Source organism: Clarias gariepinus, chromosome 13 (genome assembly GCF_024256425.1).
Source record: "Clarias gariepinus isolate MV-2021 ecotype Netherlands chromosome 13, CGAR_prim_01v2, whole genome shotgun sequence".
NCBI classification, from domain to species: Eukaryota; Metazoa; Chordata; class Actinopteri; order Siluriformes; family Clariidae; genus Clarias; species Clarias gariepinus.
The window spans coordinates 9556776-9700954 of NC_071112.1; the positions used below are offsets into that span (position 1 = coordinate 9556776).

Sequence of the window (144179 nt, forward strand, 5' to 3'; positions counted from 1 at the left end):
TTATTTTTAAATAGTGTGTTTGCCTGTTTGCCTATGTTTTGATTCGTCTATCTGTCTGTCTGTCTGTCTGTCTAAGTAGGCATGCTGGAGTTTGGATAAGTGTTTATTGTATTCATTTTATTTTTCAGAGTATTGTTCCCCTGAGACGTCAGCTCCTGTACCAGGTGAGATCTTCACTGTAGCTTGCGTCAGCATGTTGTCTTTTTAAAAAAAATAAATAGACACAGTAGAATAGATAGATAGATAGATAGATAGATAGATAGATAGATAGATAGATATAAATTAACTGTACGCACTGTAATAAAACTCATTTTTACAATACAGATATTTTCTATATAGTTTAAAAACTATATTTTATTAATGGGTATTCTGTATTATTCAGATTTAGACTTTAGACTTTAGACTTTTTACAGGTTTATATATGAATTTAGATTTATATATAAACTTGTTTTAATTATTTAATAAGTGTAATTGTATGGATTTATTGGATTAAATGTGGTTATTATGTATTTTATTTTTAATTTCAAATGTATTTTAATTAATAATAATTTGATTAATAAAATAGTTGGAATTAATATCTTAGCACTGTTAATTTGACACATAAGGATTATAATAATAATAACAACAACAATAATAACAATAACAAAAACAACATTAATAATAATAATAATAATATTTGTATACTCTTTGCAGCCTGTGGGGGGAGTCTTCAGGTCTCAGGCTTCTTCTCCAGTCCTTATTACCCCAGTTATTACCATGACAACGCATACTGTGTGTGGCAGCTCTCAGCTCGGGTGGGACAGACTGTCTTCCTCTCGTTTCAGGACTTAGAGTCAGTTCACTTCCCAAATTTACATTTCACTTATTTCATTCATTAAATTTAAATCTATATTATTTATTTATTTATTCTTTTTTTTTACAATATTAATTATTGTGGCCTGGTGACTAGCGCTGTTGCCTCACCCCTCCAGGGTTTGGAATGTAGACTAACTTTTTTTTCCAAATTGCCCTTACTCTATGAATGGTGTGAGTTTTTACTTGTACCCTGCAATTGGTTGGCATTTCATCCAGGTTGCTGCACAGGTTAATACAATAACGTGTGTATATCTGTGTGTGTGTGTGTGTGTGTGTGTGTGTGTGTGTGTGTGTAGCCTGGATCGCTGCTGCCTCTGTGATTATGTGAGTGTATATGATGGTCCGTCCACCTCCTCGCGTTTGTTAGGACAGCTCTGTCACTCTAACACCAGTCACATGGATTTCCAATCATCCTCGTCCCAAATGACCGTGCTGTTCAGGAGCGACTACTCTGGGGTGGGGCGTGGCTTTAAAGCCTACTTCACCTCCTCCCTCAGTCAAAGTACAGGTACACAGTCCACAATAAACATGCTGTGTTAAAATTACATAGTCAGACCGACAGTCTGGTCTTAAAGCATTTATCTCAGTTTGTCTGCTAAAGGGGACAAAATAAAAACAGAGACATTGAGACTCATGTAGCAAAATTATTTTAAATGGTTCATAAATTTTCTCTTAACTTTCTGTTAAAAAAAAAAAAAAAAAAGCCATATGCACCAAACTTTCTTAACAATCTCAGTCTGCACAGTCATGTGCGCAGAATAATGAATTCAACTTTATATTAGTGGTGCATAGTGTTAGTATGGGATTAGCATGTGATTAGCACTGACAACATCCCTATACACCGTATAAGGATAGGTGAATGTTGTGCCGTGTGCAGATCAGTCACTTGAAAGAAAAAGATGCCACAGAAGAAAGGTAGTAAAAACTACAATACAACAGAAGTGAAACTGAAGTAGTTTAAAATCAATTTAAACAAAGTGAACATTTGATCTTCTAGATTATGAGCACTGGTGTTACAAGTCAATTAAAAATGCAGCAATGGCAAAAGATCTGTGATGTTGTGAATGCCATTTTAGGTGATGAATGCATAGTTAAAGAAATAGAAATTTTCATGATTATGAGTGTCAGTAATGTGGTGTAAATCTTGAAAACACAAGGAAAAGTAATTCATACACTGGGTAAGAGCAAAGGCTTTATTAAAAGACGTCTGCAAAAGGACTATACAGCAAACATTTCCAGCATGAAGAAAGGTGATTTCTTTCTCTCAGCCATTTTTACTTTTATACACAAACTTATCTGCACAAACATTAAATAATTAAAATTTGATGTTGTATTAGAGTACTCTGTACTCTGAAACTCTCCCAATTCGAAAATTCTCATCATCCATTCATCTGTCTTGTCAAATCTGTGCCATCTCTAAAAGATGTGTAATCCTTGGATAGCCAAAGCAATAGCAAACAGATCGCACACAAGCATCCCAGGGGTTTATAGTTGAAATTAGGATGAACTGATCAATAGTAACTCTTTGGGCCACAAATTAAATCCAATAATTATTATATATATAAAACATATATAAATGAATTTTATAAATTTTTTATTATATGATATAGTTTCTCAATTTGAAACCATGTTTCCATGCACCACACAAACAATTTGCTGAGTATGAAAACAGAAGTTTTTTCTCATTTTGATAAGAGTGCTTTTGACCTAAGAGAAGAGCAAATTAATGGGTATGAAAAAAAGAAGAAATAAGATAATTATGCGATCATGTACATTTGTTCATATATCACTCCCTGCATAATGTCTATATTTCATTATTATTATTATTATTATTATTATTATTATATTGAGCATTTCATGATTTTTTTTTTTTTTTTTTTACACGTTTATGGCCTAGACTAATGGCCATTGCTTTCTAGTGAGGTTGGTAATTAAAGAAACTGAAACCTCAACTTCAGCCTGTATTCATGTTTACAGTTTTATGTCGAATGTTGGATGCTTTGCAGGCCATGTGGATTGCTCCTCTACCAGGATGAACATTGTCATCCTTAAATCATACTTGGACTCGCTGGGCTTCAATTGGCAAGATCTTCACCTAGATGACTATCGCTGCAGAGCGTCAACTGACTACTACTATGTCAACTTCAATTTTCCACTTAATAGCTGCAGCACTGTAAGGAAGGTAAAACACAGAATATGCAGTGATCCTGTAAAACCCCACAATGCACTCCAGTGGGGTAACGTGATGTAACATACTGTATATTTATATACAAACATACACACGGTATATATACGTACACTTTTTTGTGCACTTCTCCACAGACCCAGAATGGACGTATTATTTACACCAATAATGTGCGAGGAGATCAGTCAGTGTCAGGCGAGATCATTCGGTATGAAACAACCTTTCTCTGGGCTGTAAGCTGTGTGATGGAGCGTGATTCTTCCGTCAGGACACTTTATGAAGCTGAACTGAGTACGAATGTAAGCATCCATGGAACTGGTCGGTTCAACACCACCATGGCCTTTTACCCGTCCAGCAGCTTTTCCTACCCCATCACGCAATTCCCCTACCAAGTGGACCTCAATCAGCAACTGTTCGTCCAGGTGCAGCTAACCAAAAGTGAACCAAGCCTCCACTTGTTCATTGACACCTGTGTGGCCTCGCCTAACCACGAGTTCAGCATCCGCACCTATGATCTGATACGTAATGGGTATAACACACAAATATAACAAGCACAATCCCACAACACACTGGTAGCTCAAACAAGCTTACAATAAACAAAAGCTACACCTCAGTGGACTCATATTTTTAGCTTGACAGTAAATATTGTAAGCAGGCATACCTGATAGTCAGAGCTCAAGATTTATGCTTGCTCCAAATATTTACCCCTCTCAAATACCCCTTAACAGGCATAGGAAGGCAACATAGAGTACTTAGGTCTAAGTCAGTAATGATTGTACAGATGGTTTAGCTGAAGTCTACAGATATGACTTAAGTGTAGACTTCACAGGCTTTATAATCACTAAGGCCTTTCCATGCTAATACTGTTTTTTAGAGAAGTTTTTTTTTACTGCTCAAATCCCCTTACACAGTGGGTCTATGGCCAATAACCCACAAATACAAATATTAGTGACTTGTTCCACACCACCATAAGCTTTTTCAAGGTAGTCTGTTTTGTTAGTATGCTGGGCCATGATCAGACATGCTGGCCTCCCAGCAATTCATGGCCCAACTCAAGATCCAAACATGTGGAAATAACTTGGACTGAGATCAGGACTGTAGGGGGATGTGACAATAACTCCCAGCTAAGTTTCTGCAATGTGCAAGTGGTGCTGGCAAATGATTTTGTGTACAGTTCCCACAGACAGATGCATTTGTTCCACAAGTTGGTGACAAGTTATCTGTCGATTGTCAAAGATCAGGCATTCTACTTGCTGAATGTTCATGAGAATGCCTGCAGTGGATGCTGAGCCACCTCGACGGGCATTGCAATTCATGTACAGACATCTTTAAATGGTTTGTACCATTAAAATGTCTACTGCAGTTAAGAGTCTCATTTTCTCCAAATCACTTTTACATTTTCATGCAACAGAAATTTCATCATAAGTCCTGGTTTGACTTGATCACCCCTCATACATCCGCACTGATTTTTTCTACCAAGTTCATTTCAATCAGAACATTTATTCCCTCATTCGAAATGTATCCCAACTCTGACTTCTATAAATCATAGATAAAGCAGCTTCACCTGGTCCACTGAGTTAGCAAACACTGAGGTAAACATTGTATTTTACTGCACATACAGTGGGACATGCTACATAATACAGGCTTTTTGTCTATTTAGACAGTCTATGGAACAGTACTAGCTCTTCATATTTATTTTACTGCTTCACATCATTTTAGGTGTCGGAGAGACAGCACAGTAACCATATACAGAAACGGAGATCGTTACTATGCTCAGTTCGGCTTCCGTGCATTCATGTTCCTGCGCACACACAACCAGGTGTTCCTCAGGTGTGATGTCATTATCTGCACTGACAATGACTACAATTCACGATGCCGCCAAGGATGCCGTAATCGCAGGAAACGGAGCTTGACCTCTGATCACCACACTGAGGTTGTCACCATTGGGCCTATCAAACTCAAAGGTCAGAGGTCAATTTATGACGTTTCTACTATTCTGAAGTCAGGGTAGAGACTTGTACAATATTTACAACGTAAAGAATACAATATCATAATAATATCATACACTATTATTAGCAGAATAGCAGGCTTAATATGTATTCCAAATGTTGTTTTTTACTTATATATAAAGGTCCAGAGGAAGCTGTAGCCAAGATGGAGGACGGGAAGTGAACTCACAGTGACTGACTGATTAATCATTTTAAAACAGATAACACTGAATAATTTTACAAACCTTAAACCTTGTCTAATAAAGCATCCTTTAAAGGCAAACAGGTCTATTGTTGTTCTAAATAAATTGTAAATAATTAATCATATTTATATGTTAAAAGCTGAAGAACTTAGTAGTGCATAAGTTTAAGTGTTGTGCTCCTCCACTCGTGCTTATGGGAAGAGAAGTTTAGATGATTTAAACAATCTCATATCGACACTAGCTGAAAGAGAACACAAGAATCTTTTTTATACAGAATTGACAATACATCATCTCATACTTTTATCCATTAATAGTTACTTATATTGTTAACAAGTTAAATTATTTTCTCATTTAGGTTATATCAATTATAAACTGCCAGTCACTCACAGCCACTTGTTTTGCTCTTATTCCTTTACTTTTATTCGAAATTAATAAGCTAAAAAGTTTTATAGAAAACCTGATACAGTATATACGCAGTAAAAAGTCATTCATTCAACACATTAAGGTTAATCCTTGTTTTGCAATTTGTTCTGGAAGCATATTTATAATCCTTGTATATCAAAGTGTATTTACCCATAAGAAATAATAGAAACTCAGATGATTCGTTCCACAACCCAAAATATTCATATAAAAATAATAAATACAAAAAAGTATTACAGTAAAGTAAAAATGAAACAAATTAAGCTGCACTTTACAGTATCTTAAAAAAGAATCATAGCTGTAGTACTTAAGACCAGAGAGATGAGGGGGAGTTTACTGTTTTAGACGACTATTACACATATATTAAAATGAAACGGTAATGAAAGTTCTTTTTTATTATCTCTTATTACTCTGTAATTCTCTTTATTTCTTGCTTTAAGCATTAATTGAGCACTCTTAAGTCCTATCAAATTAAAATCTAATATCTAGAATATTTATAAAGAGTATGTTACGTTGTTCCTAATATCCCAAATTATACAACAGTAAGTTCAGCAATCGGATTGGATGAGAGACATCCCATGCGTAGTGTTAAAGTATGGTAACAGCACTGGCATGTTTAAATGTATATCTCTAGCAATGGATTTAAATCAAATGTGGACTGTTGATTGGTCAGGATAACAGAACACAATTCTAAGAAAAACTCCATATATAATCCCCTGCATTTATCCTAGTTTTCACGAGTGTTTAGATATCATCAAGGTAGACTGTTTTGTTAGTATGCTGGGCCATGATCAGACATGCTGGCCTCCCAGCAACTCATTGCCCAACTCAAGATCCACCTCGACTGGCATTGTAATTCATGTACAGACATCTTTAAATGGTTTGTACTATTCAAATGTCTACTACAGTTAAGAGTCTCATTTTCTAGTGATAAAGGGTGGTAACAGCACTGGCATGTTTAACTGCATTATGTATCACTTTGTGTCCCAGATATCCTACAATTATTAATTACACCAATTGTCGGTCGCATCATGGGTAAAAGTAGGTCTGCATGGTCCACAATATTGAGGTGAGAACAGTTGCCTGCCAAAATCCTTATTAACAAACAGTCACAGAAGCACATTTAACAGTATGGACAATACAGTGTTTTGAAACTTTTTTAAATATATGAATTTACACACTTGGACTGTTGTAGGTATAGCTCCTATGGGACACAATCATTTGCTAACATATTAGATTGATGTGTTTGGCAACGGTTTAACTATAAAATAAAATAAAATAAAATACAATATGTTAACATTTGGTAACATAATTACCAGAAAAAAGGTTGTAAAACTGGGTGATTCTTATGGTTTTTTAGTTTTTTTTTTTTTTTTCAGCAATTGTGTGCCCACACTGTTTCCCCTCTGATATTAACAACAACTGTCTGGTTGTTCAACTAGGTGCATAAACAAACTTCAGCTAGTCCAGAATGCAGCAGCAAGTGTCCTCACTAGAACCAGAAGATACGAGCACATCACACCTATCTTATCTTCACTCTATTGGCTCCCTGTGAAATTTCAAATTGATTTTAAAATACTACTTTTGACATATAAAGCATTAAATGGTCTCGCACCGCAGTATCTGAGTGAACTGCTAGTGTCTTACGATCCGCCACACCTACTCCGATCAAAGGATGCGGGCTGCTTATCAGTACCACATATTATGAAAACTACAGCTGGGGGCAGAGCTTTTTCTTGCAAAGCCTCAAAATTATGGAATAGTCTTCCAAATAGTGTTCAGGACTCAAACACAGTTTCAGTGTTTAAAGTCTAGGCTAAAAACCTATTTATTTAATTAAGCATTTTTATAAATAGATTTGGCTTAAGTAAAAGAGCAGATCTGGGGGACTCGTGGACATAGAGTATTATGGTGAACTGGTATGTTTAGATGCTGTCTTCCTCACTCTCATTGATCACTCAGGTTTGATGGTGAGGTGATTGGTTGCTTTACATCTCAGGGAGCCCTGTCTGTGTTTTTCTTCTGCCTCTCCCTTTTATGCTGTCATAGTTAGTCCTGCCTGAGTCTCTGTGTAGGTGCATGTTATTCACAAGTTCTGACGCGTGTCTTTAGTTACACAGTGTCACTGACGACATCAGACGTTTCGTTGATTTCTTTGTCTCTCGTTTATTTTCAACATCAAAAACAACGGTTGTTACAGTTTCTTGCATAAATCCACTGTAGTCACGACAAGTCGCTTGCTGTGTTCTGTAGCTTCGATAGGTTACAGTTACAATAACTTATCTTACTGTATTCCTTTTAGCTTACTGTCTCACGGTCAAAAGCTTGTGTGCTCCACACCTTTCTGTATCCTTCCGTGTCTTAACAACAACTACAACTAACGTGCGTGATAGACATGGAGCTGCATAACTGTGGGATGATGTCACAGAACAACCCATGAAATGATGTCACAATACAAATTATATGTATGATACTTAATGCTTAATGCTTAACTAATAAACTGAAATAAGATAAACATAACAACAAATCACAAGAATGAAATATGGGCCTTACATTTCCAGCCCCTAATTGACAGGCAGGAAGACTGACAATTACACACATTTTTTGTTTTGTTGTTTTTTCCTTTTTTTTTTACAATTGGGCCACAACATTTACTATTGGATTAAAATTTGAATTAACTTTCTTAACACTTTAGAATTAACTTTCTTAACACTTTAGACATTTGTTAACGGTTTAACTTAAGGTATTCATATCGCTGCGTACTAAATGAAAGGAACATGACTACTTTATAAGGTAATTAACAGTCCATTTCACATATCAGGCACAGCTTATCGATGGGTCTTTCCAGGGTACTGGTTTTAGTTTTGACCAGTACACGTCTCACAAGTCCTTTTTTATCAGGGAACACTTTCGTGATCCGTCCGACGACCCATGAATTTCTTGGAGAAGACTCATCAATTATTAGAACTACGTCTCCAATCGAGAGGTTTTTCTTCACCTGAGACCATTTTTGGCGCTCCTGAAGCAAGGGCAAGTATTCACGCACCCATCGCTTCCAGAATAGGTCGGCAAGGTACTGAATTTGCTTCCACTTGCGACGTGCGTAAGTGTCCTCTTTTTTGAAAAGACCAGGAGGCAAGTTTGGCTGTTTTTTCAGTGTGCATATATATATATATATATATATATATATATATATATATATATAAATATATATGTTCATGCATGCTTGTGTGTGTGTGTGTGTGTGTGTGTGTGTGTGAGCGCGCGCATCTATAAGGCATGCTAAGAGCCAGCAGGTTTGCTGTAATCTTCCACTCCAGTGATCGTGGCCTTGCAGAAGAAACAGTCCTTATTATTCATCAAATGTTGATTGATGCAGGCTTTGCAGGATTTATGAGAGCAGGGCTTGAAGACGGCAGATATGGAGTGTGCATAGCAGATGGGACACAGGTCGTCTTCACTGGTGGGCTGTTTTACGCCGGTCGCAAAGCTGCTGCCCCTCTTTTCTTCAGTTCTTTGCTTGAATCCTGGAGAGGATTTGCTGCTGTGTTTTTTACCACTAGTCGAAACGTTCAGGTCTCCAAAGAGTGGGTTGGACATTACCTTTGCTTCTCGTTCTACGAATTTCATCAGCTGCACGAACTTAGCTCTTTCTTCATTGCGCTCCTCGTACTTGTATACGTGGCTTCTCCATTTTTCACGCAATTTGTAGGGCAGTTTTGAGGCAACACCTCTCAAGTTGGTAGCATTGTCTAGCTCATCCATGTAATCGATGCTTGACATGGTATTGTAACATTCTACTAGAAACAGGGAGAAAGTTTTTAGCGACTTTCCGTCCTCTGACTTTATTTCCGGCCAGTTGAGTGCCTTTTGCATCAGCGTTGTAGCGATTATTTGTCTATTTCCGAAATTGTCATGTAACAGTTTCATAGCCTCTGCGTAGCCACGATGTTCTGGCATGAGCAGGCAGCTTCTCACTAGGTCCTTAGGCTGTCCTTCAGTATACTGCTCGAGAAAGAACAGCCTATCATGATTGCTATCAGTGTTGGTTTCGATGGCGTGTTTAAAGGCTCTTACGAAGGACGTGAACTCAAGAGGGTCACCATAGAATGGAGGAACGTTGCGCGAGGGTAAGGAATGTTGCCTCTGATTCTTTGCAAACATTTCTGTAAGATCTGCCTGAAGTGGCATCCTACCCTGAGGCTCCACTATGTCAGTGTTGTAAAGTGAGTGTTCGTTACCTTGGGTGGGCCGTTCCATTAGGGTGCTTGACATTATGGGTTTGGCACTCACTGGCATGCTTAAGTGGGTTGCTCGGAGGCGTGATGGCAGCTCGAGGTATTCCGTTGCCGAACTGTGGTTGCAGTGGTCGTTTTGCTCTGGTTCCGAGGGGCGTGCACCACTCGTTTCGACGACCACGCTCCGTCTGGCAGGATGTTGTTTTTTGCGGTTCTGGTAAGAATTTAGTTCAGCATCGGCCATTGCAAGCGCCGTTTCCATTTCCAGCCTTTCCTTTTGTGCCTTTAATTGTGCTTGTTTAGCCTTTAGTTGTGCTTCCTCAACCTTTAATCTTGCTTTCAATTGCTCTTCCTCAGCCTTTAATTGTGCTTCCTCCAGCTCCAGCGCCTGCCGATCTCTCAAAGTTGCTGCTTTAGCCAGCAAAGCTGCTCTGTTGGCTTCTGCCTTTTTTAGTCGAGCTTCGGATGCTGCTGACGTTAAGGACCTCTTGGATGCCGCTGACGTTACGCTTCCTTGCCTTTGGGGGGCGGGCGTCTTACGCTCCGCCATTGACACACTGTCGTTTGGCGAAACTCCATCGTCAACTGTTTGAGACAGCTTAAAGCGATTACTAGTGTCCGCGATCCACGACTCCACTCTTATCATGAATTCTGTGCAGCGCGTTAATCTAGGGTGATACCAGTGGTGCTGATCGGTTTCACGCTCTTCATCCTTTGCGCACGATCGCACTGTTACATTACTTTCAATAAAGTCATTTAGCAGCGCTTTGTATTGGCGGCGCTTGGCTTTAACGTCATGCAAATTACAAGCATTGTCCATAAGCGCCTCTAGTTCATTGTATAATACAGTCAACTGACTCCACTTGCCTTCTCTGGCGCTCTTCAGTTCGTCGAGCACCATCACCTGCTCAGATTCGGTGATAGCGGCGTTGTCCTCGCCGTGTGACATGGTGAAGTTTAAGGCAGGCAAGTCCTCTTCTCGCTTTCGGTTTCGGTTGATGCGCGTTTTTGAAGTCGCACGCGCGCTCTTCACAATCTTAAATCACTTATCTTCATTTCTGCGGCGGAGACAAGCTTTTGACTTTATTGTAGGTGCATGTTATTCACAAGTTCTGACGCGTGTCTTTAGTTACACAGTGTCACTGACGACATCAGACGTTTCGTTGATTTCTTTGTCTCTCGTTTATTTTCAACATCAAAAACAACGGTTGTTACAGTTTCTTGCATAAATCCACTGTAGTCACGACAAGTCGCTTGCTGTATTCTGTAGCTTCGATAGGTTACAGTTACAATAACTTATCTTACTGTATTCCTTTTAGCTTACTGTCTCACGGTCAAAAGCTTGTGTGCTCCACACCTTTCTGTATCCTTCCGTGTCTTAACAACAACTACAACTAACGTGCGTGATAGACATGGAGCTGCATAACTGTGGGATGATGTCACAATACAAATTATATGTATGATACTTAATGCTTAATGCTTAACTAATAAACTGAAATAAGATAAACATAACAACAAATCACAAGAATGAAATATGGGCCTTACACTCTGCTTGCACTCTACAGTACAGTAAATATAATTTTTTATATACATATACTCTTCTCTTCTGCTCTCTCTCCCGCTCTTTCTCTTCCCTAATTCCCTCTCTCTCTTTACCTCTCTCTGTCGAGCTACACATGTCGTTCCTGAGCTGCCAGTGATCCAGACTCCCTCTGCACTCTGAACCTGTCTGACCCATCCTGGTGCCCCGCTTCTGGTTGGAGATCTTGTCACATGAATGCCTCGTGTGTCTCTTTGGAATGCGTCTCGTATCTGGGAATGGTTCTTCCTACCTAGAAGACGGTTTTGGCTTCGACTTGTGTTGGCAGCTGTTTTTCTGAGGACTTGACAGTATGATAGTTCAGGACTGGAACTTCATACAAGTCTACCTGAGTTTTCAATAACTAACTGGACTCCATATTAACATCAATTAACATCAAGTGTTATGCTGAACTGCCTGCCAACTAACACACAGTATGAATGCAGATCAATTCCTGCTTTCTGTTTCACCCAGATGAGCATGCGTTTCCTGTTGAGTCTGGTTCCTCTCAAGGTTTCTTCCTATTACCATCTCAGGGAGTTTTTCCTTGCCACTGTCGCCCTCTGCTTGCTCACCAGGGACTATCTGACCATTTTGATTCATACACTTTCAAACCTAAATAATTCTTTTGATTGTGTAAAGCTGCTTTGGGACAATGGCAATTGTTAAAAGCGCTATACAAATAAAATTGAATTGAATTGAATTGAATAGTACTACACATCTGCTTTTTCCCCCCTGGGGTAAATATAAAGAAAATGGGCCCAAATATTGTCTCTTCTCTCTCGCCCGAGTAATACTGCTGTGATGACAAAGAGTTAAAGATGACTGAGCTTGTAGCATCCTGTCACTGCAAAAGCTAACTATGATATGCCGAGCGACGTGACCTGGCAAATACTGCTGCTTATGCCATAACGAGTGAACACTGTATCGCAGAGGATTGTGATGAAAATTATACGCTACCGTTTTTATTTTTTTAAACCACATTATAGTCTTGTCTTTTTTCGTCAGCAATATTGCATGCTGATTTCGTCACTGTCATTGTTCACTGATATCCATGACGTCTCATCATCATCTCTGTCACAGGAAATATCCGTCAACAAATATTTTTGACATTATTTTCGCTTCTCACACAAGGCTGAATCCCAAATCCACCTGTAAACTCTGATCAAGGGCACGACTTGATATGTGGAACCTGTGATTGTATACCTTACAAAGCATTATTATTATTATATATATTTTTTAAATGAATGCAACTCAGGGTGAAATAAATGTTCTGTTACTATATAAATTATGTATTAGAATAAGCACATTCGTATAAGTAAGTGGAACTATAAATCATTACATTATAGAGGTGTCCAGTGTGAGCACTTTATAAATATAGGTCTTTCATGTTTATAATTATAGCAGCCGTTGTTGGGTCAAATTTACTGCAGACTATACATATCAGCACTGTCGCCTTGCACCTCCAGGGTCCAGGTTCGATTCCCAGCCAGGCTCGATTCCCATCTCTGTGTGCATGGAGTTTGCATGTTCTCCCCATGCTTGGTGGCTTTCCTCTGTTTACACCAGTTTCCTCCCACAGTCCAAAGATTAGGCAGGTTAGGCTAATTGGCGTTCTCAAACTGCCCATAGTGTGTGAGTAAGTGTTTGTGTGTGTGCCCAGCGATGGATTGGCACCCTGTCCAGGGTGTACCCTGCCTTGTGCCCTAAGCTTCCTGGGAAAGGCTCCAGGTCCCTGTGACCCTGAATACAGGATTAAGCGGTATAGAAGATGAGTGAGTGAGAGTGAGTAATATAGTACTTGACCTTTTGACACAGTAAATAGTGAGAAAACTGTGATATCTTAATTTGAACTGTAAAACTTGTTAAAAAAGCAAATACGTGTTAAAGCAAGATAAATAGTTGATTTAAAACAGAGCAGTTAATAAGAATAAATGCGAAAATAAGCATGGTAAAAAAAGATTGTAATTGGTAATCTTGTGATGTAGAATTAAAAAATATATGCTTAATACGTTTTACATTCTATTATTATTTTTTTGTGTGTTTCATTTTTGTAACTGGAGTTTTCTTTAAACCTTTTCCTAGCTCATTCACAGTTCTGATGTTTTAAAATTATTAAAAATTGCTAACTGCAGCTCTTTCTGGTAATGTGTGTTTGTGACTGCGTGTCCATGTGTGTGTGGTGTTTATGAAAATAGTCTGGTAGGTTGTCAAATAGAAAGTAGGAAGAATAAGAAATGTTAGTGATAATAATAGGTAATATGGGGAAGAAATACAATGTAGGAAGTGTAAAGAAGTTCTTGCCTGTATGTGTGTTTAATAATTTCTTATGCTGACAGAAAAAAAGAAAAAACATGCATTAATTTGATACAGATCCTGCCCAGACCTTAGCAGATACATCAGACAGTCAAATTTGGTAAACCTTTTTTAAAAAGCAATTTAATACATTACATTTATCACATTTTACTTTTTAATATGTATGCAATAACATTAATTATAACATAATAGTTTCATTAATTTATAAAATAAAATCGTATAACAATAACAATAAGAAAAGTGAACAATATTGGGAAAATAATACAATAAAGCACCTAAAGCAGGACAGAAAAAACATGGCATGGTTTAAACCAGGGATTGCAAAGAACACATACTGTCCATGCGGGCCCACGCTGCCATTCTGCATGACGCCACTGTTCACCAGCCTGTACCAGCATTCTTCACCAGTGTAACAGGTTCGACCCTTGTTGCACTGGTGGCACCATAATGCACGGACACAAGGCAAGGTCTTACGGAAAAATGGGTAATTTATTTGAATAAAATGGGAAAGGAAAGCGATGTGCATGTGCAGGTCTGGTGGGCAGTGCCCCGCCGCTATGTGGGCACAGGCAGAGCTGGCATCAGACAAAGTGTCAGCATGGGCCCGCGTGGACAGCGGCTCGCTGTTGACTCCCAGCGGCTGTGACATGGGCTGTGACGTGTACCTACTGTCACGAAAATGCTCCGCGTGAAAGTTAAAAAGCTGCGGGATCTCCGGGAGTGAGCTTCCCGCTGTCCATGCTGCAAAGATTGAAGGAACATTCCTCTCACAACTTTAAAGTCCCTGGGGCTTGTTACATTGCCCTGCTCAACTGCCGCTCTGCCCAACGCCACCGCTCACTAGCCTGTGCCCGTATGCCAGTAGGGCACTGTCCACCAGACCTGCACATGCACATCCCTTCCCTTTCTTTCTACCTTCCTTCCTTAACCCTTTCATTCCCTATTTTTTCCAAATAAATTACCCTTTTTCCTATAAGACCTTGTGTCTGTGCTTTATGGTGCCACCCGCTCAACAAGGGCTGAACCCATTACACTGGTGGAGAACACGGACATGGGGACACCTGGCATAGACCTTGGGTTGAGTCCCGAACGAGGCTGGGAGTTTACTTGGCAGTGCCAGCTGCGCCCGTGAGCTCGGAGCTGCAGGGGGACAATGTCACGCCTTGCATCTGCAAATCTAATATTGCTACTCGCTCAATCTGCAGTTGTGAGAAGGGGGGGGGAGGGCCCAGATACAGGCACGGCTGGTAAGCTATCTTTGTTAATAGAAACCGGGCTTATCCCTGCACTATAAAATACAGCAGGGAGTGTAGCTCGGGTCTGCTTGGCTACTGGACTTTACGAAGCAAAGAGTGCGACGCGTAAGCTAAAATGTGGAAGAGGGGCATGCACACTGGGCACTGTAATGAGCCTCAGGGACTTCAAAGAGACGAATGGAATGCACCTTTGATCTCCGCAGCATGGACAGCTGTAAGCTCACTATCCAAGCCCCCGCGGGCCCATGCTGCCACTCTGCACCGCTCACCAGCCTGTGTCCGTATGCTAGTGGGGCTTTATGTTTTCTAAACCAAGTATTTCTTACTCAATCTGATTTCCCAAGACTGGTTCCTGGTCCCCCCTGTAATTTAAAAATATATAAATATTGTCAATAATTGTTGAAGAACATAAGAAGCAATTAAAAAGGGGGAAGAGGTATGATAGGGGTAAGATTTATAGGATTACAGTAAAAATTAACAGCACTGCTTTTACACAGCGTTTCCTTTCCGGGTCTCTTGTACACAAATTACTTACATTAAAATGAAGATAGAGAGACTTTGTTGTCATTATTGTAATACAATAAAATGTGTTTGGTAGCCAAAATGTTTTTGATAGTCCCGCAGCAATAAGAAGATGCAAGAATAAAATAAATAGAACCCATAATAATAAAAAGATAATTACACTAAAAATATAAATATAGCAATATATACAATGGAATTGTCACGATTGGGGTGGTAATGGCTGATGGTGTTGCTGTGGGCATAAAAGGCAGGCATAGGCGAAGAGGGGTGTTTTAACCAATAGAGTCTTTTAATAAGATAATAACATAAAACACATAACAGGGGTAGCTTAGTGGTTAAGGCATTGGACTATGGTTCGGAAGACCCCAGGTTCAAACTCCACAACCACCAAGTTGCCACTGTTGGTCCCTAGAGCAGGGGTTTAAGGTCCTTAACTGCTCAGATATATAATAAGATTTTAAAAAATGTAAGTCGCTCTGGATAAGAGCATCTGCTAAATGCCTAAATGTAAATGTAACATAAAGAAATAAAACTAACCCCTTCACGGGGGACACAGAAAGATAAAAGACGCAGGGGCTACTTACACAACCTGGAGATACACTCAAGACTGCACAAGACCGAGTCAGCTTCACACACATTTAAACACAAAAGACTTACATATTAACACAATCTGTGCCTTGGGACATGCTTCTAGGTTATGATACAACCTAAATTCAGAAATACAATATAAAACAAACCAAAATACAAAACAAAGTGCCCACATAGATGACAGTAAATACAAACAAACAATGCTCGACCCAGTTTCCCAGACTAACCAGCTATTTATGACCTACCTTGGTTCAGGTGAGCTCCCGCATCACCTGACCGAGGTGCCGTCTGTAATCTGTAATGCAGATTACAGATCTGGGGAAAAAGATGTTCCTCTGTAAGGTTTAGACCTTAATATTGTTGCTATTTCACTTGTGTAGAAATTAGCATAGAATAGGTCCAGATTGGAAAGCCTAGTGCCCAGAATCATCTGTGCAGTTTTAAGAGTGTTTGTTTTGCTTGCTTTTTGGGCCAAGGGACTATAGTGGTGGATTTGAGGCATGTGGGGACTACAGGGGCAGGTTCAAGATATGGGTAGACACCCCTGCTAGTTGGTCAGCACTTGAGTGTGCGGCTCAGGACCCTGTCTGGTCCTGCTGCTTTGGTGATGCCAATCTTTCTCAAAGTGGATCGCACCTTATGGCATTCAAAGATGAGGACAAATTCCTCCCTATGTGGTGGTGCTATCTGAGTTTTCACCTTGCTGGTGTGGTGGTCAAAGCGTGCAAAGAACTGAATTTAGGGCATCAGGAAGTGTGATATTATGGAAAGTTAGTGAGGTGCTGCTCTTGTGGTCTGCTATGTTTTAAATACCTCTTGTAAGGATTCGAATAGTTATCCTCACCGTGCATTGAAAAACAAAGACAACTCAGTCAGACTTTGACAAAATGATGCTGTCTTTCGTTTATTTACTGAAGACACTATAGTTCACGGTTAGATACCAGGCTTAACACTTTTAGCAAGTATAAATCCACATATTTTCAGGAATAGCCGTTACACGAATAATGAGCAGCCATGCCTCTTAAGGTGCATTTTAGAGAGCGAGAAAAAGAAAAAAGGGGAGGGGAAGGGGGGATCACCAACCCAATCACCTATTGGCTGATCATTACACTCTCCCTCTGTGTGCTGCTGGTATCTGTGCTTGGCTTCTTTATACCCTTCCTTAGTTCTCTGTGAGCATTATTGTAAGCCAGTCTGTCCTGTGACCTGTCAGTGCAGAAGGCTATGTAGACCAAAACAGAACTTATATTGCACAGTACGTTCAAAACATTGTACATATTGTACATTAACTCATATTGAATGTGACTAATGTATAATCTACTATTTGTTTAACAAAATAACAAATATTTAATTTAAAACAAAGCAGTTAATTGCAGTAAATGTAAACAGAAAGTAGCATGAGAACAAGTGAAACCAAACAAAAGACAGAATGTAAAAAGAATTCACAGATTACATGCATGTATTTAATTTGCATTTAAAAAAAAAAAGCTCATTATGAGTTCTCATTTTCTGCAATTATTAAAATTTCTTTTGATTGCAACACTTTCTGGTAAAGTGTTTGTTATTCTGTGTATGTTGGTTGTCAAATTAGTTTGGCAGAAGTAAAACAAAAAGTAGGAAGTATCGGCATGTGTTTGTGATAATAATAAGTTATTTGAGGAGAAGTGAAATAGAACATAGAAAGAGTTTCTGTCAGTATTTTTGTTTCACATTTTTTACGCTGATGGATCAGTGCAGTGAAACAGTGGATTTTGTATTGATTTTGCTTTTGTACTGATTTTTATAAAACTAATGTTTCTCATGATCATCAACAATGAAGGATTTAGCTTTATTTTATTATTTAAAAAATTGCAAATTTAAATTGCCACAAATACAACATGCTCATGCACCCAAACACACACACACACACATACACACACCTTTCTTTTCGCTGCTTATGTAATTTAGAAAAAAGAAAGCAATGATAGAGTAATTAAGTTTCTTTCATAGTGAGTTGCATATCACACTGTGACAATATCTGACAATGTCTTAATATATCAAAATAATCAAACAAAGACAAAATAACAGACCTAGGCACAGGAACAGGAAGTATGAGTGAAACTCAGAATTAAGATTAGCACTAATTTTAGGATTTAACTTTAGGATTTAACGTACACTTACATAGCATTTTTATTAACAAGAACATGAATATAACTAAAAGACACTGTCAGAATATTTAAATTCACCAGGCTGTAGTAAGAGTTCAATATACAAATTAAATGACTACAACAAACAAAGTGGCGGTAGACATAAAAATAAAGAAAATTAACTGAAAAGCAGTGGCGGCTGGTGAAAAATTTTAAAAAAAACTTTTAATAATCGCCTGTAAATAGCCATTTATCAGGTGATTAAGCATCATTACTACTAGTAAAAAATAAAGGCATGACTCACATCGCATCCATTCAGCAGCTCCACTTGCCATAAGAAGTGCTGGAAAAGCACAGAGTGTAAGCTTGGCCGTCATCACTTGACTTCTGCCTAATTAGAAGATCAGGTCGATCTGGTCCAGGTTCTTTAACTTTTTTTCTTTCTTCGTCCAATTGCCTTGCGATGGGGTATTTTAGTAAAGAAATTACAGAATTTTCTCTCATATTTATCTAGCTTCCACGTCGATCACTATTCAATACATTAACTAAAAATCTGCTGACCGTTAATAAGTAAATATTGAAAAAGAACAAAAGTGGGAGAGTCTGGGGGGCACAGTGCTGCGCCCCAAGGATGATAAAAAAAAAATCCAATTAGAGCTCAGCCTCAAATCACATGCTTTTCAAAAATTTACGTGCCTTCATAGGCCCCGCATACACGAACACAAATGAACGTAATACAGTTTAGATTTTGTATTGTAAATAAATTATATTAAGAAATACAGCGAAATATTGTAAACAAATGATTTTATTAGTAAATAATTATTAGGTTAAATAATTACATGTAAAAGTAGCATTCTTCTCTGCTAAACTTTAAGGGGGCAGCGCTCCTTATTAACCGGCCGCCACTGCTGAAAAGGGAAAAAAAACAGCTTGAGGTCATTAATATAAACCAAATGTCATCAGGACATCATCCCAAAAGTTTTTAGAACATTTACAATGAAAAAATAAATATTGTTTTGTGCATTTGTTTCTATATTTTTTCCACAAAAGGTACACTCATTGCAAACAAAATCAAAGTGCAGTCTGAGAAATTCTCCAGAGGGATAAAATTCTGGCAGAGTTTTAAAATGTTGTTCCCTTTATTTGGGGAAAATTGAAAGCTAGGGATAAAAAGTTTTTCATTTTTGGGGGGGGTTTTAGAGTAAATTTGAATTGTATTATTTCTGTCTAATATGTACAGTGGTGTGAAAAAATATTTGCCCCCTTCCTGATTTCTTATTCTTTTGCATGGTTGTCACACTTAAATGTTTCTGCTCATCAAAAACCGTTAACTATTAGTCAAAGATAACATAATTGAACACAAAATGCAGTTTTTAAATGAAGGTTTACGTTATTAAGGGAGAAAAAAAACTTCAAATCTACATGGCCCTGTGTGAAAAAGTGATTGCCCCCCTTGTTAAAAAATAACTTAACTTACCACTTTTAAGCAAAAAGAACATTAAGGCTTGTCTCAATTTTGCTAAAGAACATCTCAATGATTGGCAAGACTTTTGGGACAATACCTTGTGGACCGACGAGACAAAAGTTGAACTTTTTGGAAGGTGCGTGTCCCGTTACATCTGGCGTAAAAGTAACACAGCATTTCAGAAAAAGAACATCATACCAACAGTAAAATATGGTGGTGGTAGTGTGATGGTCTGGGGTTGTTTTGCTGCTTCAGGATCTGGAAGGCTTGCTGTGATAGATGGAACCATGAATTCTACTGTCTACCAAAAAATCCTGAAGGAGAATGTCCGGCCATCTGTTCGTCAACTCAAGCTAAAGTGATCTTGGGTGCTGCAGCAGGACAATGACCCAAAACACATCAGCAAATCCACCTCTGAATGGCTGAAGAAAAACAAAATGAAGACTTTGGAGTGGCCTAGTCAAAGTCCTGACCTGAATCCTATTGAGATGTTGTGGCATGACCTTAAAAAGGCGGTTCATGCTAGAAAATCCTCAAATAAAGCTGAATTACAACAATTCTGCAAAGATGAGTGGGCCAAAATTCCTCCAGAGCGCTGTAAAAGACTCGTTGTAAGTTATCGCAAACGCTTGATTACAGTTATTGCTGCTAAGGGTGGCCCAACCAGTTATAAGGTTCAGGGGGCAATTACTTTTTCACACAGGGCCATGTAGGTTTGGATTTTTTTTCTCCCTAAATAATAAAAACTCTCATTTAAAAAACTGCATTTTGTGTTTACTTGTGTTATCTTTGACTAATAGTTAAATGTGTTTGATGATCAGAAACATTTTGTGTGACAAACATGCAAAAGAATAAGAAATCAGGAAGGGGGCAAATAGTTTTTCACACCACTGTATGTCATCAGTAAAATGTGGACAATAAGAGAGATTATGGTAGTTTTGTGGAAGTTTATGGTTGATTGAAACTTTGGAAGATTAGCAGATATCTCTGGAGATTTTGTAATCAATAAATAGAAAAAGCATAGAAATTATGAAATTGAGCATTAAATACACATTTACACATCTTAGTAAAAACAAATGTCTGTTTTCACATTGATGTCTTTTTTATTTGTTGCCTCGGAGATTGTCCGCATTGTCTACAAACAGAGAAGTGATGGTGTTGTGTTCTGTTTCATTATACAAGGGCATATGAGGGCACTAAAAACACTTAAATAAAAATAAAAACAGAGAAGATTTTTGTGGAGTTCATCAGTTGCTGTTTTGTTTTACTAATGTAATGTGGTCATTAGAAAGTTTCTTTCTTTATTATTTTTTGTAGAATAGAGAGGAAAAACTGAGCTGAGCCCCTGGCGTGTGTGTGTGTGTGTGTGTGTGTTTGTTTGTTGGTTTCTGTGTGTGTGTATGTTTGCTGCTTTGCTAAAATTAAATGTAACCATTCCTCCATAGGTCCATGATGCAAGGAACATGCTGGCTTAAAAGATCAACCCCAGTTAAACTTCATTACGAAATAAGATGGTGAAAGAGATCTCAGTGTAAAAAAAATTATAATAGTGTGATTATACATATTATTAAAATAAATTATAATAGACTATGATTCTTATTTTTTTAAGTAACTAAAAAAAGCCTAAGGTAATTATCCTGGTTTTCAAACAAACAAACACAAAACAATATAAAAAATAAACATAGAAACATAGAAACAAACTAAATCCAGTGGAACCTTGGATTGCGAGCATAATTCATTCTGAAAGGCATGCTTGTATATCAAAGCACTCGTATATTAAAGCCAATTCCACAAAAGATCATTCTACAACCAAAAGATATTCATATAAAAATAATTAATACAAAATATATAGTAAAACAATACAAATAAAAAACTACAAAAAAAATTAATAAAACTAATTAACCAGAATTGTACCTTTGAAAAGAATCCTGACTGGTGTGAGACGAGAGTAGAATCAGGAGCAGGTGGGTTCCTGTGTAAGACACTTGTGCACACACACACACACACACACACACACACACACACACACACACACACACTACCGGAATTGCTCCTCTAAACGAATTGATCTCCCGCACTGCTACAGCCTTTTTACCTTTTTTATCTTCACGGGGGCCGTTGTTGAGAACTGTCACTACACTTGGACACAAAATAAGTGGATAAAAGCGTCTGCCAAATGCCTCCCAGGTGTGTGTCAGCATATTATGATCCACTGAGTTGACCGCTGTTTTTATTTAGTGTTTAAAGTCCCCTGTGGCAGCCATTTAAAACTTAGATAAATCCTTCTTTAAGTGGTCACTTACTCATTCCATAACGATGTTAGAGAACTGAAGCAATTAGTCATGAAATCGGTTCATTCTTTTTGAATTATCCTGCATTTTTTTGCTTTTATTACATTTTTAATCATTGAATAGACTGTAAAAAATGTACCCTATGCCATATTTAAAACACTAATTTATTTACACAAACATAATACTTTTAAAGAATATTTTCTCAGATTATAAATATCATAAAGAAGTGGGTTACTTCTGCTTTTCTGTTTATATAAACCTCTGTGGAGAAGAAAATCCTGCAGATGAGACAAGATGGAGCTCCTGATACTTTTACTCAGCTCTGCTCTTTTTGGATACACATCATGTAAGTAATTTTCTAATACGGTAATTTTAGAAGATCAATGCTCTTTTAATTTGCATTAACTTTTACTTTCTTTATGATTTTTTTAAATAGCAGAAAACATTGTTACTTTAGTGTATGGGAAACTGTTCTTCATAATTTTGTTGACTATTTTAATGTGTTAAAATCTATTTTAATACTCTGATGTAAATAAAACAAAAGCTGTTGTAACAAAATAATCAATAATGTATTGGTTTGATGAAGTGGATTCACTGTTATTCACCCTGAAGCTGATTATTTTAAAATACAAGCAAAGTTTTCTTCTTCTTCTTCTTCTTCTTATACCACACCATTTTTTATTTATAAAACAGCTCATTGTTCTTTAAAGGTTAACTTGTTAAGAGAATATGTTATAGAGGCTATACACTTAGAACTTTCATTACAAGCTTTTGTCTTTCCTTCTCTCTCTTCAAGTTAATCAGACAAAAAAAGGACCTGCATAGTATAAGCTCACCTACAAAAGAACACATTTACCACTGACTCTGGGAAATTTTTCCCATAAATTTGTGTCACATCATAAATTAAGAAATTCTGATCTGACCAGTAACAAGCCAATTTAACCAGTGCTTTACACTGTAAACCCTAATGTTGTCTTTACTTATACAATCAAGTAATGTTGACTAAACATTACTTAAAATTTTGCATTTTGGACCCATCACTTAAAAATATAAGTTCATTTAACTTATTTACCATCAAAATGCATAAACTTAAGATTTCAAGTGTTGTGAACTCAAAATCATGATTAATCCTTTGGGGGAAAAAACATTTTTAAAAGGTCAATTTTCACAAATGTGAATGTGGCCTGGGCGGGGCGGCGGCTGACGACCAGCATGCTTTGCGGGGATGTCGGTGTGTTCACCATGTTGGGGAAGGGTGTTTGGGTTAGTGGCTTCGGCCCTGTTTGTGTGTGTGGGTAAGGGGTGATGTGTGAAATGTGCTCTGGTTCATGCTGAGGCTGAATTGGATGGTGGTTCCTGTGTGAATGTGCTGCTCATGCCGTAAGTGCTGTGTGCCTAATAAAGTACTTTCCAACATTCTTTCCGGTGGAAAATTGTGGCTTTTTGTCAATAAAAAAAATCTAAGCTTATAAATGCTGTTCATTGTTTTATTTCAGTTCGGTGTGCACAAATCTTGCAGTCAAACATAAGAACATTGTTTAACAGGTTTAAGTTACATTTTCATGTTGAGTTAACTTAAATATATAAGTACACTTAAAAAAAATTTATACCAAGTGAATGCAATTTTTTAAGTACATTAAATAAGTGCTAAGTTTGTTGAACTGAATGATTTAAGTACAGTCTACAAAACCGCCAAGTTAAATAAACTTATATATGCAAGTTTTGGAAGATTCCATTACTCAATTAAATTGAGGCAACGAGTTTACTCAATCAATTTAGTCCAATTAACTTATTAGGGTTTTCAGTGTAGTAAAGGTTTGTAAAATCTGGATTTTTTTTATTTTAATTTTTAAACCCAGTTCAATTCATGATTATTAATTTCAGATGAATTTTAGGTACTGCCTTTTTGAGGTTGCTTAAGACTCTGCATTAGCATTTAACCTCTCACACAATAAGAGGTATATCCCTCACTGAAAACCCTAATAAGTTAATTGGACTAATTTGATTGAGTAAACTCGTTGCCTCAATTTAATTGAGTAATGGAATCTTCCAAAACTTGCATATTTAAGTTTATTTAACTTGGCGGTTTTGTAGACTGTACTTAAATCATTTAGTTCAACAAACTTAGCCCTTATTTAATGTACTTAAAAAATTGCGTTTACTTGGTATAAATTATTTTTAAGTGTACTTATATATTTAAGTTAACTCAACATGAAAATGTAACTTAAACCTGTTAAACAATGTTCTTATATTTGACTGCAAGCTTTGTGCACACCGAACTGAAATAAAACAATGAACAACATTTTTAAGCTTAGATGTTTTTTATTGACAAAATGCCACAATTTTCCGCTGGAAAGAATGTTGGAGAGTACTTTATTAGGCACACAGCATGTACAGCATGAGCAGCACATTCACACAGGAACCACCATCCAATTCAGCCTCAGCATGAACCGGAGCACATTTTACACGTCACCCCTTACCCACACACACAAACAGGGCCGAAGCCACTAACCCAAACACCCTTCCCTAACATGATAAACACACCATCCCCGCAAATCATGCTGGTCATCAGCCGCCGCCCCGCCCACGCCACATTCACATTTGTGAAAATTGACCTTTTGAAAATGTTTTTTCCCCCAAAGGATTAATCATGATTTTGAGTTCACAACACTTGAAATCTTAAGTTTATGCATTTTGATGGTAAATAAGTTAAATGAACTTATATTTTTAAGTGATGGGTCCAAAATGCAAAATTTTAAGTAATGTTTAGTCAAGGTGTATTTTTTTTACTTTAAACCCACGTAATTTAATATTAAATATTTTAAGATTTTTTTTTGCATAAAGGATAGTTCTCTTTCCCTTTCTGTTGTTCAAAGAATGTGCAGTTATAAACATATAGAATTGGCTATTATGTGCAATTAATAGTAGTTTACAAAAAAGCAGCAATATACTGTTTAACACATTAATAATGTTAACATTTTATAATTTTTCCATATAGATTACTGTGGCACCAGTTCGATAACCCCAGGTAAAACAAACAAACAAACAAACAAACAAAAAACACTTTTTTTATCTTCATCTATTCCTTAATTTTATATTTTCTTGAATCTGTTAAATTGATAATTGTCTCACTGTGTTTCAGCCATCAACACCGAAACAGTCACAGGAAGCTCATGGACAGCAGGTTTAAATACTAGCTATTATAAATGACCAATCATATTAATAATAAATACAGTGGAACCTTTGATTGTAAGCATAATTCGTTCCAGAAGTGGGCTCGTGTTTCAAAAAAACTCATAAACCAGTAAAATAAACCAAGTAAATTTCCCCATAAGAAATAACGGAAACTAAAATTATTCAATTCTATTTTAATACTCTGATGTAAATAAAACAAAAGCTGTTGTAACAAAATAATCAATAATGTATTGGTTTGATGAAGTGGATTCACTGTTATTTCCCCTGAAGCTGATTATTTTAAAATACAAGCAAAGTTTTCTTCTTCTTCTTCTTATACCACACCATTTTTTTATTTATAAAACAGCTCATTGTTCTTTAAAAGTTAATTTGTTAAGAGAATATGTTATAGAGGCTATAACCTTAGAACTTTCATTACAAGCTTTTGTCTTTCCTTCTCTCTCTTCAAGTTAATAAGACAAAAAAAAGAACCTGCATAGTATAAGCTCACCTACAAAAGAACACATTTACAACTGACTCTGGGAAATTTTTCCCATGAATTTGTGTCACATCATAAATTAAGAAATTCTGATCTGACCAGTAACAAGCCAATTTAACCAGTGCTTTAGTAAAGGTTTGTAGCATCTGGATTTTTTTATTTTAACCTTTAAACCGAGTTCAATCCATGATTATTAATTTCAGATGAATTTTAGGTACTGCCTTTTTGAGGTTGCTTAAGACTCTGCATTAGCATTTAACCTCTCACACAATAAGAGGTATATCCCTTTAAACCCAGAGCATTCAAGTCATGTTTTTAGTTTTTTTTTTAACATATAAAACATATATAAGGCTCAGAGTTGTGTAATATAGTATTATATGCCCTTTTATTTTGCATAACCTAGTCAGTATAATGAACTTAATTTAATTTAACTAACTGTACAAACATGACTGAGCAAAGATTTGCTTTGGGTCACATACAGTAGGCCAAGAAATAACACAGACACTGTACATGATCACATTTTTTCTGTCTGTTTTTGAAAAAAAAAAACATTTTGAGAGTTCTACACTTTTGCGATGTTACTTGCATATTACGTTCTGAATTCTGTTCTATTTGACATATTTAACAACCCAAATGACATATTTAAAAGCCTCCCCATTAAACACACACCCACAAGGCATTATTATCCCTATAAGCGCATATATATTTTATAATTGTCATTTATCTAGACTGTATTGCCCTGTTCTGAGGGCACAGAAATCTTCTTATTAGATTAAAATGGTGTACAATATTTTAATACCTTACATATTGTATATTATAATTTTTAACTTCATACTGTATGTTATACACAAGAACGGGTGGGATAATTTTAAATATAACCAAGAATCACTAAGATCACTAATCAACAAAACTAAAAGTATGGGATCTCATTTTGTGGGGCTTCTTTTGGGTGGAGGCTTATTGTCAGTATAAACATATCATTTATTATTACAGACAATATTTACTTATTTAAGTATACAATAGTAATTATAAATGTTTTAAATGTGTCTATTGTTTTTAAATTATAAATATACAATATAATTCAATAGTACTAAATTGTAAAATCATGCATGCTAAACTTATTATTGTTTCTTGCAGCTTATAATTCCTGCTGGAATAACTGTGGCACCCACCGCAGTGGGTGTTTATGCACCAGTTACTGTCAATATGAAGGAAGCTGCTGTTCTGATTATTACGGTGAGGACAAAACAGACATTTTAAAAAATCTAGTTATTGTAAACTAAAGGTGTATTTTTTTACTTTAAACCCACATAATTTAATATTAAATATTTTAAGATTTTTTTTGCATAAAGGATAGTTCTCTTTCCCTTTCTGTTGTTAAAAGAATGTGCAGTTATAAACATATAGAATTGGCTATTATGTGCAATTAATAGTAGTTTACAAAAAAGCAGCAATATACTGTTTAACACATTAATAATGTTAACATTTTATAATTTTTCCATAAAGATTACTGTGGCACCAGTTCGATAACCCCAGGTAAAACAAACAAACAAACAAACAAACAAACAAACAAACAAACAAACACTTTTTTTTATCTTCTTCTATTCCTTAATTTTATATTTTCTTGAATCTGTTAAATTGATAATTGTCTCACTGTGTTTCAGCCATCAACACCGAAACAGTCACAGGAAGCTCATGGACAGCAGGTTTAAATACTAGCTATTATAAATGACCAATCATATTAATAATAAATACAGTGGAACCTTTGATTGTAAGCATAATTCGTTCCAGAAGTGGGCTCGTGTTTCCAAAAACTCATAAACCAGTAAAATAAACCAAGTAAATTTCCCCATAAGAAATAACGGAAACTAAAATTATTCAATTCTATTTTAATACTCTGATGTAAATAAAACAAAAGCTGTTGTAACAAAATAATCAATAATGTATTGGTTTGATGAAGTGGATTCACTGTTATTTCCCCTGAAGCTGATTATTTTAAAATACAAGCAAAGTTTTCTTCTTCTTCTTCTTATACCACACCATTTTTTTATTTATAAAACAGCTCATTGTTCTTTAAAAGTTAATTTGTTAAGAGAATATGTTATAGAGGCTATAACCTTAGAACTTTCATTACAAGCTTTTGTCTTTCCTTCTCTCTTTTTAAGTTAATAAGACAAAAAAAAGAACCTGCATAGTATAAGCTCACCTACAAAAGAACACATTTACAACTGACTCTGGGAAATTTTTCCCATGAATTTGTGTCACATCATAAATTAAGAAATTCTGATCTGACCAGTAACAAGCCAATTTAACCGGTGCTTTAGTAAAGGTTTGTAGCATCTGGATTTTTTTTATTTTAACCTTTAAACCCAGTTTAATCCATGATTATTAATTTCAGATGAATTTTAGGTACTGCCTTTTTGAGGTTGCTTAAGACTCTGCATTAGCATTTAACCTCTCACACAATAAGAGGTATATCCCTTTAAACCCAGAGCATTCAAGTCATGTTTTTAGTTTTTTTTTTTTAACATATAAAACATATATAAGGCTCAGAGTTGTGTAATATAGTATTATATGCCCTTTTATTTTGCATAACCTAGTCAGTATAATGAACTTAATTTAATTTAATTTAATTTAACTAACTGTACAAACATGACTGAGCAAAGATTTGCTTTGGGTCACATACAGTAGGCCAAGAAATAACACAGACACTTTACATGATCACATTTTTTCTGTCTGTTTTTGAAAAAAAAAAACATTTTGAGAGTTCTACACTTTTGCGATGTTACTTGCATATTACGTTCTGAATTCTGTTCTATTTGACATATTTAACAACCCAAATGACATATTTAAAAGCCTCCCTATTAAACACACACCCACAAGGCATTATTATCCCTATAAGCGCATATATATTTTATAATTGTCATTTATCTAGACTGTATTGCCCTGTTCTGAGGGCACAGAAATCTTCTTATTAGATTAAAATGGTGTACAATATTTTACTACCTTACATATTGTAAGATTTTTAATTTCATATTGTATGTTATCCACAAGAACGGGTGGGATAATTTTAAATATAACCAAGAATCACTAAGATCACTAATTAACAAAACTAAAAGTATGGGATCTCATTTTGTGGGGCTTCTTTTGGGTGGAGGCTTATTGTCAGTATAAACATATCATTTATTATTACAGACAATATTTACTTATTTAAGTATACAATAGTAATTATAAATGTTTTAAATGTGTCTATTGTTTTTTAATTATAAATATACAATATAATTCAATAGTACTAAATTGTAAAATCATGCATGCTAAACTTATTATTGTTTCTTGCAGCTTATAATTCCTGCTGGAATAACTGTGGCACCCACAGCAGTGGGTGTTCATGCACCAGTTACTGTCAATATGATGGAAGCTGCTGTTCTGATTATTTTGGTGAGGACAAAACAGACATTTTAAAAAATCTAGTTATTGTAAACTAAAGGTGTATTTTTTTTACTTTAAACCCACGTAATTTAATATTAAATATTTTAAGATTTTTTTTGCATAAAGGATAGTTCTCTTTCCCTTTCTGTTGTTCAAAGAATGTGCAGTTATAAACATATAGAATTGGCTATTATGTGCAATTAATAGTAGTTTACAAAAAAGCAGCAATATACTGTTTAACACATTAATAATGTTAACATTTTATAATTTTTCCATAAAGATTACTGTGGCACCAGTTCGATAACCCCAGGTAAAACAAACAAACAAACAAACAAACAAACACTTTTTTTTATCTTCTTCTATTCCTTAATTTTATATTTTCTTGAATCTGTTAAATTGATAATTGTCTCACTGTGTTTCAGCCATCAACACCGAAACAGTCACAGGAAGCTCATGGACAGCAGGTTTAAATACTAGCTATTATAAATGACCAATCATATTAATAATAAATACAGTGGAACCTTTGATTGTAAGCATAATTCGTGCCAGAAGTGGGCTCGTGTTTCAAAAAAACTCATAAACCAGTAAAATAAACCAAGTAAATTTCCCCATAAGAAATAACGGAAACTAAAATTATTCAATTCTATTTTAATACTCTGATGTAAATAAAACAAAAGCTGTTGTAACAAAATAATCAATAATGTATTGGTTTGATGAAGTGGATTCACTGTTATTTCCCCTGAAGCTGATTATTTTAAAATACAAGCAAAGTTTTCTTCTTCTTCTTCTTATACCACACCATTTTTTTATTTATAAAACAGCTCATTGTTCTTTAAAAGTTAATTTGTTAAGAGAATATGTTATAGAGGCTATAACCTTAGAACTTTCATTACAAGCTATTGTCTTTCCTTCTCTCTCTTCAAGTTAATAAGACAAAAAAAGAACCTGCATAGTATAAGCTCACCTACAAAAGAACACATTTACAACTGACTCTGGGAAATTTTTCCCATGAATTTGTGTCACATCATAAATTAAGAAATTCTGATCTGACCAGTAACAAGGCAATTTAACCGGTGCTTTAGTAAAGGTTTGTAGCATCTGGATTTTTTTTTATTTTAACCTTTAAACCGAGTTCAATCCATGATTATTAATTTCAGATGAATTTTAGGTACTGCCTTTTTGAGGTTGCTTAAGACTCTGCATTAGCATTTAACCTCTCACACAATAAGAGGTATATCCCTTTAAACCCAGAGCATTCAAGTCATGTTTTTAGTTTTTTTTTTAACATATAAAACATATATAAGGCTCAGAGTTGTGTAATATAGTATTATATGCCCTTTTATTTTGCATAACCTAGTCAGTATAATGAACTTAATTTAATTTAACTAACTGTACAAACATGACTGAGCAAAGATTTGCTTTGGGTCACATACAGTAGGCCAAGTAATAACACAGACACTGTACATGATCACATTTTTTCTGTCTGTTTTTGAAAAAAAAAAACATTTTGAGAGTTCTACACTTTTGCGATGTTACTTGCATATTACGTTCTGAATTCTGTTCTATTTGACATATTTAACAACCCAAATGACATATTTAAAAGCCTCCCCATTAAACACACACCCACAAGGCATTATTATCCCTATAAGCGCATATTATAATTGTAATTTATCTAGACTGTATTGCCCTGTTCTGAAGGCACAGAAATCTTCTTATTAGATTAAAATGGTGTACAATATTTTAATACCTTACATATTGTATATTATAATTTTTAACTTCATACTGTATGTTATACACAAGAACGGGTGGGATAATTTTAAATATAACCAAGAATCACTAAGATCACTAATCAACAAAACTAAAACTATGGGATCTCATTTTGTGAGGCTTCTTTTGGGTGGAGGCTTATTGTCAGTATAAACATATCATTTATTATTACAGACAATATTTACTTATTTAAGTATACAATAGTAATTATAAATGTTGTAAATGTGTCTATTGTTTTTAAATTATAAATATACAATATAATTCAATAGTACTAAATTGTAAAATCATGCATGCTAAACTTATTATTGTTTCTTGCAGCTTATAATTCCTGCTGGAATAACTGTGGCACCCACAGCAGTGGGTGTTCATGCACCAGTTACTGTCAATATGATGGAAGCTGCTGTTCTGATTATTTTGGTGAGGACAAAACAGACATTTTAAGAAATCTAGTTATTGTAAACTAAAGGTGTATTTTTTTTACTTTAAACCCACGTAATTTAATATTAAATATTTTAAGATTTTTTTTGCATAAAGGATAGTTCTCTTTCCCTTTCTGTTGTTCAAAGAATGTGCAGTTATAAACATATAGAATTGGCTATTATGTGCAATTAATAGTAGTTTACAAAAAAGCAGCAATATACTGTTTAACACATTAATAATGTTAACATTTTATAATTTTCCCATATAGATTACTGTGGCACCAGTTCGATAACCCCAGGTAAAACAAACAAACAAACAAACAAACAAAAAACACTTTTTTTATCTTCATCTATTCCTTAATTTTATATTTTCTTGAATCTGTTAAATTGATAATTGTCTCACTGTGTTTCAGCCATCAACACCGAAACAGTCACAGGAAGCTCATGGACAGCAGGTTTAAATACTAGCTATTATAAATGACCAATCATATTAATAATAAATACAGTGGAACCTTTGATTGTAAGCATAATTCGTTCCAGAAGTGGGCTCGTGTTTCCAAAAACTCATAAACCAGTAAAATAAACCAAGTAAATTTCCCCATAAGAAATAACGGAAACTAAAATTATTCAATTCTATTTTAATACTCTGATGTAAATAAAACAAAAGCTGTTGTAACAAAATAATCAATAATGTATTGGTTTGATGAAGTGGATTCACTGTTATTTCCCCTGAAGCTGATTATTTTAAAATACAAGCAAAGTTTTCTTCTTCTTCTTCTTATACCACACCATTTTTTTATTTATAAAACAGCTCATTGTTCTTTAAAAGTAATTTTCTTAAGAGAATATGTTATAGAGGCTATAACCTTAGAACTTTCATTACAAGCTATTGTCTTTCCTTCTCTCTCTTCAAGTTAAAAAGACAAAGAAAGAACCTGCATAGTATAAGCTCACCTACAAAAGAACACATTTACAACTGACTCTGGGAAATTTTTCCCATGAATTTGTGTCACATCATAAATTAAGAAATTCTGATCTGACCAGTAACAAGCCAATTTAACCAGTGCTTTAGTAAAGGTTTGTAGCATCTGGATTTTTTTTATTTTAACCTTTAAACCGAGTTCAATCCATGATTATTAATTTCAGATGAATTTTAGGTACTGCCTTTTTGAGGTTGCTTAAGACTCTGCATTAGCATTTAACCTCTCACACAATAAGAGGTATATCCCTTTAAACCCAGAGCATTCAAGTCATGTTTTTAGTTTTTTTTTTTAACATATAAAACATATATAAGGCTCAGAGTTGTGTAATATAGTATCATATGCCCTTTTATTTTGCATAATCTAGTCAGTATAATTAACTTAATTTAATTTAATTTAATTTAACTAACTGTACAAACATGACTGAGCAAAGATTTGCTTTGGGTCACATACAGTAGGCCAAGAAATAACACAGACACTGTACATGATCACATTTTTTCTGTCTGTTTTTGAAAAAAAAAACATTTTGAGAGTTCTACACTTTTGCGATGTTACTTGCATATTACGTTCTGAATTCTGTTCTATTTGACATATTTAACAACCCAAATGACATATTTAAAAGCCTCCCTATTAAACACACACCCACAAGGCATTATTATCCCTATAAGCGCATATATATTTTATAATTGTCATTTATCTAGACTGTATTGCCCTGTTCTGAGGGCACAGAAATCTTCTTATTAGATTAAAATGGTGTACAATATTTTAATACCTTACATATTGTATATTATAATTTTTAACTTCATACTGTATGTTATACACAAGAACGGGTGGGATAATTTTAAATATAACCAAGAATTACTAAGATCACTAATCAACAAAACTAAAAGTATGGGATCTCATTTTGTGGGGCTTCTTTTGGGTGGAGGCTTATTGTCAGTATAAACATATCATTTATTATTACAGACAATATTTACTTATTTAAGTATACAATAGTAATTATAAATGTTGTAAATGTGTCTATTGTTTTTAAATTATAAATATACAATATAATTTAATAGTACTAAATTGTAAAATCATACATGCTAAACTTATTATTGTTTCTTGCAGCTTATAATTCCTGCTGGAATAACTGTGGCACCCACAGCAGTGGGTGTTCATGCACCAGTTACTGTCAATATGATGGAAGCTGCTGTTCTGATTATTACGGTGAGGACAAAACAGACATTTTAAAAAATCTAGTTATTGTAAACTAAAGGTGTATTTTTTTACTTTAAACCCACGTAATTTAATATTAAATATTTTAAGATTTTTTTTGCATAAATGATAGTTCTCTTTCCCTTTCTGTTGTTCAAAGAATGTGCAGTTATAAACATATAGAATTGGCTATTATGTGCAATTAATAGTAGTTTACAAAAAAGCAGCAATATACTGTTTAACACATTATTAATGTTAACATTTTATAATTTTTCCATAGATTACTGTGGCACCAGTTCGATAACCCCAGGTAAAACAAACAAACAAACAAACAAACAAAAAACACTTTTTTTATCTTCTTCTATTCCTTAATTTTATATTTTCTTGAATTAAATTTATAATTGTCTCACTGTGTTTCAGCCATCAACACCGAAACAGTCACAGGAAGCTCATGGACAGCAGGTTTAAATACTGGCTATTATAAATGACCAATCATATTAATAATAAATACAGTGGAACCTTTGATTGTAAGCATAATTCGTTCCAGAAGTGGGCTCGTGTTTCCAAAAACTCATAAACCAGTAAAATAAACCAAGTAAATTTCCCCATAAGAAATAACAGAAACTAAAATTATTCAAAGAATAAGTACAGTGAAACCTTGGATTGCGAGTAACACGGCTTGCAAGTGTTCCCGCAAGACGAGCAAAGTTTTTAAATAAATTTTGACTTAAAAAACGAACAAGTCTTGGTTTACGAGTACCGAGTATCATGTATCACGCATGATGTGTTTTGGCGCTGAGCGCACAACTGAGCCAAAGTTTTTTTCTCTCTCTAAGCCTGCTCTTTGTGTCTGTGTGCCCGTGTGTCATTGGACACCGTGCCACACACACACACACACACAGACCCCTCCTACTTTCGCCTTCAAAGACACACACTCTTTTTCTCTGCCCTACACAAAAACACTCTGTTGCGATTCTTTTCAAAGGTAAAGTGCAGGTTAATTTGTTTTATTTTTACTTTACAACAGTGATTCCATTAGTGTGTCGCTCATTCGAGTGTTATTAGAGAGATTTCTTGTTTATTTTTCCGAAAAAGTGTTTCCGTTGTGTGCGCACGGGTGTGAAAAGAGTGGAGGAGGGGAAACTGTGTAAGATGAGAAGGGAGTGGGGCTCCTTACTCCTTACACTTTATTTTTACGGTAAAGTTCAGGTTAATTTTTTTATTTTTACTTTATATTTTGTGTTAATTATTTTAATGTATTTATTTTTTTGGCTGTGGAAAGAATAAATTGAGTTTCTATTATTTCTTATGGGAAAATTGGATTTGGTTAATGAGTGTTTCAAAATATGAGCCTGCTCCTGGAACAAATTGTGCTCATAATCCAAGGTTCCACTGTACATAAAAATAATTAATACAAAATATATATAAAAATATGAAGTAAAAATAAAACAAATTAATCTGCACTTTACCCTAAAAAAATTAAAATAAATCCAGACAGGTTAATGTTTCCGGTACTGTTTGTGCGCTGTGTAGGCGCTGTGTGTTTGTTTATATGTGTGTGCGTGTTTGTACGTTGCGCTGTGTGTGTGTGCGTGTGTGTGTGTGTGAGTGTGTGTAAAGCCTCTTCTCCTCTCCCTCTTCTCATCCTACACAGTAACCCTTTCTCTTTTATTTGAGTTTCACACACACACACACACACACACACACACACACAAACACACACATTAACAGAAACATTGTTTTATAAGTATCAAGGAACATAATAATAATAATAAGAAGAACTTTATTAATCCCAGAGGGAAATTGCTTCTTCGCATATCCCAGCGTAACTGGGGTCAGAGCGCAGGGTCAGCCATGATACGGCGATCCTGAAGCAGTTAGGGTTAAGAACCTTGCTCAAGGGCCCAACAGTGGCAACCTGGTGGAGCTGGGGATCTTCTGATCAGTAACTCAGTGCCTTAGCCCTCTGAGCTACCACTGCCCCTATTGAATAGATTACATCACTAATGACGCTCAAGTGAGCGCACACCTAACGGAATCATTGCTGTAAAGTAAAAATAAAACAAATTAACCCGCACTTTACCTTTAAAGGATCGCGACAGAGCAGTGTTTCTGTTAAGAGTGTGTGTGTGTGTGTGTGCGTGTATGCACAAGAAGGTGAGAGGAGGAGGGGTGTGTGTAAAGGTGAGATTAGCTCACTTGTGATCATGTGACGCTCGGCATCAAAACAAGAAGTGCATGCGTGATATATGTTTTTTCAAGTCAAAATTTATTAAAAAAATCTTTGCTCGTCTTGCGGAACACTCATAATCCATGTTACTCGCGATCCAAGGTTCCACTTAATTTAATCACTAAGTGCATAATTAATAACTGATTTACTACAGAGTATACATAAAAATATACACTGAAAAAAGGAACTTGGCTACCTGTTACATGTACAATGTGTTTTGTACATAATAATTTCATGTTTCCAAGATGAACATGAATAAATTATGTTGTATTTGCATGAAATTTAACAACTTAACATGTATTGGATTCAATCATGTTGAGATAAACCAAAGAGATCTTGTCACTATGAAAACCGGAAATATCAACACAAACATTGTGAGAAGAGAACAGTTTGTTAAGAAGACAAACGTTTGGCGTGCGTGTGGAAAAGGTAAGCAGGAATTAATTCCCATCTTTCTAAATAGAAATGAATTACTGTCACCTGCTGTTTAGCGATGTTTATTCACGTTATTTTGGTTTAAGCTATTTCCTGTATTTTTAATCACACTTAAAATACCGACGGTTATATGCGCGTGCTTAATCTGCGGTTCGGTTCTGGTTTCGGTCTGTTCTCATGAGTTGTGAAGCGAGAGGAAGAAAGTATAAATATTGTTCATTTGATAAATTAAGTATCATAAATTTTAATTGAATCTATCTCTGTATTTTTTCACAGGAGTTTGTGAGTGAAAGTGTCCTGTCTGCATCTGACTTCAGGAGTTTCCTGACCAACCGTCTCCAACGGTCATATTTAAAAGTCATAACGGACAGTTATAAAGTACAAAACTTTCTGTTGGTGTTTAATTGTTTTTCTATGATTAATACTTATTTGTGGTGTTTTATGTTTTGTACATCTTTTTAAATTGAGACCTCATTTGTAAGTTGCTGCTGTTGTAAAATAAAAATCTCTGTTTTATCCCGTTTGTCTTATGTTTCCTTCCTTTACAGAATTCTGTTGATCAGGGCTTGAAATTTAAATTTACTTGAGTTGGATCAACTTAATTTACAACTAAAAAATGTGTTGTACCAACGCTATTCATTTATGTTAACAGTATTAAATTATGTTGGACGCAGCTGTAGTAAATAAGTTAATTGAACCTAATAAAATTAATTTGACTGAACCTAAGAACATTAAGTTGGGCCAACAAAATTGCTTAATGTTGAAAGAAAGCCATTAAATCAGGTGGAAATTCTTTCCATAATTTAATTACGTTCATTCAACAAGTTATTTTTTTGAGTGTACGGCGATCCTGAAGCAGTTAGGGTTAAGAACCTTGCTCAAGGGCCCAACAGTGGCAACCTGGTGGAGCTGGGGATCTTCTGATCAGTAACTCAGTGCCTTAGCCCTCTGAGCTACCACTGCCCCTATTGAATAGATTACATCACTAATGACGCTCAAGTGAGCGCACACCTAACGGAATCATTGCTGTAAAGTAAAAATAAAACAAATTAACCCGCACTTTACCTTTAAAGGATCGCGACAGAGCAGTGTTTCTGTTAAGAGTGTGTGTGTGTGTGTGTGCGTGTATGCACAAGAAGGTGAGAGGAGGAGGGGTGTGTGTAAAGGTGAGATTAGCTCACTTGTGATCATGTGACGCTCGGCATCAAAACAAGAAGTGCATGCGTGATATATGTTTTTTCAAGTCAAAATTTATAAAAAAAATCTTTGCTCGTCTTGCGGAACACTCATAATCCATGTTACTCGCGATCCAAGGTTCCACTTAATTTAATCACTAAGTGCATAATTAATAACTGATTTACTACAGAGTATACATAAAAATATACACTGAAAAAAGGAACTTGGCTACCTGTTACATGTACAATGTGTTTTGTACATAATAATTTCATGTTTCCAAGATGAACATGAATAAATTATGTTGTATTTGCATGAAATTTAACAACTTAACATGTATTGGATTCAATCATGTTGAGATAAACCAAAGAGATCTTGTCACTATGAAAACCGGAAATATCAACACAAACATTGTGAGAAGAGAACAGTTTGTTAAGAAGACAAACGTTTGGCGTGCGTGTGGAAAAGGTAAGCAGGAATTAATTCCCATCTTTCTAAATAGAAATGAATTACTGTCACCTGCTGTTTAGCGATGTTTAGTCACGTTATTTTGGTTTAAGCTATTTCCTGTATTTTTAATCACACTTAAAATACCGACGGTTATATGCGCGTGCTTAATCTGCGGTTCGGTTCTGGTTTCGGTCTGTTCTCATGAGTTGTGAAGCGAGAGGAAGAAAGTATAAATATTATTCATTTGATAAATTAAGTATCATGAATTTTAATTGAATCTATCTCTGTATTTTTTCACAGCAGTTTGTGAGTGAAAAGTGTCCTGTCTGTATCTGACTTCAAGAGTTTCCTGACCAACCATATCTAATGGTCATTTTTAAAAGTTATAACGTACAATTAAAGTACAAAACGTTTCTGTTGGTGTTTAATTTTTTTCTATGATTAATACTTATTTGTGGTGTTTCATGTTTTGTACATCTTTTCAAATTGAGACCTCATTTGTAAGTTGCTGCTGGTGTAAAACAGTGTTTTTATTAAATATAAAATAAAAATCTCCTTTTTATCCTGTTTGTCTTATGCTTCCTTCCTTCACAGAATTCTGTTGACCAGAGCTTGAAATTTACATTTATTTGAGTTGTACCAACCCTATTCATTTATGTTAACTGTAGAAAATTATCTTAAACGCAGCTGTGGTAAATAAGTTAAATGAACCTAATAAAATTAATTTGACTGATTAATTTTTTTAAATTAAAATTACATTAAACATTTAAATGTTAAGCACTAAAAAATTGTTAGACTTTTCAATGATAATGGAGTATCATAGACAATTCAATTACATTACAATTGCACAACCAATTGCTATTACAGTAAATGATAAAGATTATGTTAAGTCAACATGATTCTTTCACACAAGTTTAACATGAATGAAATACTTTGGTTTAGCAGGAAAAATTTGTGTAATTTTGTAAGGGAATGCCCCTAAAGTGTGTGTGTGTGTGTGTTCACTCATAGGAGCACGAGGCTGGGTGCCAGGCTTAGAATATCCTGTGGGTGTGTGTTATGTTAGAATATCCTGTGTGTGTGTGTTATGTTAGAATATCCTGTGTGTGTGTGTGTGTTATGTATAAAGATTCTGTGTGTGTTATGTGTAAAGATTCTATGAGTGTGTGTGTTATGTTAGAAGATCCCGTGTGTGTGTTATGTATAAAGAACCTGTGAGTGTGTGTGTTAGGTCTAAAGAACCTGAGTGTGTTATGTGTAAAGAACCTGTGTGAGTATGCGCTAAGTTTAAAGAGCCTGTGTGTATGTTAAGCTTCAGTAGCCGGTGTTTTGTTTATTTAGTTTTGGGGAAGTATTGTTTGTTTTGTTTTCAATAGAAGACTCTTGTTATCTGTTAAAAACCCTCTGCACCTATGCCTGCCCTTTTTAGCCTACTTAAAATTGTTTAAGCAAGCTAAGTATTAGAAGTAATGTATCGTAGGGCCTCTGAGTGGCGCAATGGTAAAGTGCTCGCCCTATCATCCTGGTGAGCCGGAGGCACTGAGAGAGCTGATTGGCTGAGCTCTCTCAGGGGGGAGGGATGAGAGGTACTCGCGCTCCCACATTAATTACGGCTCAGCCAATCAGGGGCGTCTATGAGCTCGCGCACGCGAAAGGAGCGGCTAGCGCTTTCCTTCGAGTGTGTTACTCCGCCCCTAATGGTGCGTGAGCAAGCAGTTCGAAAAGATGCGGTCAGCTGGCATCACGTGGTTCGAAGGAACCACGTGATAGTCTTCGGCTCTCCTGGCTAAATGGTAGTAGTAGCCTTAATGTGGGAGCCCCCTAGTGACGGGGAGGAATTGGCCACGACTAAATTAGGGAGAAAATCCGGGGGAAAAAAAAAAAAAGAAGTAATGTATTGTCTAGTCCTGATAGTGTTTTAACTGTGATGTTTTTCCTGTGAAGTTCCATGTGGTGGATATCTGACTGAGAGACGGGGGGAATTTTTCAGCCCAAATTATCCCAATTATTATCCCTATCATGCACGCTGCACATGGACCTTGCTGGCTGGAGAACGACAGGTCATTTCACTAAACTTCACATTTGTTGAGTAAGAAATCACATTCTTGTTTTTGACCTATTGATAAATATTACCTTTTATTTACACTTATTGATAAATAACAATAAAGTAAAAACAAAACAAATTAACCTGCACTTTACCTTTTAAAAAAAAATAATAAATAAATCCCGACAGATAAGTGTTTCTGTTAGTGTTTGTGCACACAGGCGCTGTGTATGTGTGTGTGTGTGTGTGTTTGCGCGCACAGGGGCTGTGTGTGTGTGAAGCTAAAGTAAGGAAAGGAGGAATCAGACCCACCCCTTTTCCTCTTCTCATCTTACACAGCAACCCTTCCTCTCTTATTTAAGTTTCACACACACACACACACACACACACACACACACACACACACACACACACACACACACACACATTAATGGAAACACTGTTTTATTGGGAAAATTAACAAGGAACATCACTAATGATGCTTGAGTGAGGGCACGGAATCACTGCTGTAAAGTAAAAATAAAACAATTTAACCTGCACTTCACCTTTGAAAAGAATCGCAACAGACTAGTGTTTCCGTTAAGACTGTGTGTGTTTGTATGTGAGAGAAAGAGAGAGAAGGTTGGGCACAGTGCCTAATGACACACACACTGAATCTGTGCAGGCTGATACAAAAAGAGAGAGAGAGAAAATGGATCCTTAACCTCACTAATAAGACTTGCTTTTGCTTTACGCATTATTTTTATTTTATTATATGTGTTATAATAAACAGTACACATGCGCATGAAAGAACGACTTTTACACTCCCACATACAAGCAAATTAAAAGATGCTTTATGCACACACACGTCGTCACAACGTTATAGTAGACAGTACACACATGTTGATTATACCAGTAAGAGACGGGCACTAAGACCCAGCAGGGGGGACGATTACCCACAATTCCGCAGCACAAGAGAGAGAAAAACCGTGATGATGTGATGCTTGGCATCAAAACAAGAAGCGCATGCGTGATACATGATACTCAGTATTCGTAGTCCAAGACTTGCTCTTTTTTCAAGTCAAAATTTATTTGAAATATTTGCTTGTCTTGCGTAACACTTACAAACCGTGTTCCTCACAATCCGAGGTTTAACTGTATAAATATATATATATATATATATATATATATATATATATATATATATAAAGCTAGGTTCATTACACTGTGCTGAGCTGTTTTTATTTCCTTTCTCTTTTCCTCAGTTTGCAGTCATGCTGTGACTTTATCCACGTGTATGATGGTCCAACTACTCAGTCTCCATTTTTGGGTTCTGTGACTGGAAATCATAGAACTTCCTTCAGATCATCCAGCAAATACATGACCGTCAATTTCGCCAGTGATGGCCACGTGAATCAAAAAGGGTTTCAGGCTAAATGGGCTTTCAAACGTATGTACTTGTTCATCTATATATAGTCAAAAGTATTTACTCACCTGCCTTCACATGCATATAAACTTAAGTAACATCCTATTCTTAATCAATAGAGTTTAACATTGTAACGGGTTTTACATGTGGGTGGCACCCCAGACACACAGACACAAGGCAAGGTCTTAGGAAAAAGAGGAACTTTGTTTAGAAAAATGGGTTAAAGAAGAGAGGAAGGAAAAAATTTAAGGAAAATTAACAAATGTATATGCTTGTGCAGCTTGGGAAGCCGTGCCAAGCTGGCATGAGGGCATAAGGCTGGTGAGCGTTGGCTGCAGGCAGAGTGGCAGGGTGCATGGGCAGACATTGTCCAAAATGTCTTGGTATGCTGAAGCATTAAGAGATCCTTTCACTCCAGAAAAAACCTGACCTGACCTCAACACGATAGAACATCTTTGCGATAAATTAAAGCAGAGACTGCAAGCCAGGCCTTCTCGTCCAATATCAGTGTCTGACCTCAAATGTGATTTTGAAAAAATGTTTAAAAAAAAAATCCATAAACACTCTCCTAAGCCTTGTGGAAAGCCTTCCCAGAGAAGTTGAAGCTGTTATAAGGCAGAGATTATATAAAATCGTATGGATTCTGAATTGCATGTTTCTCAGGTTCATATGCATGTAAGGGCATGTGAGCAAGTACTTTTGCCAATATACAGTGGTTTGAAAAACTATTTGCCCCCTAGCTGATTTCTTATTCTTTTGCATGTTTGTCACACTTAAATGTTTCTGCTCATTAAAAACCGTTAACTATTAGTCAAAGATAACATAATTGAACACAAAATGCAGTTTTTAAATGATGTTTTTTATTATTTAGGGAGAAAAAAAATCCAAACCTATATGGCCCTGTGTGAAAAATTGATTGCCCCCCTTGTTAAAAAATAACTTAACTGTGGTTTATCACACCTGAGTTCAATTTCTGTAGTCACCCCCAGGCCTGATTACTGCCACACCTGTTTCAATCAAGAAATCACTTAAATAGGAGCTACCTGACACAGAGAAGTAGACCAAAAGCACCTCAAAAGCTAGACATCATGCCAAGATCCAAAGAAATTCAGGAACAAATGAGAACAAAAGTAATTGAGATCTATCAGTCTGGTAAAGGTTATAAAGCCATTTCTAAAGCTTTGGGACTCCAGCGAACCACAGTGAGAGCCATTATCCACAAATGGCAAAAACATGGAACAGTGGTGAACCTTCCCAGGAGTGGCCGGCCGACCAAAATTACCCCAAGAGCGCAGAGACAACTCATCTGAGAGGCCACAAAAGACCCCAGGACAACATCTAAAGAACTGCAGGCCTCACTTGCCTCAATTAAGGTCAGTGTTCACGACTCCACCATAAGAAAGAGACTGGGCAAAAACGGCCTGCATGGCAGATTTCCAAGGCGCAAACCACTTTTAAGCAAAAAGAACATTAAGGCTCGTCTTAATTTTGCTAAAAAAACATCTCAATGATTGCCAAGACTTTTGGGAAAATACCTTGTGGACCGACGAGACAAAAGTTGAACTTTTTGGAAGGTGCGTGTCTCGTTACATCTGGCGTAAAAGTAACACAGCATTTCAGAAAAAGAACATCATAACAAAAGTAAAATTTGGTGGTGGTGGTAGTGTGATGGTCTGGGGTTGTTTTGCTGCTTCAGGACCTGGAAGGCTTGCTGTGATAGATGGAACCATGAATTCTACTGTCTACCAAAAAATCCTGAAGGAGAATGTCCGGCCATCTGTTCGTCAACTCAAGCTGAAGCGATCTTGGGTGCTGCAGCAGGACAATGACCCAAAACACACTAGCAAATCCACCTCTGAATGGCTGAAGAAAAACAAAATGAAAACTTTGAAGTGGCCTAGTCAAAGTCCTGACCTGAATCCTATTGAAATGTTGTGGCATGACCTTAAAAAGGCAGTTTATGCTAGAAAACCCTCAAATAAAGCTGAATTACAATAATTCTGCAAAAATGAGTGGGCCACAATTCCTCCAGAGCGCTGTAAAAGACTCGATGCAAGTTATCGCAAACGCTTGATTGCAGCTATTGCTGCTAAGGGTGGCCCAACCAGTTATTAGGTTCAGGGGGCAATTACTTTTTCACACAGGGCCATGTAAGTTTGGATTTTTTTTCTCCCTAAATAATAAAAACCATCATTTAAAAACTGCATTTTGTGTTTACTTGTGTTATCTTTGACTAATAGTTGAATAGTTAAAAGACTTGAATGTGTTTGATGATCAGAAACATTTTGTGTGACAAACATGCAAAAGAATAAGAAATCAGGAAGGTGGCAAATAGTTTTTCACACCACTGTAGTTTGTCTCATAGTTGAGGTATACCTATAATGAAAATTACAATTATACATTATTATAATAAAATATGAATGCAACACTTTTATTTCTGCTCACATGAGGAGTGGACCAACATTCCACTAAACACTCTGTTCAGAAAACCAATCAGGATCTGGTGTGGCCACAATTTGCCTCACGCAGTGCAACACATCCGTCACATAGAGTTGATCAGGTTGTTGATTGTGGGCAGTGGAATGTTGGTCCACTCCTCATGTGAGCAAAAATAAAAGTTGTATTGTACTGTTCTTCAGCATTCAGAAAACAACCGACCTCCTGCTACAGACAAATATTTAAAACTCATCAGTCCAGTGCAGCTGCCATTTTTCATCTTTTCCTGTTCCTATGTTTACTGTATATGCATAGTTGAGTTGTTCCACGTCAGAGGTATGGCTCTAGGGATACAATTCTTCCATAAAAAAACAATTATGGCCAGACTTAGATAGTAGATGCATGTACATGGGTTGAACTAGTTTCTCACCATTCTTTTCTCATAGGGATCATCTGCTGTAAAAGAGAAGTAAGCATGTGTCTTTCACTTGCTTCATTAAATTTTCCTGGATGACCACTGCATCTACAGTCCTCAACATTGCCCATTACTTTAGTTCTTCTCTTTGTGCTAACCTGAGTGGCGCTTCTTGAACCCTTAGTCTGCGTTCAAATCAGTGCCTGGGAAAGCCCTTGCTGATGCAGTATAACCTTATTTCTTGTTGCATGTATGACCTGTGACATGAAACATGACCTGTTTCATGTCTTACAAAACCTCACCCTAGTAACAGAGTTTGGCTGTACCTTATCCAATTGTAAGCCTCTTAAAAAGCTGTAGTTGTATAAGGTAATGACTGTGTTTTAACATACAGGTATGTATGAAATTGGTGATCATTAGCACCTGCTTATTTTAATTGGTTAATCACACACTTGACTCTAATCCTACAAAATAACTGATTTTGTGCAAGTGTAAATACAGATGCTGGTTTAAAGCAAAAGGGTAGTCATACAAATATTTATTTGCATTTGACTTTTATTCTGTTCTCTCACTTTGCATTTTGTAAAAAAAAAAATATATATACAACCTTTGCACAGTTCTGTGTACACATTGTATCTCCCCTCTGAATATTAGACTTCAAAGTGCCTAAAGAAAAATTTTTTAAATTGGTTGTTTATATACCAACCTCAGCAGCAACCTTACCTGTATACTAATCACCAACCTAATCATCTGTCATCATCTGCGCATGTGTCTCACTGGTTCATGTCTTAAGTTAGATGTTTTTTAATACTTCAGTAATTCATGGGTCACTGTGTGGCTTAACAAACAAAAAATATTCCTCTGAAACTGGTCAGGTACAGGGGCTGGACTGAAAATGAGAGACAAAAACTTGTCAGTGCACCACAGCATGCCGCGCATGGGGCATAGCAGAGCCCAAGGCCGCCGACCTAGCATCAAAACTCCCCAGATCCCAATCCAGTCGAGCATCCATGGGATGCGCTGGACAAATAGGTCTGATCCACTGAGGCCCCACCCCACGACCCACAGCTTACAAAGGATCCGCTGGCAACATCCTGGTCACACGCCGATGGGTCAGAGCAGCCCCATTGGTGCAAGGGGAGCCCAAAACCTAGGTGGTTAAAATGTTAATAGATTTAATGTTATGGCTGATCAGATAATCACTGTCTAATCCTCTGTGAAGGTGAAATATTGTTATGTAGCATGTTTTACATTTTTTATTAGTTACAAATAAACAAATAATGTATTTTGGTTTTTGGTCGTAGATCAGAGCATTTACCTGGCAGGTAAAAAGAGAGAAATATATTGTTATTTTATGTTCTTGGTGGCTCAAGCAGTTAAGGCTTTGGGCTGCTGATCAGAATGTTGGGCTTTTAAGCCCCACCACCAGTTTGCTACTATTGGGGATTCAAATTACTCCCAAGTAAATTAATAACAGTATATAAAACTAAATTGTGGTAATATTTTATTTGTGATGCTTTCTAAACTTACTTTGGTATCTGCCCACGGGGCCGGGGCGATTCCAGGATTTTGTAAATGTTATAAACTTGACAGCTGCAATGTTATTGTGCAGTGACCAAATAGTTACATTTATAGACTTACATTTATTTAATAGCTTTGGTGTTAATTAACATTCTTGAATGGCACATTTTAGTATTTACCATGGCACGTTATCATAGCATTTTTTGTGAAAATATTTTTGGACCTTTAGTCGTAAAACCAACTGATAAAGTATTATCAGTGCCCATAATATAGTAGTAGTATTTATCTATATATTATTTATGTGGTGGTGAGCACTGCTGCCGAATCATCTCTATTCTACAGTCTGCTGATCAGTCATAATCAGTCACAGATAAGTAATCAGTACAAATACAAACATGCTATTAGGGCGATATTACAGCATTTAAAATTGACTGTATATGTATCATAAACAGTGTGATGTGTTGTGGTTGAGTCAAGGTCTACATATCTCCTTTGTTTCAAAAATCGTTGAACTGTATTTCCCTTCGCAAATCAAGCTGTGATTGACAGCACTCTAAGACAAGGAATGATTGATGGCGCTCTAAGCCAATGAGTCAGTAATGGTGCTCTGGTCCAATGAGGTTTGGCATTGTCAGGTTGACGGTACATCTAGTCAAATGGCGTGTGAGTGGGGGTAATGGGAGTTTGTCTTTGCCACCTGAGGTGGCACAAAGATCATACACCAAATAAGTTTTGTTTGTAATCAGATTTTAGCTCTATAATATTTGATAAAGTATACTCATATCTTCATCAAAACTGGGAAAGGTGAATTTCCCCTAAACATAGATGAGTTAATGAATTATTATTGATAGTCATGATTAATATGGTACCTAACATGAACATTATATATTTTTAAGCACTGTGTTTGTGTGTGTGTCCAGATTCTGCAGCTTGTGGGGGGATCCTTCACGGGTCAGGCTTCTTCTCTAGCCCTTATTACCCCAATTATTACCATGGCAATACGTACTGTGTGTGGCAGCTCTTGGCTCCAGCTGGTCAGACCATCTTCCTCTCGTTCCAGGACTTAGAGTCAGTTCATTTCCAAAAATTTTATTTCACTATTTTTACTTATTCAAAAAAGAAAACCATTAATTTATTATTTATTTATTTATAATAAATTTAGTAATACATTTTTTTTAAAGATATTTGCTTTGCTAAGGAAGTAGAAAAGAAAAAAACATTAGAACTTCTTCATCAATAGTAGTAATTACAATTGAAGCATGGCAGCAAGTACTATGGCCTCAAAGTTTCCATGTTCTCCCAGTGCTTGGAGTCTTTCTTCCAAGTAAATATGTATATTAGTAATATTTATGTGTGTAAATCTATATCTATGTGTGTGTTTATCCATATGTGTGTGTGTAGCCTGGATTCCTGCTGCAGCTGTGATTATGTGAAAGTGCATGATGGTCGTTCCACCTCCTCACGCTTAATAGGACAGCTCTGTCACTCTAACAGGAGTCATATGAACTTCCAATCATCCTCGTCCTACATGACGGTGCTGTTTAAGAGCGACTACTATGGGGCTGGGCGTGGCTTTAAAGCCTACTTCAGTGCCTCCCTCGACGAAATCACAGGTAAGACAGTCCACTATAAATCTGCTGTGTTATAGTCCTATATATATACTCAGTCTGGCTGACAGCACCTGCATGCATACAGTGGCCGCAGAATACTATGAGGCGCCGTATAGGGCTTAAATCAAACTTTACTCACGCACACACATATGAAACACTTGCATACACATATATGAAACACTCACACATACATATATACTACTAACTGCTCAAACAACTACATATGAAACACTTGCATACACATATATGAAACACTCACACATACATATATACTACTAACTGCTCAAACAACTACATATGAAATGCGCGCGCACATACATACATACTTTCCGCGCACACACATACATACTTTCCGCGCACATACATACATACTTTCCGCGCACACACATACATACTTTCCGCGCATATACATACATACTTTCCGCGCACATACATACATACTTTCCGCGCACATACATACATACTTTCCGCGCATATACATACATACTTTCCGCGCACATACATACATACTTTCCGCGCATATACATACACACTTTCCGCGCACACGCACGCACGCACACACACTTTCTGTGCACGCGCACAAAGCCAACTGTAGCGGTGTAGGGAACGAGTGATCAACGGATCTTTAGTTTAGCGGAAAAGGGAATGGATAATTTCCTTTAAGTCATTACATATCGCTGGAGTGTGAAAAAATTTTACTCGAAAAAGAATTTATATTTTTATTATAATTATTATCGAGGCGAGGACATCATATAAATAGGACACAATAATTTACATTTTGATTTAATAAAGAAACCATTCGTATTATATAGGCTAGTAATCTGTAAAAATAAATAAATAAATAATACGTTTTATATTTTTTATGGTATCAGTTTTTGTTTCAATAAATAATCTATATTTAATGTCCGTAGCGTGAAATTTCCACAGCAGCAGGTATCCGAGGTGCTTGTGTTACCATGGTAACGCAAGGAGGAAGTGACGTTGCATGGTGTTCTGAATGGTGGAATTTTGTAGAGTGAAGTTCCCTTTTCAGACATTTCCTGCGCAGGGTGTAGGGTGTAGGGAGTAGTCATTTCAATGTATATGAACTTCATTCTCCCTGATTAGTAGTAGCGTTTCTTAAATAGACCGTTAATGGACAGTTTAGAAGACAACGAGTGATTTATTTATCACCACAAAAGTGGGTGATATGGGGGGGTCGGAACAGTGTTTGTCCCGTGGGATTCCGATGAGTTGTTGTTCATATTAGCGAAGGCGAGGAAACACATTTCACAAAACAGTATTTCTTTCTGTCGTAGGATCCGACATATTAGCCACAGATTCCGTGCTTTAATTTTCTTTTTGCAAATCATCACCTGCGTTTTCTGCCGCTGAAATATTCAGACATTATGTGGATAGTTCTGAATATGCCATGTGATTGAGCAGTGATGATACAAACCAGTACTACCATTCAGGGAGAATGAAGCGACAAGTCCGTCTACACTGAAATGCCTTCCTTTTACACTGAAATGCCTTCCTTTTACACTGAAATGCCTTCCGGTTACACTGAAATGCCTTCCTTTTACACTGAAATGCCTTCCGGTTACACTGAAATGCCTTCCGGTTACACTGAGAATCTCATAGGTGAATGTGCGAGAAGAGTTTGTATGTGTGTGCGCGGAAAGTATGTATGTGTGTGCGCGGAAAGTATGTATGTGTGTGCGCGGAAAGTATGTATGTATGTGCGCGGAAAGTATGTATGTATGTGCGCGGAAAGTATGTATGTGTGTGCGCGGAAAGTATGTATGTGTGTGCGCGGAAAGTATGTATGTATGTGCGCGGAAAGTATGTATGTGTGTGCGCGGAAAGTATGTATGTATGTGCGCGCGCATTTCATATGTAGTTGTTTGAGCAGTTAGTAGTATATATATGTATGTGTGAGTGTTTCATATATGTGTATGCAAGTGTTTCATATGTAGTTGTTTGAGCAGTTAGTAGTATATATGTATGTGTGAGTGTTTCATATATGTGTATGCAAGTGTTTCATATGTGTGTGCGTGAGTAAAGTTTGATTTAAGCCCTATACGGCGCCTCATAGAATACTGTATGTATTAAACTGAATTTTCACATGCACAAAGACTATCCCCAAGTTAAGGTCTTATTTTAGAAAACAACCTTATCCAGCTCTTGAGGAAAAGCAACAGAAAAGTATTCATATTAAAAATGAGCAAAATTTGTCTGTGTTCTTGAGATGAAAAGGGCATACTCTATTTCAGGCCTATGTCTTCCTCAGCTGCTACATATCATATTAATACCAACTTACTTTATACTTTGTTTAAAATCTAACGCTTGCTCTGTGCTTACCAGGGCTGCCTGAATACACAAATCCTGACTAGGCACTGCTGAAACCCACCCTCCCAAGTAGAAAACAATACTGACTCTAAAATTAGACTTATTTTTATTAAACACCCAATACATATTTTCCAGCCCTATATGATAAAATATATGCAAAGGTTTTTCATTCCAAAATGAGGCCCAAATATTAAGGCACACAGGGTCAATAAAACAACTATGTTATGGTGGTTACACTTTGCAATTAATCTGCAGTTGAACCATGGAGACTGATTTTAAATTATACATTTAACTATTTACTGTTGAATGTATGAATTTAAAAAATAAAATAGTCTGCTGTATATTATTATTATTATTATTATTAATATTATTATAAATAGCTTGGGGATTCCACAATAAAACTATAAAATACAAACATGGCCTAGGCCAATGGGACTTAACATTGCTATGTAATGAACACTATAAGGGGGTGCTAATAAAGTACACTGAACCCCACAGCCAAGCATGGATGTTCAGAGTTTTATGCTGAATGCCTTGCAGGCCATGTGGATTGCTTCTCAAACAGGATGAACATTGCCATCCGCAATTCATACCTGAACACGCTTTACATCGACTGGGAAGAACTTTATCTAGATGACCGTAGCTGCAAAGCTTCAAAAGACAACAACTATGTAACCTTCAACTTTTCATTGAATAGCTGCAGCACCAAAAGGAAGGTAAGGCTACATTTAATGCAATATCACCAAACATGCAGTGATCACGTGAAAGCAATTACCCACAATGCACTACATGGATAGTCAGATGCCCACAAACCTTTGGCCAAATTGTTTACCATCCGTTTAAAATTCCTGCTGGACAAGTTAGTACAAAATGATAAAAAAACAATTAAAGGATTGTTCATTTTATAAGATTTACATCTTTAGTGTTTATTATACAACACTTAGTGTGAGCTACAAAGCTAACTAGCTTCTAACACATGGGTCTCAAACTCAAGTTGTTTGGGGGCCACTGCTGTGATTGACATCACATATGAGGACCTTTTTAACATTCAAGCACAACAGGAAAGCACAATATTTCTGTCAATTTTCTATACTTATTTAGACATTAGCTCTCATTTAATTTAAATTACATTACTAACATTTTTTATTATACTATCAAACAAAAAATGTAAACAGTGTCTCTACATTGTCTTATATTTTAGTTGTTACCAGTTTGCAAATCCTTAAACTTACTTTATTTTAACTTTAATAACTAAGAATCAACAATCTTAAGAACTAACAATATCGCAGGAATTCAAAATGCAACGAAAACATTTGCACAATATTCTATTTCTTGCCAGACACCTGGCAGCGCTTCTGCTCACACAACTGAGCCACGTTTGCCCTAATGGAGGTCACAGTTGAAACCCTGAGTACAGCTTGAAGATGAGCATCACTAAGCCTACACCTGTACTTGCATTTATTGAAGTTTATAGTTGAGAAAAGTTTCTCACACAGATACGTGCCTCCAAAAAGGCACATTACCCGACTGAACACTTTGGACAGCTCTGGGAAGCATGGAGGTAATTCTCTCAGAAACTGTTCAGTCTTGTCTACTTCTCCTTGTGCCCTTTTTGAATTTAGTTTTTAGCTCACTCTTGCACTGCAACTCAATCAGTTCCATTTGCAAAACACTTGGAACACTGTCCACATCAGCTGAGAAGGGGTCTGCAAACAGCTGGAAAGTGTCACGGTGTGCCTTAAGGTCAGAAAAACGCTGATCAAATTCCTGCAGTAGGTTTCCAATAGCAGAGGCATATTCATCACCACTGAATACTGTGCCATTGTCCACAAGAGATCTGCATGTTGTGAAATGACTGAGGTTTTTTGCAGAAAGCTTAGTTTTCCATAATCTTAATTTTGTGGTGAAGGCTCTTACACTTTCATATGCTGCTGTGATGAGCTGACCAGGCCCCTGGAGCTTCAGGTTAAAGATGTTCAACTCCTATGTTATGTCCACTAGAAATGCAAGGTCCATGACCCATTTAGGATCATCAAATTCAGAAACATCCATTCTGCCATCTTCCATGAATCAAATTTTTTCCATGAAAAAACCTTCTTCAAGACATTTCCCCTGCTGAGCCAGCGCACTTCAGTAAAATACATCACCATATGTTGCCTCATTTTCTTCTAAAAAGGCGCGAAACTGGCGGTGCTTTAACTCCTTGACCTGATGTAATTGATACATTTCAGGACAACAGACATGACATGTTCATTTTTCAAGCATTTACAGCACAGTGCCTGTTGGTGTATAATGCAGTGCAGAACAACTGCTGGATCTGCATTTTCCTCTTCCAACTTTCTTTGTACCAGTGCTACCAGTCCGTTTTTTTTGTCTGTCATAGACGGGGCGCATCAGTGGTAATGCCTACCAGTCTGTTCCACGGCGAACCAGCGCGCTTAATCGCGTCGCAAAGCTGATGAAATATATCTTTGGCTGATGCGCGGCCGTGCATTGGACACAAACTCAGCAACTTTTCCGTTATTTCAAATTGGTCATTAATACCCCTGATGAAAATAGCTAGCTGAGCACTGTCGGTTTTGTCTGTGCTTTCGTCAAGCGCCACAGAGTATGTAGTAAAAACTCGAGCTTTGTCGCGTAACTGATCATAAATGTCATTGGCGTTTGCCGATAGAGAGGGATGGTTGAACAAGCTTTTTTTCTGGACATAGAATATCAGCGACTTTCAACATGCAATCCTTCATAAATTGCCCTTCAGTGAATGGCTTTCCTGCCATTCCTAAATGGCCCGCAGACCGGCAGTTTGAGACCCCTGTTCTAACACAAACCCAGTCGCAGTTAGTTAGTTTTACCAGGTGTGGCAGTGCAGAATAACTGGTTAAATAAAGAAACAAATCATAACCTGTTCTTAATAAATGTTCTTTGTGGAAATTGTGTAAAAAAGCAATATCAGAGTTGAGGTTGTGCTGTTGAACTAAATATCTTGTTATATCTTCAGTACTCGGGCTGTGCCCTCTTGTCTACAACTGCATCACGGCCATGCTGGTACTTCCAACAACATGGCCTTGAGTGTGATATTGCTTTACTTAACAACAGCCTGTGAATCAGCTGTTCCGACAGTCAGAGATGTTTATCCCACCACCTTGGTGACAGGACAGTCTAAGAAATGATAGATGGTGGGTTCCAATCGCATAATGCTAAAATGTTTGAGAAAGTATGAAACAGGGAGGGCTGTGATGAGTGCTTTAGGGAGTCATGCAATGGTGGGTTTATAGCCACATGTATTTTTAATTTGATGCAAGCTACTTAACAAAGCCAGTAAAGAAAGTCTAGCCACTGGGTGATGTGGAAGCTCCGCTAGGGGAAAAAAAAGAATTGTGCATCTGCATTCTGGATTTGTTCTAAAGGTTGAATGTTAATTTAGAGGCAGAGTTGGCAAAGCTAGTTGCAAAAATAGAAGTATTTTATGTGAAAAGTGACTTAAAATCACCCCAAAACAATTATTACTTTTGGTGAAACATTTTTACACTTAAAATTTCGAATAAATATAAAAAATCAAAAATATAAATATAAAAAATTCTAAAATCATTTCAACATACTTTGAGTTGAAGAAACGTCAAAAAGTAAATTAAAAAAGGAAAGTAAAAAAAAACTTGACCGGCTAAATAACTACATTTATTACAATAGTGTAATAAAAATCACAAGTTGTGTGTTTTTTTTGTGTGTGTTTGTGTATGTGTGTGAAGCTAAACTAAAAGCAGAGGAGAAATTAGGCCCCTCCTCTCTCTCTTCTCATCTTACACAGTAGCCATTCCTCTCTTATTTGAGTTTTTCACACACACACACACACACACACACACACACACACATTAACGGAAGACTGTTTTATCTGAAAAATTAACAAGGAACATTGTTAATAACACTCGTGTAAGCACATACTAAAGGAATCACTGCTGGAAAGTAAAAATAAAACAAACTAACCTGCACTTTACCTTTGAAATATATTGCGACAGAGCAGTGTTTCCATTAGAGAGAGAGAGAGTGTGTGCAAGCAAGGGGAGTAGGGGTGTGCGTGAAGGCGAGCGGAGGTGTGTGTGTGTGTTTGTGTGTGTGTGTGTGTGTTTGTGTGTGTGTGAAGTGAATGAGACTTTCTTTAGCTTTACACGCGCGCACACACATGTGTTATAATAAACAGTACATGCGCGCTGTACACACATGCATACAAACACAAAATAAAAGATGTTTTACGCACGCACACAGAATCAGAGTGTTAAACAGTACACGAATGCATGGATGTTGATTATACCAGTGAGAGACGTGCACTAAGCATACATAGTGCCTTTTTTATTAGAATCTAATGAGTCACACATTTTACACACTTCAGTTTCCTGCACACTGTGAAATCTATACAAATGTATGCACAGGCTTCCCCAGGTCTTTTTTGTAAAATTCTATATTATTTAACTAATATTTATTATCAATTTTCAGTAACTTGGTTAAACATGTGGACAATTTGAACTTTAATGTCCTTGTATATTTCCTTGTATTTACATCACCGCTCAAAAGTTTGGAATCACTAAGAATTTTTATTATTTTTCAAAGATTTATATAGCAAAAGAACAAGACATGGTGACATTGTCAGCATTGGAAGTCATAATTTGACATTCTAGTTGTCAATTTTTCTAGATAATTTAATGAGATTTCACTCCATGCTTCCTGTAGCATCTCCAACAAGATGGATTGGGTTTGTCAGGACTTGCATACTGAGGGAGCGAACGCAGATGCAGGGTGAATTATAATGAATTTATTGAAGTTTATAAGTCAACCAAAATTAGAAAAAAATTGAAGAAAAAAAACCACACGCTGGTAACTTCGCCAGGTTGGGTCTGAAGGCGGGCTACCATAAACAAAACGTAAACAAACTTGTCTTCAACCTTGAGATGAATTCAGAGATGCTATTCTTTCAGCTTCTACTGTGACCTAGGAGAAGGTCTTCCATACAAAGAGCCCACGCCTGCAGACACCGCTCAGTCCTGGGAGGGAGATAAACATGAACACGCACAGGGTCAGCGACACAAACATGAAGGTGTGCAACAGTGAACAGACAGAGTGGTACTGGTTCGACTGGGATAAATAGTGAGACACACGAGGTGGACACAGGTGAACTCAATTTGGTGTTAGAAGAAATGAATAGGGAACAATTACACACGTAGTCACACTAGGGGGAGACAAAGCGAAGGCTCAGTAATCGGGTGAGCTAGGGAGGTGGCTCAGATGTGACAGGCTTGATGGAGTCTTTCTCCATACCATACAGTCAATCTGCTCCCACAACAGCTCAATAGGTTTCAGATCCTGAGACTGTGATGGCAGAATTCCAGCTAACTTTAATTTTTTGTGAAATGTGTAACATTGTTTGTGAATTGCATGAAAATGTGTTTTCTTTGCAAAACAAAGAAATTTGCAAGTGATCCCAAACTTTTGAGTAGTAAATGGAATACAAATAGAATCTTTAATCAACCTTTATTGAATATTCATTTGCATGCTGCTGGGCTATAAATGAATGTGTAAGGACTCTGGTTCCTTACCTCGGTCTTTTGCAGATATGTGCTTAAACAACCTATTTCTTCCTTATATTGGCACTTTACATTACTGGTTTTTTTCAGAACATGTGTGACAAACTGATTTTAAACTTACATATACATACAAATATTGATCTGTCCATTCATCTTTAAAGGTTCTGTTTTCATACGTTACTTTTGTAAGCCATGCTGTTTCACGTTTTGTTTCTATTTCTACATGAAACATTTCAATGTAAAAATTGACTGATTTAATCACCAAAGGCATGTTGTTCTTGCAGGACAAAGCACAACCTCATATTGCCCACATCCTTACTTGCACATTACAGGAACCTGGGTGGGAGTTATTGTCACATCCCCTATACTGTTGTGATCTCTCTCCAAGCATGCTTGGACCATTAAAGAAGTTCAGTGTTTCAGACATAAAGCAGGCAGTCCGATCATGGCTCCGGTGTACTATTCAATTCAATTCAATTTTATTTATATGGCGCTTTTAACAATGGTCATTGTCTCAAAGCAGCTTCACAAAAATGAAAGAAATGTGTATATATATATATATATATATATATATATATATATATATATATATATATATATATAATAATAAATTGTGTATGTGTGAGAAAAATGTGTCTAGATAATAATGAGATGAATGAATGAAATGTCTCTAATGAGCAAGCCAAGGGTGATGGCGACAGTGGCAAGGAAAAACTCCCTGAGATGGCAATAGGAAGAAACTTTGAGAGGAACCAGACTCAACAGGGAACCCATCCTCATTTGGGTGATAACATTTAGAGGTGATATAACATCATGTGTGTTATGCAGCTAAGAGTACAATATAACAGAAATTCTTTGAATTAACATGAATTCCAGTTCAACATAGGGATGAGTCAGTAGGTGCAGAGGGCAGATGGGGTCTGGATCACTGGGAGCACAGGAGCAGGATGTGTAGCTACAACCATCATAAAGCAGACTTGAATTTCCTACAGTCTACCTGAGCCTCCAATAACGAACTGGGCTCCATATTAACTAAAGACATTAACTGTTATATTTAACTTCCAGCTGCCTAACACACAGTATGACTGCTGATCAATCAGATCGACAGTATGACTGCAGATCAATTTGAAAATTACAATACAAATTTTGAATTTTAATTGAACGTAGGCATTTCTTATTTGCAATGAATTTAAGCAAAGTACACATTAGCCCTGAGGTTTTTTCATGTTTGATGATGAAACATTTACACAAACGTAAGACAATTTATTATTTTATTTATTAAAATTTTCTATGAAAATAAATTTTTCCAGTTATTTCTATATTTAAAGTTTGATGTCTCTAAGTGTAAAGATTTTTTAAATAATAACAATAAAGAGATACAAACAGAGATAGCCTATATAACAGTTAATTCTGTGTCCGATTACATTTGTCAACTAGTGATCTTAATCGTCTCACTAAACAATATTTAACCATTTTTTTATTTATTTATTGTCCAGTAACTGTCAATAGCTCTGGTTCTGATTTTTCATGTTGTATATGTCACGTTTGGGTTGTCTGTGCTTTTGTGGCATAAATGCAGAGGCAGTGATGACGGTAAAGATGTTGTTTTTATTGACAAAAGAAAGCAAAACTGAAACAACACTATGGAAAACTTTAATATATCAACTACTACAAAAACAACCATAACAACAATAACAATAACAAATGTTTTTCGTACGTCGCTAACTCAGTTAGCTGGATTTGATTGTTCTGGATTTGTCCTGATCTTGGATTTTTTCGTTCTTCAATGCGCTTCTCGCATTTGCTGTCATAGCAACATGTCCGTAAGCTTGAACCTGCTCGGTAGCAGGTTTATTTTATGTAAACAAGATTTAGGCTGCGCTCCTGGCGGGTTATGATTGGTTAAAATGGCGAGGTGGCATCTGATTGGTTAAAGAGCACGACTGATGCGGACTGACTCACGTGGGAAAAGAAAAGCATCTATATGCCCCCTGCCATGGATTGCCCCCCCCGCCCCCCCCACCACACATAATTGCACATAAATTTAAAGGTTTAATATGATATTACTATTATAATAAACCCTAGGCACGAGATAGCCGTCAGGACATTAATAAAAATTCTTGTATAATTTTAATTTTGTGGCACATTTATTTTTGTCATGAATATGCAAATAAATATTTATATATAATAAAAATAAATATTTTTTATAATGAAAAATTGGACGAAACTAATTTTATTATAAAATTAACAATATAAACAATATAAAAGTATACATGTTGTATTTGAAAAAAATAATAATATAAAAAAAAAATTCATATACAACATATTTATTTTTAAATTGCTTATTTTATTTTATTGTCTCATGTAATTTGTAAATCATTAACCTATGAATTTATGTTCTAATATAATATTTGATAGCAATTTTGTAGGGGGGACAATCCATGGCAGAGTGGCATTTCAGCGCATAACACGTGTTACAAAAAAAATTTAGCTTGCTCTTTTGCCATTTCATCAACCAATCAAAGGGGTGGTGATCAGTGTTTTTACTGTCGATGCATATCGCTTTTTTGAACCAACGCGCGAACGCGCAATAATCCTAGACAACTCAAACCAGCTATACTAATCATCAACAACAGGTGTGCCCGAAGAACCAACTTAGCCAGATCATAATTAGCACGATGATCTTATCTTAGATGTGTCAACTTATCTCGGATGTGTCAAGCGACGTACGAAGAACGGACCCCCGAACTCAATTTAAACAGGCTATTTATAATCTAACTAATAAGTCACCTCGGTTCAGGTGACTGCTTCCATCACCTGACCGAGGTGCCTCATGGGAAATGAAGTCCAAATCAAACTAAACTACAACAAAACACAAACATAGTTATTGGGGTTAACCCCTCTAGTTGTTAACCCTTACAGTATAAAGTATTTGAATGTGGAAATTACCATCAGTGTAGTATTTCTTCGATATGACATATTGTTATGACTTTTTAATGCTCTACTTACAATTAAAAACTATGGAAATTGCAGCTGTTTTTTCAAAAAGGCCCTTTGCACCACCTGGCGGTAATTTCACTAATGACTTTGAACCCTGACTTTGGCCGTGAAATTATTTTGGTTGTTAGTTTTGCCGTGGTGGTGAGCACAGCGGTAATAGGCATTCTAGTTAACTACCTACTGTAAGCAGCTATCGTGCATGTTAGCTATCTAGCACAGCTGCAGCAGTATTCTAAAAAGTACTATATATCCCATAAAGTTCTATATGCATAATGACAGAGTCTCATTATGTCAGTACATTTTGAGCTAGCCAAAATCTACTTACCAGGATTTGCAGGGAGTGTTCCAGGCGCTTCTTGTCTGTTTCTTGTTGCAGTGTATCCTCTCCTTCTTGTCTCCGATGTTGCTGCAAATTTCCAATGAGGACCCTCTCTTTGCATGGGACAATTTACTAAACTTCTTAGGTTACTGATGCTAATGCAACCTCGGGGGGGGCGCAATCCAGTGTCTTCTTGTGCCAGTCCCAAGTCTGGATAAATGCAGAGGGTTGTGTCAGGAAGGGCATCCGACGTAAAACATTTGCCAAATCAATGATGCGAATCAAGAATATAATTCCCATACCGGATCGGTCGTGGCCCGGGTTAACAACGACCGCCACTGGTGCTGTTGACCTACAGGGTGCTGGTGGAAATTGGGCTACTGTTGGTCGAAGAAGAAGAGGAGGAAGGCGTGTTCGTAAGCAGAGAGAGAAGAGGAAAGGCAAGAGTTTAGGAGTGATAGTGGGGACTTTGAATGTTGGGACCATGACAGGGAAGGGAAGAGAGTTAGTTGATATGATGCAGAGAAGAAAGGTGGATATACTGTGTGTACAGGAGACCAGGTGGAAAGGTAGCAAGGCTAGAAGCTTAGGATCAGGGTTCAAATTGTTTTACCATGGTGTGGGTAGGAAAAGAAATGGAGTAGGAGTTATACTAAAAGAGGAGTTTGTAAGGAATGTTCTAGAGGTAAAGAGAGTATCAGATAGGGTGATGAGTCTGAAGCTGGAAATTGAAGGGATAATGTTCAATGTTGTTAGTGGTTATGCCCCACAGGTAGGATGTGAGTTAAAAGAGAAGGAGAAATTCTGGAGTGAGTTAGATGAAGTGATGCAGAGCATCCCCAGAGGGGAGAGAGTGGTGATTGGTGCAGACTTCAATGGACATGTTGGGGAAGGGAACAGAGGTGATGAAAATGTGATGGGCAGGTTTGGTCTTCAGGACAGGAATGTAAAAGGACAGATGGTGGTGGACTTTGCAAAGAGGATGGAAATGGCAGTGGTAAATACTTTCTTCCAGAAGAGGCAGGAACATAGGGTGACATATAAGAGTGGAGGCAGAAGCACTCAGGTCGACTACATCTTGTGTCGACATTGTAACCTGAAAGAGATCAGTGACTGCAAAGTGTTGGTAGGGGAGAGTGTAGCCAGACAACACAGAATGGTGGTGTGCAAAATAACCCTGGTGGTGAGGAAGGCGAAGAGGACAAAGGCAGAGCAGAGGACAAAGTGGTGGAAGCTGAGAAAGGAAGAATGTTGTGAAGTCTTTAGGGAGGAGTTGAGACAGGCTATGGGTGGTCAGGAGGTGCTTTCAGTTGACTGGACAACTACAGCCAATGTAATCAGGGAGACAGGTAGGAGGGTAGTTGGTGTATCATCAGGTAAGGGGAAAGTGGACAAGGAGACTTGGTGGTGGAATGAGGAAGTCCAGGAGTGTATACAGGGAAAGAGGCTAGCTAAGAAGAAGTGGGACACTGAGAGGACTGAAGAGAGTAGACAGGAGTACAGGGAGATGCAGAGTAAGGTGAAGGTAGAGGTGGCAAAGGCCAAACAAAGAGCATATGAGGACTTGTATGCTAGGCTAGACAGTAAGGAGGGAGAGGGGGATCTGTACAGGTTGGCAAGGCAGAGAGATAGAGATGGGAAGGATGTGCAGCAGGTTAGAGTGATTATAGATAGAGATGGAAATGTACTGACAGATGCCAGGAGGGTGATGGGAAGATGGAAGGAGTACTTTAAGGAGTTGATGAATGAGGAAAATGAAAGAGAACAAAGAGTAGAAGAGGTGACTGTTGTGGAACAGGAAGTAGCAAATATTGGTAGAAGTGAGGTGAGAAGGGCGTTGAAGAGGATGAAGAGTGGAAAGGCTGTTGGTCCTGATGACATACCTGTGGAGGTATGGAAGTGCTTAGGAGAGGTGGCAGTAGAGTTTTTGACAAGTTTGTTTAACAAGATCTTGGAGAGTGAGAGGATTCCAGAGGAATGGAGGAGAAGTGTATTGGTGCCAATTTTTAAGAACACGGGAGATGTGCAAAGCTGTGGCAATTATAGAGGTATAAAGCTAATGAGCCAGACAATGAAGCTGTGGGAAAGAGTAGAAGAAGCTAGGTTAAGGGCAGAGGTGAGCATTTGTGAGCAGCAATATGGTTTTATGCCTAGATAGAGTACATCAGATGCAGTATTTGCTTGGAGGATGCTGGCGGAGAAGTACAGAGAAGGTAACAGGGAGTTGCATTGTGTCTTTTTAGATTTAGAGAAAGCGTATGACAGGGTGCCAAGAGAGGAGCTGTGGTATTGTATGAGGAAGTCTGGAGTGGCAGAGAAGTATGTTAGAGTGGTGCAGGACATGTATGAGAGCTGTAAGACAGTGGTAAGATGTGCTGTAGGTGTGACAGAAGAGTTTAAGGTGGAGGTGGGTCTGCATCAAGGATCAGCTCTAAGCCCCTTTTTGTTTGCTTTGGTGATGGACAGGATGACAGATGAGGTAAGACAGGAGTCCCCATGGACTATGATGTTTGCAGATGACATTGTGCTCTGTAGCGAGAGCAGGGAACAGGTGGAGGAAAATTTGGAGAGGTGGAGGTATGCTCTGGAAAGCAGAGGAATGAAGGTTAGCCGCAGCAAGACGGAATACATGTGTGTAAATGAGAGTGACCCAGGAGGATCGGTGAGGCTACAGGGAGCAGAGGTAAAGAAGGTGCAGGATTTTAAGTACTTGGGGTCAACGGTCCAGAGCAACGGGGAGTGTGGAAAGGAGGTGAAGAGGCGGGTACAGGCAGGTTGGAATGGGTGGAGAAAAGTGTCAGGTGTGTTGTGCGATAAAAGAGTATCAGCGAGAATGAAAGGAAAGGTGTACAGGACAGTGGTGAGACCAGCGATGCTCTACGGCTTAGAGACAGTGGCGCTGAAGAAAAGACAGGAGGCAGAGTTGGAGGTAGCAGAGCTAAAGATGTTGAGGTTCTCTTTGGGAGTGACAAGGATGGATAGAATCAAGAATGAGTTCATCAGAGGGACAACCCATGTTAGATGTTTTGGAGATAAAGTCAGAGAGGCCAGATTGAGGTGGTTTGGACATGTTCAGAGGAGAGATTGTGAATATATCGGTAGAAGGATGCTGAGGTTGGAACTGCCAGGCAGGAGGTCTAGAGGAAGACCTAAGAGGAGATTTATGGATGCAGTGAGAGAGGACATGAAGTTAGTTGGTGTGAGAGAAGAGGATGCAGAGGATAGGGTTAGATGGAGGCAGATGATTCGCTGTGGCGACCCCTGAAAGGGAACAGCCGAAAGACAAAGAAGAAGAAGGTTACTGATGCTAAACATAAAAAATATAGATTTGTAATGAGTAATGATTGTAGCGCTTGAAACTAATCAGTATAATTAAATTTAATTTAATTGTATAAAAAATATTACATTTATGTTAAAAATAGAATTTGCTACCTTTTATTTTATTTTTTATTAAGGACAAAATAATAATAGTAGTTTTTTAGCCAATCATTTTGATATGTCCAACTTAATCACAAACATGATTTTCAGAGATCTTATTTAGGTAACATAACCTTTTTATTATTTTAGTGGCTTCTGTGGATAGAAACAGACAAAGCAATACAGTAGCTGATTGTCTCTATAAAGATGTTTCATCAGTGGCTCACACTTTAATCCTAATTAGTAGTTGGTGATATCTTTTGGGTTTCTTTATGGGGGTTGGGGTGAGAGGAAATAACCCTTGTTTTTCTTGACAGTAGCCTGTGTTTCAAATGAAAATAAATTGACAAATTTATTGTCATATACATTTCCGTACAGTATGATATGCATGGAATATGTATGGTATGGAATCACTTAAGATCAAATATCAAATCCTGAATGTGTATGCATATACTAAATTATGTTCACTTTCCCCTAGACCCAAGACGGACATATTATTTACTCCAATAATGTGCAAGCAGCCCAGTTAACATCAGGTGGGATAACTTGGCGTGATACAACCTTTATGTTGTCTGTGAGCTGTGTGATGGAGCGTGATTCTTCAATTGGGATTCTTTATGAAGGCAAAGAGATTAAAAATGCAACCATCCGTGCAATGGGTTGGTTCAACACCACCATGGCTTTTTACTTGACCGAAAGCTATTCTAACCGCGTCACCAAATTCCCCTATGAAGTGACCCTCAATCAACAACTGTACGTTCAGGCGCAGCTGGCTCAACCTGACTCAAGCCTCCACCTGTTTATCGACTCCTGTGTGGCCTCACCTAACCACAACTTCAGCATCCGCACCTATGATCTTATACGCAATGGGTACAAAACTGACACACACACACACAACACGGAAATGCATGCACAAATATTAGAAGCAGACTGACAAAAAACACAGCAGTGTTAGGGAATGTTACTTTTTAAAGTAACTAATTACATTAAAAATTTACTGTCTTTAAAAAGTAATCAGTTACATTATAGCATTACATTCTGATCAAAGTAACTAGTTAGAGTACTTTTACTCTCTCACCTATGTGGTTTGACTATGCGAGGACCGACGCGCGGAAAGATGGAAACATAATCACAGCGCCAAAACTCGCGGTAAATCGTGATGAACCGTACTTACGGCCACCGAGCGAAACCGCGTAGGTGAGATAGAGGTATAAGTAGTTAACAGATTAGGCCAAACTTCGCTGAGTGATGATGGTAGAATAAAACAACATTCATGAGGAATCACAAAGTTTTCATTTTCTGCAATGGAAAAGTACGTACTCTAACTAGTTACTTTGATCAGAATGTAATGCTGTAATGTAATTGATTACTTTTTAAAGACAGTAATTTTTTATGTATTTAGTTACTTTAAAAAGTAACATCCCCCAACACTGCTCACGCGTTACATAAATTGTCTAAATAACAAATTACATTTTTGAAAATATAATTTACCTAAATAACTGAGTACTTAAATGGCAGACCTAACGCATTAGATTACTCGTTACATCAAAAAAAGTAATCGCATTACATTCAACACTGGAACACAGTATATAGTACATACAATGGGATATGCTACATCCTGTTTCTATTTTATAGGCTGTTTATGAAAAATGCTATATTTATTTTTATTACTGTTTGCTCCATTTCAGGTGTTCAAGAGGCAGGAAAGTAAATATATACAATAACGGCAATCATTACTTCGCTAAGTTCAGCTTCAGTGCATTTAAGTTCTTGCGCACGCACAATTATGCATTCCTTAGATGTCACCTTATTATCTGCGCTGACAATGACTATGACTCACGATGCCGCCAAGGATGCTCTAATCGGAGTAAACGAAGCATCAGCTCTGATCACCACACTGAGGTTATCACTCTTGGGCCCATCACACTCAAAGGTGAGAGGTCAACTTCTGAAATTTGTCTTATTCAGAAAGCAACATAGGAACTTTTAAAGACTTCAATTATTTTCAAAACTGAATTGCAAAATTCTGTTTGCTACACCATATAGCAGATAGAAATGTTAAAGAATGTGATCTCCATAAACAGTAATAACAGAAAAGCATACTTTTTATGTATTATAAATATATATTTTGTGTGTTTTTATAGGTCCATAGGAACGTGTGACCAAGATGGAGTACAAGGAGTGAACTCACAGTGATCGGTTGATTAATCACATAAGTGTAGTTAACAGTAAATAATTTTGCTAATCTTCTCAATTAAAGCATTTTTCAAAGGCAAACTGGTGTGGTAAAGTTTGTGGTGTAAAAATGTGTTTTTAGTAATCTGTTAAAACCCAAAAACTTGCTACACAATAACCAAAATCAAGTCACAAAATTACATTAATGCAGTAGTTTAAATGTATTATGCTTCTCCACAAGTTGGTTATGTAAAGATTCTAACAAAGCAGTGGCTGAAATGATCTTATGATCTGAAATGATCTGGCACAAATGCCAAAAAATTATGTCAAAATTGTTTGGGTTAAATATCCAGCCAATGCTGCAATTCTTCCAGGGGAAGCTTAACAAAATGTCATCAAGAGAAACAAATACAAACGTGTTTAGGAAGACTCTCAAGATAACATTAACTAATGCTTGAAAAACACAATGCCGGCACAAACTGGTTAATCCAAATGGAACCATGAGGTACTCATAATGACCAGTAGGGGTGTTAAAACCGGTCTTCCACTCATCCCCCTCCCTGATCCTGACCAGGTGATAGGCATTTCTTAGGTACAAGTTGGTAAAGAATCGAGCAGCTTGCACTAGTTCGAAGGCAGAGGTCATGACAGGGACGGGATTATGATTCTTAATCATGATCTTATACAGTCCCCTGTAATCTATACAGGGTCTGAGGGACTTGTCCTTCTTCTCCACAAAGAAGAAATGCGCACACGGGAGGAGGGGAGGATAATTTCAGCAGAAAGTGACTGAGATATTTTGTTTCATGGCTTCTCTCTTAGGACGGGAGAGGGAATAGAGTCGTCCCTTAGGTGTGGTCGAGCCAGAAACAAGATCAATCGAGTGCGTAAATATAAATCTTGAAAAGAATAGTGAGTTGAGTCTCTTGGCTGACCTCAAATACTTGAATACAAGTACTTTGATCCAGACCAGGAAAGGGTGTTTCGCCCCCTCCAGCCAATGCCGCAATTCCTTCAGGGCAAACTTAATGGCCAGCAATTCACAGTCTCCAACTTTGTAGTTGAGTTCAGTCGGAGAGAGGCGACGTAAGAAAAAGGAGCAAGGATGGAGTTTATTGTTCTTGTGGGACCTTTGAGAAAAGACAGCCCATACTCCGGTTTCCGATGCATCCACTTCCACCACAAATTGGAGGCAGGGTCTGGGAACATGAGGATGGGGGCAGAGGTGAAGTGGCATTTAAGATCCGAAAAGGCTTTGTCAGCCAGAAGGTTCCACTAAAAAGGTAATTTTATGGAACTGGCTGCTACAGTGCTATTATTCCTAATAAATCGCCGGTAGAAGTTGGCGAAACCCAGGAAACGTTGGAGTTCCCCTCTCGAGGAGGGCACTGACCATTCCATGACTGCCTTGGGTTTGGATGGGTCCATTTGGATACCAGAAGGAGAGGTATCAGAGTGGAACCAGAGAATCAAGCAGCTTGCAGTTCGAAGGCAGAGGTCATGAGGGGCACGGGATAATTATTCCTAATCATGATCTTAATCAATCCCTTGTAATCTATACAGGGTCTAAGGGTCTTTCTCCACAAAGAAGAAACGCAGTCAAATGGGAAAGAGGGGAGGATAAATCCGGCAGAAAGTTACTGAGATATATATTGTTCTATGGCTTCTCTTTTAGGTCGGGAGAAGGAATAGAGTTATCCCTTGGGTGTGGTCGAGCCAGGGACAAGATTGATCGTTGGTCGCTGAAGTGGAAGCGAGGTTGTATGTTGCATGCTGAAACAAGCTTGAGGTCGTGGTATTCAGCTGGGACATTATAGAGGTTGTGAAACTCCTTCTTAGGGAGGGGTGTCTGAATAATAATAATAATAATAATAATAATAAGTTTATTTTATATAGCACCTTTCAAGAGACTCAAGGCTGCTTTACAATAACAGAAATACTTATACATAGAAAGAGACATCTGAAAAAAAACTAAAAGAAAATACAGATAAACATGAAACCCGTAGCGTTTATCTAATGACAAAATCGAAGATTGGGAAAACAGGAGGAGAAAAGATATGTTTTAAGGTGGGTTTTGAAATCCTGTAGTAAAGAAAGATCACGGATGTGTTTGGAAATAGAGTTCCAGAGTGTAGGGGCAGAAATACTAAATGCACGTCCTCCAAATGATGCTAATCTATGGCGAGAAATTAACAGTAGACAATCATCTGCAGATCGGAGCGTGCAAACAGGGGAGTAAGTATGAATAAGATCAGAAATATATGGGGGGGCTAAGACCATGCAGTGCTTTGAAGGTGATAAGAAGAATCTTGTATTGAATGCAGGAGCAAACAGGTAGCCAATGAAGTTAGTGTAGGATGAGAGTAATGTGTGAGGATTTCTTTGAATAAGTGAGGACCCTAGCAGCAGAGTTCTGAATGTATTGGAGCTTATTTAATGTTGTATTTGGTAGACCATAGAAAAGAGAATTACAGTAATCAAGTCAAGAAGTAATAAAAGTGTGAACCAGTGTCTCAGCAGCCTTGATGTCTAAGAAGGGCCGTAGACGAGCTATATTATGGAGGTGATAGAAGGCAGAATCTTTTTAAGCCAGGTTTTTTCAAATATTTTATTTTTATTCTATTCCATAATTTATTTCTTATTGATAATGTTAATTTTCAACTTTTCCGGGAATCCGGGTTGAAAACCTGCATGAACAATATAAACACTGTCTACAGTAAGGTGGTGCACACACACTTTCAACACTTACATTACACATACCATGGTAAATCAATGTGCTAATAATGTGTTAGTTTTTTTCAATATAAATAAACTTACAGATGACAACAATGTAATATTGTTTGTCTTTTTATTTCAGTACTGTACAGTATATTTTGGCACATACTGTGGTAAAATGAACTTGTATTTATAAATCTGATTTATCAGTTGGGGTAAGGTTAATTTTTTTTTACCCTCAATAAGTGAAATGATCACATAAAAACCTTTACAAAACTTTGTAAAAATTTGTCTTTCTTTTAAATTAAAAATAGTTGGTTAAGTTGGTCATTTATGCAAAAATAGAAGAAATTAGGAAGAGGTAACTGTTTTTTCATGGCACTGTATGTGTACTTAAAATACAAAGGTATGCATTTATGATCATATGGTAAATATGTTATATATATGGTATATAAGCAATATATATCCATTGCTATTCCATATGATATTCCATATCACCTGGTCATGTTCCTTCTTAAGAAGGCAAGGGTTATTCCCATCCTCAAGAAACCCTACCTGGATCCAGCAGATGTCAGCAACTATCAACCGGTATTACTTCTCTCTTTTATTTCTAAAATTCTTGAAAGGACTGTTTACAACCAAATATCTCTTCATCTCTCACTGAACAACCTTCATGATTCCAACCAATCTGGATTCAAAGTGGTACATTCCACAGAGACTGCCCTTCTGTTAGTCACTGGGAAGCTCCATGCTGCTAGATCAGCTAAACTATCATCTGTTCTCATCCTCCTGGACCTGTCAGCTACATTTGACTGTGAACAACAAGATTCTATTATTTATTCTTACAAGACTTGGAATCTGTGGAACAGCATGGCAATGGTTTGCTTCTTATCTAGAATATAGGTTGTATGAGGTGACATACACACAACTTATCTACTTAACTCTCTCAGACACTCAGGTTTCCACACGGATCTCAGCATGTCTGACAGACATCTCATCCTGGATGGCAGCTCATCAGCTGAAGCTCAATCTGAGTAAAACCAAACTGTTGTTCATCCCTTGCGACTCATCCTCCAATCAAGACCTTGTAAACTCCCTTGAAAACAATCAGATCACTCCTTCAGCCACTGCCCACAATCCTGGGGTAACTCTGGACAATCATCTGTCATTTTCCCCACACTTTGCTTACCTTAATCACTCGTGCCGATTTTTTCTTTGCAACATTAGAAGAATCCACCCATTTCTTTCTTCACAGGCTACTCAAGTGTTATTTCAAGACTGGACTACTGCAACTCACTCCTGGCATGTCTGCCTTTGTCCACCATTCGTCCTCTGCAGCTAATCCAGAATGCAGCTGCATGTCTCGTTTTCAACCTTCCCAAGTTCTTCCCCACCACCCAACTTCTGCGCACCCTACATTGGCTTCCTGTAGCTGCCTGCATCAAATTTAAAAACCTGATGCTTGCCTACAAAGCGGGAAAACAACCCAGCACCACTCATCTCTCAGCTCTAATCACACTTGTCTGGTCCCTCTAATTCACTGCTTGTCTGGTCCCCGCCATCTCTCAGGGATCAAGGAAGACATGGATACAGACTCTTTTCTGTTCTGGCACCTAGGTGGTGGAATGAACTTCCTCTAGATGTCCGTACAGCAGAGTCTTTGGCAATTTTTTAAACGAAGACTCAAGACATGTTTGTTTCTTTAGTACTTGGAATAATCCCCCAGCCAAAAAATTAATAAATAGATACCTTCCCAACTGTGTTTGATGGCACTTGGTTAGCAAGTTAGTAACCCAGTGTAAGTATCTATCCAATGACAGAAACTTTATATGTACATCATATATTATATGTATTAAAAAAATTATTTTATAGTGGAGGGAAAAGCATTCAAACATCACAATTTACCAGCATTATACAACAGTTAGTTCCAACAGTGTAATCTCATCGGATGAGAGGCATTCCTCATGTTCTGATAATTGCTAAAAGGGAGGTTTAACTATACATATCAGGGTATCCCAGGAGTTCTACAATCATTAATAACACTAACTGTACAGTCCACTATACAGAAAGAGAAGCACAGAAGCACTTTCAGCAACTACAAAACTAACTAGCTCTAAACACAAGGCTAAATCCCAAATCCATCTCTAACCCCTGATCAAGGGCACTACTAGGTGAAAATATAAAGTAAATCTTGTAAGTTTCTTAGAGCAGTCCATCACCTCCATGGATTATTCTCCTAACTTTTTGGCTACATAGTGTCGCTGTGAACTACTTTCACCCTTTTTAATTATTTGCAAGTCAATAACTGTCGCTCGTCAGCTCCATCAGTCACAGTTAGTTAGTCCCACCAGGTGCTGAATGATAAGGTGGCGAAGCAAAATAACTGGCTAAATAAATAAACAAATCATTATCTGTTCATAAGAAATGGTTTTAACGATTTCGAGCATTTTGGTAGACCCCTTTTTGTCTACTCAGTGCTCAGCATGTATTCTGCGTGTCCCGTCTGGATCCAGGGAACCCCCCAATGTAACACACACGTCAGTGCTCAGTGAGATGTTCAAAGTTTATTGTGGGAGACAGGAGTATATACTGTATAGACGTATACTGTATATGGATACGCACCAAAAAGCACCAAAAATTTGGGTGCATGAGCGGTTACATCCGTTCTGGAATGTTAAGGTGAAGAAGAACAGAAACTTGGGAGTAGTTCTGCATTTATGAGCCTTCAGCAGTTTTACGACCCTTAACTATGCTATGAAATGTGTTTATTGATAATGCAGTGTGTCGAGGTAAAAGAATGAAAACACTCTGTTCTCATGCACACAGAACATCATGAAACACACTAAAAATTTAATATTCCCTGCAATGGTGTTTGTGGAACTGCTGTATAAAAACAATATCACACTCATATGTAATACTCAGTGCACTCACTATCACAGGTATTAGTTATCACACTAACACCACCATTAGGTGAACTGAACAACATTGATCAGCAACTGTAAACAATGTGACAGGATCATGTGCATAGTTTTCTGCAGGTCTTGTTAACCTTCACTAGTAGGTAGGGCAGAAACAGTTCAGAATTTTCCAACAAAAATGGTTTTGTAGCTTTAACCAGTTTTGTGCGTCCCTCTAATATGTCGTTAATCGGAGTGAGGCATGGCTCGCACTAAGCAGTTGTTCTAGAGAATGGATTTGTCAGTACAATCCATACTCCCAGTCTGAAACTGCCTGCAGTTAGCTGTCAGAAACGGCATTAGCACAGAGATTCACTTGCTTCTAAACAATTACACTAAATGTTCAATAAAGATCTTACGCATTCATCGTCTACACTGCTGTATGCTAGGATGGGGTGCCAGACCATCGCAGGGCACAAACGTACACACACTCACACTTTTATTCACACACTATGGACAATTTTATTAATGTCAATTAACCTAATCTGTATGTTTTTAGGCTGTGGGAGGAAATTGGAGTACCCGGAGGAAACCCACCAAATACAAGGAGAACATGCAAACTCCATGCACACAGGTGGAAATCTCTCGACCTTGAAGGTGCAAGGCGACACCACTGCTAACCACTATGCCTTATCACTATACATAAAGATTAAAAAACAATCAAGATTAAAAAAAAAAGGTGTGCATTATTAGTTTAGTCACACTGCGCTGGTCTACTTGGCACCATGTGAAAATTAGACCACATTTTATAAATAATTAACGCAAAACCTGTTCATATCTACACGCCTAGAGGAGATGGAACCAAGACAGAGGACTGAATTGAACTCATAGCATTTGGTTGTTTTAGGAAATAACTCCACAGACGTGTTTCTAATGAATTGTTCTCCAATGTACCTCCACCGCAGTGAAGGATTTACCTGTTGAAGTCAAGAATAACTACAAAAACACGGGACACCATTTTAATTTATTAACATTTAACACCAATTTCATCAGAAGAGCAGTTTCAATACATCACCGTTCAGACGAGAGGTTTCTTTCGAGTGAAATGAAATGAAGCATGGCGTGTTTTTTAGAGCACCACAAATATTACAGGTAACATTTAAAACATGGCACATCAGAAAGAGACAGAAAGAGAGAGTGAGAGATTTAGGAAAAGAGAAAGAAAAGACAGGCCTGTCAGAACCATAACATGACTCACTAATTATTAATAATTATTTCAGTTAAGGGAACTTCTGTAGATTTACTCCATTATTGTTATTGTTAAACTTATACATTCCATAAGGGTACATAGCTGTGCTATAAGAGCAACAAAAGCCTTGTAGGGCGGGTATATGAAAATAATCAACTTAATAGTGGTAGTAGAAACTCTGATTCATTAATCTGCAATAATGTTAATTGTTTTACTTATGTTTCTTAGACTTAATGGTCAGCCACAATTTAAAAATCATGACAGAGCCAGAGAAAAAAAAAATTATATTCAGAGAAAAAAATAGAGAGTAAAACTTTATATTCAGAGAAAAAAACAAAACAAAAAAAACTAACATGAAAGGCAGAGAAGGAAAAACACAAGGGAGAAAGAGAGCAAGAGAAACAGAAAGTACATTTCTTGACTGTGCACGCATTAGCAATAAACAGCGCTAATGCTAACGGCTAATTCCACTCTTAGCTAGCATTTTATGTCAATGCATGGCTCAGCTGTTCTTTTGGTTTCTTCATGATGCTACAGTTTCACACTTTCCATTCTTTCAAATACAGGCTATGCTCATCACTAAGGGGCATGTCCTATATCTGCTGATTGCTATGGTTTTGTAGGTAGCGGCAGGCGGGAATATCTGCTAGCTACACGATGTACAAAAAAAAACACACTTAGTAGGCAAAGTATTAAAATATAGTATTATATTAGAGTGTTAAAGATGTCACTGCTGCAGGCCTTATACGGTTAATATGGTGAGGGCTTTTCTATGTAATTTTCCCGGTCCATTAACACCATAGCTCCGCCTCCTGCTAGTGCTTAATTTGTCTGATTCATTTTTCAGTGTACATAAATCAGACACCTGAAAGTAGCAGAGGTGGGAGTGTGTCTTAATTCAAAAGAAAATTTACACTCTGAAAGACCTATTTCTGACATGTTCAGAAAGTCTGTGGTTCTTCCTTCATTTCTAGGCAAAGGAAATGTGTGCCGCTTTAACATCACAGAAGAATGCTCTTATTGCTAGCAAAGTTAAGGAACACTTCAACCGTCCTTCAGCGATAAGGGATAACCCTCAGGTTGTGCTATTAAAAACTCTTTATTCTGATTAACTAGTTGACCCTAGCTTCTTCTTCATCTTGTGGGCGGAGTTTCTGAGGTCACTACACAGATGAGCAACAACCATAATAATTTTGACTTGCAGCAAATTACACCGCAGCTTTGTGTGTAAAACCAGCCAGCATGAGGAAACCATTACCATAGCAATCATTACTACAGATTTAGCACCCAGTTATCGAACAACACTGAACACAACGGATTTGTTTAGCAAAAACAACCAACATCCAAATCATAATAACAAAAACTGAATGAGACACGGATGTAGTAAACCAAATCACAGCTTGGATGCTATTTTAATTCTTCAATAAATGGTTAGCCGTGATGGGAATTGTCGCAGAATCACCAGTACTATAATGTTGTGAATGCTGAGTGCCCCCAAATTATGCAGTTCGTTAAAAACCAACAAAAACTTATAATAATAATTAAGATATAAAAACCCCTATGCATTGTTTACTAGGGTTTTTAAGACTTGTCATAATTGCTTCTAATGCTATAAAATGAGCAGGAAGGCCACACTTCACCTATAAAATGTGCAAAATAAAAATATGTGTAAATGAAATGATTTGAGGCACCATTTACCTAAACTTACTAAAGCCAAGGTTAAACCCTTTAGCAAATATAAAATTTAAATCCAACAATTTGACCAAAATTGAAATGTCCACAGCGTCCCTTCAAGATTTAGTCGATCAGCTGAGCCATGTTTGATGACAAGTTTGCTTCCAAACTAGACATCATCCAACAACTGCTAATAATAAGTAATAGCTACACAGTAGCAGCTTTTATCTCTCACATCTTTAAGGCTCTCAGACTTCTCCAACTATTGTTCTTGGACCATCAGGCCTTCAAAAACCTTGCCACACCTAGGTATGAAGGATTATCTGATCTACTAAAATTATCCGCATTCCAGTTACAGTGGAACCTCGGATTGCAAGTACCGCAAATATTTTTAATAAATTTTGACTTGGAAAACGAACAGGTCTTGGTTTACAAGTACTGAGTATCATGGATCACGCATGCGCTTCTTCTTTTGACGCCGAGCGTCGCGTGATCACAACTGAGCCAGCGGTTTTTCTCTCTCTTGTGCTGCGGAATTGTGGAAAATCATCTCCCCTGCTGTGTCTTAGGGCGAATCTCTTACTGGTATAATCAACATCCGTGCATGCGTGTACTGTTTACTATACACTGTGACCATGTGTGTACTCGTTCTCTCTGCTCTACACAGAAACACTGCTCTGTGGCGATTCTTTTCAAAGGTAAAGTGCAGTTTAATTTGTTTTATTTTTACTTTACAGCAATGATTCCGTTAGTGTGTCGCTCAATCGAGTGTCATTAGAGAAATTTCTTGATAATTTTTTTAGAGAAAACGGTGTTTCCGTTGTCTGTGCACGTGCATGTGAAAAGAGTGGAGAAGGAGTAACTGTGTAAGATGAGAAGGGGGAGAGGAGGAGTGGCTCCTTACTTTAGCCTTGCATACACAGTGCCTGTGCGCACTTATCTGTTGGGATTTTTTTTTTTTTTTTTTTTTAAGGTAAAGTGCAGGTTAGTTTGTTTTATTTTTAATTAACATTTTTATGTATTTATTTTTTGGGCTGTGGAACAAATAATTTTAAATAATTTCCATTATTTCTTATGGGAAACTATGGTCTACGAGTGTTTTGGAATACGATCCCGATTCAGGAACGAATTATGGTCATAATCAAAGGTTCCACTGTATATTAAAACTTTGGCTGTTGTTTTATTGCATCAGCGCTTTCCGTTCAAGGGTACTGTCTCCCCAGTCACTGTTGTGCATGTGTCAATTACATCAGTTCATTTGTAACTGCCGTGAGAGCAAAAATGGATGCCCCACTTGTGATTTACACAAAAGAAGAGCAGCGTGCAGCGTTTTTTTTTTTTTGTGGTCTAAGAGTGTACCTGGTGTCAAAACAACTCACGAAAGAGTATAAACAGAAGCGTCTGGATATCTGCAAGCAAAATTGATTTTGGGTCGATACTATAAGGAAGGAGTCTTAAAGAGTATCATTGCTGGTGATGAGACATGGATTCATCACTACGAGCCTGAGAGTAAATGGCAAAATATGAAATGGAAACATCCGCAATTGAGACAGAGAAAAAGTTGTCAACCATCAGTCAAAAAATTCAATGCTTACAGTTTTCTGTGATTCTCAAGCTCTAGTACGGGAACAGTATGGACAAAGTGTATTGAAATGCAAGGAGATTATGACTTGTATTTGTCTTTTCTCAACCTCTGACCTTAAGTTAAGCCTTTATTTGTCACAGATACATAACCACACAGTGAAATCCTTTATTCTTTGCACAACCCAGCATAGAAAGCAGGAATCAGTGTGCAGGGTAGGCCCCTGGAGCAGATAGGCCCATCAGCGACAATATGGTAGAACTGGGGCTTAAACTACGAACCTCCTGATCAGTAACTCAGAACCATAACCCACTAAATGACCACTGCCCATACCTGTTCTACAGAACCATCGTTAGGAAAATGCTCTTTAATTTCTGCCTCTCTGACCAGAGAACAAACTCGATGGCTTAAGTGACCACCTGGACACAGCCTGTAATCAATAACACAGTGCCTTAACCACTAAGCTATGACTTCATACCAAACGACTGACAGAATCTTTTGCTAAAATCAGACAATGTGGACATTTTGTGTACATCGAACCGTCGCTTTTAAAACTGTTCCGAGTTTTACAACTAAACACTAGATACAGGCCATAAATACTAGCCATGTGCAGAAAGACTTTAATACCATAATAGTTACCTCAACAGTATACCATATCATCTAATGTTCATTACCATCATGTCTGCGACCCTTAAACGCTCCATGACATCATCATGCATCCTGACCGACTATCATGATAGCAAGCCTTATGCAATACTCAGTACTCAGAGTTCGCTTCATGAGCAAGATCAGAGAAGCATGGGTGTTCAGTAGCTGCCTGATTAAAAAAAATAATAAAAATCCATGAAAATCTACATAAAGTACATAAAGGATTCATATCTTTACCTTTGTTATAAACAGGAAAAGTAAAAAGAAATAATGTGTTATAAATTACTTAGCATATACTTTGTTTAATTCTAATCTATTCCTTTTGGACATCCTACATCTTGGCATCTTGAATAGGGGACAAACAGGAAGTGGAGCCGTATCGGGTCTCATCCTGATTTTCCCCATGCATGTGCTGCCCTCTAGTGAAATGTTAAGGATTTTTTGTTGTTTGTTTATTTATTTATTTTACAAAACATTAGTTCTGTAGTCAGAAGTTCAGTCCAAAAATAGGAAGTATAAAGTGACACCGGGTGCATCGGTAAGTAATGATGAGACCACAATCATACACTTCCTGTTCTTAACATTCTGATTGGCCTTGTGCTGTCTCAAATGGAATGATCGTCTTCTTCAGAGCTGTACATAACTACAATATCCTACACTGTAACACTGTCTCCTTTCCGAGTTTCAGAGGGTTACTGTTTGTGTTGTCCTCGGGCGAAGTGGCAGGCAAAGTCGTACCTGTTTCTGCACCTGTGGCCGCAAATGTTACACTGGAAGGGGTTTTCGTAGCCATGGCAACCCATGTGAATGGTGTATAGGACGTTATCCGGAAAGTAGATGTGGCAGTGGGGGCAGTGCTGGAGAAGCTGGGGCTCGTGACTCGGGTTTGGCGTTCCTGGCTGGCTGTTGGTGCCGCTGTTACTGGGCGTGCTTGTACGGTCGCTGCACTGCCCCCCATGGGATGTGTCCCGAATGTCCGGCGTTGATGTAAGCGTCACAATGGGACAAGAGACATTGCTGGACATGGCTGATGAAGGCTGTATAAGAAAAGAGGGCTTTTCTTCGGGGAGTGAGTCTGCACCGGGAGAAGCCGGCGTCTCTGAAGGGAGATTGGAAAGCTGCCCGGCCAAAGCAGAGAGTTGATTGAGTGGGTTGTGTTCCAAATCGTTTTTCTCAACGTCTTTTGAGGCCAAGCTGACATAGGGACTGTGCAGGTCGTTTCTCTCGTCGTTAGCACCGCCGGTGTTGTCTGCGTCGTTTTTCCTGTGTAGGCCTAGGTCGACTAGGATACGGCGACCATACCCAAAAGCTCCGCCCCGTTTGGACAGTGCTGAGATTGTCCGGCGGTGGGAAGGAGGGGCTGAGCGGTTGCCCTTAGTGGGGAGGATTTTGTGTCGCCGGCGGCGGTGGTGCGAGAGGTTGCTGCGGTCACTGCAACGGAATGCGCACAGCTCGCATTTGTATGGTTTCTCACCGGTGTGAGAGCGCATGTGGGACTCCAGGTGACGCTCATACGCTGAGGCAAAGGGACAAAGATGACAACGATGAGGCTTTTCACCTGAAAGACAGAAACAAACAGACTTACTATATAAAGGAAAGTTTTACCTTTATTAGATCTCCAATAAGATTATTTTACTGTAGCAAACTTTTTAGTATTCATATCATATTAGTGATATAATAAGGAGTAAGGAGCGGATTAAAATTTGCATGCTCAAGTAGATTCATGCAGGCGGTTACCTGTGTGGATGCGGATGTGCTCTATGAGCCGCGCCGTTCCTCTACTGGCATAGTTACAATAACGACACTTTAGCTTCCCGTCGTACGTCCTCTCAAACCCGTCCACGAGCATGTTGGACCCGTCCTCGAGAGAAATGTCCACCGGTGCATGGTCCAGACCATTATGCTCTAGATCTTGTCCAGTGAAGACATAAAGACAAAATTACACACAAGAAACATAAACTCTTCTGTTCTGAAAACATCTGAAAACTCTTAGGCCTTGTTCACACGGGCATTAAAATCAAGCGTTTTTCTTGCGTCCAGTGAGCGCGGATCAAGCGTCGAGTGTTCTACATATAGGAGTCAATGAGAGTGTTCACACGGGTGACGTGCGTTTGTCCGGCTGCGCGTTTATACGGATTGGGATCAAAACGAAACGAACGCAAGAAAACCGCTTCTAGTTCGTTTTCCACAAAACCACAAAAAAGACTTCCTTTAATCCAACGTTGTGCAGTCAGAGGGTGAACCCGGTAGCGGCGGGCTTTCATATCCAGATCCCGACACTGCCTCCACAGGTTAACACACAAACTACAATTTGGGCTGCAGGCTGACGTTAGACAGAGACAAACAAACGCCGGTGTAGAAGTCAATCAAGCGCCACTACAAAATGCAACATAAACGTCTAAGACGTTCAGAGCACGTTCGTTCATCCACAAACTTAACGCCCGTGTGAACAAGGCCTTACTATAACAACATGCCCACATCCCTGTGAACAAGTTGTTACTATGGAAAAAAATAACGCATTAGAACGAGTCTCCTGTCAGAGATGCTGTTATAGAAAATCATACTCCTGTTTAGAGTGATGAGTGTGGTAAGTGTGTGTGTGTGTATGTGTGTGAGATAGAGACCTGCTGGGACGTCCTCCGTGTCCTTCACACCACTGACAGAGCCTGAGATCATGTTCACATGTTGGGTTTGTTGGCTCAGATACTCCTGAAAGTCCTTCACGAAATCCAGCGTCTCCGGCTTCTCCTCGCCCATTGGAAAGATCAGGCCTGCCTCACACACACACACACACACACACACACACACACACACACACAGGTGTGAGAATGAAAGTAAAAGTGTGACAGTTTTTAGAACAGTCAACAATCTTAACACATTCTTACTTAAAGATAATTTTAAAAATAGTGTTTTAATTATGGCTGTATAATAATTGATAATTCACACACACCTTTATTACTAACTCATCACTTCAGCTTAAACCCATCAGCTTGCTTGATTAAAAATTAGCTATCAGGTGCTGTTGCTATGGTGCGGAACCTTGGATTGCAAGTAACTTGCATCGATTCATTGAGTAAGTAAGCGTTTTAAAAAAGTACATTTTAAAATAAATTTTATTTAACGAGAGAAGTCTTGATATACATTATGACCGTGTGTGTGTGCGTGCGTGCGTGTGTCCGCGCATAAAGCATTTTTTTCTTTTGTGTCCAAGTGACTGTTCTTTAGTAGTAAAGGTAATAGTAGTAAAAGGTTTTTTTTAGTCATTTAGTTTATTTAAACAAGTCATTTTGTTCAATAAACAGACCCCCAACACATGTACATACACAAATTGTGGCTATCCAGTAGTTCAAGTAATGAAAATATTACAATGCAGCTAAGGACATATTATAATAAACAAAATGAGCAGCTCACCTCTCATACCTTCTGGTCCGAATCATTAGTATTTTTGTCACGTGACTCTCACAGACGTTATACAGTGCATTACACGGGAAATAGAATTGAATGGTTCTTTTCATAAGTCTTCTAGCCCGAGTAATTCGTTCTTTTGAATCTATTGCACTGCATAGCGTCTATAAGAGTCACGTAACAAAAGAATGAATACCTTGGACTAGAAGACTCATTGAGAAGAACCGCTCAATTCTGTTTCCTGTGTAATGCACTGCATAGTGTCTATGGGAGTCACGTGACAAAAGAACGAATGATTCGGACCAAAAGACTCAAAAGGTAATTACTCATTTCTTCTTCCTGTACATAACCTATGGAGGCTTTTTGCGATGCTTTGTGCATGCGCCCCCAGTGGAAAATAAACAGACCACTTTTTGAGACTACCTGTTAAAGACTCGTTCAAAAATAATGAATTGTTCATGAACGACCCATCACTGTTGTGCACGTGTGAGTGTGTAAAAGTTGTCTTACGCAGTAGCCCCCCTGCTTCTGCTCTCACACCAGTCACGATTCTTTACAAAAGTAAAGTGCAGGTTAATTGGTTTTATTTTTGACGTTATATTTTGTATTAATTATATTTTATATGAATATTTTTGGGTTGTGGAATAATTCGAGTGTTTTTATATACAAGTATGCATCCGGTACGAATTATGCTCTCAATCCAAGGTTTGACTGTATTTCTTTTAGTATTTTCCCTACCGTAATTCCCCCACACACCCCGCCCCTTAGCTATATGATTGGCTGTATTGTTCCAACTCCTGCGCTAGGATTGGTTAATAAATAAGTCCACAGCCAATCTATCCAATCAGAGCAACGGTGGACGGTGCGTGCCGGATTGTGGATGGGAAGAAATAAATACTAAGACGTTTAGATAGCATCTTGCTAGTAATTACCGGTGGTGTATGTTTGTGGTTTGGTTTAATTTTACTTACCCGTTTAGACAGCAGAGTCACGGAAAACCAGGGAAATAAACACTCAATCCGCGAGGGTTTTAGATATCCGAGTATGCATCTCAATATATCCCCATGATGCTAATCCTAGTTAGCTAAACAATTAGCTAATAAAACGGACACTTTAATAAGATTGACAGCGTTGTAAATCCGCTCCTGGTGTTTGTTAGAAAGTAATAAACCTGACATGAAGACAACGGAAAGTGTCATTTGGTGCCTGAATATCGCACAGCACTGCTAGGAGCTGAGCCAAAACAAAAGGGAACTCGTCACAGGAAGCACAGAACACGAGCGCGTCGCTTAATGTCTTCCGGATATTCTGTCACTGCTGATATTTGGTTCCTATGTTACTTTAAGTAGGGTTTCTTTTTTGGCCCAGGTCTTGTTCAAAAAAGTGTATTTGTGGTTGTAGGCTTTGATTACAAACAAGAAGAACTTAAATGTCCTGAACTCAACTCAGACTAAACTTAAACCCACTTCACTCATCAACTTTGGGATGAACTGGAGCCTACTTGCCATCAGCGCCTGAGCTCACTAATGCACCTGTAGAATGAGTGAACACAAATAGAATGTGCAAACACAAATACACATGCACACAGTCCAACATCTAGTGTACAGCCTTTCCAGAAGTGTGGAAGTAATAAACATAACACAATTAATCAATAAGACTGGTTTATAAAATATTGTGATATATTCAATTATACCTAAAACAACAATAATTCTTATTATGCGGTAGGTGGCATAGTAGTGGTGTAGTTGTTAGCACTGTGGTCCAACCTCAAGTCTGTATGCTTGAAGTATGCATATTTTTCTTTGTGCTTGGTGAGTTTCCTCCAGGCACTTGTGGCGGCACGGTTTCCTCCAACAGTACAGAGACATACAGATTAAGCGAATATATTGGTATTGCTAAATTGTCCAGTTTTGTATAAGTGAGTGTGTGACTGGCGAAGGATTGGGACCCTGTTCAGGGAGAAGCCCCACCTCATGCCCAAAGTCTTCTGAGATGAGCTCCAGGCTTTCAGTTACCCTGTATAAGATAAGCAGTATGGAAGATACATTTTTTGTCATTTTATTTTTTAGAAAATATTTAAAAAATATTAATTAATTTATTTATTTATTTTCACTTATGATCACATTCACATTGTTAAATGTGTTTGTGAAAAAGATGGGGGAATTGAGGGGTATATAGTGATATAAAATAAAACTGACTCCATTTTTACTTTGTTAAATGCTGTTAAAAGTTATGGCTGTAGGCTTTGTAAACAGTCCATGTTCAGTTGCCAGGAGCAGTTTGATGAGCACTTGAAGCGAATCGTGTGACATGAACTAGTCGGATTGACTCATGTATGTTTGATGGCATTGAATATTTCAGCAGCAGGGAAGTGAGCTGACGATCGCGTTGCCCCATTTGTGTCAGAGTTTTAGGAACAGCATTGATGAGAATGTGATAAATGAGTGCTTAGACTGCAAGCTCTGAATCTCCTGCAGTGTAATGAGAGTCCCAGTGTAACTCACACACCATGCTCAGGTAGCAAACTGTACTGCTAGACATGGTGTAACATCTCCAACATGTATCTGTCAGCATGTGCCATCAGAGTACACCTTCAGAGTAAATCTTTCACCTGCATTTGTCCACCATTGCTGCTGTTTAATTTCCTGTACATACACTTCATGACTAAGAGTATGTGCACCCGTGACCATCACACCCATATGTGGTTCTTCCACAAAATCTAAAACACAAACCCTTATCCAGCATCATGATGCCCATGTAAGCACCACAAAGCCAGTTTCATGAAAATACGGTTTGTTAAGAGTGTGTTGGACTGTGAGAACTTGCGTGTCTTGCACAGAGCCTTGACTAAACTCAACCCCACTGAACCATTAGCACACATTCACACACACACACACACACACACACACACACACACACACACACACACACTCTCTCACACACACACACACACACACACACACACCTACATACACACACACACACACACACACACACACACACACATATGCACACATTAACATTTAGTGTACAGCCTTCACAGCAGAGAGGACCGCATTTTAACAGCAGTAAAATAATGTTTAAACTCTGCATGTGATGAGAAATTGTTTTTAACGTAATAAATATAAAATATAAAATAATGATATACAGTATATATAAAATGCAAAAATCTATATATTTTACCAATTTATATATATTTACCACACAGCATGTGAATTATGTCACATACAGTATCAATATTGTTTAGCACATTATTTATCCCTTCACACAGGTTCTTTATCTCTCTCCTTCTAATTTTTAGTTGATAAATGAATACATAAATAATGAATGTATATATATATATATATATATATATATATATATATATATATATATATATTATTTCATTATTTCTCACTGAAGTGAACATTAGAATCAACTTAATAATAAAGTAAATATAAGGATTTTCTCTGAAAACTTTAAAATAAAATCTGAGATTTTCTGAATTTTATCCCATGATTAATGTTCATTGTTAAAATAAAGCAAAAACAGAAAAACCATATCTCGATTACATTATTTGTTTATTTATTTGATAATAAAAATATATTTTAAACATTGCACACTTAATATAAATGGATTAAACAATTTAAAAGAGTAATATATATTTATACACCTGTTATCAATGTATAATTAAATAGAAATAAGAACCACAATGAAACAGTCGATTCTGTCTGTCGCCTCTAGGTGGCAGATCAACTCAAGATTTGTTAAAAAAATTAAAAAAACGTGAAAAGTGGAAATGTTAAAAAAAAAAGTTAAAACGCACTTATAATAATCATAATAAACGTAATATAATAAAATATAAATATCATGTTTTATGTTTGCTAGGATGTCAGAAATTTGTTATAGGTAACTAAAGTTACGTGTAATTAAAAGAAGAAATTATATGATCTTTTAATTATTTGATGCATTATATTACATTTTATTGTATTGTGATTTATGAAATTCAGATTTTTTTCACCTTTTTTTCAGTTTCTTTTTAAGGGATAAATGGAGGTGTGACAGTTGACCTCCGACCCCTGGAGCAGTCTATTAGCGCGCTCCCTAATGGCCTGTCAACACTAATGTTAGTTTATAGCAATTTAATTATGCTCAGGTTTCCTGCAGAGCCATTTCCCTTTAAATAATTCAGACAGAACGACAATAAATCTGTCGGCCCAAAAGAAAAGAAAAAATTCAGTGCCTTTTCAAGCGGAGCTCTGAATAAATTTCCCACAGATAGATAGATAGATAGATAGATAGATAGATAGATAGATAGATAGATAGATTTATCTTCATCATCAGAAATTTTCAAATAAATATTCTACTATTTGCTAAAATATAAATTCAATAAAGAAATAGAAACAATAATGTTCAAGTTATTTAAGCACCTTCACAAAATTGTGATGTTTTTTTTTTGCTTTCTTTCTTAAACGTTTATTTAAAAAATAATTTCACTGTCCGACAAAACCACACTAACCACACATATTCCTTTCAATTAAATTTCAATTAAATTAAATAAAAAAATAAAGTGTCGCTCAGATCTTGAGGTAAACACTTAGCAAAAAAACAAACAACAAGGTGGACAAGTAAAATAGAATAAAATGTAGCAAATTATAACAGGCATAAAAACTATAACGGACGAAAAGTCGTTACAGGGGTAAAAAAAATAAAAAATAGACGAGAGAAACAGCAATGAAACTATAAGGTCTTTCCAATCGTTAGAATGGAAACTGAAACACCGTATGTGATTGAGATTCAAATGATCTTGTTCTCGTTGGTTTTAATGATGAATGACTTTGTGATAAGACTTTCTATCGTTACAGAGCAATAATCAATAAACTTCTAAATCAACTTGTTTATTCAGAAGAAGACGCAGTACAACTTTACGTTTTCATTATTATTTTTCATGAACATGCAAAAAAAGACAAAATAAATGTATAAGTTGTTAGAATAAATGTATATAAATAAATAAAATACCTTAATACGCGAACGAATGTTTTAACTGTAAAATGAAACACTGAACGATTTGGCATAAGATAAAAATACTTTTTAAAAACACTATTATTATGCAGTATTTGGAACTATCATCTAGGAGATATATATGTATATGTATATTTCTGTGAAGAATGGCGGGATGCTGCATTATTTTGCATGAGTGTACTGTGTACAAGTTGCACAAGTTGCATTTTGTCCAGCCCAGCATGCCCCGTGTCTGCGTTTACTATCTGATGGATTTTTAAAGCTTCATCTTTAGTTGTCTTTCTTTATTGCGTATACGTCAATTATAAATAAATGTTTTTATTGCATTTAAATAATACTTCTCCCTTCTTCTTTCATGTGTCTTCTTCTCCCCGCCTCTATATTAATTATATAACTAATTTAAGCAGTATGCTTATTTTTTTATTTAATGTAAAATAAACACATCTATGTATTAATTTTTTGCTTGTTTGTTTATGTTCCTCCTTTACACAATACTGTGTGTGTGTGTGTGTGTGTGTGTGTGTGTGTGTAATGCCTCTCTCTCTCTCTCTTTCTCGCTTTAATCAGCTTTTAAGTGCTTTTCACTGAGCTCCTGATTTATGCGCCGCTTTTGTGGTTTTATTAGCGCCTCAGAACCATTCATTCCTCTGCCCAGGCTATTAATGATTATTTGTGTGTGTGTGTGTGTGTGTGTGTGTGTGTGTGTGTGTGTGTGTGTGTGTGTTAATTATTATTTGTAGGGGGTGGTTGAAGCCCTCGAGCTCTGTTTTTGAAAGAAAGAAATTCATCCCGGAGAGGAAAAAACCTTTTAAAAATAGAGCGAGAGAGCGAGAGAGAGAGAGAGAGAGAGAGAGAGACTCCATCTTTAATTCCAGAGTGACAGAGGGGTAAAAAGAGAAGTGGAAGAAGGAGGAGGAAGAGATGGAGGGAGGAGGGTTTATTCTGTACTCTTTATTACAGCAGAACCCCTCCATCTCTTTCTCTCTCTCTTTTTTTCTCTCCCCTTCTACCCCAAGCACTCGACACGGGGCGCGCGAGAGAAAGAAAAAAGAAACCGAATAAGGGAATAGCGGATCTTAACGCTTTTCACTCGCGCGCGCTTTCATTTCTGCGCGCGCGTAATGAATGTAATTGGTGTCTACAATGACAAGGACACTTTACACCATAACACTTCCCCTTATCCATTACACGCTTTCCCTCCCTCTATCCTCCCCTCCAGCACTTTCTTCTCTTATCCTTCTTTCTCATTCCTATTCTTTCTACTTTTTCCTTTCTTCATCCATTTCTCCTTAAATTTTATCGTTGCTTTGTTGTTGTTGATCTTTTCCTTTTATAGTTTATTTCTCCTACTTTCATCTTCTTCAGTCTCGCCTGAATCTTTTAATTTATATTCTCTATTAATTTTTTCTTCTCTTTATTTCCTCTGCTTTCTTCTTTTGTATCCTCTTCTACTCCTCTTCATTGCCCTCTTTTCTGCAGATTTTCGTTCATCTTCTTCTGCTTCATATTTTCTTTTTCTCTTATACCTTTCTCCACTTCTTATCCTTCCTTTAAACTGCTCTCCCTTTGCCTTTTTCACCTTTTTTTCTACGTTTCTAATTTTCCTCTTCTTACCCCTTTTCTTATTTTATCACCCTATCTCCTACTTTTCTTTCATTTTCATGTTTTTCACTTTTTTACTCTCAATCTTTTCTTATCGTGATCCTCTTGCGTTCTTTTTCTCTTCTTATAACTTGCTCATTGCTTTTCTTTTTATATTTTCATTCTTATACATTTATTTCTTCTTTCCTGCTTATTTTTATTCCCCTTCTTCTTTTATTAGTCTCTTGTTGTCCTCCTATTTCATCTTTTTATCTCCCTTTTAACTATTCCTCCGTTTTCATCTTTTCCCATTTTCTCTGTCTTTCTCTGCTTTTCCTTTCCTTCCAATTATCCTTTCTTCATATTTTCATTCTTTACGCATCCTCTCCTTTACAACCATTTCTTTTCCTGCTCTTTTTCCCTTGACCTTATCCTTATTCTTCGTGTCCGTTTTTCTTCTGTCATTCTTCTCTTCTCCCCAATTCTTCCAAACTTACTCGTCTTGCCCTGTTTCCCTCTCTCTCTCCTTGCCACTTCTGCTTGAAATTAATTTTCTCCACTCTACTCTTCTGCTTTCTCTTTTGTATCTCCTGTTTCTCGTTATCAGTTAGATTAGTTTATAATTACATTGCACTAGACAGGAAGCCTACATTACACTACCTCACTATTCAAATAGCAAACATTTTGCACATTATTCTACAGTGAAAATAATAGGGAGTAGAAAGGACTCTCTCTCTCTCTCTCTCTCTCTCCCTCTCTCACACACACACACATACACACAGACACCGAGTGAATAGCTGTTTAATAAAAGTGTCGTCCCGCAGATGATGTGACTTTACGAGGCGGCGCGCGATAAAACCCGGCCGTCGCTTGAGGAAGTGTGCACGCGCCCGTGCTCGGTATTACGGGGGCCTATTAAAGTCTCGCGCGGAGAGACATTTACACTAAACAGTGACATCCCGCTTCTGCTCGCGCTCACAGAGACAAAGGGGGAGGAGAGGGGAAGCGACACGAGCCATGACGGATTACACAATTACTGTGAAATGTGTGGCGTTTTCACATCCATGCAAAAGCTGCGCGGGTCCTCCCTTTTTTACCGTGAGTTATTACCGCGCGACGCGAGCCCCAGTGATGAAGCGATAATCAATTCCTGTGACTGAGGCTCGAGGGAGCAACAATGATCACTTCTGCCGGCGCGCGCGTGATGAAATGATGGCACTTTAAAGTGTGATGGATGCGCCGCGCGCGCTCTGTGACTTTAAAGGAGGTTTATATGAACCCGAAAAGTGGCCGTGTACAAGAAAAATGGTTCCCGAAAGGGCGTGTCCGGAGGTATCATAGAGATAGAGTGGAAAAGAGGTGGGAACGGATGTAGGGGGGTCACTAGAATCCTATGGGAGCTTTTACACTTGGATAGAATTTTTTGCCCCGTGGTTGTGTGTTTTTGCAAAGAATTCGGTATATTTGTATGAGTAATTTCGGATTTCTGGTCTACTTCACTCTTAAGACCAGACAAAAATAGTCAATGAATTCTCAAAAAGTCGCTAGATGTCGCATGTGACGTCATAGAATCCTCGAAATCAATGATTGGTTGTTTGCTTTACACACTGGTTGTGAGAAAATTGATCTACCATGAAAGTTGTCAGCATCGGGGGAGGCGTGGATACCAACTGCATCGGGTTACCGCTAAACAATATTTAAACAATTAATAAAACAACAATAGGACAATAAGTTAATGTAGATGATAAGTGACACATAAATTCTCCAGGTGAGATTGAATTAATAAGATTATCTAAATCGTCACACAATAACATCAGTGTAATAATCTCAAAACATAGCTCCTTTTTAAATCTATTTTATTTTACATTAAATAACCCATAGATTGTTCTTTAAGGTTAATCTGCAACATTGAGGTCTTATACCTTTCCGAAAATGTTTTTGATTTGGAATCTATTATGTCATTTACAGTTCTCCCAGGTAGACGTCGAAAAAACTTCTAACTTTTAGATAGCCGCTTTTCTTAAACAGCATAAACGTGCAGCGCTACTGTGAAATGATGGCTGGGCCACGACTGGAAGAGTTATTGCGTACTGATGCCATTTATACAGCCCCGAAAAGTGGAAGCGTTTTTCCTTCCTGTGCTCGCACAGCCGTAACTCATCACCGTGAACGATGGCTCACGAGGCGCACTTGCACCAATACACACATTTCACACCACACTCTGTCCGCAAGAGGAGGATTTAGAGCGTTGTAGGCTGCAAATCTATAAAAAATACACAATACACAGCCTGAACATTTATGATCAACACCCCCCAACGCCCCCCCCACACTCCCCGCCCAAAAAAAATCATCATCAAGCACTAATAGTAATCAAGGAAGTTACTCCGCATTGTGTGTCCTTTACACATCACATCCTGTGACTTTATTAAATTGGTGGCAGTCACCTGGTTTTGTTAAGACATGTAGTTGCATTTCATCAGAGCAGCAGTGGGAGTTAATACCATGTGTAGAAATAATTCTATACAGAGCTATGGACAGAACAGCCAGAACTAACACTTACTGATAACTAATAACAAGGCTGTAATCAAGAACAAGTCTTAGACCAAGACCTTAGTGGTCAAGGCGAAGTGTGACTAAACATTCAAACTAAGTCAATTTTCAGGCCTTTGCTTCAACAAGCTGGCTTCATTTGTACATTGTGCCAGTGTTCAGGCTGTTTTCTATAAGGACAAATTGTTGTCTTGCTAAATGCTAAAAAAAACTAAACAAACAATATATTTACATACAACTCAGCTATTTGATTTAGCTAGTCCAATGGCTAAGACTGGGACAAGACCAAGTACTCAGATCCATGCCAAGTCCCTAGTGTGAAAGCACCCTTAGATGCATAACTGAAGTTATGTTCAACAGGTACAGGTATTGCTACATGTAATATTCATTAAAAACATTAAGGTAAGGAATTTGAGTCTCAAGAGGATGTTAGTGAAGTTAGTTTGTATTGGCATAGTTTATAGTTATAACATTTTTGACATAACTTGTACTCAACCATATGTATTCACTAATTTTTTTTTTTTCCAGGGAAAAAAATATGTAAAGTCAGCAGTATTATATGTGTTTGTGCTTTGGTGGTGGTTTTTATTAATGTATTGAACAAAATAAATAGTTAGTTCAGAAGGCTCTCTTTCCAAGCAGTTGGAAAGAATACTATCAGTTTAGTTATGTTTTAACATTTTATGTTTATGCCAATATACTGTATATTTTTAAGAGAATATAATTATTTTTATTAAGTTTTTTTTATGTTTTTAAACTATACAGAAAGAACCAAAAATATACAGCAAAAGAACAAAAAAACAACCTCCCATTCCCCAACACCAGACATAAATATAATAACTCTATACCAATCAGATGCCTGTAGAAAAGAAAATAATAATAGCATAAATAATAATCCCCACAGCCTTTCTTTACAATACCATATTGCATGCGTTCATTTCCTCAACAAAAGTTTTTTTAAAAAAGGTTGTGAGATATTATAAAATGTTTACAACATAATTTAAAATGTTGGCTAATTTTATCCAACTTAAGATGATAAATTACTTCCCTTATCCAGTGGCTAAATGTAGGTGGAGTAGGCTCTTTTTATTTAGTTAGTATCAGTTTCCTACCCAAGGGGGACAGAAGGTCAATATTTTAATTCCTTTTGTAAAAACTAGTGTTTTCCGGGATCACATCAAACAATGCAATAAATGGAGATGGCTCCAAATAGTCCAGAAAAGGTCTCAAAAATATTGATCCAGAAAATGTAAAGTCTTGGATATGATACATACAGCAGAGTTGCAGGAGCCTGCATGCATCTATCACAAGTGGTACTGTATCTATATTAGATTTTATCTTAGAAAGTCTGACTATTGACCAATGTAAGCGATGTACAATCTTAAATTGTATTACAGCAATAAGCAAATGGATGATGAGAATTTTTTTTTTATTATTTTGTGCCAGATTTCCTCTGAAATTGGTTCATCTAAATCGGTCTCCCAATTATTCCTGAGTAAATCTAAAGATTTTAAATCATACATACTGAGTAAATCATAAATCCTACTTAAAGCCTATTTTAGGACTGATTTACTTTCAAATATTAAATTTAATAAAGGGTGGAGGGCATGATGGGAAATGATTAGATTCAATGCTACAAAGTTCAGAAACTGCAAGTACCTATAAAAATGTGATTTGGGAATGTCATATTTTGATACCAACTGTTCAAAGGACACACAATGAGATCAAACCCTTTCTAGCCCAAACCTCAAAAGCATCATCCATCATTGATGAAACAAACGTAATTTTTAGCAATTGGTGCAGCCTGTGATAGCTCTTTTTGGAAAAATTATAGTTTAATCGGATTTCAGACTTTAACTGAATGTATAACAACTGGATTAGAAGTCAAACTAGAAATTGGTTAAATAAATGGTATTTTAGAACAAAATAATGCTATTAGAGAGGTGGATCTAACTAAAGACAGGGGCAGTAATGTTGTTCTTTAACCAGAACATCAGTGCTCTTATGTTGGCTGCTCAATAATAATATATGAAATTTGGAAGTCCATCTCTCCTTCTGCACAGGGTCTCTGCAGTATACTTTAAAAAAAAAATTATATGTTTTTTGTTCCAAATATCTTGACATCTGATTATTTAACTTGGAGAAGAAAGTTTATTTTTTTTAAAAAGACGAAAGGCACTGAAAGATGTTCAAAAACTTGGGCAATACATTAATCTTTACTGTATTAATTCTTCCACCCAATGAGAAACGGATATGATCCCAACACTAAAGATCTTGATAAAAGACCAGATAAAAGAGGTGGATAGTTGACTCCATACAATTTTTTATGATCATGCGCAACCCAAATCCCCAAGGTATTAAATTTTTTAGAGCTAATTTTAAAAGGAACTGAGCTTAAAGACGACAGACTGACCCCATCACCAACAAGCAATAGTTCACTTTTTTTGGATATTAACTTTATAGTGACAATACTTTGGATATTTTGCCAAAGTATTGTCACTAAGTTAGGAAAGTTTGTCAGTAGTTGTGACAAGTATAATAACATGTGAATAACAAGCAAAACCTTATGTTCCAATCCTGCTGGCTGAATACCCTTGATAGCAAGTGGTTCCATTGTAACTGCAAATAGAAGTGGGGACAGGGGGCATCCCTGCCTCGTGGCATGTTGGAGCTCAAAATAAGTATATATGTTGTTATTAGTAAAAAAAAATAGTATTTTTACGTGCATTTAGCCCTTGCTCTGATGCAGGGGAGATAATGTGATATTAGACTGAGAGTTTATCATTAAGCACATGTCATAATAAAAAATGTTAGAAAAAATAATAATAAATTTAGGGGGGCACGGTGCTAGGGGGGGCCTAGTGCTTTGCACTGTTGCCTTGCACCCCCATGGTCAATTCCCACTTTGGGGTCTGGTTTCATGGAGTTTGCGTGTTCTCCCCATGCTTGTTGGGATTTCCTCTGGGTGCTCCTGTTTCTTCCAATGATATGCAGATTAGGCTAATTGGTGTTCCCAAATTACCCATATGTATGTGAATGAGCATGTGAGCGTATGTCTTTGGATCCAAAGTGCGCCCTGTGATGGATTGGCGCACTGTCCAGGGTGTACCATGCCTTGCACCACGAGTCTCCTGGGATAGGCTCCTGGGCCCCCCGCAATCCCTGTACACAGAATAAAGCGGTATGGAAATTGCGTGAGTGAGTGGGTGAGAAATAAATTAATAAGACAAGGTTCAAATGCTTAAAATATCCTTAATATTTATAAATAGTCACATGGTTCTGCTTAGGATTATCACTGATTAAAACAGTGTGTGTCTCACTAGTCATCAAGATAGTGTGTTAAAGCAGAGATATTGTTACCACCAATTTGTCATGGAGTTAACAGCTTGTTATGCTCCTCTTTCCTGAAGATGTCATCAACCTTAAAGTTCCCCCTTTACCACTGACTGGTACAAAGCACTGAAGACTGTTTCCATAAGTATTACTTAAATCTCTCTTGACACAGAAAATTTGTATAATCAGTTGCACACATTTTTATTTGTAATGTCCATATAATAAATAATGATTTTGTAAATACAACCTGTTAAATAGGATGTTGCATAAGTAAGTGCCCCCTCCCCAACATCTGACATATATGAGGCTGACTGCATGTTATTGTTGTTAACATTAAACCGAGTGTGTGTGTGTGTGTGTGTGTGCGCGCGTCTGTGTGGTTGACCTCATGGGGACAAGAGAAATTCTCATTTTTTTACTAACATTTTTTTTCTTTAAAAATACAAAGGTTTTTAAAAGTTACGGTTGGGTTTAGATTTATATTTAAAAGTATTAATAATAATCTATTAAAAGTAATTAGCACCAGGTCCCCAGACAGACAGTAAGACAAGCATGTGTGTGTGTGTGTGTGATAGAGATAAGGGGTCTGTTACAGATAGCCTAGACACCCAGACTTTGCGAGAAATCCCATCAATAAAGCAATTTCTGATGTCATAACACTGCGACTTTGGCAAAATCCTAAGGACCTGAAAAAACTTTTTCTTTCCCTCTGCCACATTCGAGTCTCGCGCGTGTGGATGTTAATGGATTCCGTACAAATAATATTCGGCCATAATGGAAAAGGTTGAGCCAGGCGAAGACAGATGAAGTCATAAACACGTATAATTGAGAATCAAAGACCGATAAATTTTAAACTGCTATCCGTTCTCTCTCTCTCTCTTTCTCTCTCTCTCTCACACACACACACACACACACACACACACTCTCTCTCCCTCTTTCTCTTTAGATGATGATCTATGTCGTGCGGCCTCTGGAAAATGGAAGGAGATTACGGGTGGAAATTATAACAATAAATTTTCTAAACATACACCTTGATTATGCTTCGATTTTTTAAGAAGGTGGAGGAGGTTTGGATGAAAGCTGAAAGCTTGTCGGCTAAATGGCGCTATAAAAATAGGTTTGCCTCGAGGTGTCATTTTCTCGCGCGCGCCTCTTAAATGGAGGGGAAATGAATTGTGTAATTTATCGCAGAGTCAGATTAGATCAGCATATCCCATCAAAGGCACAACAATCAATCAGCTTCTGTCTCAACAGCTCACAGGAAACACATAAAGCAGAGCGCCTAATGGCCTCCCAATCTAACAGATTGATAGACTTATCCACTCCCGGGGGATGAATTAAGAAAATCGGCTTCTCTCTCTCTCTCTCTCTCCCCTCCTTCTCTCTCTCTCTCTCTCTCTGCATTTGTAAAATCTGCATTTTAAAATACAAAAGCTGCACAAATGAAGCACCAGCTTTTAAAACAGGATGGACCATAGAGATGATGATGAGGATGATGATGATTAAGACTGGATATGCAAACAATGAAGAAAACAGACGATTATTTGTTATTCAGATGAGATTCAGACGAATCTCTCTTTAATGAACAGATGATGACGGACACTCATTTAAAATGTGACCACAGAGACCTATTAAGCCCCCTTCATTGATTCAATTATTTAAGCGAGACATTTTACAGTAATAAAAAGGGGGGGCGCTGACACTCATTTAAAGAGCGATACGCTGAATTTATTCCCAGTCATTTTAAGTGTGTAAGATGCTATCAGTCGGCAGCGTAATGGACTTAATTTGTACATAATTAAGCTGCCGTTGCATTCAGACTGATGAGAGTAGAAGAGACAAAGGAGAGGATGGTATGCATCTGAATATAATATTTTAGAAGGTCATGTCTGAGCACTTGCAGTAAATTATTAAACAAGTGGAAGGGTGTACTCTGTATTCTACCGTATTTCACTAATACTGATTTTTATCATTCAGGAATTCAGGACAGTTTTTATTTTTGTGTCTCCCAAAATTTAGCTTCCAAGAAAGCTTGAATCTCACCTGTGCACGGTGTTTGCATGTTCTTCCCATGCTTGATTTGATGGGTTTCCTCCAGGTACAATGTAGGCAGATTGGCGGTCTTGTGTGATTAAGTGTGTGATTTGTTTTATATTTTTGAAAAAAAAAAAAAATATATATATATATATATATATATACAAGCAATTATTGTACACGTTTTATTTATTAAAGGAGACCCATTATGAAAAATATTTTCTTTCTAATATGAAGTCATATAAAAAGAGCCCCTCTCCCCATTTGTTGCTCTGTTGTTTGCCTCGTTTATATAGAACTTGAAATTGTGCATTTGGAGATTATCTTTTCTTTTTTTTTTTTTTAAATAATTAGAAAGTTTTGCTGTTTATACACGTCCTATAAAATGAAACAAAGAGACAGAGGTATAAAAGTGCAGGTGGAGAAGTATTTCAGCTGGGGCATTAAAATAAAATATGGTACCTTTAAAAAACATCACATTTATTTGTTTTTTTTTATAGTTACAGTAAATGCTATGGAACTTAAGTTACTGTTATAACTTATAGCAGTTAGTTTCTCCTGACATTGAAGCTTGTTAAGTTACAGAGAATTTGCTAAATATAAAAATATCTTAAACTAAAAGTTCAAGCTTGACATGGTGCTATCACTGGAGTCTCCTTCCTTAAAAATGGACCATAAAGTGAAAACTACACCATATTTAATATTACTGTGTCCCTGTGAAAAAGCTGTTGCCATGGAAACAATATCACATATAAATGAGAGCATTAATATAAACCTGCACTGTTGTCAGAACTGCTGTTATGGAGAATTAATCAACAACTTCTGACCAATCAGAATGCAGAACTCAACAGCGCTGTGATTTGGACAAACTGATGAAATCAACACTTTGAGTTTAGACGCTATTGTAACATCACACCAATAATCACATGATATAAATTACGATACTGCAGGAAAACAATTCTCAAAGCTTCTCAAAAAGACTGAAGATCAATACGAGGCAGAATAAAAAATTAAGGTCTCATTCCAGAATCATCATCATCTTCATCCTCATCACTGTGGCCTCCTTGGAGCCATAAACCATTGTTTTATTCTTCCCAACAGCACCAAGCTTCATATCTGATTTGTAAGTGCGTCCTGAGGGCAGCAGGCCATTTCTCCTGCCATAAATATCCACATGGCCACAAATCAGTCGCAAACAAATTCACACGCCCTTTCTCTCTCTCTCTTTCTCTTTCTCTCTCTCTCTTGCTCCACAATCGCCACTGGAGAATGCAATTAGCGCTTTTATGGAGCTGATGACAAGCCATATGTTACACGCTAAGAAGCTGCAGGAAACTTTAAAGTCACTTTCCACACTGTGAACTTCACTGATGCATTTCTTTCTTTAGGGAAAATTTTATAGTCCATACAATTTTCTGGAAGTTCTCTGAAATGAGAAAATCATGATGATGGTGGTGATGGTGATGATGGCGATGGAAATGTGATGATATTTTCATGTTGACACAGCAACAGGCAATCAAACCTAAGCAACACATAGCTACAAACTTTAGTGACTTAATTTTTTTAAATTACAGTATATTTACATTATATGCCACATTACAAGATGCTGTAGGGGTGTATCAAATCCATACAATCATCTGGTTCAATTCATCGTTCCAACCCTTTAACCCGCAGTGGTCCGATGTTTCTTCAGTTCCACTGCTCACAACTTTAAATAGTTTTTGTTTGATGATTAAAAAAAAATCATACATGTAACAATTTTCCTGTCATATACAAGCTCTCAGTAAATGCATACAGCAACATTAGGAAGAAAGATAAAGCTCAACAGGAAGTAGCAGAGGTTGTTGCTGGTGAGTCTACACAGCTAGTACAGTTATCTCTTTTTGCTAATCTAATCTGAGAATGACACCAAATCAAATCTCTGATTAGCGTGTGATTTATTATAAGCATGGGTTTATTTTCTACTGTCTTATACAAGCTGTTGTTAAATGTGTACAGAGCAAAAGAAACATTTTGGAAGGAAGTAAAAGAGTTGAGCGTACATAGCTAGTACAGTTTGCTTTGCTAATCTAATCTGGGAAAAAAGCAGGTATGTAAAGGTGTGTAAAATATAAATCGCACTGATTTCCACACTGATTAGTGTGAAATTATTTATCATTACTCTTTTTTTATTATAACAAAAAAAGTGCTGTGCTGGCCATGTTCACAAACAACAGGAAAGACTTGTTTCCTGATAATGCTAACATAGAGTAAGACTGAAGGGAAAGACTTTGTTGATGGCGAAAATGTTAATGATGGTAAAGGCAATCTTGCTCTTTTCAGTTGTTCATGTATTTCTCTTTCACTCTCTCACTTTCTCTTCCTCTTTCTTTCTCTTTCTTGCTCTATTATCCAGTCAAAATGAAGCATTGATTATTTGTAAAAACATAAGTGCAAATCAAATTGGCGCTCCTGGAAAACAGAACCTGCAACACACACACACAAACACACAGACACACACACACACACACAGGAGAGAGAAGTGAGACAATTATCGACAAATTGATTTTGTGTGTGGCCCATTTCTTTTCCTCTCCTCCTTTGCTGTAAAGAGCCTCTAAATCTCCCTCGCTGCCATAAAGCCAATGTTCCCTGAGTTCGGTGCAACCTTTCCCTCTGCCTCTTATATATTTTGCTTTCCATTTCGCTTTAATAGCACAAAAATTGGCTACATATTCTTTTACAGTCCCGCGACGCCGTTACGGCCGTGTTGTCATTACGTTATTTATGGAAAACTATTTTGTGCTTACTTATATTTTGCCACTTATTTCCCCCACGCGGCCTACTCGCCTCCTTCACTCCATTCCAGGAAGCCTTAAAGCCAATTCGTTACAGGATTGAGGTGTATGTGTGTGTGCATGCAAGACCACGAACAGGAGTTATCTGGAGTGCTAAGTGAAAGGGCCCAATGAGCTCTCGGGAGGGGGGTGGGAATGAAACTGAAAAAATGTAATAGAGAGTAAAGAGGATAGACGAGCCCTCACAAGATGGAGAAAACAAGAGCTGAGGAATATAATAGAGTCAGAAAGAAGAAAGCAAGAGAAAGGGACCAATAGAAAAGACAGGGATTGAAAGGCAAAAGCAACATTACAAAATAATAAGTGAAATCTGACTTCTTATAAGCTGCTATAAAAAAATTTAGATTAGTAAATGACTCAAGTGAATCACTTAAGTGAACGTAATTGACTTAATTGAATCATTTAAGGTGTTATATACTTGTGTAAGTGAAATAAGGTCAAAGTTGTCTTTTTCTGCTTAAGTATTTGTCTATACTTGAATCACTTGGGGAGAGTCCTGCTGACATATGTGAATCACACAAAATATTAATTATTTAAAAAGTTATCTAATCTAACCGAATCATCTACTAGAGCCATCTACTAATAAATCATGTAAGAAGTCATCTACTTATATAAGAGAATAACTCAAACAGTTGTTTAACATTGTAAATGAATTTGTTCAGAGAGTCATCTACAAATTTATCACAATCACTTAAGTAGTCATCTAATATTAATAGTGAATCTTTCGAAAGTGATGCTAAATGTTGTACATAAATTGCGTAAAGAACCCTCTACAAATTAAAAGAATCACTTGGGGAGACATCTGTTTATGTAAGTGAATCACATGTGAATTCCATTTATCCATCCATTCACATCCATCCATTCGTCCATCCATCTAGGAATCTCTGTAGTCTAGCTAGGTACCATAGAGGCCAATGGTGATAACCATTGTATTTATTTCCATCCTACAACTGTATAAATGTTTGAACACTTTAAGTGAATTGCTAATAAGTCATTTACTAATGTAAGTGAATTGCTCTGCTCCATTGATTTAGCAGATGATTACTTGAGTTATTCACTTACATTAGTAGAGAACTCTTTGAGTAATTTACTAATTCTAATAGATGACACCATAAGTGACTTTCTTTACATAAGTAAATGACTCATTAAATGATTGATGTGCATTAGTGGTGATTCAGTTGCAGTAGTAAACAACTTCTCTAGTGATTCACTTTCACATGTTGTTGTTGGTCTTTCGGCTGCTCCCACTGAGGGGTCGCCACAGCGAACTGTGCAACTTGGCACAGGTTTTATGCTGGATTCCCTTCCTAATGCAACCCTCCCATTTTATTTGACCTAAGGACCGACACTACATCTAATGGCAGGGTTTGAGCATTGGCTGGGAATCAAACACCAGTCCTTCCGCATGGCAGACGAGAGACCTACCACTGAGCAACCAATGCTCCTTAAGTAATTTTCAATAATAAACATTTTTTATTTATTCACTTCAACTATTAGATGAACCCTTAAATTATTCATTTAAATTAGAAGACAGCACCTTAAGTGAGTCACTTACATGTGCATTTAAATGCTTGAGTAATTCAGGATTTGAGTGCACAGAATGATTGGTGTGTCTACACTCAGGACATATGATGCAGCTGTCCTAAGGTTTAGACAAAATAAGCAGATTAGAGGGCTGTACTTTGTGTTAAGACTGCAGTAGCCTTAATATTTTTCCAAAACTATAATGTAGCATTTATATGTATGCTATGTTTTATTTCTTTTAGATCTTTACACCTATATGTCTGGATGCAAAGCACTTAATCATGCTAATTGGGTAATAATGGCTGTGTGACCCTCACACCCTGTGGTCACTTCAGTCTCTTTATCTCTGTCATAAAAGTAAATAAGGGTCATTAATGACCTCTTACACATTTTTGGCCGCGGTGCATGTAGCGTTCAAATTCTTCCCCCTGCAGCAGGCCCAGCTGCACAGATCAATAAGAGGGCTGAGAGGTCGGAGGTCACATGGCGCGGCTCATTTAGTGACTAACGATGCCTGTGGTGGAAGGAGAAAGCTTTTCAGAAACCATTTTGAAATGCTATATTTCTGTGACAGATTGGAGGTAAGGTTTGGTTTGAGATTAGAGGAAATAAACAGGAAAAAGTGTGTGTGTGTGTGTGTGTGTGTGTGTGTCAAAAGTGACCTAAAAATGTCAGCGCATACAACATGTACAGTACCATACAGATGACTCAGATATTAAAGTCATTAAACTTTTGTAACATTTAGTGTTAATTCTTGTAAACCTCCTACACTTGAGATGTTCTGCATTATTAGTCAATCAGAACACACCTTGCTGTCAGATAACAGGTTCAGGTTAACAGCCAATTGAACAACACACACATTCTCCCTAGCATGCTTAGACTGTTAGATGCTACAGAGTGTCTCTTGCCCTCTAAATGACATTGATGTGTGGAAGGTGTCTCTCTTTAGGCTTATAAAAGGCTAATAATTGGCTAATCACTGCCTTTGATTGTGTGTAACTTGATTGGTCGTCCATCAGCCAATCAATATCTTCAACAGGCCAATTAAGGGAGGGTCATGGACAGGCCAGACAAGCTCTTTACAAATTAAATGCTGCACTCAAATTCAGTGTGTGTGTTATGGTGTGTGTTACAGTGTGTGTGTCTGTGTGTGTGTTTGACCTTCAGGCCTTTAATGACTCACTGGAGTTGAACAGGACATTAAACTGACTCCAGTATGTGTGTGTGTCATCCCTATTCCCTATTACCTTCACTGTAGAATAATGTGCAATATGTTTGCCATGAGTAGTGAGGAGATGAAATGTAGGCTTCCTATCTAGTTGTTTCCCTGCATAGTTAGGTGAAAGACACATGCTCAGTGCCTAGTGAGAGCTATCTAGACTAGGTTCCCTATGTTGTAACCCTGAAAAGTCCTATTAATCTTAAGCAGGTTGAGTACTTGGATTACTTTTTTGATGTAACGAGTAATCTAATGCGTTAGGTCCGCCATTTAAGTACTTAGTTATTTAGTTACTTTTTAAATAATGTAATCCATTATTTAGACAATTTATGTAATCAGTGAGCCAGACTGTTCAAACTCTGATTAAGAGGTGGATTCTGCTGATCTGTATAATACCCCTATACGCGATTTCGCGCGGTGTACTGTAAGTACGGTTCATCATGACTCACAGTGAGTTTTGGCTCTGTGATTACGTTTTCAATCTTTCCGCGTTTAATTTTTAACATTTTTAGATTAATTTTTGACATATTTAATGGAAGCTCATGGACCTTACAGAACTTTGCGGAATGATGGCGGAACGTCGGCGGGCAATAGCGGCGGCTCACGGTGCCCAACGCCATATCTCACTGCGAGTCAAACCGCATAGGTGAGATAGGGGTATAAGTAGGTAACAGATTGTGGGCCAAACTTCGCTGAGTGATGATTGTATAATTATAATTATAAAGGTCTTAACTAAAACAATATGCACGAGTAATCACAAAGGAGTTTTCTTTTTGTGCAATGGAAAGTTACTCTAACTAGTTACTTTTATCAGAAAGTAATGCTGTAATGTAACTGATTACTTTTTAAACACAGTAATTTTGTAATGTAATTAGTTACTTTAAAAGGTAACGTCCGCCAACACTGTTGAACACAAGCGTTCCTGGCTCAGAAACCATGCCCAATTTGTCTTGAGCATGTTACAGCATACTAATGGTTCAAATCAGATACAAACACCAATCACACATGAACATGAAAGTTGACCACTGTTTAGAAGGCAACATCACACTGAAATCTCTGTTTGCAAGGAGGGCGCAATTACATCCTCGGTCTTACACAGCCAGTTGATAAAGTAGAAATAATATTAGACATCATGTGAAGATTGACTTACTCATCCTCTACTTCTCTTTGTGTTATTGGTTACTCCCAAACCAACTAGGCGCGTACTGCCACCTACTGTATTGAAAAGTGCGATTGGACTCAGGTACAGGAAAAATAATATTCATGTGTGCACTGGCCAGCCGGGAGAAGGGCGAAATCATGATGTGAAAATGCCCTTACAGTTACAGCTATACCTCTGGCTGTTACAGTACAAAGCACTGACACTGACTTGTTCTGGAGAAAACTTCACCACATAAAGGAAGTCTGTCCATATGAATTGTCTGTTGCTATGGAAACGATAACATATTAGAGGAAGTGCTATAATTAACCTGTGCTACAGTCAGGACTGCTGTTATAGAGAATTAATCTGACCAATCAGAATGCAGGACGCAAAAGTTCAATGATATACAGTACAGTGCATCATAATAATCAACACATTGCACATTAGAAGAGGTAAGTAAAGTAAATCAGTATTTTATTAATATTTGAAACACTTTACAGTAAAAGCCGGCATTGCGTCTTGGTTTGCTCACAGTGTTATTTATTGTTTATCTGAACAGCAGAAGGCTTTAAAAGATGTTATAAATGTGCAGAGGCGCATTAGCTGTTAACGTAGGCTGTGTTTAACATCAGTACTCCCCCGCCTTCTCTCTCTCTCTGTCTCTCTTTCGCACACCCTTTGCTCGCTATTCGGGTCTTTTATCACAATTTTCCAGCAGACGCGCGAAACTCACAAGATATCAAAACAAAAATCTATATATAATACGAGAGCAATTACAGGCGCGCGCGCTCGAGGCCTCTCTCATCTGCGCAGGCTCGTTAGAAGGTGATGGATGTAAAGCTATAACCTATCTAAACCGCCGCTTTTAACAAACCTGCAGAAATACTATCATCTCTCTGATAGGAGCTGCCGAGCGTGTCGTCCGGCTCGCGCCCCATCCGTCATTTACTGCTAATCAATAACTATAACCCTGGCAAATAAATAATCTAACAGCCATACAACACACACACACACACAAACCACTATCACCACCACCACCACCACAGAGAGAGAGAGAGAGAGAGACAGGCAGACAGACAGAGGGACAGTCAGACTTATATAAAGCCACTAGCAGAGAGAAAGACAGAAACAGAGTGAAAGAGACCTACAGAAAGAGGAGAGAGAGATAGAAGACCGTATACACACCCATTCTTACATGGGTGTAATAGAGAGAAAGACAGAAAGTTAAGCAAAACATGAGAGCACAAAACAAAGAGGTGTGTGTGTGTGTGTGTGTGTGTGTGAGAGAGAGAGAGAGAGAGAGAGAGATAGATCCTTGTTCACACCACCCTAGAAAGAAAAATAGAAAAAAAGAGACAAAGTCTGATACACCCAAATTTGCAGACAAGACAGACAGACAGACAGACAAGACCGACAGACAGACAGACAGACCACACCATTACACCTCATTCACACTTTTTGATAAATAAATTTATAATTTACATATCAGAATATTTTTGGAAGATGAGAGAAAACCATAAAACCCACTTCACCAAGAACCTGTATAATTCCACACACAGTAATTTAAGCTCAGGATCAACCTGGAAACCCATGGTGAACCTATGGAGAACCTGTATCAATCCACACACTGTAGTTCAAGCTTGGGATTGACCTGGAAACCCTTGGAGAATCCAGAGATAACCTGTATAACTCCACACACAATAATTCAAGCTTAGGATCGACCTGGAAAACCAGTAGATAATGAATCCAAATGCACCAGTAGTAGTACACTGTTAGAACCTCTAACCTTTGGTTGCCCCCTTTGCAGAAACCATCAAAGCTTCTACGTAAACATTGTATAATAAAGAGTTTTTCCTATTAAAAAAGTAGATGATAAGAATCATTTACTGCCCAGTGAATCCTTGAAAACCCACTGATGAACCGTATAAAAAATTGTGAACTCAATTAACTCTTACACTACCCTCAGAAATTTTTTTTTCAAAATGTACACCTAAATGTTTTGCATGCAGTGTGCAGAACAGAGTCTATATTACTGTTCATTACCTTCTTCGTAATATCTGAACCTTCCAGGAATTTAATATTTAGCATCTTATCACTAAAAACACTCTTATGTTGGCAATTAGAGGTCCCATTTGAGGGTCGTTAAGGGTTTATTAAAAATGTAGTATATTAAACTGCCATTTAAAATGATCCTTATCAGGTTTTACATATAATCCTAAAGACATCATCCAGAGAGACAACTTGATATAGCTCATTGGTTTTTGAGTGAAATCTAAGAACATCCAAAGAACTGTGTGTATAGTACAAACTCTAAATTACTATTTTTTTTCTTCTTAATATCTAGAAACTGGCTTAGTGGTAGTGTAGTGGTTAGCACTATCGCCTTGCACCTCCAGGGTCTGGGTTCGATTCCTAGCCAGGTTATATTCCCGCCTCTGTGTGCATGTTCTCCTCGTGCTTGGTGGATTTCCTCCGGGTACTCCGGTTTCCTCTCACAGTACAAGGACATAAAGTTCCTGGCATAGGCTCCACGCGCCCTGTGACCCTAAGGATTAAGCTGTATAGACAATGAGCGAGTAAGTGGCTTAGTACTTTGGTTCACTTGTAGGTAAACAACAGATACATTTTCGAGATATTGTTAGGGGTTCATGGATAATTAAGGGTTTTTAACCTCTTTATTCTACTTGGACTGGAGAACCTGTAAGAAGTCAAAATTTTATAAGAATATAGTAATTACTGTTAACTGAACATTTCTTGTTGTTGTTGTTGTTGTTCTTCTTCTTCTTTAGACTTCATATTCAACACTTTCATACTTCAAATGTTTAAAAACATTTTAAACTTACCATCTCTCGCTCTCTTTCTTTCTCTCTCTCTCTCTCTCCTTTTTAGTTTTTTTGTTACTTCATCATATTCAGCTCCTTAGCTTTCGTTCAAGAAGATAAACATTATTATTATTACTATTATTATTATTATTATTATTATTATTATTAATTTATGTTATTTGTTAAACGGGGTTAAATGGTAACCCTGCTACAAAATACAGAATGCAGATTTTTAAATATTCTCTGCATTGATATTAAACCAAACACTTGACGAAAAGTATTTCATGTGATTGGAATCAATAATGAATGTGTTTATATCATATCAAGCACCATTTGTAATTATTATTATTATTATTATTATTATAGGTGTTTTTGTTAAATAGTTTACAAACCATTATCTTTCGAACGTACAGCTTGCTCATTTGAATTCTTATAAATATTCATAAATACCTGTGACTGCCATAATTAATCACGACCAGCAGAGGGCGCGCTGATATCAAGCCATTAACCTCACAATTACCACGAGAATCAATACACACATTCTAACACACACGAGCCCGTATGCGCGCTCCTGCAGACTATACCAGTCATCCAAAGTACAATTTATATACTAAATGCTAAGCTAAAGCTACAAAAAAAAATTCTCACACACATCACTTTCTCACACTTTTCTCTTTCTGAAAAATACAAAAGATACTATAAATACCTGACTTTAAATACAAGAGGAAAATTTTAATTTAGAGTCCACTCTAATGTGACACGCGCGTCCATCACAGCTACTGGATATCCCATATCCCATGCTTCCCTGAACCCGCAAATGGTCTATTACATTCTCAAAATAAACAGAACCCGACAAGAGTGTCTTTTTATCAGCAGTGGCAATACATATATGTCTCTGCAAAAACATGTGATTTATAGAACCATATAGAATTATTTTATGATGATGATGATGATGATGATTATTATTATTATTATTATTATTATTAATAAAAACTCTAAAACTTACTTACACTTATTCAGTGTGTGTGTGCGTGTATGTGTGTGTGTGTGTTGTTCAGCCTACATAAATATAATGACTGTTTATCTAAATAAATAAACCACAAATAACGCTCGCGCGCACACCTCATGCGCCATATAAGCAGATGTAAAACTAAATAATGCTATGATAATTATTTGGATGGTATTTTAGTTTTAAGTTTTTTAATTCAGTGAATAAGGAAACAAATAAACAATTAATATTTTAATTGTATTATTATTATTATTAATAATAATAATAATAATAATAATAATATTATACGGATGTAATTAAGAGGGAGGGCCTTCTTCCCTCCCCCTCCCCTTTTCTCTCTCTCTCTCTCTCTCTCTCTCTCTCTTTCTCTCTCTCTGTTTAACTCTGCTGCTCTTCTCTCTCTCTTTTCATTCCTCTCTCTCTCTTCCTTTCCGTTTTGTTGGACTCCCCTCGCGCTCTGAACATGACCCGAGACATCGCCATTGTTTCCTCTCTCACTCCTCCCTGCGTCTTTTAACGATCTAAGGACGTTTTACTGGACTTTTTGAACAAAAAAAAAAGGAAAAACAAAACCGGAGCAAAAACTGCTTTAACATAAGTCGTTACCTCTCTCTCTCTCTCTTACTGTTTCTGTCTCCCTCGGTCGTCATGCCGGAGCCTCGCGGTTCTCCCGCGGATTCTCCGTTCTCCATCCGGAACCTGCTGAGCTGCGACACCAAGCCTAAACCGGCGGCCAAGCCCGCGAGACCGGAGGCAGGATTCGGGGTCGGTTTCGGGTTGGGACTCGGCTTCGGAGACTTCAGCTTGGCTCGGCTCGAGCTCCTCAATACACACCGGTTAGCACTGCCAGCGTACCTGGAGCGCGCGAGCTGGTATCCACCACACGCGCTCACCGGAGCTGCCGCACACCTGTACAGCACCGCAGGTGAGATCGTTAACTCAACATATATAATATAATATAATATAATATAATATAATATAATATAATATAATATAATATACACGTTACAATACAGTACAATAATATAATATAATATAATATAATATAATATAATATAATATAAAGTAGAAGAAGAAAAAAAAATTATTAACAATGAAGTTCAGGAGAACGTAACTGTTAATTCGTTGTAGCAAATATTATTTGTTTTTACTCTTTCTGCCCTTAAAATTTAACATTTAAACTTATAGAAATAAAGGTACCTTTACTAGCCTATATGTGCAGCAGGTTTTAAACTTTAACATTCTTTGTTTTTAAAATTATTTATAAAGCTTTGCAAAACGTTATTAAATGCTACAGCGACAAAGAAGGTACTAAATTTTTGGTATCTTTATTTCTGATTGTGTGTGTGTGTGTGTGTGTGTGTGAGTGAGAGAGAGAGAGAGAGAGAGAGAGAGTACAACAAAGCATAAGTACACTAATCCTTACAGAGATTTTTATCCCATAAACGCACTTTTATGACGACAAAGTGGATGTATATTTTAATCTGAATAATTTTAGTTTTAGTTTGAGTTTATCGAAAAGGTTAAGAGTCTGTGTAACATAGTTCTTAAAAGGTTTAACGAAGAGTTAAAATGTCTCCTGAATTAGTTTAACTCAGAAGAGGAGCTTAACACCGAGTTAAATATTGAAACAGATATGTAGGATTAAATCTGAGCAAAAATCTCTCTTTTTCACACACACACACACACACACACACACACTAAAAAATGTTTTGTGAATGAAAGCAACTACATTTTTTAAGCTAATTAGATAATTGTATGTGCTTTTTTTTCTATAGATAAAAGCAGCACTTGCTCAGAGAGAGACTCCCCGGAGTTCCGGTCCGACCCGGAAACTAAGGAAGAGCACGACGACGATGAGGAAGATGAGGAAGAAGAAGAGTGTGCGAGGAGCGGAGATGAGGAAATCGAGGACACGGACGCGGAAGAACGAAAAAGAGATTCAGCACATGGAGTAGAAGACGAAGAGGAGGATGATGAAGAGGAATGGAAACGGCGCGCGCGGGTGACACCGACGACGGCGGCGATGGCGTTGGCGGAAGCAGAGGAAGAGGACGAAGAAAAAAAAGCAGGCCACAGGAAGAAGAAGACGCGCACGGTGTTCTCGCGCAGCCAGGTGTTTCAGCTGGAGTCCACGTTCGACGTGAAGCGTTACCTAAGCAGCTCAGAGCGCGCGGGCCTCGCCGCGTCCCTGCGCCTCACCGAGACCCAGGTGAAGATCTGGTTTCAGAACCGCAGGAACAAGTGGAAGCGGCAGATCGCCGCCGAGCTCGAGGCCGCGAGCCTGCAGCAGCACCACCTACATCACCATCACCACCAGCACCCTCTTCACCAACAGCACCACCAGCAGCGGATCGTGCGCGTGCCGGTACTCTATCACGAGAGCGCGGCGGCGGCCTCGTCGGAGAGCGCGACCCCTCATCACACGAGCGCCAGCACCATCACGACCAGCGCGAGCGCCACCACGCCCACACCGCTCCTCGCCTTCCCGCATGCGCTTTATTACCCACAGCCGCACATACCGCTGCTCAGACGCACGTAGACTTTATTTAATTTATATTATATTATATTATATATTTAAAAAAGACTGAAATACAATTTTTTATAAGAAAATATAAACTGACTGAGAAATTATTTTTCTAAAAAAAAAACGAGTTTTGTCACAGAAACGATTAACGCAAACCACTTAAATATTTTATTTTATTTCATTTAATTCTCGGCCTGTTTAACAAAACTATCCAACTATAGTATACAATTAGATAATGCTAAGGATTATTATTATTATTGGTAGTAGTAGTATTACCAATAATAATAATCATCATAATAATAATACTTATTTTCATTTTCAAAAAGCAGCTGACTTTCTTTACATGATTTTTTTTTACTTCTACTTACCTATATATATATATATATAAATACATTTTGTGTGTGTGTGTGTGTGTGTGTGTGTGTGTGTGTGTACATGCGCGAGTGCAATATTTTAGGGACTTTGTGTTTCTGAATCTAATCTAAAGATATTTCCAGTAATAGTTTATTCAAAGGACAATCACATCCGTCTGCATTAACAGAATTACATATAAATCCATATTAAAACCCGGAAATGACGTTGAGATTTAAGTTTGAATGTAAATATAAAGTAAGTGCATTTTGTGTGCTTTGTACAGAGAGATGGAAAATCTTTTTTTGTATTGTACCCGCTGATTCCTGTTGTGAAATAAATAAATGTTATAAAGCTATTCATAGCTTTTTCGGGTGTGTGTGTTTGCGTGCGTGCGCGTTACTTGAGTTTTGAACCACAATAATAATAATAATAATAATAATATTCTGCTTGTCACTTTATTTTATTGTCACATATTTTTAAAGAGAAAGATTTCAATAGCCAACCACAACAAGTCAATCAAACAGCTTTAAATAAAAAGTGTCTTGTTGACAAATTGAACCTGTTAGCTTCAGTCAAGCTACAAAATACAAAATGTAGATTTTAAAATATTCTCTGCATTAACATTAAACCAAACACTTGTTAGACTAACAGACAAAAAGTAGGCTATGTCTCATGTGATTGGAATAAATAATGAATATGTTTACATCATATCAAGCACCATTTTAAAATATTATTATCATTATTATTGGTGGCACCACAAAGTGGTTAGCACTGTGTCCTTACACCTACAGTGCTGGTGTGTGTGTCCTGTGATGAGTTGACACCAAATCCATGTACTTTAGTACCCCACATTCCCAGGGAAAGGCTCCAGGCCTTCATTATTATTATTATTATTAGTAGTAGTAGTAGTAGTAGTAGTATTACTAGTAGTAGTAGTAGTATGTAGTAGTTTGGCACAAACATTAACACATACACACATATGCACAACAACTTGGGAATAATTAAATGAATGAATGAAGGAAGGAGTGAAGAAAGAAAGGAAGGAAGCAGGTAGCCAACTGCTCCAGATCTCATCACATTCCACCTTCTTTCCCACCATACCTTTTTTTGTTTTTGCAAATATTGTGTCCATTTTATTTTTGCTTTGTACTGCCTATCTTTCCCCACACATTATAACTAATGATAATATTTAAAAGTTTATTAAGAATTATATATTTTTTCCATTTAAAAATATGTTTTTTATTTAATTTTATTTAGATTTTTTTAAATTACCACAATAATCTGTTTACATTAAATACTTAAATACACAGTAAATTATCATTCCAGATTAGTATATGAATCTGCCAATTAAAAGCCCAAACAAACACACTCTTTTTTGCATACTGAAACCTGATTAGCTCTTGTATTTGATGATGCATTAACTCTTGCCACATGTTCAAACAGATTAATAATAAAAGGGGGGGAAAGCATGAAACATAACAGTAAAGATTTTTGTCTAAAAGCCTGTCTGAAAACTAAGATTAACTTCCATGGTTGTGTAGTGAGAACCATCTTTAAACTTAAGATCAATTTTAAGTCAATCAGGTTGTACAATTTACTTCATAACAACATCAAAAACAACATACACACATTCACGCGCGCACACACACACAACCACACACACAACCACACACACACACACACACACACACACAGAGCTGTGTATAGTCACAGTCACTATACTTTGAGGAGTGTTTTTGTCTGTCCTCTGTGCATTAAGGTAAATACTAATTTTACTCTATAATTCTAATGTATTTAATGGTTAATAGACAGAATACAGTCAAAGATCCTTTGGAACAATTCATGATTCATCATTTGAGAGCCAGACGTAGGGTGTAGAGGAATGGTGTAAGGTGTAGAGAAGTGGTGTAGGGTGTAGACGAGTGATGTGGGGAGTAGAAGAGTAAAGTGGGGTTGAATGTTGTGGTGTGGGGTGTAGAAAAGTTAGGTGGACTGGAGAGCATTGCTGTGAGGAGTTGCATGGGGTGCAAAGTGTCTGCCAAAAGCTTAAATGTAAAGGAGTGGTGTGGGGTGTAGTGATATGAGATGAGTGCTGTGGGGTGTTGAGGATTGAGGTGGACTGGAGAGGAGTGCTGTGGGTGAAGAGTAGTGGCATGGGTGTAGTGTGGTGGAGTGTGTCACCTATACCACTTAATCCTGCATACAGGGTCGCCTTGAGCCTATCCCAGAAAACTTTGACTTTGGGAACACCAATAGCCTTAATCGCATGTCTTTGGACTGTGGGAGGAAACCGGAGTATACGGAGGAAACCCAACAAGCATAGGGAGAACATACAAACTCCATACACACAGAGGCGAGAATCGAAACAGTACGGTAGAGGTGCAAGGTTACAGTATTAACCACTAAGCCAACATGCCGCTGTAGTATGTTAGTTTGGATAAATTATCTTTGTGTGCTGCTCTGTGATTGAGTGCGAATTCTTCACTGCTAATGTGTGTGTGTGTTTGTGTGTGTGTGTGTGTGTCTTAAGTGAAACAGAGGTTCGGATTGAAATTGTTTAAATTTTAATTGTGTTGTTAGTGTGATGTTTAGTTGGTGCTCACAACTCTGTGTGTGTATGTGAAAGTGGGGGTGTGCCTTAATTTCTCCAGTGGGAATTGATGAGTCTATCAGAGAACATATTGAACAGGCATTTAGCGCGCGCGCGCGCACACACACACACAAGCACACGCGCGTTCGCTCTTGTAGACTGTATAAATGATTCCCTGGTTTGCTTTCTCTATTGCTTTTTCTAATGTTCTGCTTTCTGTATCAGCCTTTAACTTTCTTTCTCTACATCGGTCCCTTTCTCTTACTTTTTCTCCTACTTAATTTGATCTCTTTCTCTCCTCTATGTCTTTTCTCTTTCTGTTTTGCTATCCTTTCATTTCTATGTTTGTCACTCTGTTTCCATGTATCTTCTTTTCCCCTTATCTTCAGGTTATCCCCCTGTATATATATACTCTTTTTTTCTCACTAGGTTGATCTTTTTCTTTATGCAGATATAAACACCTCTCTCTTGTTCTCTTACAGTCTCTCCAACTTTCATTATCATTAGCCTCCTTTCTTGCTTTTCTTTCTCTGTGACTTTCTCTGCTATGTTTATATTTTTATACCCCTTTTCACATTTTGTCTTTATACCTTCATTTTCTATTCCACATATTTATTAACATACATACATACATACATAACCTTTCTTTTTTACTTCTTTTCTTCTTTTCTGTACTTAGTTTCTTTTTCTTTTTTCTTTATTTATATCTAACTGATATTTTTATTCTTAAAAAAAAATTTCTGCCCGTTTCTTTCTTACCTAGTTTTCTTTTTCTATCAGTATACTCATGTCTATCTTTCTTTATACAGTATCTTATATTTTTCCTTACTATTTTTTCTCTCCTGTCTCTCTCCATCATTTTAATTCCCTCCCACTCTTTGTGTATCTATAAACAATGTCTCATTCTGTCTGCTCTTATCTTTCGTTTTTTATTCTCTTTGCCTCCTTCCTTCTTACATCTCCCGCTCTCTCTCTCTCTCTCTCTCTCTCTCTCGCTCTCTCTGAACGAAAATCGAAACATCATCAGTGTTTCTACTTTATTGAACATATTGATGTCATTTTCTCTCTCTCCCCTCTTTCTCTCTGCCTCTCTTTCCACTCATAGATCATAATCATGCGCGCGCGCCTCCCTGTTTAATATCACGTATTGATGTTTGATGCTCGGATTAAATGCGCCTTCATCCGTCTTTACTAAAGTACAGCAGGCGCGCGCAGTGATTTATAATAATCATAACAATAACAATAATAATAATGAATAAATCTCTTCGATGTTGGTCGATCAGAAAGCTTGCATAGCTGAAGATAGTGATTTGGAGGAAGAACTTGAGCTAAAACACGTCCGCACACACACTGCACAACTGGAGGGTGGCGAGTATAATATTAGTGTGTGTTGGGCAAATCTAAATAATAATAATAATAATAATAATAATAATAATAAAAATGCCTTCTTTACATCAAAACGCAATTTCTCTTTCTTTCTTTCTAATTAGCAAATGACGTCATGTAGGAGTGATTTAAGGCCTTCACAATAGCTGAATTTGAACAAATGTAAGTGGTAACACAAATAACACTTTGTTGGCTTAAACCTGCCCGCACAAGTTTCTTCTTCGGTTTTTAGCCATGCATTAATCCCACATTTTCACAATAATAAGTGAAACTCATAATCATATGACCTATAGCCTACAATCTGCAATGCCATCGGTTTTGCGCACGCGCATGAAACGTTTCATTTAACACGGCCATTTTAAATACAATTTAGTTTTATTGAGACCTTTTTTATTTTTTGAAAAGGGGTGGCGTGAAGAGTCGGTGGCGCGTGCTAACAAGAGATCATCACCACAAATACTAAGGAAAAGGGGCGTGGTGACGAGGAGGCGGGGTACGTTGCCGCCCTCCAATCACTTAAATTAATGATGCGTTAAATAGGGATGAGTTGAGAAATGAGTAATTATTATTATTATTATTATTATTCCATAATCAGCATATTCCCCATTATTACCATCATCTCAAATGTAGATGAGATATTGGCAAAATTACATTCACAAGCATTTAATTAAATTGATATTTTTTTCAATTTGTTTGTCCTATTACGTAGTAGTTTTTCTTCCCTTTTGTACAAGCAAGGTGTGTTCATATGATATAGGCTAGTTACTGTCTCTGGTAGTTAAGCATATAAATATTTTGTATTTGTGTGGTGATGGATCATCTATATATGGCTCAGGCAAATGTGCTCATTTGTATATCTGGCTTGATTTGTACAATCAGATATACAGTTATATCTACATGTTAAAATTACTAAAATGATTGCAATCTTTTGTTGGTTTCTTTTCATGTTGTTTTTACTTTTGCAGCTTAATAAAATTCTTATTTAGCTATGTAATTTAAAATCTGATCTAATTTAAATCTGATCTACAGTCTTGGCGTGGTTTATTTGTCTGCTGGGTTTTATGATTATATACCGGTATACATATAGCCTTATTAAAAAAAATAAATAAATAAACCTCAGGATTTACTTTTTTCTGATATATTAGACTCTTTATTTAAAAAAAAAAAACCTCAGGATTCACTTTTTTCTGATATATTAGACTTTTTATTAAATAAACTATATTGCCTTATTATTGTTGTTTTTAATGCAGAGCCGTCCTAACTCATCGTACTAGGTTCCCCTCACTCTTAACTGAACGCTGTGAAATTTCCGGACTCGGTTTCAGCGCGCGATTGGCCAGCGCGAGGTCTTACCGACATGCAAATGAGGTCGCGCGCGTGACACCCGCCCGGTGAGCAGCAGGAGAGCGCGTGGACAGCCGAGCAAACCGGGGGTGGAATGCACACTCTGCACGAGCCGACGACTTTTACCTGCATAGACACACACGTACACGCACACGTACGAAATCACATGCGCGCGCGCACACACATAGACAAGGCACACACCTTTACACTCACACACACTCACACGCGCAACTTTATACCGTTAAATGCAGCCTAATAGAGATATTGCACATGGACCGGATTCGTTTGGCCCTCCCTGATTTAGTCGCGTGAAGCCGATCATCCGACATCGTCTGAGCCTGCAAGTGTTTAAATTATTGTATTATTTTATTTTATTTATTTTCATTTATTTATTTTTTACATTTTTGGTATGAGGTGAGAATGAGCACGAACTCGCAGGAAAAGTGTGCGAGCGCCCCGGTTTCCAGCTTCACCATCCGCTCCATACTGGGCGCACCAGCTGACACAGGTAGCTCGGCGGATGCGGACGACAAGAGCCCCAAGGTGACAACGCCGCGAAAGCGTGCGCTCTCGGTGTCCGCGTCCGGCTCCGAGGATGAGGCGAGCGGAGCGGAGGCGGAAGACGCGGCGGACTGCTGCTGCCTCTCCGAGCCCGGTCTTCCGGAACCGTGCAGCCGGCACCGCGCGCTCACATTCCCCTGTCTCGGTAAGCACAAACTCTCTTTTTAATCCCTATTAGTAGCATGTCTTATAAGTAGCATGTAGCCATTTGCTAAGGTCGAGAAATTTCTTAAGGAATGTGTCCATCTTTTGTAGGAGTAAAGAAAAAAAGACTTTTAGAATTAGAAAGTTATGGGGGGGGGTGAAAACTAATTCCTTTACTAAAAAATAACTTTATTAATAATAAGTCCTAATACACTGGCCTTAAAAGGTAGTCGACAATACAGGCTCCTGAAGTGGATCATTTCCCCCCCCTTTTTTTAAAGCAAAATTTGCTTTAACTGTGTTAAACTTACAAAGAAGCGTCGGCGCGTTTTAACTCAATTAGGGACATTTAATATTTAAGCAACATTAAATTATTTATATTTTTTGTTATTTAAAATTTCGTTGGTGAAAGTGAAAAAAAACAGCAAAATATCTGGATGTGTTGATCTTGTCACAAATGGTGATAATAATATATGATGAATAAAAATATATAATCATTAGTAGTAGTAGTAATAATAATAACAACAATATGTGTATAAAATACATTACGTTTGGTAGTAATAGCTTTAACCTTGTTGTACTTCACTTTAGGGATGATCAAATAAATTATATAATTATATAATCTAATAAAAATGCAAATATGAAAAATTGAATATGCTAATGCCATCTAATGAATAATAATTCCTCAAAAAGATCTCATTATTCCGTGTTCATCTTATTTTAAGTAACGCATATTAGCGGGAAGTGTGATGTTTATCTATTAGTTTATTTAGTGGATGATATTCTAGTGTCATTCTAGTGAGTTACCTAAAGAAAACAAGCGATCAAAATGAGTCGGAGTGAATAACTGACAACGCCCCCCCCCTTCCTCCACAACCACCACCACACACATACACCATTTTTTTGTACCTCGTGTTGTCGTTGCTGTTTTTTCCCCTTTAAATCCATCACGATGTTAATCAGTGCAGGTGAAAGGTCACATTCATTAACACTTTGTGTTTGTGTGTGTGTGTGTGTATTTGCTTTTCCCGTGCTATGCTGAATTTAATCGAGTCTGATAATTGAATTAACGGCGCCACATTTCCGCAATCGAGCGTTAAATGGAGGCTGATTTTCACTCGGACTGACTGAATTGAGCTTTAACACGCTCGCTCATCTCTCTGAGTTCTCACACATTCGCACACTTATACACACACATAAACACAGCACAGATATCTGATATTAAACGCTACACACAAGCAACAACTTTGTGAGAAATCAATTAACGCGCGTGAGCTGCTCATTTCCCGGTTTCGGTCCATGTGTGCTGTTTTCGGAATATCCCTATCATCAGATATACATTACAGACAGGAATTGTGGGTGCATATACAGTATATATTCTATAACTAACATATAGATATCCATAACTATAATATTAGATATTTATATATTGTATTTTTTACAAAACCCAATTTACATGACTGTTATTTCATTGTAAGCACATACAGCTGTCTCTCAAACTCATGAAAAACTCGTTTTAACAAATGTAACTGTTTGCACTTTAAATGCATTCTTTTAAATTCAGGCATGGGAATGTTTTTAATATATCCTTATTTAGTCAAAAGCTATCTAAGCATGAGACATTTTGGAAGACATTCTGCTAGAAAATGTAGAAAATGGTTAAAATTATATGAGATGATATATGATATATGATATGATTTATAATATATGATGCATATTTATGTAGATAAAGAACAGTACTATGCTGTATGAGTACAGCAGATAAAGAGCATACTGTAACATCCACACAGCAATATGCACATGCTAATGTCAGATTCTACTATTACAGTATGGCACATACTACATAGGATTTTAAACTATATCACAGTGTTAACTTACAGTTATTTAACACCCAGAATGTTGATTGAACATTTCAGAGTTAATTTGTTTTCAAATTAACAGATATATGTATTGCAGTTGTTAAAATAAACACTTGGGGTGTTAAATCAACACTTGGGATTTTGCTGTGTTGGATTAAATTAATATATCTTGCTATTATCTTATTACAGTACTATTGTGCAATGCAGTATATATAATGTTCTATCCTACAAAACTGTACACATTCAGTTAAAGGTTAAAAGGTACAAAATTGTTTTTTTCTGTCACTAGTGTGGTACAGGACCCTTCCCTTAATTGTACACCCTTAATTCTCTTTCCCTGCATGTGCATATACTATACTGTTACTCTACACATGATGTAACCTATTGTATGTTTTACAAAAGGTTCAGTATACAACCATAACGATAATCACATGACAACAAGGAAAGAAGAATTCTAATGAAGAGTCCAGGAAATATAGTACTACTGGATGTAGTAACCCCATTGTAGGGTTTGAGTAAGGAAGTTTAAATGTTTGTTTAGATAAAGAGTTTAGTTGTTATACTATAATAAAAACATAAATTTTACCTATAATAGTACAGCATATTACAATGGAAGTTATAGTATAAAATATACAACAATTATACAATATACATAAAATCCAGAATACACAGTCTCCATAAACAGAGAAGATTTACACTTTTTATTGATGCTATTAAGCAAAACCTCCTCTATATGACTTGACCACTTCTGATGAACTCGTCTTGTAGTTGTGTATGGAATTGTACTTCCTTTAAATTGTCCTTCCTTCTTTGTGCTGGTTCTTTTCCTGGTACACCATGGCCTACCCTACACACACATAGGAAAACATCAAGTGGGCCTTATATAATATGCACAAGAGCTACAGTAAAGATCCTAAAATGGTTCCATAAAGATTTCTAACTTTTGTTACGTCTGATCCTTTTTCTGAAAGCAAACCTTAACTGTTGGGTACTACGTAGAACGTTTCCAGGTTCCTACAAAAGCATAAGTCTGTATAAGACAGTCTGTTGTATAAAGATTATCAAATTATAGCTATACAATTTATAACATGTACAAAAGTACTACTTCTATGAAATGTATAATAAAGACGGACACATTTTAATTATACAGCAGATATAAGATTTACACAGGGCACATTATATTATATCATATCATATTATATTATATTATTATATTATATTATGTTTTAGTTTTAAACTGATTTTATGTTCTGGTGCAGGTTCGAGTAAATCGCTTCTTCCGGGACCGGAAGCAATGGATCGCGCGCACCATCATCACCTGGCGCAGTCGTTATTACCAGATTATCGGGAGGAACACCAGCGCGAGCGGGACAGGGAGCGCTCGTGCGGTCGGGTGTCTCCCGTTTCTGCGGAGCAGCAGCGCGAGGGAGCGGAGAAGCAAAGCGGAGGTGCAGGAGGAGGAGGAAGCGCAGCAAAGAAGAAGACGCGCACGGTGTTCTCGCGTAGCCAGGTGTACCAGCTGGAGTCCACGTTCGACGTGAAGCGCTACCTGAGCAGCTCGGAGCGCGCGTGCCTGGCCTCGAGCTTGCAGCTGACAGAGACCCAAGTAAAGACGTGGTTTCAGAACCGTAGGAACAAGTGGAAGAGGCAGATCTCCGCCGAACTCGAGGCGGCCAACGCCGCGCACGCATCTGCAGCGCATGCGCTAGTCGGCGTACCGCTCGTGCTCCGGGAGAACTCGCTGCTGCGCGTGCCCGTGCCGCGCTCGATCGCGTTCCCGACGCCGCTCTACTACCCTGGAAGTAATTTACCCCCGCTGCCCTTGTACAACCTCTACAACAAAGTCGAATATTAACTCTTCACAGAGCAAAAACAATAAGTTATCATCATCATCATCATCACCATTAGCCTCATTATCATCACTATTATAATTAATAATTATTAAAAATTATTGGAGTCCACATTTATACCGAAATAACATTTCTAATTATGCAGCGATGAAAAGACCCTATGTGTGTAAAACAACAACAACAGCAAGAAGAAACATAAATGCAAAGGAACTCAGTGGAGCACCTTCTGTACATGTTGTATAAGATACACCGTGTGTATACTGGATTATTTTGTACATTTATTTACATTTTCTGTCTCTTTATTATAACCAATTTTACGCGTTATATGTGAGGAGGAAAAAAATGGATTAACTTTATGACTTTCTGCTGTGAAGGAAAAAGGATTAAAATAATAATAATAAAAGTGAGCACTGAATTGAAAATGATTTAACATTACACTGTTTATGAGAGAGAGAGTAAGAGAGTGAGGGACATAATAGTTAACAGTGAGTGAGTGAGATAATGAGTGAGGGTGAGAATAAGTGAGAAAGAGAGTGATTGAGTGCTAGAGTAAGATAGTGAGAATGTGAGTGTGTGAGCAAGTGAGTAAGGACGCAGGTGAGTGAAAGAGAGGCAGTGATGAGAGTGAAACTAAGACTGAGTGAAAGTTTAAGTAAGTTGGATTGAGTGAGTGAGTGAGAGGTTATAAGAAAGTGAGTGAGAGATTAAATAAAAGAATGTAAATAAGAAAGAGTGAGTAAAGAGAGTGAGATAATGAATGAGTGAGTGAGCATGAGACAGGGATCATGAGAAAGTAAGTAAGAGTGAGAGGGTGAGTGATACAGAATTGAGTGAACAAGCGAGGGAGAGGGAGAGAGCAAGTAAATGAGTGAATGAAGTAACGAGTTATCATCACCGGACATGGGAGCAGCAGTGCTCTGTGAGCGTCCACTATCAAACAGAATAGATGCAGTTTATTCTTCACTCTAAATTATTTTATGCTTGATCAGTCTGCTTATTAATCAAGGAGTCTTGTGCTTGTAGAATAACTATTTAATAAATAATTAGAAGCTTAATAAATAAAAATAAATGTTAGCTTATTAATAGGTAGTCATATTTTTATTAAAATATTCATACTTTATAATTAACTATTTATTAAATAATTGTGTACTTGTTACATTACATAAACTGATAATGCACTTTAACATTTCTTTATTAAGTGTAAATGATAAATAAATGATAATCTGCTTATTAAATTATATAATAAATCTATTGTTGAATTTTAATGAGCTATTAAACATTAGTCTGTTACTAAATTAAATAATCAACAGTTTTTTAAACATTTAACTGTTTATTAAATAAGATAGGAAAGGCTACAGCATGACAATTATTCCTGCAACATTTCTAGCCTGTTTTCTTTTTTATTACATATATTTATTATAAATAAAATATTAGCATTCCAATCACACAAAATAAATATAAAACATTGAATATAAATTATTTTAAAATGTCTTACAGTGAAGTGTCACTTGTTAAAATATTGTGTTTACTCACACGTCAGATTGGTTCAGATTGTGTTATTGTGATACAATACACACACACACACACATACACACACACACAATGTAATCTGATCACATTCTTGTCAATCAGTTTTGAGAGGTTTGGCAGTATATGATCCTGGCTCTTATTAGCAAAACACACGCACACACAAACACACAGTGCTTTTGGTATTACAGCTAATAAACTCGCAGACTTACACACAGTTTACAGTAATAATATTATACTAGATTAGGCACACATCATTTAACTGACTCAAATACTTTATTAAGCATATCCAAACTCCTAAAAGACATTATTTAGTCTATTTGTACTGCACATACATAATGTAGCATATAAAAACAGCATATTTAGGTTAGTCTGCTTTAAGTTTAGCATATATCAACTGCTATTTACTGTGTGAGAGCTTTCCTTAAAGAAGAATAAGTATGCTAAATGACAAATGCTATTAAATCAAACTGTGGTAAATTATATTATCCAGTGGGTTTATCTGCTGGATTAAATATTAGAGCAGGTTATATAAAGTATGCAGGTTGAGTAAGCTAAATGGCATGCTAGCAATTTCTTTTAGATAGATCAGCTAGATTGCATAGCAGTATTATTTACATTTGTGAAAAATCTGGAAACTAAGTATAATGATGAAGATAGGTAACACATAGTCCTTAGCCATTAGTTATTACAGACAGCTTACAGGCAGAGTGATGACAGATTGTACCTGAAACAGAACCATTTAGAAAGTTGACATTTCAGATGTGTTCTGTTTGGATGAGAGCAGCAGAGTGTGTTCTAATTAAATGACAGCAGTATAGTATATTCTGAGGCTCAGAGCAGTTTATTGTGTTCTGATTGGCTAAGAGAAGCATAGTGGGGTTTGATTGGCTAAAAGAAGCAAAGTGGGGTTTGATTGGCCGAGAGAGAGATGGTGAGGTTTGATTGGCTGAGAGAAGCACTGTGGGGGCTGATTGGCTGGGATAGCAGGTTTTTCTCTGTCTAACAAGATCAGTGCATTGTGTACAGTAAGTTCTGATTGGTGATGAGAGCAGTGTAGTATGTTCTGATTGGCTGGGAGCAGTATTTTGTGTTTTACTTGGCTGAGAGCAGTGCAGTGGGTTTTAATTAGAGGAGAGTTGTACACTTTGTTACAACTGGTTGAGAGCAGTATGGTGTATTCTCATTGGCTGAGAGGAACACATTGTGATTGGCTGTGATCAGTACAATATGTTCTCATTAGAGGAGAGCTGTACAGTTTGTTCTGATTGGCTGTGAGATGTACACTTTATTACAATCGCTTGAAATAAGTATGTTGTGTTCTGATTGGCTGAGAGTAATACAATGTGATCTGAATGGCTGAAAACAGTGAAGTGTATTCTGACTGACCACAAAATTTTTGTTTATTCCTCTTTATTACTGATTATTTAAGTAAAATGTAGGATGTGTTTAGTAGCCGATAAAATAAACACTAGCGTTATCATGAGAGTTAAAACTGCCTTTAGACTCCTGTCTCTGTGCCTAAATGAATCTGAGGGAACCATAACAAAGAAACCACTTTATGTGTCCCTTTTTTGGCTCCCGCGAGCCACCATAGCGCTACACTAACGCTTTATATGGAAAGTGTTTTATCCCCATTCTACTTTGAATCACAGCTAAATGGAGCAGCTGAGGAGAAAATCCCATTTACACCAATGTCAACTCCCCCCCACCCCCCCCTTTTTTTTTGCTGTGCTGTGTGGTATTTATAGTAAAATTTTCAATAATTGCATGGTATAGTAATTCTTCTTCTTCTTTGTCTTTCGGCTGTTCCCTTTCAGGGGTCGCCACAGCGAATCATCTGCCTCCATCTAACCCTATCCTCTGCATTCTCTTCTCTCACACCAACTAACTTTATGTCCTCTCTCACTGCATCCATAAATCTCCTCTTTGGTCTTCCTCTAGACCTCCTGCCTGGCAGTTCCAACCTCAGCATCCTTCTACCGATATATTCACCATCTCTCCTCTGAACATGTCCAAACCACCTCAATCTGGCCTCTGACTTTATCTCCATTTTTTGCAGGCAAAAAAGTATTTGTCCAAAAAAAAATCCAAAAAATCACATTGTGGGATTTTTAAAGAATTTATTTGCAAATGATGGTGGAAAATATGTATTTGATCAATAACAAAATTTAATCTTAATACTTTGTTATATAGCATTCGTTGGCAATGACAGAGATCAAACATTTTCTGTAAGTCTTCACAAGGTTTTTACACACTGCTGGTATTTTGGCCCATTCCTCCATACAGATCTCCTCTAGGGCAGTGATGTTTTGGGGCTGTCACTGGGCAACACAGACTTTCATTTCCCTCCAAAGATTTTCTATGGGGTTGGATTTCTTCACACCAAGCTGCTTACTTATTGCAGATTCAGTGTTCCCAGCCTGGTGCAAGTCTATAATTTTGTTTGGTGTTTGGTCTTGGCAATAGTGGAGTTTGAAGTGTGACTGTTTGAGGTTGCGGACAGGTGTCTTTTATACAGATGCCATTAATACAGATAATGAGTGTAAGACAGAGGAGCCTCTTAAAAAAGAAGTTACAGGTCTGTGAGAGCCATAAATCTTGCTTGTTTGTAAATGACCAAATACTTATTCTCCACCTTCTCTAATAAATTCTTTACAATGTGATTTTCTTATTTTTTCTCATTTTGGCTCTAATAGTTGAGGTATACCTATGATGAAAATGACAGGCCTCTCTCATCTTTTGAAGTGGGAGAACTTGTACAGTTGGTGGCTGACTGATTCCTTTTTGCCCCACTTTTTAAAAAAATGTAACGTTGCAGCATTACATCTAAGACCAACATGGCTAACTGTGAATGAAATGATAGACCTACTAAAGCGAGTGCTCTAACGTAAAAAAAGTAGTTTACAGCTGCACTATTGTCAGAGCTACTAAAATTGTGAATTAAGGGTGAATTTACCAGGAAATTTTTTTAAATGTAAATTTGTCTTGCATGATTTTTTTTACGTCGTTGTTGCTTTACTTCTCTCTCCCTCTCTCCCTCTCCCTCCCTCTCTCTCCCACTCTTTTTTCCCCAGAGTGGACGATGAAGCGGCTCATTATTCTATTTAAAAGCTGTAATTTTTTAGTGCACTCCTCCGCCTCTACATTATTTGCTCGTTTAGTTAAACGATGTTTCTAATTGGATCATAATTAAGCCTAATGAGTCTGACTCGCCCCAAATCATCTTAATCCAACATGGCAGCCCCTGTGCTTTAAAAGGCTAATTACCCAGAATGCTCAGCGTCATTATACAAATTGAAGGAAGAGCAAAGCACTCTTAGATTTATACAGTCATATATAGACATATAAACTATTATTTTCACCTTAGAACAAAAAAGTCACATATTAATCGAATTAAGAATATATGCTTTTTATAGTAACAAAAAATATAAATGAATTAAAAACACAATGAATGCGACAAGGGCATTGGTGGCTCAGTGGTAGGCTTCCAGCCTGCCATGATGGCCTGGGTTCAGTTTCCACCCAATGCCCAAACCTCATGTAGAACCAGTCCTAAGCTGGATAAAATGGGAGGGTTGTGTCAGAAAGGCATCCGGCGTAGAACCTGTGCCTAGCTGTTGAATGGATCAGATGGTCTGCTGTGGTGATCCATTGGTGGAAGTAAGACAAGACATATTACCAACATTGCAGAAATGCCTCCTTTTTTTCTAAGGCTCAGTTCAAGTTAAGTCTCGTTACTTCATGTTGGCATTATCCAATCATCAAGGTTAATCAAATCAAATCTGGGACATGATATAGCACACAAAGACCATAGAACCCTCTAGATATAGGGTATAGAAAAGAACCCTTGAGATATATTGAACAGAGAGCCTAGAATCATATTGCATAAATAACACCATAGAAATATAGATCATCCAAAAACAACAAAGAAACCTAAAAAAAACCTGAGAACACATAATCTGTAAATATAGTATACAGGCAATTTAAAACCCTGGAGACATAGTGCACTGAGAACATAGAACCCTGGAGATATTGGTCTTTTGGCTGTTTCTCTCAATGGGTCACCACAGCGGACCATCAACCCGGCACAGGTTTTATGCTGGATGCCCTTCCTGACATAACCCTCTTATTTTATCCCAGCATGCAGTGACTAGTTAGTATGGGGTGTGGCAATATACTGACAGCATTGCTTAAACACAGATTCTCAGATCCCCAAACCAACAACCTAAAGCTTTAGCCACCTGAGCTACTAATATAGCTAATATAATAATAATTTATTAGGGCATTTGTAATTTAGTAACAGTCATTTTATTATTGTATCATTGTGCTTGTAGTCATTTAGGAAAGCATTTAATAGGTCTATATTTATTTATTCCTTGTTTATTTATGGTTAGTGTGTTTACATTTATAATTGATGAGCGTGATTGTCATGCTTGATTAACAGAGCCTGAGACAGAATGGGAACATTATTAATAACTGTGAATATCATATTGTGACAGGTGTTGCCCTCTATCCTTCCACAATGCACTGCGCATGCTAAAAATAAAAAACACATTTTATAAACAAGTACATTTATTAATAAAAAAGGAAAGTAAGAGTAAAGAAGAAATTTTTAGTTATTTATTTCAAGCTGAAGCCCAGGACAGGAAGAGGTTGTGTACAAACATAGTGTATGTATTGATAAAAAGTGGATTTACATACTGATAAGGCCCAGCATGTGTGTGTTTGTGTGTGTGTGTGTGTGTGTGTGTGTGTGTGTGTGTGTGTGTGTGTGTGTGTGTGCATGTGTGTGTGTGTGTGAGACACCCATCTTTCTCTCTTTTACACAAAACACATTTGTAACCATTAGTTGCTTCTCTTGTTTCATGTTCTGTGTCTTCTCAGAGCCAACAGAGACCCCAGAGAGAGAGAGAGAGAGAGAGAGAGAGAGAAGGAGAGAGAGAGACTGGTGGTGGTGGTGGTGGAGAGTGGGTGGGTGGGGGGGAACCTGAGCTGCCCTCGGGAAGCTTTTAAAGAGGGTCGGTGGAGGTAAAAACAGCTCTTCAAAAGAAGTGTCGTTACATTACAGAGTAATTAGTGTTTCACCGGAGACCTGCTTAACACAGTGTGTGTGTGTGTGTGTGTGTGTGTGTGTGTGTGTGTGTGTGTGTGTGTGGCCTTTTAATGCTTTTATACTGTATAAACATAATTGATGGTGAAAGGAAAACTGCAATTACCATACGCTTATGTGCAAAAGTTTTCACAGAAAATCCATACAAATGAATTACACACGGAGTGAACACACATTTAGGTTCTGAATCTGCCTTATTTTTTCTATTATTAAAGCAAAATTAAAAGTTTTTTTTACATGCTTATGCTGACAATTTCTGGCAAATGTGTAACTATTGCTGTGAACTGTATTTATGTCCCAATTTGCTCTTACTTGAATATTTTCTTCAGTCTTATTGTATATGTCTTTTACATTCATTGTCTAACTTTGCTGAGTTTTCTAATTGATATAATAGACATATAAGACTGAAGAAAATATTTTATACATAAAAAAACAATGTTAAGATTTAAAAGATTCATTAACATAGCTCTAATACAAATTTAATTAATATACACTGGACATTACGTAAACCCTTAAAGCGGCGATAATATTTTGGTCCAAAAGAACAAGACATGTAAAGGTAAAAAAGTTTTTTTTTTCTCAGAGGAAAGGTAAGGAGTCTAAATTGAATTGTTGTGTGTAAAATTGTTCTTAATGCAATTATTTTGCCTATTCCTTTGAAACAATAAGGTATCAAAATCTATATCTTCTATATCTGTTACTCGCTGACTTGCTTTCTTGCTGTTAAAATGCTAAGAGTGTCTTTAAAAGCGTGCACACACACACACACACACACACACACACACACACACACAAATTGCACACATACATACACTGAGAGAAAGAGCTTTACCCAGCGGCCCATTCAGAATGACAGTTATCACATTAAAATCATATTAGCATAGAGCGGCTTAACTCTAAAGGTCAAAGGTCATGTGATCAAAGGTTATATCCTGTGGGAAGGAAGGGATGATCCTGTGTTCTGTAACACAATCTCTCCATCTCAATAAATCACCAGAATAAAAAAGAGAGAAAGAGAGAGAGAGTACATTAGCTGAATCTACTTCTGAGGATTCCCTAGTGCACTACTGCTTTTTAGTGTTTAGTGAGTCATCATCATAGTGACATGTACAAAGATAAATTAATGGCTCAAACAGATAGACAACTATCCAGAGAGGTAGAGATAAACAGACATTAGTAAAGAAAAAAAATATATACATACAGACACATTGATAAACACATGCACAAGGAGACAGACTGATAGACAGACAAACAAAGAGAAAGACAGACAGACATATTGCTATGTAGAGACAGACTGACAGATTTGAGTGATATGTATAGTCTAAAAGATAAACAGAGAGGGAGACAGACAGACCGGCACACTGATAGACAACTGAACAGGCAGACAGACAGACAATTAGAAATTGGACAGATAGCCAAATAAATGTACAAACAGATAGATAGATAGACAGGTTAATTATTGATGCTGTAAAGAAATGTACAGATAGACAGACAGACAGACTGATCATTGAACAGATCAAGAGCGTAGTGTGCTATTGTACGTGTCATTCTCTTTCCTAGTGTCTGTCTAGCAGTGTTGTCTCACTGAACCATTCCAAACCTCATGAAAAAAAAATCAATGGGGTCAAACTCATGAACTGTGCTAAAGGTCATGACCCCTGGTAGCTCGAAGGGAAAAGAAACAGACGGAGGTGGAGTGTGAGCAGAGGTCTTTGACCTTAAACCCTGAGATTAGTATCGGTATCACTACTCGTGTTCGGTTCTGTTCTCCTGCCCTCCAACTGCAACCACAAAGACTCCACCTACCCCTATGGTGGTACCCCCCCCCCCCCCCGCCCCTATTGTTATCCCCCACCATCACCCCTACCTTTCTTTGAATTTGAACAAACAGCAGGATCAGTAACTGGTTAAACTCAGAAAGAAAAGTCTTTCCACATATATACTGTATGTTTGAATGAAGTTAAATTATTTGCCAAAAAAAAAAGAAAAAATTTTAAGATAATTTTTAGAAAAAAATTTGAATCATTTGAAAATCCAGCACAAAACATTTATACACAACTTTACTAGTAGGGGTGTTTAAGTCAAACCGGGAGATGAAATTTCTGAAAAACTCCCTGACATGGCAATAAAAAAAAACCTTGAGAACATTTAATGGTGCAAACATTTTCAAAAAGGCCATACGTCCAGGAAATCCAGGCCGAGGTGGCTCAGAGCTCACAGAGAGTGTCGTTTTTACTTTCATAACAGCATTGTTATTCTGATAAGGACCACCAACATCATCAGCCTTAAAGTAAGTTCAGAAGAACCTGTTTCTCTGATAACAATCACAAGCTGTTACACAAGTTGCTGGTGTACATGAGGTTTGACATGCACAAAATTAGGAGGGGAAAAAAAGTGACAGTATGAAAGCAGGATTTAATGCCGATACAGGATCAGGCGTAACTTTATGACTTTGCTGGAAGATTATGTGACTTTCCTTTGATGAAATGATTCTCAGTGCTCCTTGAGGTTAAGAGGTTAATGCTAACTCTTTTTTAGTTTGTAGTTATTTTTATTATGGTTATGGTTAATGGTTACCTGGTATTATAATTGAACTATAACAAATTGTGTGTGTGTGTGTGTGTGCGTGTGTGTGTGCGTGTGCATGTGTGTGTGTAAGAGAGAAAGAGAGAGAGAGAGATGGACAGTAAAATTAACTAAATTTGTGCACTGATGGAATTCACTTTAAATGAACCCGCCCCCACTTTCACCCTCCAAACCGTTAATCCTTTCTGATCAAAGCGTCCCACAGGGACGTGCGATTAAAACTGGAACCATCGGCAGTCGTTCAGAAAGTAATACGAGACTGACAGACAGAGGGACAAACAGAGAAAGAGGGACAGACAGATCTTAGGTGTCATGCAAGGGATTAACAAGGGATAAACACATGATCTAACAGAACGCTAAGGGCACTAAGTCACTCACATGTAGGGAATGAGGGATCGTCAAACAAGGATTTAATACGGAAATTACACACATGCTCTAACACACTGTGGGTTGTAAAAGTGTAAAGAAGACACTACTTAGGGTGTTAAGTCACTGTGTTAAATTTAGTGTGGTTCCCAAACAAACAAACTAACTCCTCTTTCCATCATCCACTACAATTATGTCCACTAAATATCATGTGGAGAATGTGTCTATGTCAAACCATTTATTGTGCACTTCACACTTATGGACACCCTATGAAAAGCTCATATAGACACTCCATGTTGTGTTCTTATAGACAGCCTATGCTGCTTCCTACTCCCTGCTCTGATTGCAGGGGATGTTGGTGAAGGGAACTTCCTTCAACAAAACCCCACCATTAAAAACACCCTGAGAAGTTACCAGCACAGATGTGCATTACCATGGTAAACATAAGCATCTCGGGTACCTGGAAAGTTCACACTATGGACATTAAATATTAAATATTTATTCAATCAAAAACTGATTTTAAACATATACTAATTAAATATATATAACCTATAAATGATTACAGATGTATGGAGATTTATTTTTTCTTTTTTTTTTTTTTTACACATTACTTGCCTATATAATACTAACGATTTCTTGATTTAAAAAAAAAAAAATTGTGTCCTTTTAATATGATGGTGTCCTCGATAATAATGATAATAAATATATAAATAGTTTTTTTGGGAAAATATTCATTCCTTTTCGTGGTGAAGTGAAGACATGTTGTTCACTCGTTCCCCATGCCGGTCGCAGTTCCCTTTGAACTGAACATTTTGCTCCCTGCAGTTTGGAACGACAATTCACATGGCTGAACGCCATGCGAAGTATGTTTGCAGGGTACTTCAGGCTGATCGGAATGCACCTTATGTAGTGCACTTATAGACACTCTATGTCGTGAACTTATAGACACCATATTTAGCACACTTATAGACACACTACATATTGTTCTTAAAGAAAGCCCCTGGAGTGTATAGACAACCTATGTAGTGCATTTATAGATACTATATATAGTGCACTTATAGACACCCTACTGTATGTATGCATAATGTATGCAGTGCATTGGTAAATGACTTATGTACATTGGTACCTTGCCATACAAATTTTATCTGTTCATGAGGCGAGTTCTTAAAACAAATATTATATTGCGAAATGCATTTTCCCATGGGAAATAATGTAAATGTAGATAATCCTATTGAGATATAAAAAAAATATAACCAATATTACCCATTTCCAACACTTGAATTATATATTTTTGCCTCTAAAAATAATCAAAACAAAAAAAAAGAATGTAAATGAAGTAACATGAAATATATAAACATTAAACCTCACTCAACCTTAATTTATCTTGGCACCGCCTGCTTTAAAAACTAAACTGAGGGCCTGTCCACACGGAGACGCATTTCGCTGTATACGTATACATTTTTTATCGTATTGGCGTTTCGTCCACACGGATCCGGCGTTTTAGGAGACTGAAACCGCTATTTTTTTAAACCGGGTCCCAAAGTGGATAAATCTGAAAACAACGCCCTTGCGATTTCGTGTGTACGGCCAATCCGTATATTTTGTGAAACGATGATGTCATCACATCACGTGTCGGCTGCGTCACACGGAACAGCAACAACAATAATGGCGGACTACATGATTGTGTTCGTTTAAGCCTACTAGCTTTATTACAGCAAAATCTATTGCTTTGATGCAACTGTTATAAGCAACAAGCGATAATGGACAACACAATCTTGGTTCGTATACAGCGCGAAGGTTATGTGCATGCTCAAAATCTTCTTCTCCGTGTACAGTGTATCTCTATGGCAGAATTACAGCGCCCCATACTGGTCTGGCATATATACTACACCGTTTTCAGTGGTTTCGTGTGTACGCAGATATTTCTTAAGACGACGCCGGGTTTTACGAAAAAAATGATCGAATAGGGAAGGCACCGGCTCCCTTTTCTTCTTGTTGTTGTGCTTGTTAACATTTTTAGGACCGATGATGCTATGTTTTCAGTAAATCTTGCACAAAATTCATATGCCAAGGTACCACTGCATGTTAGTGCTGAACAACCAAATTGCCCCTTTTACTAGACAGATAATGTTATAACTTTCTTGGATTATGTTTGTCCCCTAAATAGGATGTAAATGTTATTACTTCAGCACTTAATAATAGTGCTCTAATTTCTTTTGTGTAAGCCCTTATTAGTATTTTATACTCTTCGTAGTGCACTACATGCTAAAGTAAAAGTTAAATATTTCCTACTGTGATCAGGCCTGTGTCTCAAAGAAATATAATATCGTTAGAATGTCATCCTGAAGACTGAAAGAATGGATCAATTGAGCGGTAGAAAAGGAGGGACAGAAAGAGGGGGTAAAAGGAAGTGAGCAGGTTTGTTCTTCCTGCAATTAACATTCATGCTTAGCTGTGCTGAACTAATGCATCATCGCATTACTGCTTATGGCCAAAAAACAAGAAAACACAGAGAGAGAGAGAGAAAGAGAGAGAGAGAGAGAGAGAGAAAGGAAAGTTTAGGAATTTTAAATTTAAGCACACTATTGTTTAATACAAGCACATAAAAAAACCTATCTGCAAAAAGTTTAGCATTCAACCTGGAATTAAGTTTTTTTTTTTTTTCAGGAAAGAAAAAATAAGAGACTTCCTGAATTAGCATGTTAGCATATTACACTCCTAAAGATTTAGCAGTCAGCTGAATTTAGCAGTTACTAAACACCACCACTCTTTCACAAGTTTTAGCAAGATATACGTTAGATTGTTCTGACTGATCTTCAAACAGGTCAATAGAGTTGGTTTAGCTAATTACAGAAAAGAATAAATGCAATAGCAGCATACTATTAGCAATGTATTAGCTCAAGTAGCTAAAGCACTTTAACATGATAGTTTTGTCTTTATTTACTAAGCACACCACCACTTGTCTTGAAAAGTTAGGAAGAAGTATTATTGCTCACTGGATTTTTTAAATATCATAAGAGTTAATATGAGATTAGCATGTTTTTTAAAAAAAAATAACAGAAGTGTTAAATGAATTACACGCTGAGTTAATAGCATGCTATGTTTTTTCTTCTCACAGGACCCTACAAGATTTCTTAGTGATTAGTTTCTGTTTTGTAAGTAGAAGTAGCAGTATCTGGGGAGCGCATGATCTCTTATTTTGCTAAGCAAACAAGTTTGGTTTTCTTTACAAGTTATAATGACTACTTTTTCTCATTAACTCTCATAGTTTCTCATACACTACTATGTGTGATTTATGCTAACATTGTGGAATTTAAAATAAAAACTGAAAAACCCTTACAGTGACTACCTTGTTGTCAAATCACAAAAACGTATGGAAGAAGTACCAGTAACTGTCACTGGGCTATTATACAGATGTATTTTAAAACCCAAAAAATAACATATAGATTATTTTATGATCACCTGATGACCTATCAGATTATCTGATGCTGTATCACACAGATAAAAGAGCAACCTAGCAACTGATTGCTTCTGTTCTGTTGATTATTTTCATATCCAGTATGTTATGGTGGACATACTGACATAACTTATTCAAAAAAAGAAACAAGCATGTAAAAATGGATGAAAAAGGCAAAAATGGTATTTATTTGCATACGTTTGATTTGTTATAATAACATAATTACTTTAGATGGGGATTCAGCCTTGTGTTAGAAGCTGGTCAGCTCATGTACATAAGAAAGTTAACAGAACAAGACCAATGCATTAGATATTTAGCTAGGGAATCAAAATGGCGACTTTGATGTCTAAAAGAATGTGTTTTTTAGTTGAATTAATTGATGCAGGTCATTCTTAGGGTAAAATATATCTACCTTTGCTAAACTCTTGTTAGTGTGAAAGTGGAATAAAAAAAGGAAAAACTTTTTGTTTAAACACCAACACACACACAAGCTGAGACCTGAACACTGCAGATTTGTAATACAGCAGGTAGGGTGACGATCTTAAGCACGCTCAGGTGCATGATTATTAGGATAACAGATTGGAGTTTAAAAACATCTCCTTACTTGCTTACATCCATCAAAATTGGTGCACGCACATACACACACACTTACAAACACAAACTCTTAATGGATGACTGATGCACTTGATTGATGAGTTGTGACTGAGCTGAACTTTAAACTTGAACAGAAACACAGATCCTAATCTGTATGTGTGTGTGTGTGTGTGTCTGTGTGTGTGCTCCTGGACCCAAATAAGTAAGACAATTTCTCTAAATCTCTGAGAGACAATCATGACTTGTTTTGCACTATAAAAAGCGTTTTAATACATAAACTGCTTTATGTTACGTGGTTGGCACTGAGTTTGAGATCTACAAAGGGCCAGATGGTGTGCACGATGGTGATTTGGTAACATTAAGGTTAAAGCTTTGGGATCTTCTGCAGTGACATGTATAGATGATGAGATGAGAGACTAGGACAGGCTGAAAGACTAAAGACAGCTGCATCATCATTATTGTTTTCATAGAGAGATGAAGTGAGGGTAAATTCACACTTACATCACAATCTAGCTTTCTATTCTCTTATATTGTTAATTTGTTTTTTTATTTGCTTTAATATTAAAGTTTAAAGATCATGCATTTCTCACTTTAATCATAACATGAACATACATGTTGTTTAATGATGTGTTTTCTTTTACAGCTATGATTAACTTCACATTAGTTTAAATCAGTCACTTCATCCAAGGCCGCTGATTTTCACCAACATGGCCACCAAGAGCATCCTCCCATGTGTGATGTTGGATTAGGAGCGCACCATCTCCCTCTTCCTCGCTCAGCGTTTCCCTCTCGGCGGTGTGTACCTGTTAGGAAATTGAATCTAGTTTTAGCCAAGAGAAATAATTACTGTTCTAATCAGCGTAATTCATCGTGATGGCCGATTCGTTTCATTCAGCACTTCTACCTAATGAACATCCCTGCTCACTGAAAAACAGGTTTTTAGCAGAACGTCGATAATGTAGCCAAGCTCTTAGCGAGAAACGGCCACGATTACCTGCTGTGTATCAGAGACGCTCGTTTAAACAAACACACGCTTTCATCAGCTGGATGAAACAAAACACGAGACCTGTTTTGGACGATTTAAACCTCGAAAGAAAAAGAACAGAATCAGTACCTAAACAAAGGGGCATTCAGACCAAGTGAAAGGGTATAACTTAAAAGAGAAGGAAGGAAAGACAAGACTACAGGATAAAATGGTTAAAAGAAACTGCTTTTAATAAGTACAAAATTTCCATTGATTTGTCTTTTGTCATTTGTAATATTTCTTCCTTACATATTATGATTAATTTGCCTGTAAAAAAAAAAAGTAAAAGAAAGAAAGGAAGAAAGAAAACCTGGTACTATTTTCTTATAGTATTATGATTTTATTCTTAAAACACTGAACTTAAATCTTAATTCTATTATTTAATTTTGGAAAATTGTGTTTTTTTTCTCTAAAATATCTAATATTATTTTCTAATTAGATTATAATTTTATTCTTAAAGCATTCAATCTGAAAATATATAATATTCCATTTTTTAATATTACAAATCTTTAAATATTAAATATTATTTTCTTACAAATATTACATTTATGTTTACTTCTTGAAATATCATGTGCTTTTTTTCAAAAAGGATTCTTCTATATAATAAATTATAATTTGATTTTGAAAGTATTGTCATTTAAACTATAGATATAAAATGTTTATTTTTGAAATGGTACAGTTTTACATAAAATATCCAATATTATTTTCTTATTATGTTATGATTTTATTATTGTATCACAAGTGCTGTTCTAAAAATCTAGTTAATCACAGTCATAGACTGATTAATCACAATTAATCACAATTTTTAAATATATCAAGCAATTATGAGCAGGCGCAAGCACCCTGCGCCATTGCCCCCTGGCGCACAAAGACAATGGGCACAGTGGGCACATGCATTTAAAGGGTCATATCAATACCATTATGACATAATTTTAGAAAAGGGGGAATTTTTATGTTTAGATCTCCAAAAAGTCTCAGATGCTGGAAAAAAAGCATCATGACTATTGATGTCACTCAATGTGATGTCACTCAATGTGTTGTCACTTAATATAATGTCACACAGAAAGTTAATAACCACTTTTCAGCATAAGTTTATGATGTCACCATGGTTGACCCATTTAAGATATCAAAAATCCCTCCGCAATCATCCTTAATGTATTAAGATCACATAGGCCTGGGGTTGTTGGTGATTTTATGAATCCCTGAGAAGAAGAACATCAAAATCTATTGGGTGCATTTAGCAAACAATGCAAAATAACTAACTCCCTGTTGGGTAGAACCCATGACAAAGCAGAAATTGTTCAGCTCAATGAGCTTTAAGTGTGTACTGGGTTTTGTCTGTGTGCAAGTATGTATGAGCTATGCAGAAAAATCTCACTCGGGGCCCAGGTGCTCAGGCATCCTAATAGCAGCAGATCTAACCTGTCTGCTGATTTTCATGACTTTTCGAGCATGTTAAGTCCTCTGAGTCCCAGTTGGTCGAAAAATAAATAAATAAATATATCTGCAACCAATGATGAGTGGGCCCAAGCGCTTTGCGCCATCGCCACCCAGGTGCACTGCACAACTTGCACACTTCACACACTATGACGTAATAGGGCTAATGTCAGCTTGGGCCCTAGACATCTGTCATGTCAATAAACCATCATTTAAACCTTTGAACAGTTTGTGTGTGTGTGTGTGTGTGTGTGTGTGTTTAGACTCCGAAAAAGCCCTGGGTTATGGGGGAAAAAATCCTTAGAACAACAAGAGGGTCCTCACACACTATGATGACATAGGGCTGATTTCATTGTGCTTAGGTGCTAAATAAAGTTGCAACAATGAGTGGGTCCAAGCACCCTGCACTATCACCACCCGGGTGCATCAGAAAGACAGTGCACATACTTGGCACATGCATTTAAAGGGGACATACGAAAACCATTATAACATAATTTTAAAGAAGGGGGAATTTTATGTTCAGACCTACAAAAAGCCCCAAATGCTGGAAAAGCATCACTCAATGTAATATCATTCAATATTACATCACACAAAGTTATTGAACAATTTTTGGTATAAGTTTAAGGCATTGTCACAGCTGACCCTTTCAAGATATCAAAACCCCTCCATAATTTTGCATCCTCAATGTATTAAGATCATATTGGCTTAGTTTATTGGTGATCGTATTATTTCCTTAGAAGAATTATATAATATGGTATAATACAGTCTATAAATTTATCCCACTAATTACCATTTACAGACCTCCAGGGCATACTCTGAATTTCTTTGTGAATTTGCAGATTTCCTCTCAAACCTAGCCCAGAAGACCCTCTGAGCAGGGACGGATTATGGGTTGTGTGGGCCCCTGGGCAAAACGTTCGCGAGGGCGCCCCCTCCCTCAAAAAAAAAAAAAAGAAACGCCAGCATTGTCTGGGATGGCTAGTTGCTACGTCATCATGCCACTTGTGGGTCCATACTTGTGCGGCATACGCGTACCGTGTTGTAAAAGCAGAATGATGTTGACAAAACTATCTTTTGCTGTTTTTTACCTCGGAAAAAGTGAAAAGAAGGTGGCTTAATTTAATAGTCACAACACCTGATTGGCTGACTGGAGGAAATGTAACAATTTTGCAACACTCTGACTGAGAGAGTGGGGGAGGGGTAGCAACTGTCTACTACAGCATGCTGTCTGCTGTTCTACCATCGAGTAAAATAACCACCAGACAGAAGTGAGAAAATATTAGAACTTGTCCAGTTTTAATCAACAATGCAATCTGATCATGCAGTTTGAATGTCATACAATTCATGCTCTAAATCAAAGCACTTTTGCTAATCATCCCATTTCTATTCAGCAGCTTGGTTATTACCATGGGAAAAGCTAGGTCTCTCCCCATGATTTACGCATTGCAAGTTCTCTAATGTGAAAAAACTGTTATTAACACCAAGTTTCTCAAATTAATTCAAATATTTATTATTTGGAGTGTCATAATTGATGTCACGTACACTCACATCAGAAGAGACCAGAGCGTCGAAGGTCATTATTTCTCTATGAAGAGTCAGCGAATTGGCCGAACAAAGCAAATTCACTGGCAGCGTAGCAAATTGGGCGACCAGAGTGAAAAAGAGAAGTTAAAGTCAGTTAACCTTATGTAATGAGTAATGACGCGGTTCGGTGAAAACCAATTCTAATATATAGATTTACCAACGCCCCATGGTAACAGGCTAAATCAAACGTTTTAATGAGCGAACAAAGTGAATAAAGCAAATTCAACAACGAAGCTTTTTCAACGACCTTGGCGACGTGTTCGCTTTGGTCTCTCCTGATGTGAACGTACAGTGAGAGCCATGTTGGGGCACGGTTAGTGATCAAACTTCATGTGTACCGTGTCCAGCTGAAGAGGTGGGTGAACTACGAATTCTGTGATCACATTTTGTGCATAAACTATACTATCATGTGCATTTAGATCAATTGAGAAGTGGGTAAACTCTAATTCTGAAATTTCAGAGGTGGGTAAACCGTGTTTATTTGCGTTTTGCCTCCACTACAGCCCTGGGAGTGATAACACTGGTCAAACTCTTACACTGCTACACAGGTCTGGGGGCCACTCAGCGGACAGATTAACCGCCTTCATCCCATTATGCTACCACTCCCTAGTCAGAGGGCCTTCTGTAAGGCTGTTAACACGCCCCTCTCCCCTCCCCCCAGAAGCCAGGGGCCCCATGGATGGCCCTCTAAAGGTACACTACACCCTCCTCCCTAGGGCCTCCCAGTAGGGCCCTCATAATCAGAGGCTCCTTGAAAAACCCCCAAACCCCCCATCCTCCCTAGGACCCCCTGGTAGCCAGAAGCCAGGACCATAATAGGAAGGCCTTCTAAAAGTAGGCTCCCATGCACCCATTTCAATTCAGGTTTTAGGCCCACTGCTTTTTTCCCTTTACATGCTTCCTCTACATAATCCATAAGCATGGTACTGTATTAGTTTTCATTGTTATGCTGACCACACACAGTTATATATCTCAGCAAAACCAGATGAGAAAAACTAGTTTACTAAAGTTAAGCAATGTGTGCAGGACATAAGAGATTGGATGCTAATTAACCTCCCTCTGCTTAATCCTGTTAAGACAGAAGTTAAAGTCATAGGACCGCATACAGCTATAAGTAACTTTGTAACTTTCTGTAACTTTAGATGGTCTTTCTGTTCCATCAATAGCAACAGTAAAAGACCTCGGTGTGATTATAGATTCCAGCCTTTCATTTGAAGCTCATGTAGATTATATTACCAGGATAGCATTCTCTTACCTCAGAAATATTGCCAAGATAAAAAATATATTGTCGCTAAACGATGCAGAAAAACTAGTTCATGCTTTTATCACCTCTAGGTTGGACTATTGTAATGCCTAACTGTCTGGTTTTTCAACTAGGTGCAAAAATAAACTTCAGCTAGTCCAGAATGCAGCAGTGAGTGTCCTCACTAGAACCAGAAGATACGAGCACATCACACCTATCTTATCTTCACTCTATTGGCTCCCTGTGAAATTTCAAATTGATTTTAAAATACTACTCATGACATATAAAGCATTAAATGGTCTCGTGCTGCAGTATCTGAGTGAACTGCTAGTGTCTTACGATCCGCCACGCCTACTTCGATCAAAGTATGCGGGTGTAAAAGCCCTGAAAAGGGAGGTAGTTGTGTAAGAGATACACGGACACAGCTTTCCTCAGTTCACATGTGTAATGACTGGGTTATCGGCATAACTTTGAAAAATGCAAATTAATAGCAAAACAAATGCCAATCTGTATACAGTTCTCTGAGCAACTACAACATTCACCAGCAACAAGTGAAACCGCATCTATGTACTGCACAAATAGTACTGAAATGCAACAATAAAACATACATACAGACATACATTCCAAGTAATACCTATTCTATTAATAATGCTGACACTTCAAAATCTGAATCTAACTAATGATGTGAAACATAGGATTGACAGACAAGCATTCAAAAGATACTGTAATTCAGCTTGTTTCTGCTACAATCAGGCTCCTAGTTACCACACACAACACAAACAGTACTTTCACTCCGTGTTAAATATGACATACATATATATATATATATATATATATATATATATATATATATATATATACAACACAATGTCAGCTTTAACAGGATAAGCCATGTGGCTGTTACCATGGTTACTGAGTCCCACTGCTAAGTACCACCATGAGGTTAGCATAACAAGCCTAATGTAATTAACAAAATTAAATTCACTTTAAACTCAAAATTAAGAAGGCAGAATGTACTACAAATATTTTCCTGAGTTTTCTCAGAGTTAGTTAAGACACATGTAATTATACAGTAATTTTGAAGGTCTCATACCTGAAAAGGGAGGTAGTTGTGTAAGAGATACACGGACACAGCTTTCCTCAGTTCACATGTGTAATGACTGGGAGAAAGTAGGCCACGTGCCCCTCTACATACCTCAACAACAAAGTTGCACAACCCCCTGCTGGAATCACTTGGGAACTGCACCCCACTCTTACTACACAAAGTGTTAAAGTAGTACTAACAAAACATAACACAAATTACTATGACTCAGCTGCTATGACTAACAGTAATAACATACAATAAGAATTAGAACATGTTTCATAAACATAACTATCAGATCATAAGAGTTTTCTCTTCTACTAGATCTGTATTCAGGTTTGTACTGCACATTGTCACATTTGTCACACACTCCCCATCAAAATTAGATGTTGTCCTCAACATCCTTATCTCTGACCTTATGCAATAACCAAGTATGACAAAATGTGTTCTAACACTTGTTACAGGCTGGAACTCTTTTGTAACATTCAGTTGTTTTTAGTCCTCTCAAGCACGCATGCTCAGCACTTGCCGGTATGTCAAAACATATGTGTGTGCAAAATGTTAGTGTTTGTGTAATAAACAACATTTAGCTCTGCTGTATGCTGATGAGTGTCCATGCCCAAAGCGGAGTCAGTCTAAGTTCCATAAAAATACAAGGGCTGGTTGTAGCAAGACTGTACTGGTTGTACCCAAACTTGGGGCCTTAAATAAGATGGGGCTGCAGCAAGATTGTAGCAAGATGGTGTTCCAATTTTGTCATATCTAAAGGTCTTTGGTGGCCTACGGAGCCTCTGAGGTCGCTGTGGTCTCATGTCAATCTCCTCTTCCTGTCCGACATTCAACATGGGCGATGATGCTCGGTCCTCCTCAGTATGAGGTGTGTTTTCATCCTGAATATCCAGATTTTCCAAAGGGTTGTCATTAGCACCGTTCTCCAGCCGGGGTGGTTCAGCGGTGGGTGTGCTGAGGTCAGGTGGGATTACCCTCTGTACAATTTCAGGCATCTCTCTTACCGGTTCTGGTGGCGGAGTCACAGGCTGATATGGCATACCTCTGAAATAATAATCATCTTCATCCTCCTCATCTTCTGAACCCTCTCTGACTTTGTCAGTCACTGAAGTTTTCCTTTTTGGTTTTGCAGGTAGACGCACCTCAGTTTCCAGGGGCAGGTGATCACATGGTAGAAGGAGGTTTCTATGTAGAATCCTGGACTTTCCTTTTCCATGTTCAGGCCTTAGCTCATAGATAGGGAGATCCTCTCCTACTTGGCGAACTACAGTATGGATGGTGTCTTCCCAGTAATTCCGTAGTTTTCCAGGTCCTCCTCGAGGGGTCATATTTCTCACTAAAACGCGGTCACCTGGATACAGCACTGAACTCCTCACCTTGCCATCATATATCCTCTTGTTTCTTTGGGCAGATTTTTTCGCATTCTCTTGTGCAATAGCATATGCCTCCTGCATTCCTTGCCTCCACTGTTCAGCATAACTATAATGACTAGAGCTCCCTGCTTCTGTGGGCAAGTTGAACATCATATCAATAGGTAACCTTGGAGAACGGCCATATAGCAAGTAAAATGGGGAAAAGCCTGTGACCTCTGTACGTGTGCAATTATAAGCAAATATAAGCTTGTTCAAAGAGTCTTTCCAGCTCAGCTTGTCTCTATCAGTGAGGGTCTTTAGCATCTGCATTAGTGTTCGGTTAAAGCGTTCCACTTGTCCATTCCCCTGTGGATGGTAAGGGGTTGTTCTCGATCCGGCCACATTGCAGTACTTGCTCAGTTGGGAAAAGAGTTGATTCTCAAATTCACCTCCTTGATCGTGGTGGATGCGTGCTGGGAATCCAAATTTCAGGGCATAATCATTAAATATTTTGTCAGCCACCGTTTTTCCTGACTTTGATGTTGTAGGGTAAGCCTGTGCAAAGCGTGTGAAATGATCTACAACCACGAGTATATATTCATAGCCGCCTTTGCATCTATCAAGGTGGAGGAAATCTACTGACACCAGTTGAAATGGCTGTGTGGTGATAATGTTTGTAAGGGGAGCCCTTGTCTCACGACTAGGTTTCTTCTGTTTTAGACAAGCACAGGTCATTGCATATTGTTCAATTCCTCGCTGCATGTATGGCCAAAAGAAACGGTCTCTAATTAGTGACACTGTCCTATCAGTACCTTGATGTCCCATTTGGTCATGTAGCTCCTTCAATACTGTGATTCTGTGTTTGTCAGGCAACACCAGTTGTTTTCTGTGAACTGTCCTTCTCCACAGGACTCCATTCTCATCTGTCTCCAATTTTTCCCATTCACGAATGAGACAAAGGCTCTGTGCGCTGAAATTTTTAAGTTCTTTACGCAAGGGCTTCACCCCAGACAACTTATACTTTAACACTGGCCCAATGTGTACGTCAGCCTTCTGATCTTCTTGTATCTGTGCTGGTGTTAGCGAAACAATGGCAGTACCTGGATCAACAAGCAAACTCTTAACAGAGATAGCCATCGACCATAAGGCGTTCGACTCTTGCTGTGTTTCCACTGCCTGAGCAGTTGCTCCCACTGCATCATAGGACATCTCCTCTGTACATTCATTGATCATCGTTTCTGCATCTACTGGCATTCTCGACAAACTATCAGCGTCGATGTTCTCTTTACCAGGGCGATACTTAATAGTGAAATTGAAATCAGCTAATTCCGCTACCCATCTACTTCCTGTGGCATTTAACTTAGCAGTGGACAAAACATAAGTCAAGGGGTTGTTGTCACTATAAACAGTGAAAAAGGGGGCATAGTACAAATAGTCACGGAACCTTTCCGTGATCGCCCATTTAAGAGCCAGGAATTCTAATTTGCCTGAGTGCAAATGATAATTTTTTTCTGAGACTGACAGTGTCCGAGACCCATATGCAATCACACGCAATTTTCCATTCTGCCTCTGATAGAGCACAGCACCCAAACCCTTGTTAGATGCATCTGTGTGAAGAACGAATGGCTGGGAGAAATCTGGGAAGGCCAGGACAGGTGGTTGAATCAGACAGCTAATCAGTTGTTCAAGAACTTGTTGGTGTGAGTCTGTCCATTTAATTGGTGTGTAAGATGGTACAACGTTCGCATTTCTTTTTGTATGCACCTTCCTCCCCTTCAGTTGCGGGTTTGCTTCTTGGGCAGGGCCCTTCGTTAGCTCATAAAGGGGGCCGGCAATGCGAGAAAAGTCCTTTATGTACTGCCGATAGTAGCTCAACAGCCCCAGAATCTGTCTTAACTCACCAACTGTTTTGGGGGTTTTGTCTTTCAGCACCCTTATGGCAGCTGTGTCAGCCGTGTCCATTTTATTTCCTTCTGCCGATACTATTTTCCCAAGGTAGCGAATTTCACTTTTGAATAGCTCGCATTTGCTTGGTTTTAATTTGATTCCACTCTCCCTCAACCTCTGCAACACTTTTCTTATATCCATGACATGACCCTCAAATGTTTTGCTAAACACCAATGTGTCGTCCAAGTAGGGAACACAAATTTTGTCTCTGAGGCCTTCTAAACACTCTTCCATGCAGCGCTGGAAGGCTGCTGGAGCATTCATAAGCCCGAATGGAATCCTAGTCCATTCGTACAGCCCCCATGGTGTCACAAAAGCTGTCAAATGTTTGCTGTCTTTTGCCATGAACCCTTGGTGATAGGCCTTCCCTTGATCTAATAGTGAAAACATAGTATTTTCTCCAAGGCCATCCATGATATCTTGAACTCTAGGGATTGGCTGTCTGTCAGGGTGAGTCTTGCGGTTTAGTTCCCTGTAGTCTATGCATAGACGTAAAGAACCACATTTTTTTCGTACACAAACAACAGGTGACGCATAGGAAGAGTGGGATTTCTCAATCCATCCCTGTGCAATTAGATCCCTCAGATAGTCCTTCATCTCCTCATATAACGGCTTAGGAACTGACATATAGGACCGGACTACTGGTTCTGGGTCTTTCAACGAAATCTCCAACTGAAGTCTCTCAATGCAGCCTATATCGTTATCTGACCGAGAAAAGGAGCTTGATTCTTCCCTCAGCATCTCACGTACTATTTTCGTCTGACCATCATCCAGGTGACTGAGATCAATAGGGGGATCCCAGAGCTCTGTATTGTTTCTCTGATGTTCGGCAGGATAGGCCTGAATATTATTTATATCAGCAGATGAATGTGCTTCATTAACTAGACTAAGTGGATAAGCAAAGGTGACTGGTTGGGCCGTACCAACAACTACCCTTCCTGTTAACATGATGTCATGGTCAGTGGGATTTTGTACACTAAGAATGATATTTGGTCGTGTCCCTTTCCTTACCTGCACTAACGTGTCACAAAACTCAAGTCCTTCTGGCCAATGAGGGTTACCATCAGGTTCAAAAAGTAATGTAGTGTCATCCTTAAAGGATCTGGCAAGGATTCTACATTCTACTTGCACAGCACAATGACTTGGTATAGTCATCCTCTGGCAGGCTGTTTTCACCAAATACTCACTCATTCTTTCAACACTCACTGCCTTAATAAATGCCTCAGCTTTCCTTTCCTTTAGGTTAGGAAAAGCCAATTTCACAGTTTTTATCAGTTTTTCTTTGCTGACATTGTTTGTCTGGTTGTTCTGGCTGCTGATAACAACACGTTCAATTACATTAAAGCCAATAATAGGACATGGCTGTTGGCTACCTCTCATTACAAGCATGGGGACATGAAACTCATCAGCAGCCCCGGCTAGTCTAAAGGTCACTTCTATCCACCCCACATATGGCATTTCCGTACCATTGGCTGCCTCAACCTGCAAGGGGTCATTTGAGTCAACTATCTCTGCTATGTCTCTCAACTTAATGTTTGGAAAGTGATTAATTTTCCATACCTCATCAATTGCAGACACCTGTGAGCCAGTGTCCCACAGTACTTCGGTTTTATTTCCCTGTAGATAGCAGTGGACAAGACATTTTTTTCCTACAAGTTCAGTCACTGTACACTGTTCCTTTGTCACAATGTCCCTTTTTTTATCAGTCATCATTTTACATGACCATGTTTGTTCTGTTCTTTTCTTATGCCGTGCGAACGGTTCACAGTTTTCCTTATGTTCTGGCCAATGACTAACCTGACATTTCCTGGAACAATAGTGAGTTGTTTTGCACACTAAACACTGTTGAAACTTCTGATGTCCCTCTGTTTCTTCACAGCCGGTGCATTCTTGGGACACTTTGGCTATCCCGGTCACTCCCTGTCCCTTGGGGGCAACCGCTCCTCGTTTAAAGGGGTTCCTCTTCCTGTGCTGGGTGGTCCTCTATAGCTCCTACAGCCAGCACGGAAGTGTTCACTACTTCCACATCTGTAGCAATGCTGGCAATATTCTTCCCCTTGCTGCTGGCACAAATAACATCTCGGTCGGGGACGTGGCATTGGGTATCTCTGTGGTGCAAATCTTTGCTGAAACTGGGCAGTTCCTGTCATTAACCTTGGGCCACTCCCAGCTTGATACTCTTGTACAGGTCCGCTCGGCTGATGGAAAGCCGTGGCACCCTCTTTATTCCATGCCACAAACTGAGGTTGGGAATAGCATGGATGGTGGGCTGCCCCGTATTCAGTCTCTTTGCCGGCAGGGGGATAAAACTTGGGCACAATATCTGTTTTATGAATGGATTCTCGAATTTGTGATACCTCAGCTTTGAGATCTTTCAACTGTACTATATCTGCTTTGATTTCCTTCAAGTCTGACAACACATCTGGGGGAAGGGTGCCAGTGGTTTGTTGGGCTGTAATTTTTTTATCTCCATTTATGTCACTAGACTGAATTGCATGGACTGCAGTGTGACGCTGTGGCGTGATCTGTCTCTTTTTATCTTGCCTCTCTTTTTCATTGGCACATGCCGTATTGAGCCGTTCCAAGAGTAACTCATCCGAGGTAGCTGGTTGCAAAAGGTAAGGTTGGAGATCAGTTTTAATGTTGTCATTTTGTAGGCCTGTAAGTATGGTGTGCATGAACATGCTCTGCACTAGTGCAGGGTCATACTTGAGACTAGATTCCGCTTCCTGTGAGGCAAACAATATCTTTTGCCTTAAATCCATTGCTCGAATTAAAAAGTTCTGTGGGGTCTCTTTACTGCTCTGGACCTCTGTGGTGAGCTGTTTGTATAGCTCGGTTGCATTCCTTTCCTGATAGTGTGAGCGGAGAATTCTTCTAAGAGTGGGCAGGGACAGATCGCTTTTACCTTCCAGGTAACTCCGCAGTTGGAGTCCCGGTACAATGGCTCTGATAACAGCGTCCACTATTTCTGATTCAGGGTAACATTTACTCAGTCCATTCTCAATTTGGCGGGCCAGACTAGAGAAGGTGAGTCTGTCCTTTTGCCCCGGTTCGCCAATTTGACCTGAGATTTTATAATCTCTTCGCCAAGAGGGACTGTTAACAGTGGTTGGGGCTGTGTAAACTGGTATGGTTTGATTATTTACAATATGCTGTCTGTTAGCTAGTTCATGCATTTCGGTTTCCTTTTGTTGCACCATAAGCTTTAGCTGTTCTAGCTCTCTCCTTAGCTTCTCCTGTTCGCCACTGTCTGTTGTTGTTTCTGGTATAACATTTTTGTTAGTGTCTTGCAGAGTCTTTATCATGTCCATTAAACTTAGCAGTTCTGACATGCCGTCATCTTCAAGTTCACTCAGTTCTTCGCGTTCAACGTATCGGATAATATACGAGACAAGGGCATTACAAGTCTTGCCAGCTACCTTATCTCGATCTATTCCTGAAATTTCAAGAAAGTCACTTATTTGCATCAACTGCTCTTTGTTGAGTTGGAAAAGCGCACCCTTAATCTCAAACTGCAGGTTCTCAATTTCCGAATTCATCATGGCGGGTGAGGAAGGACCAGAACTACGCAAAGGTATAGTTGCCTGTTACCTTGGACTTCTGCTGCGCCCCTGGTGAACACTCTGCACCTCAGTATGCACACTCTCCATGGCTTGGCTAACACACCAACGGTAGCTACACCCTCCACGACCTGGATTATTTTTATGGGACGAGTAAAGTGGGGTTTTTCTCAAGCTCAGGGTACAAACCTCACTTCCCTCATCCCAGCGGTGCCTCCAAATGTAAAAGCCCTGAAAAGGGAGGTAGTTGTGTAAGAGATACACGGACACAGCTTTCCTCAGTTCACATGTGTAATGACTGGGTTATCGGCATAACTTTGAAAAATGCAAATTAATAGCAAAACAAATGCCAATCTGTATACAGTTCTCTGAGCAACTACAACATTCACCAGCAACAAGTGAAACCGCATCTATGTACTGCACAAATAGTACTGAAATGCAACAATAAAACATACATACAGACATACATTCCAAGTAATACCTATTCTATTAATAATGCTGACACTTCAAAATCTGAATCTAACTAATGATGTGAAACATAGGATTGACAGACAAGCATTCAAAAGATACTGTAATTCAGCTTGTTTCTGCTACAATCAGGCTCCTAGTTACCACACACAACACAAACAGTACTTTCACTCCGTGTTAAATATGACATACATATATATATATATATATATATATATATATATATATATATATACAACACAATGTCAGCTTTAACAGGATAAGCCATGTGGCTGTTACCATGGTTACTGAGTCCCACTGCTAAGTACCACCATGAGGTTAGCATAACAAGCCTAATGTAATTAACAAAATTAAATTCACTTTAAACTCAAAATTAAGAAGGCAGAATGTACTACAAATATTTTCCTGAGTTTTCTCAGAGTTAGTTAAGACACATGTAATTATACAGTAATTTTGAAGGTCTCATACCTGAAAAGGGAGGTAGTTGTGTAAGAGATACACGGACACAGCTTTCCTCAGTTCACATGTGTAATGACTGGGAGAAAGTAGGCCACGTGCCCCTCTACATACCTCAACAACAAAGTTGCACAACCCCCTGCTGGAATCACTTGGGAACTGCACCCCACTCTTACTACACAAAGTGTTAAAGTAGTACTAACAAAACATAACACAAATTACTATGACTCAGCTGCTATGACTAACAGTAATAACATACAATAAGAATTAGAACATGTTTCATAAACATAACTATCAGATCATAAGAGTTTTCTCTTCTACTAGATCTGTATTCAGGTTTGTACTGCACATTGTCACATTTGTCACACGGGCTGCTTATCAGTACCACGTATTATGAAAACTACAGCTGGGGGCAGAGCTTTTTTTTTTACAAAGCCCCAAAAGTATGGAATAGCCTTTCAAATAGTGTTCGGGACTCAGACACAGTCTCAGTGTTTAAGTCTAG

General features: G+C 37.6%; 5 protein-coding genes across 5 annotated transcripts in view; 4 read left to right on the forward strand and 1 right to left on the reverse strand.

The window, feature by feature from the left end:
* LOC128535741 (deleted in malignant brain tumors 1 protein-like) overlaps positions 1-5311 on the forward strand; it is a 24097-nt gene extending 18786 nt beyond the window's left edge. Inside the window, exons 21-27 of the mRNA XM_053509785.1 lie at positions 129-164; positions 694-832; positions 1152-1363; positions 2862-3037; positions 3178-3569; positions 4760-5004; positions 5172-5311. Coding sequence (XP_053365760.1) covers positions 129-164; positions 694-832; positions 1152-1363; positions 2862-3037; positions 3178-3569; positions 4760-5004; positions 5172-5212 — 1241 coding nt within the window. The 3' untranslated portion in view covers positions 5213-5311. The remainder of the gene's footprint in view (positions 1-128; positions 165-693; positions 833-1151; positions 1364-2861; positions 3038-3177; positions 3570-4759; positions 5005-5171) is intronic.
* A 9030-nt stretch (positions 5312-14341) lies between these two features.
* Positions 14342-64008, forward strand: LOC128535742 (deleted in malignant brain tumors 1 protein-like). The gene is made up of 9 exons (XM_053509786.1): positions 14342-14445; positions 14802-14912; positions 41074-41258; positions 46527-46674; positions 47008-47219; positions 50088-50263; positions 62335-62726; positions 63545-63789; positions 64001-64008. Exons 1-9 carry the CDS (start codon positions 14342-14344, stop codon positions 64006-64008), a joined length of 1581 nt encoding a protein of 526 aa, XP_053365761.1.
* Positions 64009-70648: 6640 nt separating this feature from the next.
* ikzf5 (IKAROS family zinc finger 5) lies at positions 70649-79457 on the reverse strand. Its single transcript, XM_053509912.1, has 4 exons — positions 79173-79457; positions 77421-77567; positions 76534-76707; positions 70649-76354 (listed from the first exon to the last, which is right to left on the reverse strand). The coding sequence occupies exons 2-4, from the start codon at positions 77551-77553 to the stop codon at positions 75489-75491; spliced, it is 1173 nt and encodes a 390-aa protein (XP_053365887.1). The 5' UTR covers positions 77554-77567; positions 79173-79457; the 3' UTR covers positions 70649-75488.
* Positions 79458-103668: 24211 nt separating this feature from the next.
* Positions 103669-105874, forward strand: LOC128536070 (homeobox protein HMX3-like). The gene is made up of 2 exons (XM_053510222.1): positions 103669-104177; positions 105031-105874. Exons 1-2 carry the CDS (start codon positions 103901-103903, stop codon positions 105792-105794), a joined length of 1041 nt encoding a protein of 346 aa, XP_053366197.1. The 5' UTR covers positions 103669-103900; the 3' UTR covers positions 105795-105874.
* Positions 105875-111571: 5697 nt separating this feature from the next.
* On the forward strand, positions 111572-116564 carry LOC128536125 (homeobox protein HMX2-like). The gene is made up of 2 exons (XM_053510288.1): positions 111572-112159; positions 115277-116564. Exons 1-2 carry the CDS (start codon positions 111874-111876, stop codon positions 115870-115872), a joined length of 882 nt encoding a protein of 293 aa, XP_053366263.1. The 5' UTR covers positions 111572-111873; the 3' UTR covers positions 115873-116564.
* Positions 116565-144179: the final 27615 nt, after the last annotated feature.

Coding starts and splice junctions, on each gene's coding strand:
- LOC128535742 (XM_053509786.1), top strand. CDS start 14,342: ATGTGGGCACAGGCAGAGCTGGCATCAGACAAAGTGTCAGCATGGGCC. Junction 41,259..46,526: donor GGCTAAATGGGCTTTCAAAC/GTATGTACTTGT, acceptor GTGTGTGTCCAG/ATTCTGCAGCTTGTGGGGGG. Junction 46,675..47,007: donor CTCTCGTTCCAGGACTTAGA/GTCAGTTCATTT, acceptor GTGTGTGTGTAG/CCTGGATTCCTGCTGCAGCT.
- LOC128536125 (XM_053510288.1), top strand. CDS start 111,874: ATGAGCACGAACTCGCAGGAAAAGTGTGCGAGCGCCCCGGTTTCCAGC. Junction 112,160..115,276: donor GCTCACATTCCCCTGTCTCG/GTAAGCACAAAC, acceptor GTTCTGGTGCAG/GTTCGAGTAAATCGCTTCTT.
- ikzf5 (XM_053509912.1), bottom strand. CDS start 77,553: ATGGGCGAGGAGAAGCCGGAGACGCTGGATTTCGTGAAGGACTTTCAG. Junction 76,708..77,420: donor CACGGAGGACGTCCCAGCAG/GTCTCTATCTCA, acceptor TCACTGGACAAG/ATCTAGAGCATAATGGTCTG. Junction 76,355..76,533: donor GCACATCCGCATCCACACAG/GTAACCGCCTGC, acceptor TCTGTCTTTCAG/GTGAAAAGCCTCATCGTTGT.
- LOC128536070 (XM_053510222.1), top strand. CDS start 103,901: ATGCCGGAGCCTCGCGGTTCTCCCGCGGATTCTCCGTTCTCCATCCGG. Junction 104,178..105,030: donor ACACCTGTACAGCACCGCAG/GTGAGATCGTTA, acceptor TTTTTTCTATAG/ATAAAAGCAGCACTTGCTCA.